Genomic DNA, 137,727 nt, shown 5'->3' with positions numbered 1-137,727 from the left:
TTGTCTAGGGACTCAGATTAATGTCTAGAAATAGGAAAGTGGCTAAGCAGTTTTTTTCTTCTCTTTTTTTGAGCCTGTGAGAGAGAATAAAAAGGAAGCACTAAAACCGGTTTCGGAGAAACAAACACCTCCGTTTCTCTGTCTCTTGCTCATTTCATGCACTTCACGTCTCCCGTCTTTCACACCCTCTAGCAGTTTTACACGTATGCACAAAGCAGAAAGCAGGCAACATACAAACACAACTATATGCAGGAAGGAGAGAGGGTGAAAAAGAAACTCAGCCTCCCATGTGGTATGTGTGTGTCTGTCATGACATCATGATAAACACTGCTGACAGATAAGGGTCAGGCCTGTTTCGGTACTGACATCTCTAAAAAAAAAATCTCTCCCTGACAAACAGAAACAACAAAGGGAGGGAGCCGGCTCAATCGCAGTTTGATAGCGTTTTGGGAGTTTCACTCACAAAATATCTCAGTTTGATCGTGATACAAAACCATACTGGCAAATGTGTGTTTTTGTGTTCTCATGGGCCTGCACCCTGAGAGCTTTCTCATGTATTTACATGTGTGCGTGTGACTTGTGTCGTTGTGCATGCAGCATGACTTGGAGCCCTCACAGCCCTCGAGGCCAGCTCAGCACTTGGCTTCTTATCTCTCTTTCAGAACCTTGGTCATGAATAAACATAACTGGAAAAAGAAATGATCCAACATGAAAATAACTGAGTGGAATTTGGAAAAGCCAGGTTCAATCCACAGCAGGGGAGGAGTGCTGAAAAAGTGAATGGATAAGCGAATGAGTGCTGAGAGAGGGAGACACTGAAGTGTTTCCTCCATCCTGGAATACCCTCGGTGTACTGGCTCCAGAAAAGTAGCAAAATCTTTCACTTCTTCCTCCTCTCTTCTCTTTTTTGCTTCGCCTGCTCTGGACTCCATCTCTGTCTTTCACTGTATGCTTTAAAATACCAATCGTGCCTCTGTGGGCTACTCTAGATTGTTTTGTATTCTCTTATGCTGTTGTGCCAGTGTGTGTGGGTGTGTGTAGGAGCCGAAGAATTTTTGTCTTTTTTGTTGTTGCTCTGGGTTATAATGAGCTGTTTCACTGAAATACACAAAACGATAATGTTTCTTTTGAACCCCACCCCCTGTTCACACACACACACACACACACACACACACACACACACACACACACACACACACACACACACACACACACACACACACACACACACACACACACACCCCTTTCATTTTTACCTCACCTCTGTCTTATTTCCTCTTTTTCTTATCTTCCATTTTTGCCATTCCTTTTCACGTCCTTTCTTCTCTCTTGTCTCACTTTCTTTCTTTGTACTCCTCTCCAGAATACTGCTGTTAGATCAGACATGAATAATAGAAGACCAGCTTTTTGGTGTCCAAATCAGTAAATCTGTTTTTAATATCATCCTTAACACTTTGGCTGTGTCTTTGAATATGCCCACACAATGCACCCTGTTGCCATAAATGTAGGGAATAATGAGGGTCATGCAGTGGAAATGTGTGAGTGTAAAGCAATGTGTTGGCCCCATTATAAGGTGGCATCATTAGCTACACAGCTACTGTCACTGTCCCATCACGGCATCTGCCCACACACACACACACACACACACACACACACACACACACACACACACACACACACACACACACACACACACTGCTTTCATTTTCTGCTCTTTCTCAATCTCTGTCTGTCTCTCTGTTTTAGTCTTATACACACCAACACTATTACCTCCTTTTCTCCCTTTGGTGCAGATCAGGCTGGCATCAGATGCGACAATGTGTTAATCGGTGGCTGTTACACGGGTCAACGAGTTTTGTGACAAAGCCAGTGATCCATTCTTAGGCTCAACTGGGAGCCGTGGTGGAGTGACAGCTCTTTTATTTTCACTCATGAGGTCATTTGAAACTTTTAAAAGAACCTTTTCTCCTCAGTAATCTTTTAGCCATTTCTTTTTTTCTGCTTCCCCTCTCTTACCCACCCGCCTCTTTACATCAGTTCAATTTCCATGTCTGCCTTTTCTTTTCCCATTTCTCGCTTTTGCCTTAAACTTTTCTATTCTGTCTTTCATTTGTATTCTTTTAAGTGCTCCATCTTTACTGCTATCAGTTTATTCTTTTATTATTCCATTTGTTCCTTATGTTTAACGTGTTCAGTCATTCCCACATTCCTTCTCTTGTTTTTGATGTTTTTTCCATCTTTATTCCCTACACATACTTCTCATTTTCTTCCCTTCTGTTCATCTTTCTTTTGCTTTTGTTCATTCTGTTTCCTTTTCACGTCACCCTCACTTCTTCCCTTTTAATCATTCTCTTTAATTTATAATTTCATCCTTCTGTGCATCCCAATTTTGATTAGCTGTTCATCCCTGTATAGGTTTCTTCTTTGTGTTGTGCCCATTTATCCATCATTTATTCCTTCTTTTGAATCCCTCTTTCCATCCTCTTCCCTTACTTGTTCTTGTACTCCCTCTCGTGTCATTGTTTTTGTTGTTCCCCTTTTCTTTCTTTTCTGAGGTCTGTAGCTCATCAATTTCCATTATTTTGTAAAAACTGTAATTCAGATCTTTCACCTCTGATCACAGCCCACAAGTCCTGTCATTGCAAATAGATGGAGGATGGGAGCCAGGTTGGAAAATACCAGGAAACACGCATTTAAATCAAGTCACATACATTAACATGCAGTCATTGTCTCCGCTCCCCTGCTTGTAGCTGATATAAAATAGGATGGATCACAGCCTTGAGTACAGATGAGTGCAGTGCCACAGCGCTCTAATTTACTCATTAAATTGATGCTCCCAGACCGACTGATTTAGACGGGATTAACGATGGAACTTCTTCTTCTTCTTCTTTTTTCAAATTTAAGCCACATCAATGTGCATGCGTGCATGCTGCAGATTTGGTGAAGCATATTATCATGGCATAGCAACTGTGGTGCATTGTGCAGTGAGCAAGCCTTAGCTAAATGTTTGTGTTTTTTGTGTATTATGCATTATTTCCCCCAGCATCTTAACCGTAGGGATGTCAGACCTAAAACTGGGTCAGACAGTTGTAAGAGTGCATGATCCTCTGCCAAGAGCTTCCATAGAAACTCTGACACATCTAAGAGATTTTCCTGGCTGGAAAAATATTTATGAATATGAGAAGACATAGAAGAGTAGAGGTGATACAGAAGGGACATTTGAGACAGTATATCTAGTCATTATAGATGTGTAAAGGGATGCAAACACAAAGCGCAGATGGGCAATGACATGCATATCCTCACAGTCTGATTTCTTGCCCACATTTGAGAAGAAGTGAAAGAGTGGTGAAGGAGAACAGGCATGCAGTGATGTGCACAAGGTTTCCAATGCACGAAAGGATCACACTAACATTTTAAGACATATACAAAGGTTCCCCTGCATACATGTAAATACCCATAGTCCCTGACCCAATTAGTCTGGTCTGATAACTGTGTCAGTGTGTTACTACCAATTCCTAAGCCTGGAGGGTATTGAAGTCATGTACTGTAAAGTCTTACTCATGCATGTAAGGCCACAGCAACATCAGTGCTCAATGCTCATGTACTCCATCCCCCCAATTTTCTCTGTATACATGCAGAAAAAACCACAGTGTATTTGTATATGTATATGTATGTTTATATGTGAATCCGTGAATCGTATACCTGCAGTGCACACACACAGATACTAGGTGAATGGCCAAAAGAAAGAGACAAATAAATCACTAGAATTTCAGTCACCAAAAATGGAGTGTTTAACAATGCTCAAAAACACCCAATTCCAGTGAAGTGAATTAGCAAAAGTTTAACTAACAGCTAGCAGCTAAGTTTCCTGCATAAAGACATCTGGTAAAATGAATGCCATGTACAGGTCTTCTGTTTCTGTTCTATTGTTGAAACTTTAATTAAGTTGAAACTTCATCCCCAAAAGATGCTATATTATATGTAGTGTACAAGTGCTTATGTGTATGTTCTGTATGTACCCATGTGGGCTACAGGAAAACACTGTTTCCATCTCCATCATTATCTCCACAAGTCTCCTAGGAGACTTGTGGAGATGAGGCATGAGCAGACAGCCAAGCACACACATCAACAATGATTAGAGAAGCAGAGAGAGGCAGAGCGAACGACTTGCATACATTCTCTGCTTAGCAGAGTGTTTCTTTAAACTGTCACATGAAAGCCTTGCAACTTTGCAGAGTCAACTTTCAAGGAATTTTTAGAATACTGCTTTATTTTCACATTTTTCTGCATATATATTTTTTTAATTCTAGGTGGATGAATTTCACGAGTTTTTAGCTATGCTTGTGCTGCATCTCAGGTCAGTCTGCTCCTTTGATCCAGAGTGAAATTTCTCAACAGCTGTTACCAATCATCCAAGGACTCCAGGGCAGTGAAGGACCAGGAGTAGGTCATCAATGGTCATTTTGAGGGAAAAAGCTACTAGACTGACATTTCATACAAACACTCACGTCTCCCTCAGAAGGACTTGTAGTAACGTATATGATGATTATCAGGCTTTTCATCAAATGTCAAGATGAAATTTTAATTTCAGTTCCCACTGAATAATCCCCAAATACCTGATAAAATAATGGAATTCCAGTATACCATTTCCTTACACATTGTGCACTAATGTGTGCGTGTGTGATATCTAGACGGTGGTCCACTGGAAATTATTTGGTATGGTGACCAAGTCCAGTCAGTCTGTGAGGACCTGTGGTTACTGGGATTCTCTTATTTGTTCCTTGACAGCTGTCTATGTTTCACTTTATCAAGTCTACATGTAAATCTGTTTTGGGTTTATGGTAGCCTAGCCTTTTCCAGCCGCTGACTGGGGTTGTTGTCTGTGGTTCTGGAATGATACTATTGACATTTCTGGTTACTGCTAAGATGTTATTTTTGGACTTACACACTGCAAAAATGTATGTGCGTGTGTGTGTGTTTATGAGATAGAATGTGTAAGGACCCATGTGTAAGGAGCAGTAAGGACCCCAAAAAATCTGTCCCTGAGCCTATCACAGAGTTGTTATTCCTGTGCCTTGGAACACCTTGAAAACAGAGGACCCTCTGAGAAAACCCACGCAACTCAGGATCCTTTTTCATATCTGTATTAAATGCTATATAAATCTCAAGATCACAAATCCTGGGAGCAGATTAATGACCTGCTTTTAGCAAAAGTAAATGTCAACACCCTAAAATCATAGTCATTGTAAAGACTGCACCTGCTTCATGTTTGCATGGCCATTGTGAACCTTTTAGCACATAGCTTTAACCACTATGATCTCCAGCAGAGTCTCACAGAGCTGCTAGCATGATTGTTGACCTTTAGTTAAAAAAGAAAAGGAAAATAAAAAATGATCCTTTCTAAGAATATATAAATAATCAGTGAGGTTGAAACCCAAGCAGCAGCAGCTTCCTTGTGAGGTGAAGCCAGTCTTAAAAAATGTCAGCCTCCAGCTGGACTGTAACAGCATAGTGGATATACTGCTAAGACATTTATCACCTTCCATACCCTGTGGGTTAAACAGTAAGACAAGTAGCAAATATCCTCAATTATATATCCATATGAAGTTTAATGATCCTGCAAGCAAAACCTTGGGAAATTCCTCTGGTTGTTTATGCTACTCGCATAACTGTTATGACAGGTTATTAGTCACACAAAACCTGAAATATTACAGATTTTGCTTTCTTGTTCTGGATTCCAAGGTAGAAACAAGCTTTGGAAGTAAAGCTGCTCAGTGAATCCAACCAAGTAGAAATGTCAGTCTTAGCCCCCAGCTGTGGTGGTAGACAGCTGACTGGCACATTAAGGCCCGTTATAGTTGGAGCTCCAAAAGAGCTCGCTACAAGGCCTGTGTCTGGTGGGTCGACAAATAAAAGGATTTAAACGTCCCTAGTGAGACTAAATTTAATTTTCTGAGGATCCCAGGCTGAAAATTTTAACAAGCATCACACCATGGGAATATAAAAGCATCACTTTCATTTCTTTTTCATAATTGATGAAGCCTTTCAAGTACATTAAACACAGGTTCTTCGAGTATTTCAGCAACGGGCCAAGTTATTTCATGTGGATGTGAATCAGAAGGCAATATTTTGTATGTGACAACCTTGCTATGCTACACAGGAATCAATACTTTATTTCTCAGAAAAATAACCCTCTTTATTGATTGGACTCAAAGTAAAATGATCTTTACGATCCTTTTGAACCGTACTCCCTCACTCAAGCCACTGAGAGCTGAGGAATTTCATAGCAGAACTGTGGGAGCTTCAAAGCCTTAAATCCATTTTCTCCGTGTGTAAAGGTTCATAAGGAGCTGGGCGAGATGGCAGCAGGTAGAATGAGAGTGACAAAGAGAGCACGATAAAATTAAAGCCGCGGACAAAAGGCTTTTGTGCGTTTCTGCAGTGGTAAACCAGTGCTGAAAAGGATGTCACCAGTATCTCCTGGACAGCCACTTTCACACCCACACACACACACACAAAAGTATAAGCATACACAAGCACAGGGACACAAAAATAGACACATGCATACAGACAGCTCAGTCTGCATTTTCTGTTGCCTCCTGCAGTCACACATACTTACTTACACACGCACACACACACTTGTTGTCTCGTGCTTTCTGGGCCACTGAGGAGAGAGAGAGGGGAGAAGACAGGGAAAAAGAGCTGCTGGCTTGCTGAGTGTGAGTCATGGACAGGCTGACTGTCCTCAGGCCTCGATACACCATCTGCACCCCCCACTACCTCTACACCCTCATCACACAGCTCAATGCTCCACAGCACCGGACACACACAAATATGAATACATGCAGAGACAGACAGACATGGATTCAAATGAAAGAAACAAATGCCCACATCTGACACATATCTGGAAGGACTCACAACCTTGCTAAATCTGGGCCATGCACTACTAAAACACCAAAACTCTCATTTATATATTAATAATCATCCAATCTGATGCATGTGGATCTAGAAATAAAAAGAAAATCATCTCAGCTTTATACTGGAAAAATATCAAATATTTTAAAAATGACATTTTTATGTAAAAGTACACATTTGGACAATTCTTTCCATACTAACACACACAGGAAAAAAAGACCACTGAGCACTGAATCCCTGCAGGTTAACTGGGATCTACCATGATTCTTTGCAGAATTCATTATGGAAACCTGACACTAGCCCACAGGAAAGGCGCAAATGTGGCTCTGCTGCATCCATCTGGCCATGCGTATTTGTGTTAGTGTGTGAGCGCGAGCGCATGAATGAGCACGTTCTCGAGGAATCAATGAAAAAGATCTTTTTCATTAGAGTAACAGTAAGCTGCTTCGGCATTGACCCCCTCTGTATTTTCAGCCGCACCATAATACATCCCCCCGACTCTGCTTTCAAGTACCACAAGCTAAAAACTGTATTTAAGAAGTCTTATTTTTTATTCAATGAGGTTATTAATGTTACACATCACAACAGATAGAAAACATTAGTCCAAAAAAGAGGACTGTGGAATAATAAGTATTAATAATATTAAGTAATGGCAAATATTTTTACAGTCAAAATGGCATGATCACCGGCATGTCTGTCTGTCAAAATGTAACATCGCAGACTCGAAGCACAAAAGGTCAGGTTATAAAAAAAGGACACACTCGTACACACATGCAGCACAAACTGACGAGCAACTTTATCTAACAGCTCCTCGCCTGAGGAGCGCCACTACAAAATACAACTTGTTCCATTTAGCATAGCTTCTTCCTACTTTACAAAGTATCAGTCCATGTATCCTTCAGGTGTTGTGGTGCATGGGTGCAAACCAACTTCATCTGTGTGTCTGAGTCTGTATTTGATTAAGGTATGATCAAATAATGGCATCATATAAAGCACTTGTCATTGGACAGAATATCTGCTGACAAAAAATGAACTGGATAACAACTTTATACAACAAAGTATAATTACAAAGAAAGGGCAGGAGTGCACTGAAGGAACACCAAACTAGTTGTGTTCACTTTTCCTGCTCACAGATCTTGCTCCGAAGTGTATAATTAGGGCTGAAATGATTATTTTTTAAAGAAATGTTTAACTGACTGATAACACCACCGCCTCTTCTGACTAATCAAGAAAAACGTCACTCACGGTTTTCCAGAGCCCTAAGTGGCGTATTGAGAGTGCCTTTTTTGAGAAACCAATTAAAAACCCACCACATATTCCTAATCCTCATGTTTATGCAAGTGAAATCCTCAAACAACATTTTTTTTTCTTTAACTGACTGGAGTTAATCAGTTATCAATATGGTTTGAATATCATTTCTGTAAACTAATTATTGAAGGCCTAAACTCACTGAACTGTATTTGACCAGAGACAGTATAAAAATGAAAACTAAAAAATCTTAGGTTGCCCATCAGTTGATGAATGACTGATGTTTATGGGCTCAGTCACTCATTTTGGGACATAATGAATTAAAAATTAAGGCTGTTTTGTAGATTTTGCTTGTTCTGTGTTTTAAAATAGACAATTATCTCTGCTATGAAACCGCACGCTCATTTCTTAATGAGGGTCAATTTAAAGTCTTTAGCCAATGATTCAGTTCAATTCAATTTAATTCCATTTTTTTTGTATATATTGCCAAACTATAACAATATTCACTTCAATGAGCATGCATTTTCACAGTATGATCTGCTTTTCCTTATCACATCCATTTTTAAATTTTTTTGCAACCACAATAGCGATGGTGAGTCTTCAGAAACCAGTGGGTGACATTACTGTAGATGCATCCATCTTTACAACTGTCTATGATTTGGAGTCATTTTCCAGTGCAGTGGGCAAATCTCACTTCAAGGCCCTCTTGCTCAGTTGTACTGGGCCTTTCCAACGTATTACATGGTTATCTTCAGCAAATGCATGTTGGCCATAGTTTATCTGAAGATTATAGCTCTACAGTAGAAAATTACATTTGCTGATGAAAAGTCTAGAGGAAGTGAATTTTTGAGTTAAGATTGTTTTACCAACATTTATTTCAAAGAAATCCTAGCTTATCATAGTGCTGGTTGGCTGTTTTTTTAAACTGGGAAGTTTTTAAATATAAAATAGAATAATTTAGCCTCATATTGTAAAAAGGTATAGTTGATAATCTCTTAAAACTGCAACGAAAAAAATGGTATAGATAATGGATAGGTGAAGTCTGACCTTGCAGGTATTAGTAATTTATGAATAGAATGATTTGGGTCTTTCTGTTTGGCTTTTCCTGATAAATTAGAAGCAAAGTGAAAGCCAAAATGCTAGTGAAAAGACTTTCAAGACCTGAAAACTTAAAATCTACTCATAAGGATGTTTTTTTACTGAGCTATAAAGCCAGCTCGCCCATCCAACTGGTACCTACTGAAGCCACTTTGTTCCAAGGTTACGGTGGGCAACACTACTGGCTGGGCAGCTTTCCATTAACATTCCCTTTACTATTACGATTTGCAAGAGGGCCAAATACAAAGAGTGTACTAGCATGGTTTGATAAACACGTTAATCTCCTTAGCGCGGCTTCAAGCTCCGTTCCGTGGAAGGTTTCGTGCACAGAAAAGACAGACCGTCTGTCTGGCTTGCTGTGCTGTGTCCAGCCACATTCTTCATGTTAGGAATAATTCTCTTTCCACTTGACTGCCTCTCATGTTTGCTACAGTAATCCATTCAGTGACGTCTGTATAGGGGTGCCCAACTGTGCACGATCCTCCCCACATCCAATCATCCTTTCTCCTCCTTCTTGCTTACCTTCCAGAAGCAATGTTTCCTAAATCTGCTTCTTCTGGTAAATGCAAGCGCATCTGCCTGATCTCAAATGTAAGAATTTGTTATGTGGTTTGTTTATTTGGAGGTATAAGAATTTGTGGTTTTGTCAGTTGTTGCTATTGGCAAGTACTCTTAAACCTGTGTTTGAACTTGACTTTACGGCATCCTTATAGCTTTTGAATGCTTTGAAGGATGATTTTTATAGCTAGTAACAAGAGCAAATTCTCTGTGTGTAATGGCTGGCAACCTCAAACAGTTATTCAACTTCAAGAAAAGCTAGTATTGCCTGTGGTTGTTTTGTTTTCTGAGTCTCATCCCCATCTCAAGGGAAACTTGATTTAGCAAATCCCAATCCATTCATTCAGCTCTTTCAGCTGCAGCCTCTTCGACTCCTTTGAAACACAGAGGATGTGCGTGCTGAAACCAGAGGTAAACTGGGGTTTTTAATTTCTCTCCCTGCTCTATTTAACATCCGTTTCTTTTCTTGTCTGTTCTTTTCTCAGTGAGGGCTGCTGAGCTAACACTGTGGGTAGTTTGTGTATGCAGGAAGTGGAAAAAAAAAGATTCCCCCTGCTGAGTTTGTATTCTGCCAGACTTTCACCTAGTCCTCAATTCCATATCCAGGATCTCTAAACCACTTTATCATTTCTCAAAAGTCATAAAACTCTGTTCACCTATCGCTGCCTACTTTTCTTCAGTGTCTCTTTGAGAAGAGTCCTCCCTTCTCTAGTACAATCTGTGATTTTACAATGGTGTCTCTTGTCTTCACGCTTCACTATAACATCCTCTCGTTCTGCATGGCCTTGTAGTAGTGCTCCTGCTCAGCATGGCTTCGGGCGGACACAGACGGCCGACGGGGCAGGGTGGAAGTGCGGGACAATAACTGGTTGTGGCCATCTATCAGTAAGTCAGGGTGGGGAGGTGGAGGAAGCATGCTGGAGCAAGACTGGTGAGGAGGTAGAGGCATGGAAGAGGGATGCGGTGGTGGAGGCAAGGGCGAAGAGGATGGGTGTGGGTGTGGAGGCATTTGGGAAGAAGAGGGGTGAGGAGGGGGAGGCATTTGAGAGGAAGATGGGAGGGGTGGTGGAGACATCTGAGAGGATGGGTGAGGAGGTGGAGGCATATGAGAGGAGGTGGGGTGAATGGGAGGCGGAGGCATTGGGGAGGAGCTTGGTGGTGGAGGGGGAGGCAAGGGAGAGGAAGATGGTTGAGGAAGCGGTGGTGGGATAGGGGATGACGACAGCTGAGGTGGGGGCGGAAGAGGGGATGAGGAGGTGGGAAAAGGTGGGGGAGGCAGATCAGCTCCTCCTTCGGCACTGCAGCTGACCGAGGAGGAGCACAGGGAGTCTGATTTCACTGGGAGTGTCCTGTAGTCCCGGTAATGACTGACATTGTCTTGTCGCTGCAGCGCGGCACGGTGTTTGTCACCCGTCGGGTCAGCGGCCATCATGTTGCCACTGATGGTGTTTCTCCATTCCCACGGCTTGCCATTAGTGGCCGACACACGCACCACCGGATGGTGAGGGGCATGAGCGTCGATTGTGACGATGCTCCCGCTGCCAGCGATGCTCCCTGGGTTGCTCCCAGTGCAGCTGTCTCGATCAGATGGTATCCGGTAGTATGGTGACTCTGAGCAGTTGGAGCCAGGACCAGAGGAGGAGCCGCCTTCTGATGTCTTAGTGGAAGGAGTAGTAGGTCCTTGACCCTGCTGCTTTGACATGGCTACGACCTGCAAGAAAGAGACAAAAATCTCATGATAATCCATATATAAGAGCAGCTGCAAATAAATTACTCAACAACTATCCAGGAAGAGGGACATTTTTTGGCGTGGACATGGCAGAGCATGATAATAACCTATTATATACCTCTAAAATATTTTCAGAAGATTTAACTCTAGTTATAATTAGCATTTGAAGTCTTATGAGACTGATTTATGTTGGAAACTAATCAGTGAAATTGCTCCCACCAGTGTTGTTTTGATTATACCAGCAAAAATAAATCATAGATGTGTAGTTTACACAGCATATGGCAGCTGTTAAATCTCCGTTCCTGTCTAAACTGAATTGGCTACATGCCACGTGACAATAAAGTATGAAAAATTATGGCTAAAGATAATATCGTTGTGATCGTTTTTAGGCTTTCATTTTCTAATTTCTACCTCACCTGTGTGACTCTTTGCTGGCTGGGAGGCTGGTTGGGCTGCGTGTTGGGCACACGGGGAGTCGACACGGCAATGGGCCCTGTTCCAGGCTCTTTTAGTCCTCCTCCCTCTGTGAGTGACAACCACTTTGCCCGTGTCTTGGCACTCTTAGGGGAAACAGGAGGTGGCCGAGAGGCCTCCTCAGGGATGTGAACAAGTGGGGGTGCCACCACCATCCTGGCTCCAGTCGGTGTGGTGGTATTGGCTTGCACTGTGGGATAAAGAGAAGACGGCATTTGTTGGTCGCCCCCTTCCCCTGCAGCTGTGCCTCCTTCACCTCCTCCATCTCCTCCCTCTTCCTCATCTCGTGAGCTCTGGCTACGGAGCTCCATCGAGCGCTGCTTCCACTCTGACACCAGCTGCCGAGACCTTTGTGGGTCGAAGGGCACGTGGAACGTCATGTGACGCTGGGTGGTGACTGGCTCCTCTGAGGGTGAGATGGGGCTGTTGCCGTTTGCAACTCGAGGCAAGGTGTTGCTGAAGGTTACCATGGTTTCCTTGCCCATGGGACGACTGGTCGCCAGAAGCTCCACATCAGCGCTTGCTCGTTTGAGGGAGGCCAGGGATGCCTTCTCCCTCCTCACCTTACTCCGTGCTCCAGATCCCAACCCCAGCTCCTCCCTGCTTTCAGACACCCTGGGAGTCTTCCTGTACAAGGAGTCATGGCTCCTCTGACTCAACACCCTCAGGCCATCCTTCTGCTGTGCTGAAGCTAGTCTCTGTAAAGACGGAGCATCTTCTTCCGAGGCTTTGAAGTTTCCCACTGCGTACACAGCCTAACAAGGGACAGAGGGACAAAGGAGAAATAAATGAGGAAATAGAACCACTCAGGGTGTTAAATAAAGACTAGAGCATGAAATTGTGTTTTCTTTAATCATTAGGAGGGAAAATTTAGATTTTCATATTAGTGGAGAGAGTTTGCGTGAATAGACATCTCTCTTTCCTGCTATTCTCCTGAGGTCAGCGTGAATCCCTCTCTAACCCCTCTCTTCATCCTTTAATGACAAGGAGAAAAACTCCCCCTCTTGAAAAGTGAAAGACGAGAGAGACAGAGAAGGCGAGGAGGAGGGGAGCGTGGAAAATGGCAACGACAAGTTTTCTTAAAACGAAGTGTGAAATTGTTCCAGAAAATTCTTATCGGATTATTCATTCCCTCTCCCTTCCCTCCGTAATAGAAAAGGCTATATATAGGCTGCCAGTAAAAAAAAAAAATGCTCGGAGAGAAATATATGGAAGCCACACAGGGAGGAGAGGTGATGAAAGAAAGAAGCGTTTGTTAGCACATGCTGTGATACTGTTAGAATAATACAATGGGACAGTTCAGTCGCAGCAAAACAACTAAACCACGTTAATAAGAAAATCTATTTATGTGCATTTTGTCATTCCCACCCTGCTGCATATTGATGGTTAACTACTCCTCACAGTCAAACAAATCCCTGAATGGATCCAAACACATGCTGATGCTTAATTCACAAACATAGGCCTAAAATAGAAGATTTGTAGACATCTTCATTAATTCAGATTTCTTTTTAGAAAGTTCTATTATTAGATATAAAGCAATTGGGGAAAAAAGCAGGAGCAAACATTTTTGTGCACTTTGTTGAACTAACCAAGTAGACTCCAATGCCGGCTCCTATCACGTATCCCACGTACACGTCTATAGGGTGACTGCGGTGTTGAGTTATCTGCGTCAGGCCAGCGAGGCCTGCTGCCATGCAGAAAGCAAAGACGAGCATCGGCTTCAGCAGCTTAGTAGTGCTGTTGATGCTGGCGTTGAAATACATCTGCAGAGAGAAACAAACACACACAGCATATCAGCAAAGAGCAGACGTTTGAGACATATGAAGCCCGGGATTAAGATTAAAAGGCATTACGATAATTTTACCTCAGGTGCACATAGACAATTACTTTACAGTGTGTAGTGCAAATGTAGATTGCATTACCCGGTTAATAATAAAACAATATGCTAGTTAGAAGAGATATCAACACCAAACTCATATCTGTTTATTAGATATTAAGCCAAAGTCTGGAGCTTAGCCTAACATAAATGGAGAAACAGCTCTCCAGGCTGCATTCTTAAAGACGAATAATTTGCCCATTACCTCCAAGATCCAGGACTGAAAAATGAAGCCAACCAGGATGTGCCAGTTAAAGCTGGATGCAACAGCCAGTTAAATAGCCACAAGCTGTCTGTTTGGCACCACTTAAGCTGAACTGAGCATGTGTGCATTGTTGCTACCTTTTGAATTCAATTACCTGACAATTAATACGGCTGGCTATGCTGTAAATTGTATTAACAGGCTAATTAAATACTAGGTGCTCCTTGGACCATTCTGTTCAAATACGGTCACTTTTGCAAATACAGTCTATGATCAACACTTAAAAAGTTTTTCAGTCTTATCTGTACAGTTAAGATACTGAAATGTTAAAAAAGTATTTTTAAAGATACAGGCTTTTCCTCCTTTAATCCCCCTTTGTACTAAGAAAAGCTAAAGTAAAGCGGATATAGATTCATATTTAATAACAATTATTCCAAAGACATCCATTATACAATAGCACTTGTTTCCTGTGCAGCTCGAAGCATTCTCTTTAATATAACTCATATTGTCTTGAAAAAGGGAAATGAACTTATTTTGATCTTATTTGTATATTTCTTTTTTAGCTCATGTGGTAAAGTAGTTTCGAATTCAAATGTCTTGGCAGTAAAGCAAAGTCGATGAGTGAGAAAGTCAGGCTGTGAAAGGGGGAAAATATATTTACAGTTACTGGCCGTTCGCATTCTCTGCATGCACACCATATTTCGATTATATAAAACGGAGGACAGCTGAGTGACAGAATGCAGGCTTTGCAAAAAATTTCCTTTCTAACAAGCTTGTCTATCTAGTGCTGTGCATAAAAATCCTGCTTTTCTTGATGCAAGAGGGAAAATCTGTCAGCCTGGAGAGATGCGAGTTATTTTCGATGCAGATTTTCTCGGCACTTCTTGAACCAACTATCTGCCTTTTGTGGAGAAATTTTCTTAGGTATTTTCTTTATTTGATTTCATTTAAATTTAGCAGCAAAGTTTTTTTATACTGAACACAATAAATACATGAATGTCTAAATTTGCTGGACAGGTATGACCAGAACTGAAAAAAAATGACCTGGCATCAGCGCGAAGATCCGACAACATGTTGTAGTGCTAACAAACCCAACAGCTGCTTTTCTCCAGCTCCCCTGCCTTATCTTGTCAGAAATCTGTCCAGTGAGCTTTAATGAGCTCATACAGGGCTCACTGAGGCAGCAGTGATATGGCCAGTAGCTTGCAATAGCCATTGGTGGAGGAGTGTGTGTGTGGGAGGGTGTTACCTCGTGGAAAAATGACAGTGCTACTTTGCCGTACAGTTCACATACTGCTGCAGTCAGTGCCAGATTGCAGAACGGCAAAAAAATCCACTAGAACGTAACAATAAACCCCCAAACCTGACCTCAATCTGACAGTTACAGTTATTTTTTATTTGAGTCAGATGTGAGCCCAGCCTGAGGATAATATGCAATCTGAAAATCTATGAACTATGTATCAAATGGCAGTTAATTCCAGTTGAAAGTTGCTGATATGGTTGTAGATCATACAAGTTGTATGATGCCAGCAGCAATGTTTGTTATGAATTAGTGGAAGTTCTGGATAGTTATCATGAAACAAATTTAATTGTTGTTCTAGGACAAAGATACAAAATGTTAATGTATCATTCAGGCTTTAGAAAAAGTATCAAACTAAACATGGTTACCTTGCATATAGTTTTTCTCCTGTTTTAAAGTTCTAATGAATCAGCTATTCATAAAAAAAAGCATCAAATGAACCACACGCATATTCACAAGCAAACAAACATCATGCAGATACACAACACTTAAGCAAACACATGCGGCAATTAAGGCGAAGGGAGTGCTTACAGAGATATATACGGCAGCGAAGCCAGAGAGCGTTGCATGCTGGGATGGGAATGTTTTCCTAAAGGGAGAAAAAGGGAGAGTTAGAAGCGGAAGAGTAAAGACAAAAAAAGAATTCGATTCCTGTTTTCATAAAGGACTTTGTGTATTCTGAGAGCGTTTATTGCCTCTTGAATAAACCTGAATAAAACTGTCGCGGCTGCTCTTGTTATGCCCGGATTGCATTTGACATTAAAATCTGTGTGTCTGCCCGACTGAGAGTTGTCAGACTGAGTGTGTGTCCTTGGATGTGAACATTAATAAACACAAAGAGAATACCACTGGGCATTAGTGGGAACATTAAAGGGAGAGTGATTGAATTGAGGTCAGAAATGTTATTTAATTTAATTTTTTTTTAAATGAAAGAAATCTTGTGTTTGCTCTTAACTTCTGCTGTTGTGTTATCGTTTCCCATTTTTTTCAGGCTAAATTCAAGGATTATTCTTTAAAGGCCATGTTTTCTTTTAGACCTGGAGTCTGAATACACTTTGGCTGGCCTAAAGGTCTATTTTATGAATAGATTTCAGTCATATTGCCCTCCAGGCACAGAGCCCTGGACACCATTCAAACATGCAGGTCAACACTGGACACTCCATAGAACTCCAGCACAGGCCTGTCAAATTTCCTTCTGTTTCTGTCTGTGAATATTGCGATCACTTCTCAAAGTAAGAGAAAAAAATGTAGACACACTGCCCATTTTGGATACATCAATCCACATGCAAGAGTCTCTGTGGTATTTCCAGCACAAAGAAACCACCCAGCCAAGTTTCTGCCAGAGCAATTTACTGATCTATAGATTCCTCTCTGAACAACCCTTTCACTTTCACGGCCAACAGGATGAAAGTACAGAAAAAAATCCCATTACGTTGTACAAATTTTGCTCTGGGTGTGTCATTGTTGCTGCTTTGGGAGGTAAAGGACATGAAACTGCTCACTGTCAAAGCAAATGTCGGTTGTAATGTTAGCAAGCTATATAACAGCGATCCACTGGTAGTTAGTTTCAGTTGGAGTCGGCCTTACAGGGCAGTAGTGGCAAGCCAGTAATACTGTTAGATTATTAAAAATGTTATGACTAATCTAATCAGGCCTTATTTCTGTGTCAGTGTAAATGACTGAGCATTGGTAATCTGTGCTGGTGAGATTTTTCCACTGTTCTTGTGAGCAGGTTTAGTATTTTCACACACAAATAATTGAGAAGCAGTGGAAAAAAAAACACACATCTTGCCCTCCGGGTGGGCATGCCTATAATGACGTGATGTTAGGTGAAAAGGATGAATTTGAGGATCAAGGCTGGAACTATATTTAGGTTAAGATGATGTTAGTTTTGGCAAAAACTGCAAGCGTTTTATAGAACATGTCTTGCTAATCCTTTAGACACTGAGGTGAGTAGCAAGTAGAATGCATTGTGTCAATAAGAGTCACGGCAAGTAAAGCAGTGCTAACATATGCACTTGTACTACAAGGATTATCCCTGTATCAACTCTATTTAGCTATAATCTTTCCTGTGTGTGTGTGTGCTTAGTGCCTCTCATACCCATAGATCGGAGCTTATTTGTCTAGCCTATGTCTGCTTGTTAGAAACTGCACTGCAAAAGAGCATTTACAAAACCCAAACTTAGTCAGAGCACCTGCGAGGAAGATTCTGCAGCTGAGTGGCAGGTCTTCTTATACAAATAAACATTTGGCTTTACTATCAAGTATGCCATTAAAAAGAAAATCCTTATTATTTTAAGCAACCATTTCTATCTATTTTTATCTTTTTATCCCCTCAATAAGTTGTCATTAGTCCTTGTCTGCTATACTCCTGCAAGACAGTGATGTTTCACCCTATTCAGTAAAATCTGCAACATTATTGTCATAATACATTGGGTTACATTTTCTGATTAAGGATGTATAGTTATGAGCTGCATCCAACTGCAGGCATGTTGACAATAAACTAGGTAGCACAACGTTGTCTTATTCTTATTACAAGGCAACAGACCATGGAGCCAGAGCGCTGACAAGACAGGTAAGACTCTGTACAAGTGCACTGATGATTTACTTTAATGACTTCATTAAATCTGTTTGTCTTATTAGCGTTTATGTTGTTTTTATATGTGCAATGATGCAAATTTTGATTTTAAGCAGATGGAGACATTCGGTGTTTATTCTCCTTTAGTTATAAATGAATGCCTTACCGAGCTGACATAATAGCATACTGGTCTTTGCCCATGCAGATGTCCTGTGTGATGTAGGCATTGTTGTCACATGACACTCCCGGGGCCGTGTAATTAGGCTGGCAGACAGTAAGGAAGAAAGGGGCGTGGTAGCCAGTAGCTAACTGGATGACATCTGTCACCAGGGCTGTTGCCAGGAGACCGAATACATGAACACCTGAGGGAGAGAGGTAAAGGGAAGAGATAGTAAGGCAACCTTAGTAAATGAACTAAAAGCCTCTGGTGGTTTCCGGACATTGAGATGTTCATTTATGAATGTGTACAGTTGCGCGAACTACGCTTAATTTGCTCCGACCTTAAGTGACACCAAAAGCCTTCAGTTTGTCACATTTTGAAGCTTTCCCGCAGACAGAGAAATTTGGCAAGGTGAATTAATTACTGTTTTCACTTCAAAGCTCAAAGTCAGCCTCAAGATATTTCCTGTAGAGTATGATATCATGCCTTTTTCATTTTAAGCCACCCTTCATTTAATGCATGTAATTAGCTTATTTCTCTACTCTAAAACAGGGATAAAGTTGCAGGCTGAGAAGGATGAATAATTTGTCAGAGCCAAAACTGATATTCATCTTAAGAACAACAGAATTTTGCTCTAACTTTGTGGTTTGCATAAAGGACAGAATTTAACCTACGCATCTTCCATTGGCCTCAGTTTGATAAACTGTTCATTGTATTAATATGACTATTTTATTTTATTTTGCTTGTTTGGGTAGTGACAATACAAAAAAACTAGAAAAACAGAGTTCTCACGTGTCCTCAGAGATGCCCATCAATAATTTGTCCTGAACTATTACACCATGTAACTAAGTGTGCTCTGAATAACAGTGTGGCCTTAACTCCTGCAAGCAGCCCAAACGCTCTGAAGGACTGGCAGTTATACACACCGACGAATCGCACGGTCCTGCGTAGGAAGGAGTTGAAGCTGCAGCCTCCAGCATTTATGCTGCCTTCTGACTTTGGACAAGTCTTCAGTTTGGACTGCATGCAGTACATCAAGCCTTCCCCCATCATAATCTGCAGACAGAGGGAGAGAAAAAAAAGGAGAATAAAAGATATGGAGTCTTTCTTCGTTACACTTCAAACGACTACGAGAGTAAATGAAAAAGAAAAAGATTTGAAAAGTTTGAATCTATCATTGTCAGATACAAGATATTGTGATCGATGAGAAACAATGCATTGTAGAACGAATGGAGCAAAGGTGCTATTGAACAGTGATCACTTTCAGTCGGAATGATAGATGAGTTTTGGAGAGGTCTGCTGAAGGATTAGGAATGTGTGCGTCTGGGTGCGAGTGTGCATATTGATTGGAGGGCCTGTGGTGTGTTCGATGATGTGCATGGGAATGTCAGGTATATATTTAGTGTCTACATTTATCTTGCTTTGTGAGTGTTTGACAAGCTGTACATTTGTGTGATCTATGCATTTGTCTATATGCACAAGTGTATCTGCGGGATGTTTATGTGGAGCACTCACAAACCCTCAAAGCTTCAGACATATAATAGGTCACTGAATCTGTGACAGGATTATGTTCTGGTAGAGCTAATCAACACTTTCATATAAGGAGTTCATTAAATGTTAATTAAATGCTCAGTGGAAAACCTAAATATAATTATTACTCAAACTTTTAGGTTCATTTAACATGTTGTTTTAGTTCAGCCTGTGTAAATCATGCTCTAATAAGTTTTCAATCAATTTTCAAATTAAAACAATCCCAAAATACCAATAGAAACTGGATGTCTGGAAACAGGGCAGCAGAGTATTACTATAACAAGTCAAATTATATTACATAATATCTAAATATGGATAAACTTGTGGCAGAAAAATATTTTTAATTACAAAAAGGTTTTACAGAACTGCTCGTTAACACAAACATCTAATCAAACCACCACATGGCAAATAAAAGCATTGAGCAACGCATTTACATGTGTACACGTGGTCTAGACCAGCGGTCCCCAACCCCCGGGCCTCGGACCAGTACCGGTCCGTGAGTCGTTTGGTACTGGGCCGTGAAAGTTGAGGCTCAGGTGTGAAATGTATAGTTTTCAGGGTTTTTATTGGTTTTCAGAGTTATTTTGTTATCGTTTTTATCGTTTACTCGGTTTTCCTTGGTCTTTTCACGTGTGTTATGAATAAATTTTCTTTTTTTCGGTACCGGTACTAGTTTTATTTCGTTGTATTCATCCGCGACACCTTAAAGGCCGGTCCGTGAAAATATTGTCGGGCATAAACCGGTCCGTGGCGCAAAAAAGGTTGGGGAACGCTGGTCTAGACAACCTGCTTGACTTCAAACTGAGAACTCAGAATGAGGAAGAAAGGTTATTAAAATGTCTCGTGGCGTGGTTTCTGATGCCAGATGAGTATTTGATCAACTGAAGGGATTTTCCTGCACAAACATCTTTAGGGTTTACAGATAATGATCCAAAAAAGAGAAAATTTCCAGTGAAGGGAAGTTCTTTGAACAATAATCCCTTGTTGATGTCAGAAGACAGAGGAGAATGGACAGACTGTTTTGAGCTAATTGGAAGACAACAGTAGCTCAAATAATGTGAATATGTCAAACCTTGAAGGAGACGAGCTACAGCAACAGAAGACCAGTTACCACTCGCATCAACTAAAAACAAAAAACTGAGGCTACTATTCACCCAGGCTCGCTAAAATCGGACATTGCCTGGTCTGATGAGTCTCAGTTTCTGCTGTGTTACACATTTGGTTGTAATTTGATGTAAATAATGTGAAAGCATGGATCTTTCCTTTCTCAGCAGTTCAGACAGTGTATCCATTATTTTTAATTAAAACAGGACCATGTATAACATTAAGATAAATGTTGCCATTTGCACCTGAAAAGCTAATTAATATCTGCAGTCTCTTGGCAGAAGATCACAAAAATGTCACATAAAAAGAAAACATAAAACACACAAAACATTCACACACCCATAACCACCAAGCAAGAAGCAAAATCAATCAAAATGCCTCCACAGTCACCAGATACACACACAGTCTCCAGTAGAGCACTTTTGTGATGCGGTGGAGTTGATCATAGATGTGCAGCTGCTACGTGATACTATCATTTCAGCATGGACCAATTTCTCTGAAGAATGTTTCCAGCATCTTATTGAATCTATGTTATTAAGAACTACGGTCAGTTCTAAAGGCAGAAGGGGCTCAACCCGGTACTAGAGAGGTGTACCTAACGAAGTGTCTGGTGGGTGTAAGCAGGAAGTACTGCACAGATTGTAGATAGTCATTGCACTGAATGCCATAGACATATATGCTTAATAGAAGTCAATTTTAACCTATTTATTAGGTATGACTAATATAGAATAATTTATTAAAGTATAGCACGTAACATTGTGGTGTGATGGATGGATGGATGGATGGATGGATGGATGGATGGATGGATATTTTTATACACAATCCAATGGAGTAACTCTGGGACTCGGTAACACAGGAAACTAGCACCCCAAATGATCCTCACATGTGTGTCATATAGACTTACAGAAGCTGCAGGTCCAGCAAAGGCCAAACTCAGCAGCATCAACAGAGGGATGAGCTCATCGCCTGTCTCCACATAGGGCATGGAGAGGTCGCGGTCATGGCAACGGAAGCCCACCATCGCCGGGGACAAAACATCTGTCAGCTCCAGGAAGTAAAGGGACACCAAGGAGGATAGGACGATGGGGAGCTGGATATGCATGCACGCACACAAACACACACACAAATGCGACCAAGGACATAGCAAAGAGTGACTCGCAGATAATATTTGCTTGGAAAAAAGTGATTCATCCAATGTTTCATCTTCAGTACAAACAAATACACACTTTCAAACACATACAAAAGGGCAAGTTATACCCGTCTTGCTTGCTTTACAACAGATGTCAGATGCCTCCAAATGCAATCAACACAAGGCACTCACTACTGGTATCATTGTACAGAAAAAGGAATGATTCAGTAGGGACTAATTCAATAAATGCAGTGAGAAATGTCAAACAAGCATCTGTATTTTAAAAAGGTGACTCATTCATGCATCTGATCTAGCGACACATACCTCTACAAAATAAAAGCATGGCAACAGTGTCATGCTGTCTTTTGGTGGTTTCTTCTTGGCTTTGTTTTTGGGAGATGTCATCTTGGGATGGGACCAGTCACAGCCTGTTGGGATAACAGATTGCAAAGAGATGTCAGAGTGGAGTTTCAGAGCAGGTTCATGGATTTCCACCATCAATCATCAATCTAAAGCTTCAAAAAGATGTTTCAAAAGTCTGCCAGGCCCTGACTTATGAATGAAACAGCAGGTCAAAAAGTTGTCAAAGGCTGGTTGGTGCTGCAAAGTTTTCTGTATGAACTAGAAAGCATTAGAGTGTTAGAGTAATAATAAAACTAATAAAAAACACAGACATTAAAGATATTCTAAGCAATTATGGTATAACGTTGCTTTAGCAATTCAGTAGTACTACAGAAACATTTAATAATTCAGTCTAATTTTTTGCACACTTAATATCCAAAGTTGTTATTTTGACTTTGTCTGAATACACGTTGTAAATGGGCTGGTTCTTACATAGTGCTTTTAAAATCAAAACAACAGTCGCCTCAAGGCACTTTATATTGTAAGGTAAAGATCTTACAGTAATAGAGAGAAAACCCCAACAATCTGACCACTCCATATGAGCAAGCACTTGTTGACAGTGGGAAGGAAAAACTCCCTTCCCAGTGTCAGGAAGAAACCTCAGACAGAACCAGGCTCAGGGAGGGGTGGCCATCTGGCTCGACCAGTTGCAGGAGGAAGGCAAGACAAAACAGACACTGTGCAAGAGAGCCAGAGCTTAATAATACCTAATGATTAAATGCAAGGTGGTGTATGTTCACATACACACAAGCACTTTTTTTCTATGCTGAAGTACTTTCTGTCTAACACTTGCACACCAATGGATACATCAGGAATAACTTGGGGTTCAGCATCTTGCCTAAAGGTACTTTGGCAGACAGGAGCAGCCAGGGTTTGAACCACCGATCTTCTGATTAGCATGACTGCTATCCCTCCTTAGCTGCAGCCACCCAAAAATGCAGGGAGACAACAAAACACACAAGACTGTCATATTTTGAAAAGTGTTTTTTATGTCACTAGGAAAATAAACAAATGGGGGAAAAGAATTAGAAAGAATTAGAATGAACTGATTAACTGAAAAAAGCCTCTCCTAAAAGAAGCCCAGTTACCATTTACTCAGGTGCTTAGTATTTAGAATAATTCTACATACCTGTTACATTTCAAATTAATCTTCCCCCACAAAATTATAGACGTGCATATATAGAGATATCTCCTTCCATCAGTAACCTGCAGGCAGTCAAAAGGCGTCAGAGACAAGCCAACGCCAAAGGCAGGAATGGAAAACTAAACAGAGTTAAATATTCACAGCTCTCTCTACAGAACCCCATTCCCCTCCGATAAGAGCCTGTCCCCTCTTTCTCTGTCCTCTACCCAATTCTCCCTTTCCCTCCCTCTCAATCTTCCCTCTCTCCTGGCTCTGCTTGTCCCATTTTGCTTATCTCTCCTTTTCAATCGGTTTCATTTCCCTACCACATTACTAACACTTTCCTCTTGACCTCTTTTCTTTGTGAGTAGTTCTTTTTATACCAACATTCCTGTTCCTATATGTTACTTTGCCTTTGTTTTATCCATATTTATCTTCATTACAATCCATGCACTGACTAATATGATGAATGTGGAGATTTGGCCTGTGGCCACTTGCTCAGTGGCCCCATATGCAAATCTACTGCACCTTGTGTCAAAGGCCTGCTGACCCAACTGAATGGATTTATGCTTTCCCAAATGAGTTTCAGTGGAGCGCTTTGGTCTTTAATGAAGGTATGAACATTTTGTACTTGTAATATCCTTCTTCGTCACAGAAATAGTCCACTTTAAAAGAGAAGGCCCAAAGGTTTTTGTGAAGCTTGAATCCAAAAATACCATCCACATCACCCTTCAACAAACTCACGTTTTCTGAAAGCTGTCATGGCCTCTGTAAGTCTTTCTACCTCTGTCACCTTCTACATCTCAGTACTTCTGCTGAGCTCTTGTTTGTTTCTGTCTTGCTGGTCTCTCTTGTATCATTTCTCAGCATATCCCCATCTCTGCCTTTTCACCCTTCATTTCACGTTTCACCACCTGTCCCTCTTTCTGCACACCTCTCTCGTTCCCATTTTTAATCTCCTCCCTCTTTTATTTTTTTCTGTTTCTCTCGAAACAGAGGAGGGGGGGGGGGGGGGGGGGCTGACCCTGAGGCAATGTAAGGCGCAAAGAATCAAAGACTTCCACAGTCTAATTTCCATGACCGCTAGAAATGTATTGGAAACGAGAGAAGAGGACAAGATAAGCACAGATCAAAGAAAAAAAATATTTCAAAAAAAGCCAAATGTGTGTGTGTGTCTCTGTGTGTGAGTGTGTGTATTTGTATGTCTGGTGGTGAGGGTAGGAAGGGGGTGAAGATCATAGAAGGGGGGATATTGGGATGGATGGATTTCAGTGTCGCTAAAAGCAGCTTAGGAAGACGCTGGGGTCTGGGTCTCACTCGCCCAGCAGCTTGGTCTCAGTGACCTACTCCAGTCAGCACTTAAACCGCACCCCAACTCACATTACACACACAAACATGCACTGAATGAGCTTCTTGACTGAAGAAATGGGGGTCGTTTATCTATTACACCAGCATTCGTCCTCTGAGGCGCATCTTTTATGTGTGTGTGCGTGTGTGTGTGTGTGTGTGTGTGTGTGTGCTGCACTGTTTGTAGTTTGAGCTGCTATGCTTGTGCTTGCAAAGTGTCTGAGTGTGTTTATAGTTTAAGCAATTTGTGTACATCTTGTCTGTGTGTATGCCTGTGAATGAAGTGGGTTGTATAGCCCATGGCATGCAGAAACAGTCTGTCAGGCACTGAGGAAAATATATGACTCAGGGAGCATCAGCACAGGGGTGGGGTTAAAGATAGTGAGCTAATGTATGGATGGGTGACTAATTAAAGGATAAACCTACAGTACTGACAAGGTCTTGGGTGACTATAAAATCCTCCAGGGCAGCTACTATGGTATATTTGTAAAAGCTCTTGGAGAACTGAGCTTAATTCTTCTAAAAAAAGACATCCTGTCGTTGTTTGTTTGATAGAAAAGAGTGCTGGCTGACAATTTGAATTAGCTGAGAATGAACTTATTGTTTTGTCTTTGTGTCTTTTGTCTAGATTGGCCATTACAGTCTCCCAGAGCCCAGGTTGGCATCTTCACATCTCATTTTGATGAACATTTAGCCAACTGGCTATGCAATGAGATTTGCTAAAAACATATCTAAAACAATTAACTGGTTAGTGATCAGATCAAATTTATTTTCTATCTACTGACTGATAAATAATCACTCACGCACTGTAATATAACCTACTTCTATACTACAAAATAGAACAGTATAGAGCAGTCATCCTGTAGCATTCATGAGATGAGGGATTTTTTGGTGGGGATTAAATTGAATCAAATGGGAACAAAAACAAAAAATCAAAGCCAGCAATTTATTTCTCAAAAGGGAATTTTTTTTCACATACTTCACAGCATCAGCCACAACATGAGACCACCTGCCTATTACTGTACACACCACCTTTGTGCTGCCAGAAAATGTCAGACCCATCAGGGCATGTACTCTTGACCGCTGAGAGTTTCTTGTGATGTCTGGTATCAGAACATTGGCGGTGGATTTCTGTGGGTTGCGGGAATTGGAATGTGATCTGGGGAGTTTGCAGGCTGGGTTGGTGCTTTGGGCTCTTAGTACTGTTCCTTGGGCTGTTTCTGAGCAGCTTTTGCAGTTGCCGAAGGGTACTGCTCTGCTAAGGGAGGCTGCTGCCATTGGGGAGTGCCTTTGCAGGTAAGGGGGTTTGAGGTTAATTGAAGGGGCTGGCACATGCCAAAGAAAGACAAATCAGAAGCAGGATCCAGTTCTAAGCAAAGCAAAATGATTTTAAACCACTTCATCATCAGTGGTCTTAGAGTAATGGCTGATCCGTGTATGTCTGCTGTCCCTAAGTCCCTATAGTTACTACACTATTATTCAGAGTAGAAGAGTACAGGACAGTACAGAATAATAAAGTGAAATAGATTTGTGGTGTCTCCCTACTCGTTATTCATGCATAGTTTTCAAAAAAATGAACTTGGAAATTAATTAATGAGATGAATATGAAGTGGAGAACCACAGCTCACCAGTTTTCTATTCACTGTATTCATGGATTCAGCAATAAAGTTGCTGTGTTGGCTAATGTAAAGCCATGTGCACTGCAGGGCCCTTAAACAGACATATGCAAAGCGCTATTTGCTCGACTTTATACCTTGGTCAGTTTAACTCACCTGCTTTTACAGCGAAAGAAACAGCCGTCCTTTAAATGTAGCTTTATCTTAATAATATAAATTGAGATGGGTGTAAACGGTGATACTGATTTCATTTTTCATGGATAGGAATCATGTGTTTTTTGATTTTAAAAAAAAGGGGAAAAAAAGCTTTCATTTGTTTTAGATCATCTATTGAAGGCTCTAGTAACCAGAATCTGATTAAACACTATATTAAAATGACCACTGGGCAGTTACTCCTCCACAAGCAGAAATCAGCAGATTGCGTATGATATCATCAACGATGGAAACGTGAAAACCATGTGCTAATTTTTCTTCTGTCGCCTCTCAGCTCCTGCCAACAGGAGAAGCATATAGGTTCCTGAGCTTTCTTTGGGTTGCGTACGGGAGAAGAGAACCTCTATACTACCGGACAGCACTCACCTCTGTCCCGGGGGCTCCGCGAATTCACCGAATCCCGTCGCCCCCTTCCCCCTCGGCGTGGTCGTGCGTGCTGCTCCAGTTTTGCGGTGCACCGTTCCTTTAATCCATCTCCAGAGTCACCCCGAAATCCAAAACCTTCACTAATATTTAGAGAGAGCTCCGCCGTGAGGCTATTCTGGGATCATAGGAGGTTGGAGGAATGATGGAAGTAAGTGAGGAGACCTACAGAGAAGGAGCAGGGATGGCGAAAGAGAAGAGAGAGAGAGAGAGAGGAGGGTTGCTGATGGTGGAAAGTCCAATTTGCCGCACTTGCTGGTAACGCGTTCCTTTCCTTTAAATTTCCTGGCTTTGAATAAAGTGAGAGATTCACGTGCGTCCACCCGGTTCCTCCCCTTTATTTGCCCATACAGGTTCCCCCTTTCCTACAAAATACAAAACAGTAACAAGTAAGAAATTCCCCCCAAAAATTAAAAAAATTAAATCTGATTTTAAATGCACAGCATCCGTCACACGGTTTTCGGGTTACGCAGTCAGCCTCACAGAGCGCACATACACACACAAAGGCGTGGGGGGAGAGCAGGGGTGTGGAGGAGGGGAGGTGGGGGTACAGGGGGAGGAGAATCATGGTGTGTGCGCTTACCATGGGGGGAGGAGACAGTCTGGTCCACACACTTGCTTCTATCTCCGCTGAATTCCTGTTACGGGGCTACCGCCGTGAGGCGACCAAGACAAAGGGGTATATTTTGGTATGTGTACGTGTGCAGTGTGTGAGAGGAGCACACGAAACTTGCGCATGTGTGCGTAAAAGTGAGGGGGCGGTTTGGGAGATAACCTCTAATCTATTAGAACGAGAACGTTTCACAAACAAATATGATTAAGGCTCAGCATCAGCTACGCCCCGCGCTTCTGTAAATGCCATCAGAGTCATTTGTTGGCCCTGAGATTTTTCGGTCATCGCCCAAGGATTGTGGCTCAGTTGTGTCCGCCTTTGTTTACTCTAAAGGGTGTGGCAGGCGGATGACCACCGTGGTGCATTTAAATTCCCCTGAAGGAACCGGTGCGGTGAGGACCGTGAACACGCGCTCACGCACTTTGTGATAGCTCTACCGACACCTCTGGTTTACTGACTCATCATGAATGACATTGCGGCAATTAACATCAAAGACTCGGCTGTGCGCACACACGTGCGTGCATGTGTTGTGTCGGTGGCACACGTGCTTGCAAAAGATGCTCTCTAAGAGATCTGTAGTCTTCTGCTCTCACGGTTATCAGTTCTCAGTGGAAGTGAAAACTGAACTTAACCATCCACACCCACAGCACCCACACACCTTTCCTAATTTAAAGAAAAAAAAAACATTTTATTCCACGTCTGGCAGGTCAATAATTAAGTGTGATACATTCAGGGACACTGGCATCCCATATGTTAATATCGTGGCAGACTAATTTGAGTAGGTTCAGTTCAGGAAGTCTCCTGCTGACCAGCCTCCAGTGGCTTTACACTCATTCAGATATTTGCACCCCCTCCACTCACCCCTTCTCTCTCAATCTCTGTCATTTGGCTGTGTGACACTGCTTGGTGCTAGATGAATGGGGGCGCCCCATTTAGTGTTTATCCTGTCTCCAGTTGCCAGGGAGTTTCTCTGGTTCTCATGGGGTACTCCCCCGTCTCCGCCTCCATCCCCTGCGCCCCTCCTGTTCCCCCCTGCCCTGCCTGAAGCCCCCACCTAAACAGCATCGCACACAAACCATGCAACCAACCCACCAATAATACCCAAGGGCTGGTCACAGCTGGCAGGAGCTAATAAACTCATCACTCACACTCTCTGGCTCCTATTTACCCACTACACAAAGCACTAAAAGGAGGGGGGTGGAGGTGCTTGAACGCTCTTTTCTGCTTCCCACAGACACTTACACTTTTCTCAAGGTGGTGAATTTTGATAATTATGAACACAGTTATAGAATTTGTGAAAGCCACACATCACCACAATTGCATTTTCTCTAGTGGAGTTAGTGCGCTATCAGCACTCTTTACCATTTACCCCAGTTGGATGGTAATTGATTGCTGGAGGGGATGTACAATGGGGATTCTTAAGTTTGATTAAAATTTTCCTCGACTGGTGTTCACACATGTGACCCAATTATTTCGTCTGAGCGAAAGGGCAACCATCTCTGTTCAGATACAAACATATATGTGCACATTCAGACCCAGACTTGCAGCGCATGTTTACATGGCTAATGCATGCACAGAGCTTCTTGCAGTGCGCACATAGCATACACATGTTACAGTAAATGCAGACTTTCATGTTGATCAAGTACACATGAAAGATATTAATTCTAATTGCATGCCAGCACATTTACCCATCCATCCATGCAAACCCCAACTTTACAACTCGATTCTGATTGATTTTTTTAAACAACCTATTCAGCTTACCCTGCGTGCTTTGAAGACACCTGACACAGAGGCCATGCTTATTTTATTATAAGGGAGAATCCAACCATGTGAGTGCAGAAAATGAAAGATTGATCTTCACTTTATCCAGCGTGGTTGACGTAGTGGAACTAAATCAGCGCCTGCCCCCATCCATCTATCTATCATCTCCTTCAACCAACACACAAGTTGTTATTGCTCTTCTGTGTTACACAGTTGTGGTATCAATATCAGCTTTGGCTTCACTAAGTGTCAGGTTTCATATAAGCACTCAATTTTCAGTCTCAAATAGCAAATGGGATTTTAAAAGAATATTAATATAGCTCTGATTGTGTTCCCTTGTAATTTGAAAGACAATCAATAGAGAAATCTGAAACAGTGATTTGTTTTGGCATGTTATGTAGGCCGGCACTTCATGGGGTGGTTGATGTTTGGCTGACTAGCAAATGAACATGGGAATGCAGAGATAATCACATAATATAGGATGCACTCTCACTGAAGGTGGCTTTTCTTTTCCCAAAAGTAAATAAGTGCATGTCTCTGTCACACTGTCAACATAATGTCCTCAGTGGTAAGTCATTCTGTGCAGGTAATGCCACTCCACAGTCTATGCTCTTGTGCTTAGGGACAGCTTCAAGTGCCACTGTGTGGCTAAGAGCTGTCATTACATGACAAGTTAAACAAAGCCATTATACCCTGAGGTGAAGTAGTGCTTAAACCTTTACTTGAGTAGCCTCAGGAACCCTGGCATTTGTTTGACAAGTCTATTAGGTTGTGATACCATTGATTCTGTGCTCCTTTTGTGTTTCCAGACTGCACTTTACTTTGATAGGGCTCGTGGCAGATAAGAGGAGGATTTCACTGTGTTATTGGCTCCAGCATGTTAAAATGTGATAAGGATATTGATTGAGGGCTTACAAAGTGTTCACATTTTATCAACATTTCGACAAGCCAAAAATCATAATCACCCACAATTCTCACACAAATCAAATGCTTAAGTGCTCCATGGTAATAATTTGCTATAGCAGAGGCACAGTGGTTAGGATTTGTTCAGTTAGTTTGATAGAACAGATATATTCTGCAGCTTGACTTTGACTCTGCAGTTCTATGCTGTCAGTGTTCGTTCTTCTTAATGCATTTGTTGTTGTGACTAAAATGGCCTTCTGCTACTAACATTTTAACAGTTCTGTCAAGAGACCAGATACACCTCAAAACGTCATTGTTTAATGGAGGACTGGGAACACTGTGGCACATTAAAAGGAAAGAGTGCAGGTTTACTGCTTTGTTTACCACAGTGGCAGACAGCCCAGACTATCAGTACAGAAAGAAAGATGGATCTCCTGACCATTAAACTAAAGGGTATAAAAAGTCCTCTGAGATAAAAATTTTGGTCAGTAAAAACTGTCCAAAAAGTAACAATATATATAGGATTCTACTTATTTTTTGTCCATAAATGATGCCAAACAGACCAACAATCCTTTAAGAACCTGCTAATCATTTACTGGGTCATGCTTACTCACACTGGATAGTTGTTCTAAAATAAAACGAATTGGTAGGAAACACATGTTGAGTCTGATGTGCTGCTATGCTCTTACACCTTTAGAGAAAATGCTGTTTCCTGATTACAAAGTTTTTTTTTATTAACATTTTTGGTTCTGAACTTTTTAATCGCTTTGACACTTGTGACAGGACGAAGCAGCTTTATCTGTAAAAAGCATTAAATAATAAAAACAGTTAAATACGGTTGACTAAGTTCAAATCCATTAAAGCAACTTGCTTACAGTGTTTACTGCTGTTTCCTGTCCTTAAATAATAAGAAAAGCTCGACATTTTTTGCTATCCTTTGTTTCCATTCAAAATATGAAATAATGCCAGAAAAATAAGTATATAAATGTTTATTTCAAAACATGAGGATGACCATTTATGGTAAAATTCAATAATATGCCCTATATAATTTTTATGACGGGTAACTTTAAAAGTATTTCTTTAAATATCCAGTACAACAAGCTCTTTCTCAATAAAGATTTAAAATGTTTTTTTTTCCTCATAGACACCATGGGATGTGAACACAACCACTTCACACCACACCAGATTTTGAAAAATTTAAATGTACATCAGTACCATCATCAGCCATGTTAACTTTCACTGCTATCAATTTTTTCTTAAACTTGCTGTCACATCCCCAGTGCTTGCTTAAAGAACTGAGAGACACACAAGACTGACTATCCCAATACAGTTAGGTGTCGTTTCATTGTATAGTGCTGGAGCGAGTTCGTAAAACCTTATTTCCCAGATCCTCTGCTCTCCATGAGAACTGCATGGCAATATTCAGTTTCTGTCTGCCATTGTTTCTTCAGAAGTTAATTGCTTAAATTCATCTGTTTGTCATTTTGCTGGAATAAAACCTGAATCCACACACTCGCCAGTGTCCATAGCCGCAGGAAGCAGGGATTCAGTGCCATCCAGTGGTGGACTGAGTAACTGAAAGCGAGTCCCACATGCAGCCAGTTTCTGAAGAACCTCAGATCTTCGTAGCTCCCAATGGCTGATTTAAAGCATGGAACTTAATTTACGTTATAGAAAAAAAGTGGAGAAGAAAATGTGTAAAAGCATACATCTATTTCAAAGATATGTTAAAAAGATGAAATCTCACCTATCAGATCTGCAGGTACTGAGTAAATTGCAATCCACACTCAGTGTTTTTTACATGATTGTTTTAGTAATGAAAAATAGTGGATACATTTATTCCAAACCCATACCCCAGACACACTATTCAGAAAATTAAAGGGGTTTTTGATTTAGTATTGCACTTTTATAAAGGTGGTGTAGTCACGTGAGGCAGCTTATAAAAAAAGATGCTAAAAACTCAGCAGAGGCTGAGATGAACAGCTCTAGCATTGGCCAAACTAGAAAAACACAACACTAGAACCCGCATTGTCCTGACTGCATCTTTTTAATAGACCTTCCGTGGCCTTAAGAGCTAATATTTGTGGTACAAGCTTTGCTGAAGCTGAAATCCCTTATGTCTTTTAATCACTGGGTCAGGGGAAAGTCACCTTTTTATAACTAAACTTTTCAGGATAGTTGGGTTTAATGGCTTTAAACTATTTCACTCTGCAGACTTTCAAATTATTGCAAATTCAAAAACAGTTTGTTTTTTTAAAGTTACTAGCAGAGGAGAATTACCATCTCACAAAGTGACGTATTGTAACAGGAGAGAAGCATATAAAAATATCCAAAAAGAGTATTTGACTCGTTGGGTATATCTACTGCAGAACAACATAAGCAAAGATGCAAAGCGTCAATGCACGTAAGGCTTGCTTCAGTTTCATGGGATCTGGATTGTTGCCCCAAAAGAGAATTGTTTTGGGATTGTGCAACACTTTTATTTTCATCATTCATAATTTTAGGAAATTATTATATTGGTTAATTGAAATATGCTAATTTGTTTCTTTTTCTTATCCTATGTATTGGATGTGTATGTGGATTCATTCAATTTAGTTAACGTTAATTGTGATTTTTCTGTGCTTTTGCAATTATCCATATGTGCTTGTAGGCCTTTTCAGCCAGCACAACACACCACATTTTTGATTTATTATAGTTCCTACAGCGATTCCTCATGTGACCTACTGTTTTCCACAGTAAGCACCGTGGTTTCTGGATTCCCATTTCAGTTTGTCGGATCTGGTATGTCGGGATATTAATGGGGTTATGTTCTGCTTTTTATTTAAATATTACATTGCTTAATTAATATTTCATGGATGACATCAGCTCTTCACTTGCAGAAAAATATTTTTAGTTGCATTTTTAAGTAAGTGTGGAAATAATTCTCAGCATGAAAATTATTAGGTTGCAGTAAGTAACATTGTGAGTAAACACGTACTGTTATAGTTCAGCAAACGCCACATAAATGTAACCCATACCAATAAAGCCATCTTCCCGCGGCTATGCAAGCAATACCTCACTAACCCTGTTGCAGTCCTACAGGTCAGGAGTTAATCAAGTCTCACTGCTTACAGTCGACTGGTTAGCATTTGTCCTCTCCAAAGTGTTCAGTGCACGTGATAGGTTAGCCTTCTGTCTGTCCAGGCTAGAAGTATTCCGTGTTTGGATAGTTGTATTTCCAGCACCTTGTTGGTTGGCTCGACTTCGCTCCAAACTAGTGGACGTGCGCGACTGGACAGTCCTTTCTCCTGTCAAAGTATTAACAGGGCGCACTTGGTTGGCTCTGCCTCTGTCCAAACTGTTAACTGTGTTTAACTGGCTGCTTCTCCCATGCTCCACAGTCCCAGGCCCACCTGACTGGTTAGCCCGCCCAGTCTGCTGATTATTCAGGGTTTGCAGCTGGCTGGTCCTGTCTCTCTCAGGGAGCCTGGGCTGAGTGGAGCTACTTCTGTCTGTATTAATAGTTTGTATCCTCTGTCTGTCCCTGTCCCTATCAAGACTAGTATCCCTGCGTACCAGTCCACTCCTCTCTCTCTCCAGACTGCTCTGGATCTCAGCTCTCCTAGCCAGAGCCTCTCTCAGCTGGGTGCGGAATATCTCGATCTTTGCTTGCAACTCCTGGAGCTCCCCTTCCCATAAGCTCGTCTGAGCACCTCTGGTTCCCATGGGAGACAGCACCAAACCTGTGGAAGCCAGAGTCGAGACAGGGCCCCCGTTGACATGGAGGCTAATCTGTGGAGGAGAAGTAAAACTCCCCAGGTTGCCAAGCCCCAACCCTCCGAGGCCAAGTCCAGGACGGCCAACCATCCCAGGCCTGCCGCGCACTGAGGCGGTGTGTGTGCGCAGGCGGTAGCTGTGAAGCGTTTCAAGGTCAAAGTGCACACGTTTCTCCTTGGGTTCATTGGATGGTGAGGAGTTGCCCGTGTCCCCAGCTGACGTGGGAGGGGATGGTGGAGGAGGCTGATGCTGTTTCCTGTGTAGGGTGCAGTTCTCCGAGATACAAGAGGGGCTGGTGAAAGAGAGAAAGATCACAGCAAAGGGAATACACAGAATCAGATATGCTGTACTGCAATGCAAGGACTTTTATATATAATGTAGGATAATTATACCCAGTAAACCAAATGTAGAGTGTAGTGATATTAACTGACTAAACACTACATCTTTTGTCTCAATTATAATTTATCTGTTAGGGCTTCTTTTTTAAATTAAATAAAAGATTTAAACCCATTACAGGACTTTCACAAAAAAAATATCTCCTTCACAATTAATTTTGTTATCAAGTCATAGAAATGTAATAATCTGCCACAGTAGCACGAAGGGTCTAACCTGCTTCTAATATGATTATTTAAGAAAAAAAATAGTTTGACGTTTGGGCAAAATATGCTTATTCATTTTCTAGCAGAGGGTTAGATGATGAGATTGATAAGACTCTAGACTGTACATATGAAATTGTCAGCAGCTGCCAAGCTCAGATTAAACAAGATATAACGGCTTTAATTACTGAGCTTTGCTGAGAGGTGCTGGTAAGTAGATTTTAGTGATGGGTCGTTCGCGAACGAAATGGCTCTTAGAGCCGGTTCTTTGACGTGAACGACGCGAGCCGGCTCCTTATCGCGAGCCGTCACGTGGTTTTCTTTTCTTTTCTTTCTCTCAGCCTCTCTCTCGCACTTTTTTTCCGCTTCACTCTGCACGCGAGCCTTGTGCTTTACGCTGGGCAGAGGGGGGAGGGGCGGTAGTTACACTCAGTAGCACAGGAACAGAGCCAGAGAGAGAGAAAGAGAGGCAGGGACAACAACATTAGAAAGGTATAGTAATCATCCACAATTATTTTCGGTTGCAGATGATAAAGGATTGAGAAAGTTTATTCATGCAGGTCCATATGACAGAGAATATGCATCTTCTTTTAGTTTTCATATTATAATTTATATTTAATTGTGTTGTGGTTTGCAGTGTTTTGTGTTCTTTTCACTTTAAATTTGTGAAAGGAAAAAGCTGAAAATTTAAATAGTTAAAACTTGAAATGTGAATAGTTGATTTTTGTATTATATGATTTATTTATTACATTTTATGTGGAGTGAATAAATAAAAGTATATTTACGGTGGCCCCTAGAGACAAAGCACATACAAACTTCAAATCACGTACGAACTCTGAAGCATGTACAAACTCCAAAACACGTAAAAACACGTACAAACTCCAAAACACGTAAAAACTCCAAAACACGTAAAAACACGTACAAACTCCGAAGCACGTAAAAACTCAGAAGCATATAAAAACTCAGAAGCACATAAAAACTCAAAACACGTACAAAAGAACAACAGAAGTGCTCCAGGATGCTGGGCGCAGTGTTGAGCCTTTGTTATCTTGTGGCTACACAAGCCAGCAAGTACCAACGACCGGATTTGGTGTGTGGTAATAACAGGTAAATGAACTTTTTTTAAAATTATTTGAATATATATATGAGTGCCTGTGTATAAATACACAAACAATACACACATGCTTTCAATTGTGTAATTTAAGTGATCTAGTAGCTCTGCTTTGGAAGTTCAGTTCATGCTAGAAATGTGTTTTGGAGTTTGTACGTGTTTTGTCTCTAGGGGCCACCGCATATATTTATATATAAACATATATAAATAAAACCACTTGTTTTTACGTTAGTAATTCCTTTTGTGCATAATTTTACATTATTGTTAATAATTAATTAATTAAAGCAACAAAACAACCTGAAGAACCGGTTCGGAGCCGAAAGAGCCGGCTCTTTTTAGTGAGCCGAACCGAAAGAGCCGGATCTCTAAACAGAGCCGGAAATCCCATCACTAGTAGATTTTATTGTCCATTTCCAGTCTTTATGGCTTTATTTTTAGCTTGCTGCTTCATATTATTGTTATTAACCAACTTAAAGCAAGAAAACAAATAAACATTTGCCTCCCAAAAACAAAAAGTCACGCTCTCTTTTTTTATTTTTATGAAGTAAAATAATCAGTTTTTGCGCTTCCAACAACAAAGTGACATCTGTTAAACACACAAACAGAAGAAAATAGACAACATAGTGGTGCATTAATCACTTAGTGAATTCATTACTTTTGATCAAGGCCGGCCATTTCCTTTCCAACATCCTCATATGTGGTGTGCAGGGCTCTGTGAATTTTCTGCAAGCAGAGAAGATGATTAGTAACATGGAATCTGTTAAGACACCATCAGATTTGAAATAAATCAGGAGAGATGAATTTGCAAGGGTTATTATTCTATCCAGCTGCAGAGAACATCTGTGACAGCCGTTCCTGCTATAGTGCACTTTTGAATAATTTACTCTAATAATTGCAATTCAGTGAGAGACGGTTCCTTTCTGCTTAAAGTTAACGCGTCAGTTGCTTGAGGCCTTTTTCATTTAAGTATCAAAATGCTTAGGTTAGCATGATCAAAAAAACAACTTTAAAGTGTGACTATGCTTTAATATTTCCTGCGGGAAATGAGGCTTATTCTAAAGATAAGAATAATATTGAGGGTCTGACACAGATGCCAACGCCTCATAGCGGAGCTTCTTTTGTGATGAATGCTAGAGGCTGCCCGCGAGTGGTTGCCCTTTTAGAGAAATGTAGCAAACGAATATGAGCAATATGAGCAGTCTTGATATTTACACTGCTAGTTCCATTATTCACTCAAAAAATGTTGCCACTGGCACCTCATTTGGTAATGGCCAGAGCCTCATAAAAAAAACAAAATATGACCTTTAAATATTCAATTTGTTGTTTCTTTGGTGGATGTTGTCATAAACACACATTTGCTGTCAGAAACTTCCTGCAATTCACATTTATACACTGACTTTGTGAAGAAAATATAACATATTTGAATTTTATGTAAAATAACGAATATTTAAAATTATTTTGCAGATGAAATCTGTATAAATAGCTTCATATAACGATCTGTCTCTTCATCTGTCTGAGAAAAGGCTAAACAAACAAAGGCACGAATGCATAATGTGTCTTTATAAATCAATTAATAAAACACTGCCAGTGGTAAGATTTATTAACTTTTTACTTACAAATTGACTATTCAAGAACCTAATTTGTATTAATTAATGTAATTAACTTAATGGAAAGACATGTTTAATTGAATATGTCTGCTATCACAGACAATTCAGCTTTAGGAACATTTAGTCTAATTGTTGACTTTTTAATTTGTAACCAGTAGAGGGCGTTGGTTATCTGCAAGAAAAGTGTGAGCTCCAGGGGGTAAGGATGTCTCACCAACAGCAATATACATATGAGCACACATGCATATAGCCTTTGACTGTGCTCCTATGCGTGTCTTTGGTGTGCACGAGAGATCATGTGAGTTTTAAATGTCTGAGCATAACTCTTTGTGCTCAAGTGCATGGCATGTCTTGCTAGCATGAAAGATGGTGTGGCCTTATGTTTACTCACCTGGCTGGTGTGCAGCCAGTACTGAAGTGTGTGGCTACGCCGGAGGCGAGGGATGACCAGGTGATAGAAAGTGTGTTCACCTGCCAAGGTCAGCAAGGCTCCACCTACCCCCATGCATAACAACACGAACAGGCCTGAGAAATGCTGGATTCCCATCTGTAGAGTCTGAGGGGGCGGTGACAGAAAGAGAGCATGAAAGAGAGAGAGTGAGGGAGAAGTTGGGGGAGTGACACAGATTACTGAAGACTTAAGCCGACAGAGAGGAAAATACAGAGATTGATGATTTATATTTACATAATTACCATTTAGGCCACTTTTTGTAAACGAGCACTTGATATTCTGCTGTTGTGTATCTAGTTTGGCCGTGTAAGCCCATAAGAATATTAGTCAAGAGAAGAGGACAACAGCGTAAAAGACATTTTTGGAAAGAAAAGGGTGCAGAGCAGCGCGGCAGCAGAGAAAACGGGGGAGGCATAAAAGAGAGTAATAGGAAGAAACAGCAGTTAGTACAGAGATGGTAAAAAGAGACGATGGTTAATTGAAGAGCAGCTTTTCCCTATTTGATTTGCCTAAACCCACCCTGACATAATGTCTATCTCGTATGAGGCATTCATCGGCCTGGAGGAAGTGGAAGAGGCAGGGACAAGAGCAATGCTCTCTAATCATGTTTCCTCCACCCGACTCATTTCTGCACTGTCTCCGATGGCAATTAGCCCCATGCTGACACCACAAATTCGTCAGTGACAACACTGACCTCCTTTTGCTCCTAATCCAGAGGGCAGGTTCACACCAACGCCTACATTGTTAGAAAGTAGCCAGCTCTCTGCGCTTCAAATGGGATGAACAGTAATAGCTTTCCGATGCAGGGTGAAGTTAAGGTTTTCGTTTCACTGGAGAAACCTATGACTGCATAATTGCATTTGTTGCTATATTATGGTTTAACTTTGAAGTGGGATTTAAAAGAGATGGCCAAAGGGAGTTGAATAGCTTCTCGATTCGCAAACAAGAGATGTAGATACGGACATTTTGCTCTGTCTAGAGATTTCCAGTCCTTTAAAAGGAGTGCAAGTAAAAGGGAGGGCAAGAACTCAGAGTACTGTAGCACCCACACGATACAAATAAGAATCGACACTCAGACAGTGCGTGCCTGTAACTCTGGTTAAGGTCAGTTTATGTGATTGTATGTCTTTGTTTGTGTGTGTGTGTGTGTGTGAAATTGTCTGTCAGTGTATGTGTGCCTAGCTGGCAGGCAATCCAGTCTGTGTCCCAAAGGGAGACTCATTTATAGAAGTACAGCAGCAGAAGGCTTTGCTTAACACACAACACACGTACACAATTCATGAACACACACTCCCACGGATGACTTACCTCAGTGACTGCAAAGACTCTCTTTCCGCAGGGTACAACCTTATACCATTTGTCGTGTAGCATGTCCATGAAACCGTCAGACTTGTAGCGACTGACGAACTCTGACACATTACGGGTTAGAGGAGAACCCTGGGGAAGGCCAATACCATAGCCTGAAAGAGGACACAGACACAGATGTAAATACGTGTGCTAAAGGTAACCAACCTGAGAGCTACAGTCATGCCTCAGGAAGATAGTGTCTAACTCGGTGTTTTTTTTTTTGCAGTAAAACCAAAGTCAGACAGTTGCACTTTGCCAAAGGGCAGATGGCCTCTGGAAAAAGAAGATTTACGGTTTACAGTCTTCAGATTGAATCATAAATAAACTATGTTTTCTGGCAAAGTATTTCCACCTATAGAGTGCAAATACAGTGTCCCAAGATTCACCTGGACAACAGCTCTGTATAAAAGTGGAAACCCCCCCCAGCTAAAGCTGTTGGAGGTTGTATTACAGAACACACAGTGGATCAACTTTAAGTATTGCGTTGTTTGAAGCTTCTTTCGATATTACCCAAGAAGTTTATAACTACAAACTCTAATCAGATCTAAAGCATAGAAAAGATTAGATGTTATTCCCAGAGGTATAGCAATAGGTGATCAAGACACACAACCAAGTGGTCTTTCATGACCCGTGTGACCTTCAGGAAAATGTAGCAGTCGTTCTTCATTAGTCTTTCCTTTTTAAAGTTCCCATTCAATTAATTTTCCCTACTAGTGCTTGTTTTAGATGCAGAAAGAGCTGCCAACCATCAGGGTTTCAAATAATTATTCTTAAATGTTCTAATTTAATATCATCCCCGCTGAGACACGATTTAGTCTTTTCTACTCTTTTATGTTTGTTTGGTTTCAGACTTCAGGGTCAGAGTGTAACAAGCTGGCAGCTCTGTCTGATATCAGTCTGCTTCTGTGTCTTGAGTTTGGGGAAGAAAATTGCTTAAATGCGCATAGATGATTAATGATTTTATCTCAGTAACTTAGATGTGTTTCAGAAAGATTTCCGCATATGTTCAAAACTTCCTGTGATTTCGAAACATGTCAAACGCATCAGTGATGAGCTTATGGAGCGAGAATCGAGGCTGATTTAAGATAAAATTATTTTCTTCTTATTCTGAGAGTAGTTAGTAAACTGGGAACAACCTTTCTAAACTCTCAGCAGTGCCTTAGAACTTGGTTTTCAGACATTTTGAGAAAGAAAAAACATCCTCGTGTTGGAACTCTTCCTCCTTTTCCCATCTGGCGGAGCTGTATTAACTCATAATTCATAATCATATTTTGGTGGATTTAACAAATACCCAGCCATGTTGTGGTGTTTCTTTCTTTTCATGTTTTTATCAGGAGGATGAATGCACGTGTTCTGTCCCCTTCTTTGCTGCTGAAATAAATATACCTGTGTGACATGGTATGAGATTTTTCTATGTAACAAAGTGGTTCTGGTGACAAACCCTAACAACATGAGAGTGGAAAGGAAAGAAATTTAAGATTATATCTCCACAGTCTACTTTACTTGCTTACACAGTCTTCATCAGTCTTGTAAGTCGAAAGCTACGTTGCTGGAGAGAAAATGTGCTTCTCGCCAACATAACTCAGAATGGAGTTTGCAGCTGTTTGGAAAGTCAGTTTTAGAAACATGTATGATTCTTGAATTTTTAATTCTATTTATGATAATGAAAATAGTTAGGTCTGCCTCTTGAGACCTTATAAGGCATTCTAGACAAATTGTATATGTCACATCTGATACTCATTTCCATTCCAAATGCTCCAACTCCACCCCATTCTCTGTGAGTCAGGCCATTTTAAGGCTGATATCAAATAGTCTGATCCCAGCTTAAGGAATGGAGTGGGATCAAATCTGACTCCACCCTTTAGAGTTCCTTCAGTGGCAAGTATGCAAATATACATATTTTACCTGACTGCTTCTTATGTTGGTTAGATTCCCTTTGGTTACAGTCACATGGCAGTGCTCAGACCGTGGTGATGAATTATTGTCTTGTAAATTACTTTTATGTAAATGAAATTCTCTTTATGAGGTCTTGGTCCAACACAACATCTTGGACTTCTGGTTCTGCTGTGAGGAGTAAATGTAGTAGATGTGAAAATGTCAAAATTAACTTCTTGTGTTATTATTCTTCACTTGTGCATCAAACTCCCTTCTCTTGCCCCTCTAAATGAATGTTAATGGTGTCTTTTTTCCATTTCATTTCTGCTTTAGCCTTTTCTCCCTTAAATTTCACTACATTGTGCTCCACTGTAGAAATAAGATTTATAACACTATAGCATATTACTTTAGAGGTTTTTATAGGTTTTACGCCATTTGCATATCCTGTTTGAAATATACTTTAAAGTGAGCACAATCTTTCTAAATCTGGAACTAGACTTACAGATTCTGTAAAAAATAAAACACCTTCCTCTCACCAAGCCTCACCAGAGCTACTAGCTACAAAACACTTTTCAAAGCCTGATGCTGATCATCCACTCTGGGCTCACTTCACATTCACACCCTCCAGTTACAGATACAAGACCTTATTTTGTTGAAAGGCCAAACAAAGGTTGGTTCCACTCCATGTGCACAGGAAATTGATACCATACTGATATTATAGCCCTTTTATGAATCCCGTTCTTCTGGTGACACTAAAAAAGAAAGAAAGCTACCTTAGCTGCTCCCTTATTCACGAGGGGTCGCCACAGCGGGTAGCTCTGATGATAGTGTTCCTTTCTAATTATGTAAGTGTAGCTTTCTGTCGGAGGTAGTTATCGCATCACTTTCTTGACAGTATTAATAAGTACTTTTCACTTTTACATCATGGATGGTGAAGAAAAAACATCTTGAAGTGAAAAAAATACAGAATAAATAAAAGTATGTCTTTTTTTTTATCTGATTAAATATACAAAATGTCAAAATCAGGTATAGTTTTAGACTGTTTTTTCATACACTTCTGTGGAAGACTCTTAAGTCATCCTTCATGTCTTTATATTTTGCTAACAAGGAGCCAGAATATATATTTTTAAACTGGTGTAGAACATATTTCTTCAGGTTTTCTTTGACTCATTTTCACTCCAACCCTTGTATCTGGACATTTTCAGATGAATTTTGTTTGATTGTTAAGCCACTTAACACTGACTTACAAATCATTCAAGCATAAAAGGAAATTGGACAAATGGAGGACAAAAAAGGGGGTAACTACAACACATGAATACTATCTGAAAGTCATTTCCTCAAGAAATAGGAAAAATTCCAGTAAAGAACTGACTGATGCATCTGGTTAATCAGTTGATCCATGTACTGTCTGTAAAAGCCTCTCCAGAAATGGTCTCAGTGGAAGGGAGGCTGTGAAGAAGACATTCTTAAGAAATGGAAACAGGGAAAAAAGAAATTTGAAATCTCTGGTTTAGATCATTGTCAATATGATTGCAGGAGGTCAGGAAAGAGGTAAAACATGGAGCAGCTTCCGTTATGATTTGGGGTAAAATTTCAGCCAGTGGCAAGGCTGTGGGAAGTAGGGGTGCTGGGGATGCATCATGCCAAATGCAAAAAATAGATACATAAAGGTTTTGACTGCTGTGTCTTAAGATACCTTATAGTTGGAAGATACTATGAGGTTTCTAGTACACTTCACCCCCAGCTGTGCTCATGCACACACACGCATGAGTGTGCATAACACCCTCAATTCCAAGGACTTTTCCACAGCTCTGGCCAGTGGAGATCTTGTCAAAACTGATGGAATTATGAACAAAAAAAAGTTCAGTCAGATTTTGATCCATCATGCACTAGTATCTGAAAAGAACTTGACTGGCAACGGCTTAAATTTTCAGCATGTCAATGATCTCACTGTCATTGCAGTAAAAGCATACCTGGCTAGAAAAACACATAATGGAACACTATCAGTCATAGACTGGCCTCCTTAGAGCCCAGCCCTCAACAGTATTAAAGCAGCGTGGGATCATCTTGACAGAGAATAAAAAAAAAAAAGGCAGCTGACATCCAAAGAAGAGCGTGAATGTCCTTCAAGAAGCCTGGGGAACTATTCCTGAGGACTACCTAAAGATATGACAAGCTGGCCTGAGAGAGTTCACGCTGTGTTGAAGAAGAAAGGTGGTCATACCAAATACTGACATCCAAGCTCATAAGAATTGCGCCAACTCTGTTTCTGCCTTATATACTGATATACTATGTTTCCACGTATTTTTGCACACTTCATCACCATTTCTTTTTCCCTAGCAAAATCATAAGAATTGAGGGGTAGTCTGAGACCTTTGTATAGTACAAATCTTTTGCCCATTATGTTCCAGAATGCTGCCAAAACAAAGTTGAAATGTTCTGTAGAATATGAAAACAATAGATGCAATCATTTGCAAATAATTTGCACCTTATCTTTAGTTAATTTAGTTTCAAATATTGTTTCAAATATTGAAACAAAAGAAATTCATTTTGTTCATTTTATTTAATAAAAAAAGAAGAAGCTAATTTTAAATTTGACAGTACCAACATTCATGTACGCTGATGCTGGTGGAGTCCAAAGGTGATCCTCAGCCACACCATGTTTTCATGTCTATGAATTGTAAATTGTTTGGGGTGAATGACTCACCGAATGGTTGGTCTGCACCATAGTCTGCCTCTGCCATTTGAATCCATCTGCTCAGTGGTCATTCATCACCCAGTGATTTCCACTTCAGAATGGTGCCTGTTTTAAATGCAGTGCTGCCTCAGAGTTCGAAGATCACGGCCATTCATTACTAGTTTCAGCCTTATCCCTTTCAGCCTTATTTCTGGATTCTCTGAATTTTTAAATACTATTTACCACAGATGCCAAAATCCTATTTTGTCAAGTATTTTCCCATGCACCGTTTCAATAGTCATGTCCTAGATAGAATAGAAAGTAATATCCTCTGTTTTTCTTTTTATGCCAAATCATCTTAATTATCTAATTAAAGTTACCGTGTGTAAAAATGTCACCACTAGATGTCAATAGATTGCAGATTGGTGTTAACTGAGTTCTGTTTTCTTACCTTGCCCAATTCGAGTGCATTATCCCAGTTATGGTGGCTCCTATTAGGACAAACTTAGACTGTGCACAGACTGTACGGCATAAGAGCTGGGCTGAGACTAGCCAGTGTATTTGTACTGCTGTCTGGACCGAATCTGGATCAACCCTAGATTTGTTCCTTGACTGTGCAGGCTGTCTATCCTCTGTTTACGTCAGCTGCCAATGCCGGATGAGAAGCATCCACCTTTATTTACTCTGTTGGAAACTGTAAAACCTTGTGACAGGAGTCCAGTACGAGTCCAATATGAGTCAGAGACGCTCATTCTGACCGATGACAAGGATACTGAGGTGAACTGAGGATATGCTGAACTTTTCTGTCAGTAAGACTGCTGTTCTTGCTGCTCGTAGCTACTGTTAGTGGACTTTTTGGACACTCAAACCTAATATTAGCTGGCATAATGCTAGCTTAAAACCAGCTGTTGTTGTATAGCCAGCTCTTGTCATCTGTCCAGAAATGGTTGCATGTCTAATCTGCTCTTCTTTGCCTTTGGTGTACTATTTATAAGGGTGGTCTCTAGCCACATTAAGTTAAAAAGAAAAGACTTATTCCATCAAATACGATTAGTTGGAAGGGACATGTCCTTTTTGGCTGCTGCGTTTAAATTTAATGAGGAAAATGGTGGCTTCCACAAACCCGTGCCTGCTCCTATTATATGTGTTTTTTAATAGTTTATTTAATAAGATAAGATAAGATAAGACTTTATTGATCCCACGCCTGGAAAATTTTTGCGTTAGCTCAGCTCAGGTACAGATAGCAGAAGGAAAATACAAAAAATACAAATAAAATACAAACAAATATAAAATAAGTAAGATAATACACTATATACAACGGTAGCATACAAAGTATGTGATTATGGATATGGTTGTGGAAATATCCAAGACATAAACTATATAGCTTAACATAACTATTCTACCACTACTATTCCTATGCATAGACATGTACATGCACACGCACATGTACACACTTGAGACAGCATCAGTTTGTTGGGAGATGTAATTACACACTAATCTAAGTATATTTGTGAGCATAATATCTTTTTTCCTATTAAATAACCTAAATAAAAATTACTAACTGCACCTTTAAATGGTTGTAAGCTACTCCATTAAATGTGTTGTTTTTTTTTGCATAAACAAATTATTCTGTTTTTTATTACCCTCTTACTACTTCCTGAGGTTTAATGTGATTTGTTGTGTTTGTACAATTTTTAATGACTGCATGATTGTAGTTATATTCATTCTTTTACACATCCTCGCGGCTTTGTTTTTTTAGACAAACCAAGGGGTGTACAGTACAGTTCAACTAGAGTTAAATGTCACAGATGTGAAACTGATAGCTTAAAAGGTCTATCTAATTATGCAGCCAGTAATGCAAATCATTATTGTAGTGCATTAAATATTAATCTGTTTTTTATTTATAGAAATTGTTTCTTCTTCATCATCATCAATTGTTTGGTAATGCCTTAGAAGTTTCCCCTTTTGCTTAAAACACCAGCAGCAGCAGTTGGAATAATGAGAGCAGACAAAGCAATAAAATACAGAGTAGTTACGGCAATAAAATTATATAACTCTAATATTTTTAATTAAGTCACACATTTAAGTACAATCTTCCACCAGTGTTTATTGCTTTAATTTCTATAGCAGCACATTCAAGTGTTGTTTAATAGCTGGAGAGGATTGCCTCTCTGCCCTTCACAACTTACTCAAAAGGGATCTGTTTTGCATTACGACCACTATTTCTACAGGTGAAAAGTGAAAGAAATGTGTTCCTCAGCTTTGACTCAAAAGAGAAGACCCTCTTTAAAATTTATTGCTATACCAAACCTCCAGGGATTGTTTGTTTCATTTCATCTGTACTGCAGTCACAGACACAGTCATACCAACAGGGGTTTTGTGTGTGTCTCTGTGTGTGTGTGTGTGTGTGTGGCTGGCTCAGACTTGGCAGCTGTTTGTCAGTGTGTTTATGTGTGTGTATGTGTGTTATGGGGCTGTCAAGGTGTATGAGCCCGATGGGGGTTGTGGACAGAAACAGAGAATAGCGAAGGTTCACGTAGCTGTCACACTCTGCTTCCTACATGACAAAGACTGCCAAAGCCTCCATCCCTTTGCTCTTTCCTTCCTTTACCGACCCTTCCTTTCTCATTCTTCTTCCTTTCGTCTTCTCTTCCCCCCTCATCCTTTCTCTTTCCCCATCCAATGTCTTTTCTCTCCCACCATTGCCGCTGGTCTCTTCCTCTGTTAGTCCACTCTTTATCTCTGTCATCCCTTCGCTTTCGTTCAATTTCTGCTTCAGTTCATTCTTCTCTTTATCTCTCGGCTCCTCTCCCGAGTCCACTGCTTTGTCTCTGTATGTCTCGCTCCTCATGCTTTTTTTTTTTCTTTCAAGCAGACAGAGAGCATTTTTCTGTCATCAGCATATCTCCATCCACAATTCTTTAGAGCACTCAGTCAAATACTGAAATGCAAGTGGGCAGTCACTTGTCATTTGTTTTGATTCTTTCCCCCAGACGTTCGCATTTTCACTGTCACTCAAATCCCCCCACACACTCAAAGACACACCGGTGCCCGTCGAGTTTTACTTAAAAGCACTGGGTTTGTAAAAAGCTCAGCTTATTTCAAAAACACAGATGATCTGTTCAAACTTTACAGTTACATTTTTTGTAAAAAGTGCATTTAATATTGGGTTCATGTTCTCCTAAGCACACCAGCTTATTAGTGAGTATGGGTTGTATTAAGTCACTTTCATGGCTCATTGCCTACATTCATTGCTGTTATTGAGGTTTGACTATTTGCAGGTGTTTTACTCTTACATTGGTTACTGTTTGAAAAGTAAAGCACATATTTTTTTGTGCACAGGTGGGTTTTCTTGCTACTTTGTAGGTGTAGTTTTGCCAATTGCGTGAAAGCTACTAAGAAGGAAATTTAAAGTACAGTTGGAGGAATATTATAAATAAGGATGGGTATCGTTTAGGTTTTATCCGATACCGGTGCCAAATCGGTACTTTTGAAACGGTGCCGGTGCTCAAACGGTGCTCAAACCGGTGCTTAAAGAATGGAGAACACAAAATTGGTCCAAAACCCTCTCATATTCAGCTGGTTTTGTAAAAAGATAACAATGTTAGCCTTTTCTGCAGCTATGGGGCATATATGGTATCACTCTTAGCTGGAAGCAGTGCTTAAACAATGGAAAAAATACAAACTTTGTCCAAAAACCTCTCATGTTTAGCTGTTTCCCTCTGTTTCTTTGGTCATTTTAGCCTTTTTGGCCAGGGTGAAGGGAGTATCTGCCATCAAACAAGAAGACAGCCGCATGTAGCTATGATGGTGTTTGCTAGTTCACCTTACATGCATTAATGTAATAACGTGGTTAGCCTACTCAACATAAATTACACACGAACAACATTAAGCTACTCACGCAGAGAAGAACGGCTGCTGCTGCCATCAAATACGGCGCATTTCTCGGCTTTAAAAAAAAAAAAACAACGCTATGCGTCGCCAGGTGTTTCATCGGATTCTTGGTGTTACTTCCTTTGACAGTATCAGCTTGTAAGGAAGAGGACTCCCTTACTGCATTTATTTATATTGTATTGTCTGTATAGCACTTTAGAGCACACCTTTCACTTTATTAAAAGCACCTTATCAAGCACTTTATGTAGCATTGCACTTTAAGCATGGATTTGCACACAAGAAGTTTAAATATTTATTGACTATTTATTGGGAATTTTAAAATCAGTTGGTAGCCTTGTTTCAGATCCTGCACAGCTGCTCCTCATCAAGGAATGTGGTGGTTGTCTGTCAGGAGAGAAGAATGGTGATTGAGATTGTGATTGTGATTAAGGTTTACTAATAAGGAAAACTAAGGCAAATGTGTGTGTGAAATCTAGGGATAAAAGTGGTGCAAATAAGTGTTTGTAAGTTAATGATTACTCACCTTTCTTGCCTGTGTCCTCTTCAAGGTGTTTGGGCAAATGTTTCTCCAGGGGTCCAGACACCATTTAAAGGTTCCGGGAGAGTCCATTGGTAAAGAGAGTGTGGTGAATCTTTTTGTGCTTGGGTTTCTGGGTTTTTATAATATTGGGTTTGGTGTAACATTAAAGTGTGAAATATTTATTAATATGTAAATGTGAAGATGTATTTATGTATTTATTTATTCTTATTGATATATTGTATACTGTGGTGGAAGGTTGGGATTTAAGAATTTACCTGAGAGTGGAATAATGGTTAAGTCTGTGACAGCTGAACATATTTAAGGCTGCCAGTTGTCATTAGAGGTGGATTTTTTTGTGCTGTGAAGAAGCGCGACAAGTTAATTGTTGTAAGGAGAGCCATATAGCAAATAAATACTTTGTTCCACTACACTTGCCTTGGTCTGTCTCACTGTGTTTCCAGCCGCGAAGGGCTGCCCTGTTACACAGCTTAAAGCACTTGTTGCAGGCTGCTGATTTTGCATATTTTGCTGTGAAGTACAGCCAGACTTTTGACCGCTTCGCCTTGGGCATTTTTAATCTGTAGCTCTGCATAAAAGAACGTACGTACCTGGCCCCGCCTACTGTCCTCGGAAACGTAAAATGATTGGCTAGAAGTGTATCACAGCTCAGGAAAAAAAAGCACCGAAATAAAGCACCGAAATGTGCGCTGCTTTTCGGTCTGGTTACTACCGTTTATGTCAGACACCGGTACCCATCCCTAATTATAAAATATATATCAAGGTGAAGTAATAGATGATCCAAATGAGTAAAATAGAGAAAAACTGTGACCAAGGTGCTAAAGTTGAAGCTTCCAAACAATAGCCAATGTCATGGTGCCTACAGCCATCATTTATATAAAGTCTAAGAACGCAACCTAAAATTTCACTGAAGAAAAACAAATGGATTTGCTGTAAATTTGACTTGTGTTACATTAAACATCAAAGAGCATGCTCCCTATTTCATGTTTTTTTTAATGTACTTTTACTTCAGTTTTTTGGAGATACAGTAATTTAATAAAAAAGTTTTAAATACGCCCTACTCTCCAAGCAAAACGTGAAATGTGCACTCTCTAAATAAACGTATAACCTTGTGTAACCCTGCATGAGTTAGGCAGTTACAAACTCAGGTGCTTCTGTGAGAGTGGTTGCATCAATTTAGTTTCAGCAGCATCTCCTAGGCAACATAAATAGCATGTGTTATCCCACCAACCTCTTAAAATATGAGAAAAATCCTGTTTGGTGCATGGATATGTGACCTTCAAGTGACACTTTCACTTTCAGCTTTAATCTGTAATTTTGTTTCTTCAAATTGGTAAGAGATGTGCAGGTAAAAGCAGCAGGGGCAATTTTTAAAAGAAACAACCAGCACATTTCGAACTTCAGCTATTTCTGTATTTAACTCGATTTTAAATAGCTAACTGAGAAAACAGGTTTTCAGACACTTTAAATATTGCTGGTTTTCAAAGTCTGAGGTCATGTTTCTCTGCTGGAAAATGGGTTCTGGTGAGAGAAGCAGAAAGGGGAGTTCAACTATCCTGGGATCTTATGAGTGATGGGAAGGTGGAATGTGAGGTGGACCAGCGGATTAATCCAGCATCTTTGTGGTTGTTTTGGGACTGTTGTAGTAAAGAGAAGGCTGAGCTAAGAGGTGAAGCTTTCAATTTACCAGTCCATCTAGATTTCAGACCTCACTGATGGTCATGAGATCTGGGTAATGAGTTTCCTCTGAAGGGTGTATGAGTTCAAAGATAGGCTGGGGAGCTTGAAGTAGAACTGCTGCTCCTCTGTGTTAAAAGGAGCCAGTTGAAGCCGTTTAGGCATCTGGTTAGGATGCCTCCTGGGTGCCTCCCTCTGCAGTGTTTCTGCACATATCCAAGTGGGATGAGATCCCAGGGTAGACCCACAACCCACAGGATAGATTATATATCTCATCTGGATTGGGAGGAATGCTCCAGGAGGAAATGGAAAGTGTTGCTGGGGAGAAGGACATTAGGAATATCCTGCTTAGCCTGCTCCAACCACAACTCAACTTTTGATAAGTAGAAGATGATGAATGGATGTTTGCTGAAGCTTCTGCTTATTTATACCTGTTGATCTCATGGTGTGTGCGAGTTTTTATTTCACTGAATTCCAACTTAAAAATATTTTTTGTTATTGACTGGGGCTAGGAGGCATGAATTTCTAGCTTTTGAAAGAGGGCAAAACTGGATTCAATCAAATATTAATCTTTTCAGGTTGGATAAAAGATTCTTAAGGTTTGTGTCTATGTGTGAACAAGATCCACAGTTATAGGGTTGGATCAAATATATATTCATGATTATTTTTCTTGATTAATCTCTTCTTCAATAACACCCCCCCCCCCCCAAAAAAAAACAAACAAACAAAAAAAAAAACCCTGTTAAGCTAGTCCTCTAAATATTTCAGAAGATGACATCTTTAATCTAAAAACTGCTGTCACATAAAATAAGACATCAAGCTGAATTATTATTAATTAATCACAACAGTTGCCCATTTCTACTAATCACGTAATCAAGTCAGTAATGCTTAATTTTGTTTCAGACTCTGCCACATTTCTGCACGTACGCGCACATGTCACACACAACTACAGACAAAAAAACGTGTCTGTACGTCACTCTCGTCAGACGTGAGCTGCCCGACCAACAATACTTTCACCCCGCCAACAGGATCCTTTGCCATCCTCGTTTTGATCTTCAGACGTGCTTTGTTCTGCTTGACTGAGCTTGTGCAGACCACTTATGCACGCAGGGACACATGCTCCGCATGCACACCAACCCCATACACACACATGCGTGCGGGCAGCTAGTGGCTGCGTGTTCAGTGGCAATATTATTAATGGGGTGTGTCTAGGCTGTCGTAAACATCTCCCAACAGCACTCAGCGAAAACAGACGCACGGCGACACCCCCGCATCTCCCTCCACTTAAGCAGCCTGAAGATTTCAGCAGAGCACCTTGCCTGGAGCGACTCCACAGTCCCAGTTCCAGCATCTCTCTGTATCTCCTGACCACAAACTGCTCTATAAATCCCGCTTGCATCCACATACAGACAAAATAACACTTCCTCTCTTTCTTTGCTCCATTCTTCCACTCTGTGTCCTTTCTTCCCCTCCCTTATTCCATCTGCTTGGGGTGAAGGTTTGTCTTGATTAGGAGACTCTGTTGGCTGCCTCTTTTATCACTAGCTGTGCAGAAAGGAGCAAACTGGCAGTGGGCAAATGAAAGCCCTCTATCTCCTTCTTATGCTCAACTCCCACCTCACTCACTGGCCCCCGATTTCTTTACTTTTGTTGTTCTTACTTACTTTTTAAAATCTTTTATTCCGTCTCGTGTTTTTTTTTCTGTTCTCCCTCTTATTTGTTTTACTTGTCTCATGTTTCCTGTCTGTGTCATTTCCTGTTCTTTCTTTATTTAGCCCCATCCTACTCTCCCTCACTCCTGCAAAATAGCTACTCGAACAAGTGTAGATTCTTTGCACGACTTATTTGTGTAGACGGTGAATCAAGTAGTCATCAAACTGACACGCTCTACATATCAATGAGACCTGCTTTCCCTTCTTCACATTCATGAGTAATGGCTCAGCGCTGTCCCTGGGCTCATTTTGTACAATGCAATGAAGAAAGCACTAGATAATCTCCAGTGAACAAGGACTGTAGAGGAAGTAGGGAACGTGGGAGTGGGGTCTTTCTGAGGTGACACTTTGATTGACAGAGAAATAGTATCAAAGATAGTGTCTGGTCCCAGGTGGCACCCGTACTAGCTTCTATTTATCGTCTGTGTTTCTGTTTGTGCCTGTATCAGTGATATGAGGAGAAAAGAAGTCTGATATGAATCAAATACACAAATGCATGCACCAGCACACAAACGCACACCTATAGTAATATGCGTGGACATAAATAAACATATGTGGTCATGCATGAGCTCCCAGCGCCAATTCTATCCTAGTAAAGAAAAACCTCCTGGTGACTAAGCTACAATGGGTTAGAGGTTAAATGTTTGATATATCCAATAAATGTGTTGCGCTAGCAGAAATTTCACTTCAAAGTCACCTTCAGAATGTGTATATGTGCAGACGGCATGTGACTAGAATACTGTAAAACTTGCTATAATAGCTAGAATGCTTTATTTATCTCGGCGAACGGCAGAACCTGAGATTTATTGGCGCTGGGACATAATTTCTCTCGGCAGGTCGTCAGCAGCGTTTATTTCTAAAAGTGTTATAATTTACTCCTGTGTGTGCGTATGTGTGTGTGTGTGTGCACATCACTGCAACTCCTACTACTGCTACAGTACTGCAACTTCTTATGTTGCAACTTTTTCCAGTATATGGGGCCATAATAATCACGTAAAGTAATCAGTTACTTGGCCAAAAAACATGAGTTATTGTTGATATAAATGATCAATGGCTACAGCACACAGTGTAATTTGTCTTGTATTAAAGCCTCCAGAAAAGAGTGATATAAGCCCTTTAGACTTTTTTGCAAATAGGGGCAATGCTGTTTACCTTGTAAACAGATATATTATATATTTCTTTGCATACATAAATCTTATTTACAATATTTAAAAGCTTCTATTATTGTTATATTTCTTCTTTTCCAACAGTACCTCAGTGACACGTGCAGAAGGAAAATGCCGGAAAGAAGGAAAAAAATTCAAATTTAGCTGCACATGTTTTCCGTGCACGTCTCTGAAAATATTATGGTTTTTGGGGCAGAAAAATAAAGTGTACCAAGAAAAGAATCACGCACACACATCAGTGCCAGACTCTCAGATATAAGCATGCATAAGCCCACATATTCATGGAGCAGTGTGCAAGAACTTGAATCTGATATCCCCCTGTGGGGGTCATTAGCTATTTTCTGATTGGCAGTGGATTTTTTTTACATGTTTTTTAAATGTTCTTGGAATGTCTGAGCATCAAAGTCCAAAGTGTTCTGACTGGGCAGTCTTGTTAATAATAGATGGTTGAATACTTTTACCCTGGAGCGTTATAAGTTCACACAGTGAATCACCGTGTTATTCTGTCAGTCATGTTGTTTCCTTAGCTACTACATGACTGACTACAGCATTTGAAATGAATCTGTATATATCTATATCTATATGGGTCTCCCATTGCCTTAAATTCACTTTGACCTGCCTTGAACAGTCAACTTGACCAGTGATAGCATAGCAAGGAGGAATGAGCCTTTAAAAATGCATGCATTAGCTAGGACTCTATCCTCACAGCACTGACTCTGGAGAGCAGGATCATGTGGCCCACACCTCATGTGTGGCCTTCCACACATATCCTGTGGATATATACTATAAGCAGTCAAAGAGCTAGACTAGCAAAGGTCAGTAGAAATTTTTAATATATCCCCCAACCCTGAGTTAAAGTCCTGACCTGAATTATTGTTTCAGTGGACCTCTAAGTGTGTGACTACATGAATAAATGTTACTGTTTTATAGAGTTTTGGGGTGTGCATGTGTATGCATGAGTGCTTTTCAACGCCTTTCAAGTTGTTTTTTAAAAAACTGGCTTCAAACAACAACCACGGGCCCTCACAAGTGATAAAAACAAGTGTGTGTGTGTGTGTGCTAGTGTCTGTACCTTCAATAGCAAATGGCTTTCCCACAGTAAGCAGTTTGCAGTCTGCATCGATAGAGACCTCATAGTCCAACAGGGCTTTATCCATGATGAATGCATCCAGGGCAGGAGGATCTGTCCTTCACCACCAACAACACACACACGCACACACACACATCACAAGAAGTGAGAGAGTAACATTAATTGAAGACGATTAATCTTCGGTTTTACAAATCAGATTCTGTTTCCACACAATTCCTAAATCTCCAGACCTGCTCAGGAACCTTGGATTTAGGGCTGTTATGCCACTGTGTCATTTATACAGGGGATAAGATTAACTGCATTCTAATACACTATGTAAACACATACATCATTACCTAAACCAACATCCTCTGTCGCGGACTGATAAGGCATTATACACACTGCTGAAGACTTTCCTACTCTGGCAATATCGATCCAATTGACCCTGATTGACCCTTAATTATAGACTGTTCCTCTGTGTGCAGCCTGTGCTGCTGACCATGGTTGGCAGAGGATTAATTCCAGGAAATAAGGCTCAACAGACAGGGTCTGAATGATAGACCTACACACAGATATGTATATACGTTCGATGCAGAGACTTTCAAAGTGATAATAATGAACAAATAAACTCAGATTTGAAAGGCATAAAGAAGACGTGTACAAATATAGTCAGTCCAATGGAAAAATAGACAAGACTGATCAAATTACCTGAAACTTGTTGTTATTCAGGACATTTACCACTAAACACAGGCTGACTTTACAAAGTCTTTGCAGTGCTGGGAAGAAGGAAAGTCTGTTTTTCTCTGTCTAGACCTGTCAAATACTATGCACAGGGAGAAAAGTGAGGATAGAGAGTTCTTTTGGGACTAAAGAGAGTTGGAAGCTACCCGATGCACGGCCTTGGAATAAGAGTTGTGTGTGTGTGTGTATTTGAGCATGCCTATAAATATATAGGCATGAGAGTGAGCAGGTACAACTGTAAGCTCTAAGCTTGTGTATGTGCACACGTGTGCACAATTTCCTCTGAGCTTATATGTTTGTGTGCACCTGCATGTGTATCGTGCCTCTCCAGGAGAAGGCTTGGGATTTTTCTTCTTTAAGATTTGACTGCAGTATTGGGGTCAGTAGTTCTGCCAACACAGTATTTTACAGCCTTACTCCAGTTCTCTGCACTGCTGTGACTTCGACTTCTGCTTTGCCTCACACGCAAACAAATGCCGCCTTCATCTTTTCTGTTCTCATCCTCTTTCTCTGAACAAGCGCTTTCTATCTTCCCACTTGAATCACAAAGTCAGCACATGCACCATCTCAGTAGCTCTGCTGGTGCTCTCTGGAGTAGGCATTGTGTCTGAGAAGTGTGTGCGTCGTTGTGGTTGTGCTTGGTACAGTACATGGGCAGGATAAAATTATTATTATTTTTTTTTTTTTTACTATTTTTGTACCCTGTGAATCCAGTCTAGTGTTTTTGATGTGAAGTTTAAGGGGTCTAACGTGGTAAAACGATCTGATTTTACATAAAATAAAATGATAAAGTAAAATGTAAAAACCTGCCTCAAAACAGAATCTTGTGCCCAAACATTTAATCTTTCTGTCATAAGCCCTTTTCTTTATTCAACAGCAAAACTATGAGCGATGAGATGCCACAAAAACTAAATGCGAATACTAAAAGTATTGCCACTCTCATCCTCGATTGCTGGTAATCTGATGGAGAAGCTAAATCCAGAAGACCGCTGAAGGCAAAACAGTTTAGGCTGCCAGAAACCAAAGTGGGTTCATCCTCAACTGCTTAAGGAAAGCCAGCTGGTACGGAAATAACAGATTTGCTAGATGTGGAGGAGTGAAGGACATGTAAAATAAATAAAAAAGTAAATATACAAAAGCAACATAATTTGTGAATAACTAATATAATGAATGACGAGTGTGAACATAGTCTAATTAACTGGTTATTCAGAATGATTATTTCTTGGTTCATTTATTTCATCCACATCCTTTGCATGAACCTTATGAACAGAACTACTTTCTGTCACACTGACTTTTTTTTTACGGTTTTCCATTCATTTTTATTTTCCCCATCACTTAAATTTGTTTTTTAAGTGCAATTTGTTGTAGCTCTTTCTTTTCATTTTCAATGATTTATGTAAAGCATTTTCAATTTCCTTTGTAAATTAAATGCGATACAAAAATAAACTTGTCTTCTGTGCTTGCTTTCATCTGCTTTCTGTCCCCATTCGACATCAGAGTGAATAATTTTTTCTCAGCACTCCCTACATCAGCCTGCCCCTGACCCTTATTCATCCCTCATTAAAAAAAAGTCTAATTATTTCTTTCTTTATAAACTACAAGGACTAATGAAATATAATTTATGTGTTTTTACCTCGGTTACACCTTATGCTGAATTGTGTCTAGATAAGGAAAAGCTCATGATTATGCATGGTTTAAATACATGCGGCTAGAGCACTGAGCACTTCTTCATATTTCTGTCGCATGCACTTGCAAAACAGTGTGTTCTCTTAATAAGAAAACGCTGATAAATGGGTTGCACACAACAGCATGGCAGGTGTAAAGAAAGCAGAAATCATCCCCAAAGCAAAACTTACATTAAGCTTGTAGCTTGTTCTTCATAATAATTCAAAATAAATATTTAAGAGAGAGAACGAGTAACATGCAAATTGTTGGTGCAATTAGTAGAACTGTTTTGCACAATGTGCATAGAAAATAAGTCCACTGAATATAGAAAGCCACAAATACGAGATGTGAACGTGACTAGATTTTTTTTTTTAGGTTAGCAGGAAAGGAAAAGGGTAAAAATGGTTATTTTCAATATTTCAGACAGTGTCCATGGATTTGATTGTTTCTTACTTTAACATGTGTACACCTTCTGGAGTGGTGGGTTGGTTGAAGCGTCTCATGTAGTCGTGCATCTCCGGGAAACTTTTCTTCATGTAATCCTCAGCACTGCTCTCCCTCACTGTACCAAAACGGAAGCCCAGGGACGGATGGTGCAGCTGTGGAGATGGAATAGGAAGGCATGAGTATAAGAGAGGGTGGATATGTAATTTAAGTGATGAATTCAGGTGATATCATCCTATTTAGGAGTTTAGATAAGGTGCTCCCTTATTCCTAAGGCGTTGCTACAGGAGATGGATCTCCGCATTTGATTTGATATCAATTTTTATACCGGATGTCCGTGCTGATGCAACTCTGCAACCCTCACATTTATCCAGGCTTGAGACCAGAAATAGCGTTGGACATCCTGAGCCTGGGTTTTTGTCTCCTTTAGGTCTTGAACCCAGGATCTTTCAGATGCTAAAATAAGTAAAAAATGTACTTGAGCTGATTTTCTTGACTACAGTTTTGATTTAAGTATTTATTTACTTTGATTCCTCTCTTGAATAAGCCCCTTGCTCCACCAGGCGCCACATTTTGCTCTGATTTCAGGGCTGAACAACAAGTTTCCTTGAAGGATGGGAAACAGTGTATATACCAGGCTTTAAGGTATGTTTTCTCATATTGGTGAGTATGTGAGAAGTGCTACCCAGTCAGCAGTGACATCTATATTAAAGCCCAGCAATTTTAAAGGAGGCAGTGCACACAATGGATCAACTGCCATGGGTGTGTTTCTTGCACAAAACACAACAAACAACACACCACTGCATCCATTTAAATAATGGGTTTACTGCATTTTGCTGGGGCGGAACACAGCCCTATTGTCGGCAGTGGGTCTCCAGTGGGAGTGGAAGAAAGTATTTTTCCCTTATTAAAATTAAGTCTTGGTTGGATAGTTTGTTATATAGATATTGTGCATATTCAAGGCCTGAATACAATAAATTCTGCATAACTTTAATTGTCTGTTTTAATTTACCCTTGCCATTAGCGGTATAGTTTGGGCGGGAAGCTTTTAAAGTTATTGTTTGATTTATGTACCGTTTTAACTGTGGGCTGGGAACCTGCCTCAGTGAATTTCCTTTGATAGGCTTTCTTCGATGCATATTGATGTTTGGAAACAACAACAATTTTGGTTCTCCAAAACTCCCAGCTCCCATTTTGATCATCTTTAGCCCAAGAGAGGGCAGCTATCACGATGGGGCACATATTAAATTCACAGTACTCCTGAACTCCCTACAGAGTTTAGGGAAATGGAAAGCAATAAGCCTTCACAAATATTTCACTGTCTTCTCATTAGTTCATCCTTGTGTAAGATTATTATGCGTGTGAATATATGTGTAGCACGCTAACATTTCTGGAGTGGCATGTTTGTGACCTCGAAAGTGGTCTAACCTTGTCATCGTGAATTCCGGAAACCTGCTCGAACGTCTTCTCCCCCACCATTACTGCAGCAAGGTTGGCCGTATAGCTGGACAGCACCAGTAAACAGAAGATAGCCCAAAGGTTCATCAAGAAGCGTCCTGTCCAGCATTTAGGGGTCTGTAGAGTGGAGACGTATGACAGGTGAAACTTGAGTTTGGCTTACCTTTGACAGAAACTAGGTTTGAAAACATATATGTGAGAAAGGACAAAAGCAAAAAAAAGAAAAAGTGTTTAAAAAGGTCCTTTCAAATGTGTCCCAGCTTCAGATATGTATCCTCTTCATCCAGTTCTGCTCCCCAAGGAAAGGCAATCCCATTTATTAAAACAGAGCAAAAGAACATCTAATGCAAAACACAAAATCTAACAAAATGTGACTGTTAGTGTGACACGTCAAAAATATCTCTCCGTGAAATTGGCTGCTTCGGGGAATGAATCCACCTGAACACTGTGATCATTTATTTATTCCACCAATTAAAATCCACTTAAAAGAAGAAAAGAGATGAATTTCCAGTGTTGTAAGGGCTCGGGATTAATGAGATATTAATTATACAAACAAGGTTGTAACCCATTATAAAGGTTTTTGAAGTGTTTCAGAACTCTTTGCACAATTAATTGGGGAATTCAAAAGGGAGAAACAGAGAATGGCGTGCACAATACAAGCATAAATTGTTGTCGTTCTATTTGTTGTGAGCTTTTTGTTCTATAAGCCTGTCGCACTAATAATAACGGCAGAGTTACAAGTGGAAATTTTGACTGAGGAGCATCTTAAATAATTTTTTTAAACATTATCATTACCCTTATGCCCTCGAATTGCAGTGTAGCAGTGACAATCTTAAAACATGGATTCAGAGAGTCACAGTTTCATGTTTAACAAACCTAAGGAACCACTGCCATTAACCTGCAGTGTGGAGCCAACGGTCAGGACAAAGTTTTATCAGTCCTTAGCCACACGTAATTAGCTGCTTAATAACTTGGTCAAAACTCATGTTGTCTAGATACTCTCAATTCACTTCACAGCTCAGGATGAAAGTCTTAACAGCATGGTGGTACGCTCCTTTCTTTCTTCTTGTTGTTTCCACTGCTGCACATGTGCATGGAGCAGCACAGAATAAATGCATTGCTCAGTAAATTATGGTACTCAAACTAACACTACTAGTAGCTACTGTTAGTGCAGTAAGGGGTTCACAACTAGTTTTAACTCATCTACTGTATATGCTTCTTTTGTGTTCTTTGCTAAGTTTAGCTCTGACTGAGCTAAAGTAAACAGAGCTGTCACAAGAGCTTCAGGGATTATATTTTTTTTAAGTTCTGTTATTCTTTTCTTCCCCTGACACAACAGAGCTGGATTTTCATTCTTTGCACTTTTCATGGTAGTCAAACAACATGACACCAGAGAGATACTGCACATGTACAGGTGCAAATTGATTGTCATAGTCCACAAATGTGCGTGACTGGTCTCTTTGATAACGAGTGACTGTTGTGATCGAGACAATTACAAAGTACCATCCTGAAATAAATCTCATTTGTCAAGCATATGATGGAGCGAGACATTTGAAACGCCAGTATGCATTGTTTATTCACTGTCATGTGCACAAGTTTAACGTAGCCCTGCCTCAGGGAACAAACAGTTTTAAGAAATTAAAATCTCTTTTTGCCTGTCGTTACAGCTTTCACAACTTTTTCAGCTATTCAGATAAAAAGACAGTGCTATTCACTGAGGCGGACAATAATACCCGAGAAGATGGTGGAACATAAGAAACCTGGCTGTGCAAGCCGTACATGAGGTTTGAGATAATAAAGAATATTGCTTTTAACACCATGTGTTATCATTAGGCCTGGATGGGATCTTGCCCTGAAATAAAAGTGGAATGACTTTGATTTCATTTTCATGCCTGAGGTTTTTTAAACCAGGTCATTCGTGTGTATGCCCACTTTTACAAGCTGCCGGATGAGCTGCTGGAGACGTTCATAAGAAATGAACTGACCGCTGCTTTAACTGAAGTGTGCAAGCTGCTGAGGCTGATGCTCACCATTCCTATTACAAGCACATCTGCAGAGAGGTCTTCTCCCTGCCTGAAAAGGATTAAAGTCTACCTAGAAACACCTGTGGACAGGAGAGACTTGGCAACTTGGCAACAAGTTCAATGAAACCTTTTGATTTCATTGACAGAGTTGCTGAGAAAAGTGAAAGATAGGAGAATGCCCTTCATCAAAAAGTAGAGGTGAGGAACTACACATACTTACATGGCCTGTCAGATCTCTGTTCCAATATTGTGAGTTTGCTTGCTAGCAATCCACTTTGGTTGTGAATGGTGAGCTTTTTAAAATGCAACTGCATTTGTAAACTGAACACCTTTTAAGATTTTCTGTTGCCCCCATGAGGCTAAGCTAGCAGCCTTTTGCAGCCATTGCTGACAGATTGGGAATGTAACACAGGGTGTAAAAAAATAACTAAGAAATAACATATATTGTGTGAACTTGGACAAAAGCATTCTTCTAACTGCTAAAAATGCAGCTTTCACTGACATTTTAGCAGTACTGGCTAGAAAGCTAATTACGCTAACATTGGCCCCGTGGGATGGCTGACTTCTGTGATGTTTCAAGCTGACTGGTTTTAAAACATGAATCATTTAAAGGAGCTGTAACTGAAAGTGAACTTGATGGATACAAAAATGATACTATGGACAACTTGTGATTTTATTATTAGCCTAAATAATAAGGCTAAAGCTGTATTTCCTTGGCAAAACTTTACAATCCTGCAAGTTAATAATGCACAGATAAAATAAACCCCTGTTCAATTTAAAGGTCTAGTATCACTTAAAAGCGACTGCTAATTCATTCTAAAAGCAACAGTTCATCATCTAACACACTTGTTTCCAATCTCAAATGGCTTTTAAGGTTAGATATGTTGACAAGAACATTGCTATCTCGGTTATTTTTACCTGGGGTTGCCTGAGTGTAAATTCAAAGGAAATGAAGAGCAAAACAGAGCATCTAATGTTACTCTAAACCCTGATAACAATGGCAGCTTCATATAGTACAATACAGTGATATCCTTGTTGTGAAACACAACCACACAGATTAATGGTTCTTGTGCTTGGCCTGCGGAAGTGATGCTCAGTTATTGCTATCTGTAGTAGTCAGGTATGTTGAGGATAACAGCTTATGTTAGAAGAGGAAAACCTAAATATATTCCTTAAGCATTTGTATTGCAGAAAGACAAAAAATCAGAAAAATTTTTTCAGTTGGTTTCCTTGTCTTGACATTCGCCTGATCATTAAAGTCAAGTTGTAAAACTCAACCCAGCAGTAAAGGTTTAGCAATCAATTTATTTCCCCCTTTCTGTCCCATAGCCTGAGTAAACCTGACGACTTGGCTGTGACCCAGCACACAGAGGTTCAGAGAGTTGCTCAAGGACATTTTAACAGGTCACAGGGCTGCTAATGAACACAACCTGTTAACTGACACATCGCCAATGCGATGATCAAACCTGTGACCTTTCAATAATGGGAAGGTCTTACTAATCACTCGACCGTTCTTCCACTTAAGTTGTTTTCTCAGTTTGCTTTAAGGGTAAAATGTGGTTTTGTATTTATTTAAATATTATGAGCGGCAATCTCACTATAAGGACAGGAATAATTTAAGGAAAAGATGTTACTGCACGGAAACTTGAAAAGCAAGCAAGTTATCTTAATGATTGATTCTGGAACAATGTGAGGCTATATAAAACAAAGACTGCAGAAGACAGAGTCGTTATTCACTGGCAAATACATTGAGATTGTGTTTGTGCACCAGTGTGACTGTGGGTGTCACACGATCTGTTAAATCTGACAAGGTTTTGAAAAATGCTGTTACTCCAAAGGTACATTTAATATTTGTAATTTACATTTTCATACCAAACAAATGTCATGAAAATAAGTTGTCTTTTTTTTTAAATCTCTGAAGTAACAGACATTGTTTTTCAAGTTGCTTTCAAGTTATTAAATAAATTTGCCTCAGTCTGAGGATTTGACTTCCATTTATCTTTCGCAATTCTGTTTCTCCCTGATATTAACCTATGTCGCCATGTTTCAACTTTGCCTGCTCGCATGCCCCCCTCCTTTACATCATCCCCTTTCTGCCCACCTCCACATCACTGTCAATCTGTTGCTTTTCTCATCCCTGCTTACCCACTTACCCTTTCAACCCCATCTCACCATCCCTCTGTCAGCCTTCCTAATACCGTCTTTTTGAAACCTATTTCCTGATTCGCCTTCTCACCTTCCTATCCCCCTCACTGGCCCTCTTCTCCGTGCCTTCTTGTTTTTAACTTTGGGTCTGACTGCGTTGGGGAGCTAACCTCAACTTGCTCCCATTTTCACCACCTTCATCGAACCCCATCATCCTCACCATAACTCCTTCACTCTCTGTCACTCACTTACCCTTTCACCTTTCTGTCCCTGTATGCGCATTATCCTCCCTGTACCTTTCTACTTCATCACTGCCTACCTTCTTAACCTATCCACTATCAATCTTTTCTTCTCCCTAGCGATCTCCATCATTTTTCTCTCTAGCACCCTCTTTCAACTTTCCTTTGCCATTGACAATAAGCATCCCATAAAGCATCCCCTCCCCCTCTTCTTTGCAATGACTTTTCCTCGCCCTGCCTCACATGATGCCAATTAATCACAGAGAGAAGAGCTTTGTTACCTTGGTGGCGACAGTGCGTCCAAACAGTATGGCGTAGCAGAGATTAAGAGCAGAGGAGTAGGAGAATACACGTAGTCTGTTCCGGCCATGGGGTGTCATGCCAAAGGGGCTGTTCCACTCATACAAGGTGAGGAAGAGCGCTGTGAGATGCAGCGTGACAAAAATACCCACCCACATGGACCAGTGGAGGGGCCACATGAAGGCTCCAATGGGAGCTGCAGTGTCCCGGCTACGGACCTGTTGGATCAAATGCAAACACAAGAAGCTGACTTGAGACCGTTGATTGCCATGCATTGTTTGTATAAACTTCTGTTAATGACTCCTCGGCAAATTAGTTTAAAAAGAAATGCACACATTGTTTTTTATTCCGTGCTATTTATTATTCAGCCAGGAGAAGAAATCACTTTTTAAAATGATGAATATCTCATTTTCAAATGGAGCCGTATTGTCAGATCATATCATGCGTTGCAGATTGTCAGCTATAGAGGGAAATGCTAACCAATCAAAGAATAGCTACAGCATGTTTGAGGACTCTGTCTCTCAAATGCCTCTTAGACTCATTACACACTCTTAAACTGCATCCAATTTTGAAGTTCAGTAATTAACATACATGCTCAACTAATGATCTCCCGCTCCTTACTGCAATACCAAGGTGAGGGGGCTTAGGGTGAACAATAAGTAGCTGCAGGCCAAATGATTAAATCATACCGGCAGAGGCATAAAAAGTCAAAGTAACACTGAGGACTGCAGTGCTTTAACTTAAAACAGAGCACATTTTTAGGACATGCCATGAATTCTACAGTCGTAAAAAATCAAGTTTAAACCTCCAACAATTAATGATGACTTCAAGCAGTTGTACCAGAATGCCCAGGCTGGTGGAGTAGAAGGGTGAGGTGAAATCTATAACTCTGCTCCTGGCAGAGTTAATAGAGAAAGAGGTGACGGCCATATCGGCGGTTCCGCTCAGCAGATCTCCTACCAGTCCCGTCCAGCGTCCTGTCCCACTGAGTGCCCCATACTTTCCATCTCCCACAATATATAAGTCGAATGTGAAGCCCATATCTTCTGCCAGCTTTTCCAACAAGTCAATGCAGTACCCATAGCAGCACTTTCTCAGGTCCTCTGGTAGTTCTGAGAGGAAAGAAATGATGATGGTGTGATATCCATCCGGACATTCATATGCATGATTTGGATGTGGTTGCACATATGGGAATTGCCTACAAACAACCATAGCTGAAGGAAAATGTTGATAGATTCTTACATTACACTTCAGCTTTGGCATTTTTTATGACCTGGCATGGACTACATTTATTCACATTAAGTACTTGGATAAAAAAAAAATTAACAACCCTCAAACTCATTAAAGAAAAGTAGAGCTGGCAAGATGTAATGGAGCTGCTCAATATGAATTTTTAAGTTCTTGCCATGTTTGCCATTTTAACTGCTCTGGCAAACATTTTCCTTGCAATATCGCTTAATCAACATCAGCAGCGTCCCCGTTGCTCTTGCTTGGCTTCTGGACCTCTTTTACAAATGAACCATCATGAATTTTATTTTCAATATTTTGTAAGTTGTGTTATGTAAAGGTGTAAATACCCCTCTGCATTGAAACGATTAATCCTATCAATGGCAACCGAATAAATTCACAGTACACGTCAACATTTAGTACCTGCATCATCGTGAAAAAAATTTACATTTTCCTATAGCTTCCATATGCAATCGGCTGATTAAAGTTAAAGAAAGTCAGGTTGACTGTTATTACTATGCTGTGGACTGGATGTATAGCTGCAGATAATCTCATGTGTGAAAGAAAGATCGTAGTAGTACATCTTTGACAAGATACTCTTGATCTCTTATTGATTGAATTCCTATATGCTCTTCATTCATGAAAGATGTAGCTGGTGAGTGTAGCCCTTGACCCTGACCCTGTTATATTTTCAACTAAACTGACCTGGTGCAATCCCTTATTGATTCTACCTCAAATTTCCATATGTGCTCTAGAGACATGGCCAGCCAAATACAGCAACACTGAAACTGAAAGGAAAAGATCTGAGGGTTTATGTAAGCAAAGCTTGGAGAGGCCATAAATTAGAAGTCATAGATGCTCACAGTACAAGTTAAAATGTTTCTGACAAGTATTACACTTCTACAGTATAATGGTTCTATAATGACAGTATTCTATGGACAAATGGCAAAATAACACTCACCTGTGCCATCCCAGTCTACTGTTGTAGTATTTGAGTTGTGAAGCTGGTTAAAAAGGCCATGTATTATACTAGACTGGTTAGTTTTGGGGTCCAGACAAAGCTGTCCAGCTGGACACAATCCATCCTCGTCCACCTCCCGTGTGAAGACAAATGGGTGTTCCACCAGGGTCACAACCCTGAGGCGGTGCCCTTCAACCGAAAGTCCCGGCCTCCAGCGACCTCCAAAGTTGCCGTCACCCTGGCCATCCCCTCCCCTCACCCCGGCTCCAAGACCTTGTCCCTGGCTGGTCATGAACCCTCCCACCAGTCCCAGAATGCCACCCTCCAACTCCAGTCGACCTCGGGTCCACTGGCCTACAGTAACCCAAGCAGGCTGCCCCAGAGCACCTCTCTTCAGACTCCATACATGAAACAGTTGGGAGGACAGAATCCGAGAAACACCAGCATCGACCTGGATCAGGCCTGTGGCCCCGGTGAAGGAAGTGTTGGAGAGAAACCTCGAGGGACAGAGGACAAAGAACAAATAATAAGTGGAAGCCAACAAAATATAGAAAATAAACTTGACATCCACCTTAAAAAAGTACAGCCTGCAATATTATACAGATGACACTAAACATAGTCTATGAAAAAAGGCTTATGAAAAAAGGAAAATGGGGCTAATGCAAGAAAAAAGTTACAGTGTGGTTGCAGAGCTTAAGCAAGTCTGGTCTCTAATGGGTAATTGCATCTTCCAGAGAGTCATAATTAAAAGTTAATGCAGTGCAGTGAGGGTCTTCTCCTCCTATCTGCCAGTCCATACAGACAGTCATTGCTATTCGGCTCACTCGTCTCCACACATTAGGAGGAGCAATCCCCATTCGCACATAAATCTCTCCTGGCCTCTTGAACCACGCAGGGATTTTTTTGCACATGTCTTAGCAGTCGATCACGTGGACATCATCAAGCCATACGAGCTCTGTTTGATCATAAGGGATTGTCATGAGGTCATTGTAAATCATAGGGGTGGTTGTTTAAATGTTAAAGTATGCAGGGACCACTTCAGTATGGGTGTTGAACCGTGCCGGGACTGTTGATGATGTCTGGGTCAAGGCTAGAAATGGCAAGTTTTCCTTCCATATAATAGAAACGGGTGGTTGAGCCGGAGTCCTTTCTTAGAACAGAAAACAGGTTTATCCTCTTGCACTTAGTTCCCTCCCCCATCTTTTCTTCTTTTCTCACTCTCATCACTAGGTTATATGCATGCATTAGCTTAGATTGTGGCAGCTGAGAATATTCTTCATTAAATATGGAATATCCAAAGGATAATGAAAAGGCTAAATTTATCTTGTGGGTCATTAACCTGTCCTCCAAGTTTAGCCTTTACTAAAGCCTGTCTGCCCCACACAGCGACTGATATAAAAATGTGAATATATGTAAGGTTTTATGTATTCCGCTTTAGTTCCTTGCCCTATATCCTCTCATTGTGATTTACTATAACATCAACATAATTGTAAAGAACTTGATTAAAAATGCTTCTGATTGGAAGCCATCCCCGTTCCCTTTCACATTAACTTATGTTTCCTCATCGGCAGCTCCCTTCTGTCTCTGTGGCCATAAAGCGAAAGTGCTAGCCTTGCCTTGAGCTGAAATCACTCATGGTAATAGCACGGCTGAATCATCATATCCAATAGACAGCAGATTCATCAAGCCAACCAACTCCAGACTCTTAGTCTAAGCTGGCCAAAGAAAGAAAAAAAAATAGCCACACTGTAAGCTTTACATCTTTTATCCAAGGAGAAAAGTGCAAGGTCTCAAAGGGTCCTCTCCCACTGTTTGTGACACGTTTGGATTCATGCCCAGAGATAAGAGGTGAGATAGGAGTGTGACATAATATAGGGATAAGAGCAGTGGTGTAAAAAAATGTACTGCACACTTTAAAGCTGCACCACCTTTTAGTTATGGGTCCTGCGGATTGTTTTTGTAGCATCAGGCCAGAGGCTGTATTTAAAGGATGACTCTGGATTTCACAGCAGGTTGATAAGTCACCCAGCTATGTCAGAGAGGGATGGCTTCCTTCCCTAACACCTGGCCCAGGTTTACGCACTCAGAGTAAATGTCAGTGGTGTGGTCGGTAAATGATGACTCTATAAGACTGTCCCAAGCATGCGTCTCAATCTCTTGTCAGTCCACCTCCTTCAGTTTGGAGGAAAGTTTACTCCCTTCGTCTTTTTCTGCCTGTCTGTCGGGAATGATACAAGGCCTGCTTGTTTCATTGGTTTTAATCTCTTCGGGGGAGATGGAATCAGCGTGGCAGCTTGTGTCGAGTGAGATGGCACTGACTGGCAGATTTCACTCTGATAACAACAACCCGCTATCTTTTTTCCTCCTTTTTCTCCTCCCTCACATCCTATTCCACACAAGTGTGTCCTTCCTTTCCTTTGTTTTTACTTCTATTTTCCTTTAGCTGTATCCTACTTCCTCTCTTTTATCTATCTGTTTGTCTTTGACCACATTCTCCCTTCTCTCTAATGTACTTTTGGGAATAAGCACCTAGGGATTCTGTGATTCTGGACATTCTGAAGAGCAACATCAAAAGTGGCTAGTTTCTCATATTTTTATCTTCATTGCTTTGAAAGAGTAATTTTGTAACTTTTATTTTTGTAACCTCTCATCCTCTCATACCTTCTTTACTTGCTAATATCTCAAGACATCCTCCCTCCCTCCCTGCTTTCCTCACTCTGTCCCCAGGGGATTGAGCTGTTAATTGCCTTTTCCATGTGGAAGTCTCTCACTTCCTCCAGCTTTGTTAAGGCTCTCCGGAGAACTGCCGTGTCTGGCTGTTGGAGGCGAGGGATAAGAATCAGGGAGTACACTGGAGAACAAGTGCATGAGTTTGAATAGTGCAATAGAACAACCCCTTTTATCAGTCTTTCACTGGCCATGAACAAAGGTCACTGAGACTATTTTGTGGAGAACTCTATTGTAAATAGTTTAATCTGATAGGCTAGACCATGTGCCAATTGGTTGCCCACGAAAAGATTGCATTTTTCCCTAGAGTCCTGATGAAGTTTGAGTCATTTAAAAATGTCTTATTTTCTTTTCTTCTTTAAATAAAAAAACAAAGCAAAACTTATATCTTCATAGAAATAGGCTTAAGTTGAACTGATAAAATATATACCTTGGATGCAGTCTTAGTTTAGCATGCACAATACTTCATTAATTGTCTCTAAAATATAGTGTAATAAAGAGTTGCTTGAAATGATATTCATTTGGCACATGGGGAAAAACTAAAGTGTTACGCAAAGTAAAATTTTGACTTGATACAAATTTAAGATTAACAACCATGGTGTTAAAATTCATACAGTCGTAAAAGAGGAGAAAAACAATACAACATAATTCAGCCAATAAACCAATAACATATAAAACACAACTTATAGAAAATCAAAGATTTACTAAATAGCCGTTACTAGTCATGATGTGATTGTTTGGTGTGATATTAAGATGAAAATAATGTTGTAGTCCCCTGGGAGGCCTGTCTGTCCCTTACAGCATTCTGCTGTGTGTTTTTATATGCTGGTATCCTTTTACTACATTGGCAGTGTGTTTGGGATTATAGCCATCCCGAAAGATGAAGCGGTTACCAATCAGATTCTTTCCAGATGGTATTACATAGATGACTGCACTTTTTTGCATTCATCAATTTCATTTCATCAACGCCACCCACCCAAAAAAAACCTGTACCACTGGCTAAAACACTGGCCCAAATCATGACAGAGTGTTATACAGATGGCCGTAGACACTCTTCTTACGTATATGTTGATGATTATTTGAACCAAAGTTTCACATTTATATTCATCACTCCTTAAAGAACTGTTTCAGTCCAGTTCTTGTATAATTTGTCATACCTCAGCCTTTTCTTCCCGTTTTCATTCCTTACAAATTGCTGCTTGAAAGCCAGTCAGACAATTTCTAATGAGGTTTCTGATAAACAGTAGATGGATCATGTGAAGGACTAGATGCATCTCTCTGGTCCCGTGCCAGGTCTTTGCTGTATGTCTTCCTATTTTAAGGATATTTTTAGTCCTGCCACTTCTTCTTTTATCCTCCATTTGTCCATTTTATTCTAATTTTTTTAAGGGCCCACTATGCAGGGATATGCCAAGTTTCCAGCTAATAGCTCTTTGGAAATCACCTTGATGGTGAAAATGTAATTTTACACCTGTCAATCCGTACTATTTTTGCCAGTTTTTTGTAACTTCAACTGAATGAATAATTGATAGGCCAGCGATAACTGATTCAAGAGTGAAAATGAGTGAAAAACCTTGAAGACATTCAGCAGCCATTCAGAACTTTTGCACTTAACAAAAACTGATGAGTTAAAGTCTGGCTCCTTGGAAACAAAATATCAAGAAATGAGAGGCGGCTAAGGAATTTTGCATAATACTTTACAACATATTAAAAGTATAGATATGATAATATCATAAACGGTCCATCAAAAGCCGGTTAGGGTTATAAACTCTCTTTCCAGTTTACCTCTTCAGTCTCTTCTATTTCAGTAACAGCCTTGCACTAAGTAGGACTACACTACAGCCTCAGCTTATCAGCGCATTTCATGCCTGACTAAAGTAAAGTGACTACCACTGTTGCATGTTTTCTGTCTCTGCAGCTTCTCTGTCACACATCGCCTGAGTCATTTAAAGCTAGTCTGTTAAACTGCACTAACATCTGCATGGTTGCTGGCTTGATCGAGTCGCTACAGTTTGGTGCTCTTAAATTCAAACTTTGTATACATACTGGCCCCTGCTTTCATCAGCGGCATTTGTTTGTAGTGATTTAGGCAAGTAATTTATCAAAATGTTTGCCCTATTATCATTATTGTGAGTTGTTTTGGCCACAATAACCATGAAGTGAAAAATCTATCGTGGCGGCACTACTCTGAACCTAATTAACTTGTTTCAAACTCTAATAATGGATGTTCAATAACACAACTTCCACAAAAGCCTGTGGCCCTCCATGCCCCATGGTTCTGAGATCCCAGTGCTCAACTAAACTGCTTTGCGGACAGAGTGCTGTGAGAATCCAGCTTGTGATTATGTGGCTGTTGTCTGTGATCACTCTCAGCTGGCAGGCACCACGTGGGCTCAATATTTGCTGTGGACCCAGCTCCTACCACAAATCCTTTCCTCACCAGTATCACATCACTTGGATGCATGCTGTTTTATCCATTGTACCCTTTGAAGTATATCCATGTCAACTGTTAGAGAAAAATATTTAACTTTGCAGTGAGTTTATTGCAGCAGGCTTCAGTGCATCATGCACTATCAGCCACATATTGCTCAAGAGGATTTCTAGAGTATGCGAGTGTGATAGGTTTTTGCACTCCATGTCCGAATGCGAGGATTTACGTTTTTCTGCTTCAAATGAAAATGTTTAAGGTTTAATGTGTATTTCAATCAGTTTTTTCCCCCCATGTGTCAGTGGTTATCATCGTAGACCACACCTTGTCAGACCCGTGAAAGCTGTCAGAAGCCTTTTTTTGAAAGCTGCAGGAGTTGGAGCAACAGCAAACAGAAACACACAAAACCCCTCTGGTGTCAGTCTGCCAATCTGTATGCCATAAAGACCTCCTCCCCACCTCCAGTATGACAGTGCTATTCAGAAATTACCACCCCCATGGTGCAAAGGACAGACAAGGGCAGCAACCAGAGCATACAGTACCACAAGTGGAGCCAGTAACTCCTCACAAAAATGTCAAAATGTCACTCAGAAAGCTAACGGCCTAGCATGTATTTAGTGATGTGACCAGCGAATTTTAAATGCAGTTTTTCACTGTCTTCTATGAATCATTCGGTTATTTAAATAGTAAAACTATGTGCAAAAATTCAGAAACCCAGGAGTCATTTAAGATGAACCTGTAGCTGCAGGGAAGTATAGAGTGTAGACTGTAGAGAGTATAAAGCTAGTCTTATGCCATTTGAAACAATACATTTTATTTTTAGAGGAGGTATTACTATCATCTCTAAACTAAACCATAAAACTCTGGAGTTGATCTCAGTGCATCAACATTGACAGAGAGTGGGGTTTAATGATGATCAAGTAACACTAGGCACTAATTCTAGACTTTGCTAAACAACCAAATTGAGATTAAAGTAAAAGTGAAAGCTTATAGCCAGCATCAGCATCATCAAATCAACCCATACCCCCGACTGTTATCTGTAAGGGTGCCTATAGCAACAAACTACACTGCATAGGACTAATAAGAATTAACAGTTCCTGCACTGTCAGTCTGTATACCAAAAAAATATATACTTGCTGTCTCTGTCGTGTGTACTCACTAGTCAGATCAAAGCTGCCAAATAGAGTAATTTGTTACAAAAAACCCTATATAGCTAAATATTATTAGAGGTGAACAAAGACATTATTTTAGCCATTTTTATGTGAAGTAACCCTTTAATTAGTTGGTGTATCCTGTACATTCTTACCTGGCTAGATATTGTCCAGAAGAGGGCTGTTCATGTCGGTTTGGTTTGTCATAGCAATTTACCATGTTCTGAGTGAGTGCCAAATCTGGCCTCACCATGGTTGCTGCAGTGACCGCCCGGCCAATCAGCTGCAAAGCATCCCGTATATAGAAGCTTATTGGCTTGCGGCCGACCTCCCCATAGGCTAACAGTCCAAGAGGACCTCCTAAAGTGTGCAGCGAATCTGGAGACAAGGGATATCCCATGATCCACTGCAGTGCTGGTAGTGATGGTGCGAGACGCTGAGCAGCCCGAAGGACGGAGGATAGACACTCGGGGTCGGATCCCAGGAGGAGAACAGACGAAACAGGTGAGGGGGAGCGCAGGAAACGGGTGGAGATGATCTTCAAAGCCTCTTCTTCCATCTGCTCCTCCCTTCTCTCCTCACTGCTCCCCCCTCTTCTATCTCTGCTCCCTGTGATGCGAGTCAGGTTGATTATGTCCCACAAATGCCAGGTTGAACCACTGTACTTCTGAAGGTGGGTCAGTAAGCCATCACCGCCTTCGTCCCAGCCTGGGCAGATTACAGCTGCTCCTCCCCAGCTGTCCCCCCGACTTCCTCTATCCCTATCCCCACCATCTCCCCCCTGCAAAACTGCAAGGAGCAAACTTCCCAGGGTTGATGGAGGCACACGGGCTGACATCTGCAGGTGAAATCGGTTCTGTGACAGAGGATAGGAGTAAATAAGAAGAGTTGAAAGAACCAAAAGAAAAAAGTAGATGAGTGAAAGAGTTAGGAGAAAAAATACAAAAATATAAAAACAGAACAAATAACAAAAAGAGAAAGAAGATAAGAGAGGAAATAAAAAGCAAGATCAGACCAGAGATTAATAGATATCACCAAAACTAAACACCTCTGGGCTGAATAACATAAAATCACATTAAACGTAGCTTTTGTATGCACCAGAGCTCTGCAAAACAATTCCTGATGCGGCAGTAATTTACAGCAACACAGATCAGAAACAATCAGTCACATTTGTTCATTATCTCTCACTCTGAATGAGAAGAGTCGCACTGATACAAACAAGGAGTCAATGATTCGCATCTAATCTGCAACATCACAGTTGGCTTGGCAAGACAACAGTAGCATCCACAGTTCATCCAGAAGCCCACATTTCCAAACCCCACTGAAAACACTAGCTTGTTTCATACTGTTCCAAAATGGATAACACTGTTGTCCTTGAATGCAGCTCACAGATGGACCTTCCCCTTCCTTCCTTTGGGGTTTCTATCCATTTTTCATCCTATCAGTGCTCCAGGCAAGGTTGAGGGGGGAGACTGCTTTTATATAAAGAGCTCAAAGTTTAGCTTAACATGACCTGAAGTTTGCTTTGAATGGCTCCACCCAAATGAATAGAAGAACATCCTCTGGCACAAATGCATACACATTTTCAGGATCTTTGTAACATATATCCAGAAAGACGTCTGTGCACTATAAAATAAAACACACACAGAAGTTACCTAATTGAATCTGTATACTATTAATCTACGAGCTTATGTCCAGAAACACTTGTGGAAAGCACACACATGCCTGTATATCTGAAGATAAGCTATCTGAACACAGATGTAACCCACACTGAGACACATTTATTCAAGTGGAAATATCCCACCCAGGAGTACAGAGTAAACAGCGCAACCCTCTGCTGAAAGTCCTTGAGTCTCTTAAGAGAGTCAGAGAAAAAATATTTGAAGTCTGGAGAGACATGGATGAATTAATGCCGTATGTTTGTCTTCCCGGAAAGGCCCAGGTGTGTGCAAGGGGACAACTGAAGATAGGTCTTCTCGTTTGAACTCCGCAGGGGAGCTAGAAATGTGGGGGTATCTGGTAAGTGGGGGTTGTTGGCGAGATGGTAATGGATGACAGAGACTAATAGAGATGGGAAGGTAGTGCCTACAGGTGCAAGTTTTATTCAGTGTATTTCTGATAGGAATAAAACTAATATTATGCATATACAGAAAATGTGACGATAGAAGATCAACAGAGCGCCTCAAGGCAGCTGGAGGAATTAGTATGTAAATCTATATCTGCTCTCATCCTAAATTCCTCTGAGTACGATCTATCTAAGCTAGCGCTTAAATATTAATATTCGACTAAATGTATGGTTATGTTATGATTCCTGTCCTGAAAAAATTGTCAGAGGCTACAAAAATCGGAACAGACTGAGTCTGCATAATGGAGAAAAAGCTGTAAATTATGTTCCTTGTCTACATAGCTTGTTAGAAAACGAGAGACGAATTGTTGCTGCATTTATCACTGTCAGATTAATTGTGATAATGTTCATCTGCGGGATATCTCACTGCTGCGTCAGCTGTTTTGTACCAGCATTATCTTTTTTTCCTAGCACAATCATAGATAGCTTGTTTGACTTTTAAAGAGATTCTTTTACAATTTCAATTACATTTAAGGCATTTAGCCTGCGCTCACGATCAATTTACAGGGAGCACGACAGCAGAACTACTTCAAGGGTGAGGACGTGAGAATAATAGCAAAAGCTCAGCAAGGCGTTAAAGAAGTTGTGTTTGTAGTTGCTGGTGTTAGAAGAGAAAGCAAATTAGAGAACTCGGAAGAGGCAGACATGGGGGCCGTGATGTGATTCTGGAGAGATAAGGCGATATGAGCCATTTCGAGAGGACGTGAGTTCCAGCCCATAAGATAAGGAAGCACTCTGCTGTTTTGGCTTGAGAGGGAAGACTTCTGAAAATGTTTTGTAGGAAGTCGAATGTGTGATCCACACAAGTGGACCCAGTGAGAAAGTTCTTAAAAAAAAGAAAAGAAAAAGCACATCAGTAAGGCTTATTCTGGTTATTAATATAATCCTTTCTTGTCTGCATTTGAATGTTTCATCACAATTGTGGTATTAGAGTAAAAGAGACATGTTTTTGATGTGCGTATTGGTGCAAAGGTGATGTAATGTAACATGAAACAACATCAGAAAAGAAGGATCACCAACAAACAGACACCTTTAGCTTTGTATGCTGAAAATACTCTAGCCTGATATAACCCCATTTTATCTCACCAACTCCTTTTCTACTTTTGCAATAAGATCAAGAAATTCTTCTGTAATGCAGTTTTGCTATAGCCAATCCCGAGGAGAGATCTCTCCCTGAGCCTGTGTTCAAGGGTCAGGGATAGCAATGACTCGCTGGAGAACACACACAGACACACTGCTCTTAGTGATAATTGTGGAGAGAACTAAAATTTTAAAAGTGTGGTTACACTTCACTGGAGTAGATAACAATGCTCATTTCCACGGGCTTTTGCAAATTGGCAAAAAATGAGATAAAAATAAACATGGGCAGCATTAAACACATCTAAACAGAGCGTGGTAGCTACTAAACTTTGGCTTTTAGGTAAGGAAAAAATCCAGTGTTGTAAACGAAACAGTTGCACTGGATTTCCAATGCAGGAATGAGAGCATCATTGTGAAGCAGAATGTAGCACATTTTTCTAACTTCAATTATCTTGTTTTCAGAAATTTTGGAAGCCAAAACCTTAATTAAAAATAAAATGTAATTGCGATTGCCAGCCTTAAGGACTCAAGCAAACAAAATTCTTCGAAAACAACTCTTAGTAAGGTAAGTTGGCAAGGCACTGCACTGGCCAAGCAAATACATCAAACACACCTTGCTGCGTAATTCAAACTTTTGAATCTCATATCTTCCTGCTTATGTCACAGTGTTGCAGTGTAAGATAAAATGATTCAATGACCTAGCTGCTGATGCCAACTCATAGTAAGCTTCTAACAGCTTACTGCCAGTCAGCCTTTTATTCGTCATTATGCTTTTCTATTAAACACACATGCACACTGTGTTCTTTTTTGGATTATAAAAAGGAGGCATTTGCCACTCATTCTCAAAAAAAAAAAAGCTGAAAAGCTCTTCAAAACCCTATATATAGCATTTTTAAGTATTGCAATGTATCCAGAACAATGAAAGCTCTGCCAGTCAGCCATCGCTCCAGCTTAATCCAGCGTGTCTTCAAAATAAGCTGGAAACATCAGTGTTTATCCCAGTGACACACCAGATTTAATGTATGCATATGTATATGGTTGCATTCTGGCTTGTGAATACTTACAACAGTCTTCACTTCGAGCTGTCTGCATGAATCTGTGTTGTTTTTGACATCCCGGTGTTCTTGCCTCGGGTTGAGTCTGATTTTATTATTTTACGTACCAGACTTTGAATTTAGCGGACCTGAGGACACCTGAGTCATTATCTAGAGGAATACATGTGGCATATTTGCTACGATGTCAAGATTAAAAGTGGCTGTGCTGTCTGGAACTAGGAAGTTTAACGTGTGTTGGCAGGCTTCTTCTGAAACACAGATTCACTTCTGTGCTATTTTGTGGAATTTGCTTTGGAGTGCAGGGACCAGCTACAGACAAACAGTCCAGATCTTGCTAGCTGTAGTTCTGAGCCCCTCTGTGCGCCTCAGGTCCAGACCCAGGTTTATCTTTTTGTAAAGTACACAGGACTTTTTCAGGCTGAGTTAGAACTGTAATGGATTCGCTAAGCAGTGCTAGATTTTCACCTGTAAGGACCTCCAGTGTGTGTATGTGTGTGTGCTTTTGTGCGTATGCTCTTATCTTTTTCTATTCTCAGGTAAAAGCTCTATCCACAAGCATGAGGTTAGAAAGACTCAGAACTAAGGATGCAAGATAAGCAAAGCTAAAAGAGTGTCAGCATTATTCCAATGAAATATAAAATCCATAGCCCCTTTCACACATCTGCAAATTAGGATCCTTGAACTAAACCTTTGCTTCTACTTAACAGTTCCAGTGTGCTGTTAGCCAATGATTTTCAGGTCTTCAAACAAACTGCAAACCTAACACTCCCAGGCAGCAGAGAGGCGCACACGCAGTAGGCAAAAACAAGCAGACACAGATACAGTGCAAACACACCAAGGTGTGAGCATAAACCCAAAAGGATCTTTGGGCAATGTGGAGTAAGCAAACCGACAGGAGTGCGTTGAATCAGAACAGGAGGTAGCAGCTCTCAGTTAGTTAGCTCATTCCTTATTTAGGTCTCCATAAGAAAAGCTGGGAGACTCAAAGGCGTGCACTCAGTTGTAGACTTTCGAGAGCCAAAAATGGGGGAGGAAAAAAGATTTCCCTGAACAAAAAAAGAAATAAAAAAATAAGCACAGAAAAAACAGCAGCACCTGCAGTTTCAAAGCTTATTAAAAGTAAGTTGGAAGGAAAAGCAAAGGGGTGGGACATGGGAGCAAGTGCATTTTCTGTGTTTGTATTTGAGAATTTGGTTTGTTGAAGGAGGCAAAAAGGCCCAAGCTGAAGCACTTAAAAACCAGATGTCTCTGCTTGGCCTTCCGTCACTGCTTCAGGCAACGGATCACTTTACCTTGCTGCAGCTTGATTTATTGCAAAAGCACACTCTAGCTCTAGTTGGGTTTAACATTGCGGTCATTACTCATTTGCATTGAGCTAAGCAGTGGTGGATAGAGTGAGGCCCTGCTTGGAGTTGTCCTCGCTGCTACATCCAGCTGCATGGACCTCTGCCTGAGCCTCTGAATGGCTGCTTAGCTTTTTCCTCTGTCCAGGAACAAAGCTCATGGTCAGGGCAGCACTCCAGACAACAACACTTCACTGAACACATTAATATTTTACCCCGACTGTCACCAGGCGAGTTGCCTGTACGTAGGGAGGATGGAATGAGAGATAGGAAGAGAGACAGAGGAAGAGAAATTCAGATGTAGATGGGAATATATGTTTGAGATGAAAGCGGGAAGAGAAATTGATATGTGGTTTAATATCCGTGTTTGTGAAAGGAGGTAAAAGGCGATAGTTTGCATCTGAATGTGTCTGCAACACAAAGGAACACGAGAGATAGTGATGGTAGAGTGCATGCGTGTCTTGAGGAAGACAGAGAAATATTTTCTCTGCAGGATGCCAGCCTTACATTTCAAACACCTGAGATGAAAACTGAGGATTGAAAGCTGAATGTCAGACTAAAATGTCAGCAAATGCAGGTTTACACGCACACATAAAATAATCTAAATCCAACTTAAGCGGAGCGATTTAACCCTCAGTGCACAACTGGCGAATGAAAACATGGGCACTGAACATCATACACTTGCATTAACGCATACACAATGAATAAAAAAGCTGTTGAATTTGTGCAATTTTTTACCCTCACAGTCCAAATAACACCCATGACTGAATAAGGCTAGTCAAAGCTGTTTGCATAAAGCAACACTGACAGCCGCACTTTTTAGTTGACCAGACAGTGGCTAACTGGGCTGTTTGCTTTGCTGTTGAGTAATTGTATGCAAATGGCATTGTTTAATTTTCTTCTAATTTCCTTACGTCTCCTGGCGGTAAGTGTAATATGGGTGACTTTAATCTTACTCAGCCATGCTGCCGGGGACTGGAGCTAAGCTTGGTGTTGGAAAGAAGCTGGCACTGCTACACAAACATATGCAGCTGAGGCAAAAGTGGCAATGTGCGCACACCTAACTGCAATACACACGCAGGCGAGCAAATTACATTTACGTGCTCACACATGCATGAAAGCATGGCACACACTCACACATGCACGCAAAACACGACTGTGAAGCAATCAGCCACTTAACACAGCAAATGACTATGGTTATCTAAGCATAACAGCCTGTTGGCTCAGAGAAACAGTGATAAGCAGTAAGATACACACTATTAGGCTCCACCACGGGACTGGCCACAGACTAAAGGATGGCTAAATCTTGTTTCACAGTTAACTGTTGATGGAGACAGTGCCATGTCTTTCTGATTGTCACCACTGAATTATATATGCAAAACCCTGACTCCATCCAATTCCACCCACCATCTTCAATACGGTGATCGAGCGGAAAAGTATACAAGAGACTGTGGCCCTTGGGGGAGCAGGATGAAACAGCAGGCATAAAGTGTAAAGCACACTTTGAATTAGGTTTGATTAGAGGGAAATGGTTGCTCATTGCTTGGGCAGCTCGTAGCTATGACGATTTGAAGACCGCTGGAGGTATGAGCGTGTTGAGCCCATTAAACATAAGGGCCTTGTTAGTTTCCTTGGTGGTGTGGCGTGTTAGGAGAATTGGGGGCTGTACTGCAACATCATAAAAATACCACTGTAGTCCTGAGCGATTGTAGGAAAAGCCATAAAAGCCTTGACAGGCCATGTCTTCTCTTTATCTCCAGGCTCTCGGTTTATGGGAATCGTTCTGCGTGGGGGAGAGAGAGAACTGAAATAAAAGGGGTTTCGTTCATTGTGCATGTTGGTGGCAAACCAACTGTAGCAGCGTGGAAGTGTTTGTGTGAGTTAAAACATGTATACGTGTACAGGTATGCTAACTATTTGTCTGGGTGTGAGGGTGTCTGCAAGAGTATTTGCGTGATGAATGTGAATGTCTATAATTTACAAACCATTTGATGGAATATTGTTCTCAGCGTGGTTTCAATTTAATTTGAATGATCAAGACACAGAGCACATCAGCGTTTTGTTTTTTCTCCATTCCCTGAAGCCTTGCGAGCTACTGTAGAACAGAAAGGACCAGGAGGATACAACGCACACACAAGCACATTATGACACACAAATCCAGACAGACTGATCACATACTCAAACCAGCCAAGTGCTTTGGGCTTTACTCATGAAGAAGTTTTTGCTACATGATTCCACAGTTTAATCAAATGGCGATCCAGGGGGAATAGCTAAAAAGCAAGCACATATCAAAGCATGCAAATTCTTCTGTGATAGTCGTGTTGAGTAAATTAAGTAATCCAGTGCAGAGTGTTCACTTTCATTATCAGTTGACTTCTGTTTTAATGAGCCTCCACGGGTTTGCGAATGTCCTGATGTCATCAATAATAATCAGATAGAGGAAACAGCAGGGGGGGACTAAATGTGCTGTTCTGGACTGGTTAGTCAGGTCTCTAGTCAGCCAATGTTAGTGCTGAGTGCACTTCTAGCATTGGTGAAGGCTGTCATCTCAGCACGCTGCATCTGCGCCTCTTTTGTCAGGAGATCCTTTGATCCCCTCAGTTGCAGAGTTACAAGCCCACAGCAGAAATATGCTGAATGGATTCATGTATCATCCTCCCCCCTACAAACAGCCTCTGGCCCCCTCACTATTTATGATCATAATAGCTGCCGTTATTTATTAAAGAGAGCGATTGTTGTCCTTGCTCTATAGACAATGTTGTTTTCTCTACCAGAGAGAATAATATTTGTCCTTTTGGTGCGGCCCTGTGTGTGATATGAGGCAGCGTAGTGAATGTGATGGTGATTGATTCCCGTGTTGAACAGTGGAGAGAGGTACAGAGGAAGGCTAATCTGAGTTATGATTGCTACTGTAATCGCATTTTTCCCCCTGCCTCATCCATCTGCCCTACAGTAGCGGATACATGCTGTATTCTGATTACGCCGCACATCTGTCAATAACCAAAAGGAAGGAGCGGCAGCGTGCGCCTGCTCTTTCATGAACACCTTTCACTGGCTTCCCATCACCATGATTTCCAAGATCATGACTCTCTCACTTCTTGCTGTCCAGTTTTATCTTCCTCGCTCACTGATTTGCTAACCTGCCGGAGGTGGCGTCAAGCATTTGGAGTAATCATGCCATCACGTTGAGGGTAAACTAAGCTGTTTTAGATGCAGTGGCGCAGGGCAGAAAATAGCCTCTCGCTTGGCTGTAATTTGACCAGCAGGCAGCTGGACTTGTGAGATGGGAACATTATTTAGTTACCAGGAGTATCATACTAACAGTTTCCCAAGTACAGATGCAGAATGGCGCGATGTCATTAACAGTCAGCCCACGGGGAACAGAGCTGCAAACAGCAAAAACTTCAGGAGGGACGCATTCATTCACAATACCCCAGCGATGAAAGCACACCATGCCAGTAATGAGATGTCTAGAGCTTTGAGCACGGGGTGCGTGCCTGACTATGTGTGATATTTCTTAGTCTTAGACCATGTGTGCATTTTCGTTTGGGTGAATGTGCATGCTCAAGAATGTGTGAAAGAACAAATTCCTGATGGAAAAGATCCCTTTGCTCCAGTCAGCTTGAATATTTAAACTCTGGCCAGGCTTCCTAGGAGTGAAATAATACACCTAGAGAGATGGAAGTCATTTAGACGCAATGTGTTTGTGGGAAAGTATGAGGTGAGTAAAGGTATGTGTGCGTGTTTTTAAGTGGGTATGTGTGGGTTTCAGGATGGATGGGCTTGTGGTGAGTAAATGACCTGCCTTGATTCAGCCTATCAGCTGAGCTCTCCACCCAGGCTCCCTGATATCCCCTTTCATCCATCTCTATAAGAGAGAGATGACGGAGAGATGGAGAGGCAGTGGCAGACAGAGTGTGGGGGTGAATATGCACAGAAGAGAGTGAAAGATTTCAAGTGCAAGAGCAAGCATAAAGGGGCTAATTAGAGAAGAGGGAAAAATTTGGGAGCAAGTGTGACAAAGGCAGAAGTGAACAAAAAGACTATTAGCCTCAAGTATAAATCTTGAGTAATATGTATGACAAATGACACCCTGCTCGCACCAGAAGTGCCTCTCTAATATGACTCTGAGTTCCAGTCGATTAAGGGATCATTTGGGGTGAGTTGATTTGGGGCGCATACGGGTACTGTGCAAAAGTCTTGAGCCACATTTCTTTATATTTTGCCAGGAAAATGGCAAATAGCTGCAGTGATTCAGTGAATGATTCGCAAACATAAATGGAGATATACTAAGGCAAAAACAGAGTTTGCACAATTCTAGCAAGCTTGAAAGTCAGTATTTGGCATGACCTCCTGCTTTCTTTGGCAAAGCCTGAACTCTCTTAGGCAGGCTTTCTAATAATTTCTTTAAGTAGTCTTTAGGAATATTTCCCCAGGATTCTTGAGGGACATTATAAAAGTCTTAGTTGGATCCCTCATTGCTTCATTAACGTTGAGGTCCAGGCCCTGGGGAGGCCAATCCATGACTAATAGTGTTCCATTGTGTGTTTTTCTATCCAGGTATGTTTTTTCTTTTCACAAACACACAGTGTTTGTGATCATTGTCATACTCATAATTGAAACCACTAGGAGTCAGATGCCTTCCAGATGGTCTTGCATTTTCAATTCAAATATGATGGTACATTTCTGCATTTATAATTCCATCAACTTTGACAAGATCCCAAACACCAATGGGTGAAATGCAACCCCAAACCATGACAGAGCCTGTGTTTTACAGATGGCTGTAGACACTCACGCTCTCTTCTAGCCAAAAATTTCAAATTTGGATGTATCACTCCATTAGACCTGTTGACACTCATTTCGCTTTCCTTAAGAATTACTTCTTGAGAGCCACCCTTCCATTCAGACCATTTCTGATCAGAAATGGTCTGAATAGCTTCCTACAGTAGATGGATCAACTGACAGGCCAGATGCATCTCTCATGTCCTGTGTTAGGTCTCTTCTGGATTTTTTCCTGATTCTTGATGACATGACTTTCAGATGCTGTACATACTTCTTTTGTCCTCCACTTGCCAAGTTTACTCAAATGTTTTTAAGGACACACTGCCCAGAATCACCTTGTTGGTACAGAAAAAGACTTCATGCCGGTCAGATGTGTTATCATCAGTGTTGGGTAAGTTACTTTAAATTAGTAACTTAGTTACATTACTAGTTACTTCTATCAAAAGTAACTCAGTTACTTCAAGTTACTCGTTACTTTCAAAGTAACTAGTTACTAGGGAAAGTAACTTTGGTTTTACCCAGAATTCTCTTGTTAATGTGTTGCTTCCCTAACTGGATACCCAGCAAGATTGCCAGTCTTCTAGCTTGCTTACATGTTAGCACTATCCTGCCACAAGTGCACTGTGCTACCTACCAACAGAAAGGAAAAAAATAATGTGCATATTTCCACGAGAGAAATCCCACGCCTGGACCGTCGTCGACTGCTGCCATGATTCTAGCCTACGTCACAGCGTCACGTGCACTTTTTACATCCAACACAAAAACTGCAGTCGTGGTGCTTTCGATTGTACTCAGAACTCGGAAATTCTGCCTTCCGAGTAGGGAGATGTAGGTAACTCCAGACTGCAGATGAGCCACATACAGGGCTAGACTGGGACAAAAAATTAGCCCAGGCATTTTGACTAGAGACCGGCCCACCATTATAGGAAAAACCATAAAGCCTTTGAATGAAAGCAAATGCTGTTGTGACAGTGATGTACACTGTCTTGATGGTATATATGTATCAATCTATCAACCGTTTGTTGTAAGATTCAGATAATTATTTGTTGAAAGTAGATATTTTAAATGAGAATAAGAAAGAAAAGTATTTCTTTGTGCCCCCCTTTCCCTGTTAACCCTTTAAGACCTACCATAGAACCAAGGCCGCCAGAGCTTACTGTATATTTTTACATGCTGTAGTGCCATTTTTGGGAGCATTTCAAGTTGCTATACATCAATACAACTGTTACAGCCCATGTTTTAATAATATGTATGCATTAAGTCCATAGTAACTACATTAATTGCAAAAAAATGTGCAATAAACTACAAAAAAATTTAAAATCGTTTTTGTTTTTTTACATATATTTCTACTTGGAGAAATTTAAGAGGCTTATCCCTCAAAACTTTAAATACAAAAAAGTTGCAAAAAATAGTTTACAACAACAGCAAATTTATTTTGAGTGTCTTCATAGTTTTATTTTTGAGATACACCAATTTTTATATACTGCAGGAAAAACGAAAAACAATCCTATGATGCAAATCTGCAAAGAAAACAGCATGTGCATCAAAATAAACTATTTTAAGCAGTGCAATTCGAGTTCTAAGCATCCCAGCAACTATTCAGAAAAGCATAAAGTCAACCATGACTTATAAAAACACCAGTATAGGCTTTTAAGGTAAAAAACTACATTTTCCGCGAAAATGACGTCACTTCCGGTTTCGGGCAGGAAATGGCGGACATGCGATCGTTCGCGCTGACATCGGTTTCAATGTGGGAAGTGTTACAAACAGCTGATCAGATTGGCGAAGCATGTTTCTGGAATATTATGTTTTTGTTCCTGCAAGCACTTTTTATGCAATTTTTGCAAAGCTATATGTGGAAGGAAACTGTGACCTAGGACAAGCTGATGGCATAAGATGTAAGTACAACTCCCCCGGTTTCATATGCAAAAAAAATTATTGCGCTAGCTTCCACGGTTCTGGTTCTACAGGGATTTAAAAATAGTTACGCAAAACGGAGCGTGCCCACTCCGACCGGCTTTAAAGGGTTAATGCCCTACCTGGCCCCCTGGCAAAACTTTGCTAGACCCGCCCCTGCACAGTTACCAGTAGTCAGCTACATAAAAAAAGGATCCTGGTGTTATTTGTCTCTCAGAAATAGTTCCTAACTTCCTTTCAAGTCATTTATGTCACCTAAAAGCTAAAAACCTGTTTCTCCATCACCTGTTCAGCAGTGATGATTCAGTAAGGACATCTCCTGGTATCATCTTCATGCTTCCCTCTCACCACATATTCAAACTGATATCATGACCAGCAGCTTTTACAGCTCTGGCTCCAGCAAACATCAGCTGATACTAAAAGGTAATATTAACAAAATTTTAACAACAGCTGATCAAGCTTAAATGTGGTGCTGTTGTTTAGCGCGACATCCGCTGGTTTCCTCTTTTTGGCGCAAAGTGGGAGATAAACAAACAAGAGAGAAAAGCCGATCAGCTGATCATTGATCAGTTTCATGATTGAAGTAGCAGCAGGAGAGGGAGGGGAGAGAATGAGAGAAGAAGAAACAGCTGTGCAGCGTAAAGACACAGAAGGACTCCAGCTTTGTGTCTTTTTCCATTCTAGCTGAAGTACGGGACAAACTGTGTTCCTTTTGGCCTCAATACGAAACGCGTAATATTTTCTATTTTTACGGGACGGTTGGCAACTCTACTAACTAACCTTATGAATAAAATAAAGTTCACTATCAGTAACATCATAGCACCCACCCAGTCATGCTAGTTAGTGCGCAGTACGAGTTATTCTAACTGACTGTAAAAGTCAGCACAACGAAAATAAACTCCACCTAAACTTGGTTTATATCTGACCCAGATAGACTGCAGGTCATAACTTCTTACCTGAAGATCAGTTCCCCTGACACTCGGACCGAAGGCCGCCTCGGGTCTAATTCAGAGGCTTAGTAAATATCACTATGAATATAAGTTAGATGAGCCTGATAAAATCTATGAATATCCTTTTAGTAATTATTAGAGTAATTGACTACCATGAGCCTTTTTCATAGTTTTGTTCATTTTTAAAAAAAAATACTCTGAGCTTTTGTGTTTGCTCTCCTGGTTTGCCATTTATCCTTCAAGTATGTAAGGCTCTGAGCTAAAAGGGAAAAGGCTCTTGTCTTTTTAGTGCTTGTTTATTTCGAGTTATTGCCATGTTTATGAAAATTTAATTTTTGTTTGGAAAAATGTTTAACATGTGGTCATTTTTCATACATGTATTATGAAACACATAACTACATATTAGTTTGTTTGTTTTTTCAGACTTTTCAGACCAGTGAAATATAATAACATTCCTATTTGAATGTTAGGGGGTGATCGTGGCTCAAGAGTTGGCAGTTCGTCTTGTAATCGGAAGGTTGCCAGTTCGAGCCCCGGCGCCGACAGTCTCGGTTGCCTACTGCCTACTGGTGGTGGTCAGAGGGCCCGGTGGCACCAGTGTCCGGCAGCCTCGCCTCTGTCAGTGCTCCCCAGGACAGCTGTGGCTGCAATGTAGCTTGTCATCACCAACGTGTGTGTGAATGACTGAATGATGCACACTACTGAATGTAGTGCAAAGTGCTTTAGGGTCCATAGGGACTAAGTAAAGCGCTATACAGATACAGACCATTTACCATATTTAATATTAAGTACAATTTTGATTACATTCAGTTTACAATATTAAGAAAATGGAACAAATTTTTGGATTAACTGACCATCTATATTTCAGTTACATTGACCAAGCATGTCAGTGTTATTTACTCAATTTTTCATGTTTGTGTAACAACTACAATTATTAATTTCAATTTAATATTTTTAAGCTTTAGTTATTCAATTGATCAAGTATATTGAACAGATTTGACTGGTTTCCAATCTACTCAATATTTTTAAGTGTAAAAGTGTTGCCTCAAAAATTTTAAGTAAATGTCAGTTTTAGTTTTTAGAGTGTACTGAATCTGTGGAAGCTCCGCGATAGCCACCACCAAACAATTGAGTTATTTTTACACATCTGCCAACATCTGGCCAATCCACTACCTTTCACTGTTTATACCGTTACGGAAAAAAAGAAGAAAAAAAAAACATTGGCCCATCAAAACAACAAATCACCATTGGCCCACCGAGTCCAGCTATGGCTGCATATGTGTTTAGTAGTAATTTCTTTTAGTAGAGGGCTAGCAAAACAACCGTTTTCGAAGGCATTGCCATATTGGAATCCCGACTTCTCTGACGAGGCTAACCAGAACGCCGTTTACTCGAGTGTGACATCATTCCCAGGTCCGTGTTCCGATTTCCGAGGTAAGTCGAATGCAACACACGAAGTAACGAATAATGACCCTATCTAAATCCCAGTAACGATTAACACGTTCCTGATTTTGGCATAATAACTAGTTACTGTGCTCGTTACCACAATAATAACGTAGTTACTGTAACGCGCTACTGTAACGCGTTACTTAGTAACGCGTTAGTCCCTACACTGGTTATCATTGATGTCTTGATGCATGGTCAATCATCCAGGTAAGTAAATCCCAAAAGGTTGATTCTGTTCACCTGGATGTAGCGTTTTCAGTGGGAGAAACATTTCATCACTCATCCAAGAGACTTCTTCAGTCTCATTCAGTCCATTCAGTGGGCTGGTTTCAGTGCACAATAACTAAAACCAGCCCACTGAATGGGTTTCAGTTTTTGTGCAAATGCACTGTTTATAAGGTTGGGGAAACCTGCAGTCTGCTGAGACTGAAGAAGTCACTTGGATGAGTGACTTCCAAATGCTAATGTGACCACTGAAAATGCTACATTGAGATGAACTGAATCAACCGTTTAGGAGACACAACATTAGTTCAACCCTTGAGTTATTGCGTTTTTAATTCTTGATTGATTCATACATTAGTTTTAATGAGTCTAACAAACAAGCCAACAAACAAAACCACTCTTCTGGTTGGCTACAATGACCAGACTGAAAGTAAGTGGGGTCAATGTCCAAAGTAAAACTTTCAGAAATCTGAAGGACTATTGCTCAAGACTACTTTAAAAATAACAAGGGGTATGGCTCAAGACATTTGCACAACACTAAATGAGTATGCTGTTTGACCTCACACCACCACTTGTGCTACATGTTCAGACGCAGTATTAATTTCAGAGGTAGCGAGAGCAGAATGAGCAAAGGAAAATAGGCTATTTGGAAAAAGAAAACAAAGAGGACACCTCTATACTATAATAATTTTACCATAAACATGAGTCACCTGAATGCCTTTGCTTAGAAAATTGTTTTGTTTACTAAATGAATACAAAGTAATTTAGAAAGAAATGCATCCAGTGCTGAAATGTCCTTGCTTATCCAAACCAATCTTCTGGTCCTTGTACCTGACCCACCAACCTACCCGCGGAGGTACGACTTCGAGAGTTGTGATTTGTTCTGAGTGTCAACTTTATTTTTAAGTTGAAGACAATGACTCAGAGAAAGTAATTTTAAAACACATAAGCTCTATATTAGAAAACTGTGGACAAGGACGGCGATGCGTATAAAAATTCAAAGAGTATGGTTGCCCTGATAACACAGAGAAGGAAGCTCAAAAGCAAAATTGCAGATTATTACAGGTTTTTCCTATCGGTTCTGTCAGTTATACAATGCTCTCCTAAGTGAGGTCTGAGATTGGGGAGCACAGAAACCCATTTACAAAGTCTGATGAAGGAAAGACAATCAGACAGACACAGAGGTGACAAACTGACAGTTTAACTAAACGTATCTAAGACCCTGTTGTCTGGTAAAACTTAAATTAAGCAGGCTTAAAATGACATTAATGATCTTTCATTGTATAATAAGCCCACAACTAAATATCACATTGAAAAGTTTAATTCAGTAAGTTAGTCTAAAAAATGGGAAGTATGGGTAACAATTTGTGTAAAAATGTGTTTTTTCTTAGACATAAATTTGGCCAGTCCAACAGCTGAACATTTGAACAAGTGGGATCAACCCAGCTTGTATTAAACTGGCATTTACTTTGAAATCAGAGCTCTCCTTTACCGGCTTTCCTATCCTGCCACATGGGCAGACATAAGGCACATAGCCACATAAATGTTGTGCATCTGTGCCTGTCATTAGCTCAGCCTGCCAATAAACTGTGAGTAAACTGTGCTAATGTTGTTCTAATGAATAACTTTCGAGAGGGGATTACTTGCAGTGCCTGCTATAGTGCTAATTCAAGATAGATGTTGACATTTTTCTACAGCTACAATTGCGATATCTATATTTAAGCCCTTATTTATCCAGGGATGATTTGCAGAGCATGCTGAGACTGCAGGTTCCTTTACAGCAAAGCACAGCTGACACACATTCATACACAGAGAGCTGCACAGCCCAACCGCATCACAAGGGTCAAGAAGTGTGCATTCACTTTCCAGTCTAAAATACTGTGGGATTCCAACCAGTGACCTTGGCCACCAGCTGCTTGTGGCACTAACAGCTGTGTTATAATTATATATCCTTTACACTATGGTTTTCATCAGAGAGCAAACCAGAAAAGATAAACCACAGCACTGCAGCTGTCAAATGCAGATTTCAAACTACAGCATTTGTCTCTACAGTATTTTTGTCATGTTAGTCTTTCCTTTGGGTAATTGCAAGCAGTCATATTTTTAAAGGTTCCTTGATTACTCATTCAAACACAGGAAGGAATGCAGATTACTCCTCTTGGTTTCAAGGTCAAATCTCTGTAGGAAAAAAGTAAACCCGCATATACGGTGCTTTTGTAAAATGTGTGATGTTGTAAAGAAACTAGCATTTTATTTATGAGCCTAGAGCCCTAGTGACTACAGATTAACGCTACACAATTAATCAAATTTTAATCTTGATTAAATAAATGTGACTGAGTGATACTAAAAATGCATGCTTCACCAGTAGAATGCAAAGCAAAAGCAAATCAAGCAAGATGGAACAGCAGGCATAAAGCGTAAAGCACACTTTGAATTAGATTTGATTAGAGGGAATTGGTTGCTCATTGCCTGGGCTGCTTGTAGCTATGACGATGATGATGCAGCTTGAAGTTTCCTGGGCTAAACTCGATGAGTAATGCTATGTTAAAAGATATACAACAAAGTTTTAATGTAAGAAGGTGAAGAACATCTCCCTCAAAGCAGGTCACCATCTGCTGCTTGGGACAAGTGATGTTAACCAGAAACAAACCATATGCAAAGAGTGCTGTCGAGGTGTGTCTGCACTGCAAAGCAACACAACTTATTAAATCCCTCGAGAATACACCATACACTACAGTATAATTAATGCATGAGGGCCAAGAAAAACAATGCAACGCTTGCTAACGTGAATCATTCAACGTCAACTCAGACATCCATAAAAGTGAGCCTGTACAGCATGTCAGGATATTCATGCAGCTCACAAAGGCTTACTGAAATCTCCAATGCAATCCCATTCCATTTGGGCAAAGATATGCGTCCTCTAAAGACGGTGAATGACGCAGACAAATTTCACGACAAAGGATATGGTTTCCCTCCGATCAGTTGTTTTTTCTTTTTTTTCTTTTCTTTTTTTTAACAAAAAAAGCAAAATTTAAAAAACAAACAAACAAAAAAAACCCAAACAAAAAAACAAAGAACAAAAAACAAAAGACAAAAACCAACTACCACAACAACAACAGAGAGAAAAAAACAAACAAAAAACCCCCCAAACAAACACAATAAGCAGTCTGAGACATGTAAACGGAAAACTAATACAGTATATATAATTCGGTCTACCACTCCTTTACACATTTGTCCTGACAAACTCAGCCATTGGAGTGGGGCTGCCCCTCTCCCTATGGTTTTCTTCAGATCATCAGGTAAGTAATCCAATAGCGGGTGCCATATATCCAAAAAAAATATCATTGCCACTTAATTTTGCACTCAGTCTTTCCATTGGTAAAACTCTAAAGATTTCTTTATACCACTGAGTTATTGTTGGTGGTTTTTCATTAATCCAATTGAAAAGAATACATTTTCTGCCAAAAACAATAATTTACATAGTAGCATATATTTGAATCTCTGAAATATTACACTTTTCATTCCCGGTGTAAAGTGCCAATTATTTCTAAAAGGTGTTAGATAACTCAGTATAGGATTACTTTCAGGGATCTCACACCTCTCCAGTAATTTGCTACATGTTTATGTCACGACCATCATGCAGGTGCAATGAATGGAGTGAAAGATTTTATATTTTGCTTTTAGCAGATGCGTTCAGGCCAGGTGAACAAACACCCTTATTTGTTTGCAAAGATTAATTTATAGAGTGGCAGCTCAATCTATAGGTGAAAGCAGTGGTCTGTTGATTTAATGTTGTGCAAAATTTTGGTGCATTTTTATTAAAATGTATATTTTATTTTGATGGAAAGATTTCTACAGATGTAAAAGCTGGTTTTTGTTTACATGCCCGCTAGCTTAGAGACTTATTCATCATGAAGAAAACAAGACATAACAGAACATCTTCAACCGTTTTTTTCACTCGCTAACGAGGGAAGTTTTTGGTCAAGAACCAGCTCTTGGAGCTCACGCTCCTAACCTGTCTCATGCCCAAAATCCTTCCAAGAGCAGCTTCCCTCGCAGCTATTTATTGACAAACTGTCACAATACACATTACAACACAAGCACCTCCCTCTGTAACCCCCCCCCCCAATGGTTCTAAGACAAGGCACCATGTGTGTGTATGTGTAAGCACGTATGTGCATGTGCAAGAACGTGTGTGTGTGTCATGTGAGAATGTGTGTGTGTGTGTGTGTGTGTGTGTGTGTGTGTGTGTGTGACCTCCTGCTGACCAAAAGGGTCATAAAAGCAGGAAGCTTACAACAGAAGAAACAGATCTGTCAGATAGGATATATCTACATTAAAACCTCTCCAGCACAGAGTGGCTGGAGAGGTGGTCAGGATCAAAGGAATGTCTTGATCCTATAGCTTGAATTCAGAGTTTACAAATGTAAGAAACCCAATGACAACATTCAACAATTAGACTTAACACCTACTACAAATAATGTCATTATCAGAGGAAAGAAATTCTGGTGCAGCCAAATCCTAAACGGTAGATGTAAATGGTGGAAGTTCAGCAGTATTAGAAGCTGTCGCTGTGCTCACTGTGGGAAGCTATTAAATAAACAAGGACTTTTTCAGGGCTAAAGTGGTGTAGTTAGCATACTCTGGAGAGATGAATGAGGTTAAAAAAAGTAATATCATAAGAACTATGCACTTAACATAGCCCCTGAGCCCCTTTCTCCTTGTGAATGTGCCATTAGTCATTTTGATGATTCATCCTGCATACAATGGTCTAATTGTCTGTAGCAACCGTTCCCTTTAGATGTGACCTTTACGCAACCTTAAAGAGGCAAGCGCATGGATTTATTTATAAGACACAAATGTGCCATTGTTTCATTCCTGCCCATAACACCTGCAGCAAACACCATAGACGAAATATACCCCAAGGAGAATGCCTAAAAGGACATTTCAGTGCTGTCTCTTTAGTTATGACGTATCATTACAACTAACCTTGTTTGATTCATCCATGGTGGTTAATGCACACACTAGGGGCGGAGCTAAGTGACCTACTATAGGGGCTTTAGGCTCATTTGGATTCACAGATATGGAGGACACGGTACAGTGACTATCTGAGGTTAACAAAAATCAGACTTCAGCACAGGGGGATGTTGGTCGACTGTTTCCTCCTGACAAACACAACTGATTTCTGTTAACCTCTGACATGATTATCTCTAACAAAATGGGTGGGTAAAGTGAGAAATGATAAAGCAACACCTCTATGTGTAATTATGCAGGGCGATGACAAACGATGTCTTTTGTCATTTATTATGGGAGACTTGACGTGGCTGTCAGCCTATAAAAGCCAGCTTCATTATATTTTGAGTTATCTCATCTCTGCCCTTGGTTTCTTATTTTCCAGTTAGTTGTGGAACTTGATTAAGCTGTTTATCCAGGTATCCCTGTGGGGGGTATAGTGCTGAGTCTGAAGGAAGTTGGATTGGCTTTTCTTTTCTTTTCTTTTTTTTTACACTATACCAGTCTTTAATGTGGCTTGACTGTTCCCACAATATGAGTTAAAATGAACCATTACCAAATTTTCAGCACTGCTTATAAAATATTTTCCTCTCTTCTTTCTGTCTTTCTTTTTTTTAATCCTGCATTGAAATTTTATTATGCTTTAAGATTGATATCTGCAGGGAAGGTAAGTGAGTAAAGGAGTCTGTGTCAGGCTTCTGCTAGTTTCCTTCAGGCACGATCTCATGCACCAATTTTTCTCATGCTAATCTGTTACTGGCCAAAATACATAAAAACTGAGGAAGTTCTACTCAATCAGTCAATGGTGAGGAGAATATGTAGACATGCCATTGCTCCAATGATAAATTGCAAATTTTAACTGAAATCTGTCATAAGCTAGCAGTAAAGATAGACACAGACGTTATAAAAAGTCTATAAAAAACACAATAAAATGAAAAAAAAACTTAAATGCCAGATGTTATTCAAGTATTACAAGTATTAGTCCAAATTTCTTTATTTCAAATTTTGGTTTTCCTTTCTCTTATTCACACATTGTATAGCATGTACGTTTGCTAATACAACAATTAAGCCATAGAAGACCTGAAGGATTACCATAATGGATTGGGACTTGGGAAGCCAGCAGTGGCAGGATGTGACTGGGGAACAGATGGAAAGCTTCTCTCTGCTACTGCTGACTTTGGCATCCCGTGCTGCTGCACTTGGCTCATTGGAAACTGGGTCCCAGTATGGTTGACTACCTGCTGCACACACTGCACAGAATGCATAAAGTTTTGGTTTTGCAATGACTTTTCTCTTTTTCTAGGAAGATTAGACGCAACATCTGGGCTCATAATAGCTGTGAATCCATACCCTCAACGTACAGAGTCAGAACAAACCAACTCCCATGCAGAAAAACTCATAAAATACTTAATTTTGGCAAGATATTTAATTTTTTCCTAATACCGTATGAAATTCTTCAACCTTCATTCTGCTCTGCTGCTGTTATGTTCTGTGATGTTAAATCAGTAAACTTTCTACTTTAAAACCTCAATTTGGGAAACTGTGTAAAATACTTATGACACATGCTGCTCTAAAACCTGTGTATACCTTTTAGCATTGATGGTGCCTTTCCAGATGTGCAGGCTGCCAATGGGCACTAATGCACCCCCATACCATCTGGCATGCGCTCCTTTGAACTGGATGATGACAACAAGTCGGATGGTTTCTCACAAGAGGTCCTCCAGACTAGAGACTAAATATCAGTCTTCAATGTGAATTTTTTCACAGGACCAAACCCCCAAAATTGACATTTCAACAGTTTTCCCATGGTGCATCAGTCCATTTTAAATGAGCTTGGACCCAGAGAAGACAGCAGCATTTTTAGATCATGTACACATATAGCTTCTTCTTTGCATGTCAGACCTTTAACTAGCTTTTTCAGGTCCTGAAGATCTAGTATTGATTTTTAACCTTTCCTACAGAGATTTCTCCAGATTCTCTCAATTTTATTTGTCAATATTCAAATTTGATAATATGCGTGTGTTATTCTGTAATTGTTCCACAATTTGTTAATGCTGTTTCTTTCAGAACCTGTAACCAGCTTTGCTAAATAACCAATTTACCAGTTAACCTAACTGAGTTGTTTTAATACCACTTACTTTTCCAGCCTTATGTTGCCCACATCCTAACTTTAGAATAGAATGACAGCAGTGACAAGAAAATTGGATTGGATTATTGGATGACTGCAAAAAAAGTTAAAAATGTTAAATTTTATGATGAATTTGACCAAAATGATTGGTTATAAAACGTAATAAACACTATGTTTTAACAGTTGTAATTTATGTAACAGTTGTTACATTAATCAACTAAAAAGAAAAGAACAGTTAGATTAAGTTGGAAAACTAGTCATTAGGTGGTGCTCTAGGCTATGTTATATGTGTCGAGAGAAGGTCATATTTAACCTTCTCTCTGAGCTGTGCTATTCGTTGTCAGCTAATTTGAGTTGTAATGCTAGCGTCTTGATGACCCCAAGCAGTCAGTGTAGTTTTAAGCTTGGATGAGCAGTAAGTCAATAATATTGACAAAACTGCTATCAGCAATACTGGAGGGTAAAAGGCCTGTTTTAAACAGGCACAGACCTGGTCTGTTGTAATATTCGGAAAAAATCACTACGGTAACATAGTTAGAACAGTAACACTTGCGCTGATTAAGTCGCTAAAACTAGATTTTCGCAAACCTTCTCAGCATTCTTTTCACAATAGTCCCAAATTGCCACAAAGCCTATATATCAAACTGTTACGTGGGACAAAATCCCGGAAGGCTGGGGAGGAGGGGAGTGGAATTAGCCTGCCTTTCTTTTTCCAGTCTTGATCACGGACTAAATATCAGTCTTAATTCATATATGATTTGTAATGGAATTTCTATTGATCAAGCATCTTTTCTGTATTTTGTACAGGCCAAATTCACTTGCCTTTAGTGTTTCCACTTAGTGTCTTTGAATGCAGAAATGGGAACAAACAGAAAAGAAAGTTCTGGCACAATCAGCAAGATTCTGAGCCAACAGGACCCCCCCTCCATTTGTAGGGTACAAATGTAATCACTGTGCCATTTTTGTCCATTTCGCCTCCTCCATTTGGGCCACAGGAAAATTAAGTAACTAATCTGTCTCTCTCTTACCTCAGTTTTCATCTTAATTGCTGCATCAAATAAATAGGACAAATCTCTGCACCAGGTCCTAATCACTTATCTGCCATTAGTACGTCTAGCCAAGGGGTGTAATTGTAGCAGAGGAAAATAACTTATCATCAACACAGATACAAGGGTGGCCGGCTATGTGCAAAGCAACTATTGTCAGTTCAGAGAAAAATAAAGGGATTATGCTGTAAATTCTGCGGTGGTGTAAGCTAAATGTGCTCTCGTGTAGGAATGTTTGTGAGCTCTGCGTTAACTTGAGTGAGCGGATGTCCACACGTGTGCGACTTATCTTTAATATTTGTGTGACTATATCACAGGATCTCAGCGCACTGCGTGGATGCTGTGTGTGCCGTCATTTTTCGTGTATACTGAAAGCCAGTAGATACATCCAGAAACAAAGTCAGCTAGAGATAAGACGCCTTGGGGCTAGAAATTTCGCCTGTCTCCTGACAAAACCCATTGATAACTATAGCTCAGCTCCTTCAGGCTGAAGAGCAGAAAAGAAAAGGAAGAAAAAAAGAGAGAAGGCAATAATCTTTCTGTAAATGCCAACTCAGAGTTTAACACTCTACAAAGTCACCTCTAATTTAGATTCATAAAAAAGATTGCATGCGTCAGATCTTTCTAAGTAGATAGACATTTAGGAGCCAAACTTAATTTCCTTAGTTGGCAAACACCTCTGCAATGTGTGATCGTTCAATTAAAGGGAGCAGCTGTGAGTCTCAATGATTTGTGTCTGCGTGTGGTGTGTGCAGGTCAGCAAAGTTACTTTGGTCTACAACATTTAACCCTATTATGTTGCAAGTGAATGGAAAGCAATATTCACTGATGTGTGAATATTCCCTCCCTCCCCCTCAGCAGTTGTATTTTTCATTCTCAATTAATATGACGAGCCGCATTCCAAGTGTTGATTGATGTTGATTGAAACATGTAAAGGGCATCAAAGAGCAATGAGAGCTGAATTGTCGGCCCACATACGCACACACACACTGGGCAAAGTGAATTTCTCTCCACTGTGTGTATATGTCTGTCAGCTTGCGTGCATGCCCCAGTGTGCACACCCTTGACTCAGTGTGCCTGGGAAGGAGCACATAATTTACAAAATATCACAGATAATCGTGTCGAGATTAACGATCTCATTTTGATTAATGCCTAATGTTTAATTAACTCAACTTTAGGTCTTCGGCTTGTCGGAGGTTCCCCTGCATAGCAAATAGGCTTCTTGCTCAGTGTCAGGTACACCAGGGGAATGAGTACATGCCGGTGAGGAAGTGGGACGGATAAATTTCATATTAATCTTCTGGGATGATATTTGTGGGTGCCAGTAGCAATGAATAATTAATATTACCTAAACAAAATGAAGAATAACAAAATAATAAATAGTACACGGCGGAATGTGTAAATGTACAGTAGGTGAGAGATTGTGTGCATACTTCTATAAAATATGTCCCACATCTCTGAAACCATATTTTACATTTGAACCCTTCAAGCACTGAAATTCTATGTCTAATGTGAAACATACATAAAAGTTTGCACACTTGAGTGTGCAGCCATATGCCAGAGCAGGGGAGATTATGCCAATACTGGGTATAGTATGCACGAGCATGTGTGAGCGCATAGTGTGCTGGTGATTATACGCACCGCCTTTTATCTAAGACTTTTCTTTGAAGCTTACGTTGGCATACAAAACAAAGTAACCATGAAATTGACATGCCATCCTTTGGTCCGACCATGTGCACATCCAAATTATCCATTTGGTTGTCTGGAAGTCCTTCTAGTAATAATTCATCAATGTAAAAATCTCTACCTTTCAATATGTGTTATGTTCTGTAGCCAGGATATGAAAGCCTACAGTTGTCTCAGACATTTCGCCCCCTCCTGTCTCTCAGCTCCTCCTCCTGCTGCTTTCTTCTCCCAGCTGGCATACCCTGCACCAGTCTGATAACGTGATTTCACGCAAAAGTGAAATCCTCCTCATGTCTGATGTGTGCATCTCTCACTCAATTCCCTTCTTTCCCCAGCATCAACCTTTCCTCTTCCTTCACCTCCTGTTATACCCCACCTGACATATTTAGGGAGTCTGCTCAAAGGGAAAAGATGCTTTGTGGCACTGGCAGGTCAAAGTGTGTGTGTGTGTGTGTGTGCGTGCATGCACATGAGAAAGGAGGTGGTGGAGAAATCAGTGCCTTTGGCAGGTGTGTCCCCATATGTATAAAATACTCAGCAAGAGAGCAGTTGCAGGGAAGAGAGAAGAGGGAGTGTAATTGGCAGGTATGCATGTGTCGTAGTGGTAAATGGGAGCTCTGAAGGGTAGCTTCGCATTTGGGAGTATCTTTAAAATCAGATTAAGCATCTGACGGATATGGAAAGGGAGGAAGACAGAGGAGAGATTGAATGCGTGCAAGTGTGTCTGTGAAAGGCTACACCCTTAAGAGAGACAGAAAATGAATTTTTGAAAGATAGCCAAGAGATAAAATGACATTTACGGATCAGAAATTCACAAGTCTTCCATTCTTGAACATCAGGCAGTCTGTCCTTTCCTTGGGAGCGATCTGTCACCTCAGTTGGGCCCCTGAGCTTGGTAAAAATCATGCAGATGGAAATGGTGTGCAAAAGCAGCTCTACTTTGTGCCAGCTCTTCTGATTTACAGAAAAGAGTGGTTGTGGTGAGTAGAGCCTTTTCAGAAAAGTTTTTCTTCTTTTTAACTGCATTTTAATCCAGGAATCACATTCAAGCTTTGTCACGTTCGCCCTATTTCTCAATTTGCCTCTTTCACGCCACTTCCACTTTGCTTAAGAAGATCCTTACACTTTACTCCCAACACATTTTTTCCAAGCAGTAACAGTCCAATTCAAACTTGTATCCATGACCACAAGAGTTGTACACCTACTGCTTTACTGAAGCATGAGCAAATCGATCCACGGGGGTGTTTATGGTTCTAGGACTGGCATGGGATCCTTTCAGAGTGTGTGAAATGTTTGGAAGTGAGTATAAAAGCAATAGAATCAGGACCTCTGATTCCTTTTCTGTTTGGTTATCGAACACTGAGTTTGGGGGCACCACAGGGAGCATAATCTACTTTTTGTTTTTATGAGTTGGGGTGACCAACTTGTCTGTTACCAAACAAACCTGCACAACACTAGAGAACGGAGATTTGGCAAAAGCATGAGCATCACAGACAAAATTTCTTTGGATGCAACTTCAAAAGCCCTTCTTCTGGTTTATTTACTTTACTTTACTTCTGTGACTCTGTTTTTTTCTAGTATCATTGGTTTGCAGCATAGCATAGCTACAAACTGAGCAGCTGTCCTTTTTTATCCTTGATCAAATACACAAAGGTTTTAAGAAAAATGACCAAAACCACCACCCGAGGAAATTCCACCCCATGAAACATTAATCTAATAATGCTGAATTATTTTACAAACTGGCAGTAAAACACACAGACAATCAGTCAATCAAAATTAGGACTGAGTGGCCATAAAAGAAGAAAAAATCTATTTAAATTAAAACCAAATTATTCCTTTATTTTAATATGTTTCTTAAAAATTAATCTACAATCACAATATTAGATAGTTAAAAACAACAGCTCCACTAAATCAACAAATCAATATGGCCAACTTGGGGCACTGAAGAGTGCCCGGGGCTGCTACCCACTACTCACTAAACGGATCTCACTGCAAATCTTACTGGTGCACTTTATTTTTGTGTCCTGGAGTTCTTACTGACATGCATAAGTGTAAAGAGGGGACCTTATCAAAAGTGCCTAGCCTAGTAACAAGCTGATGTTGCACCATACAAAAAGGAAAAACTAAAAAACATCAGATTGCTAACTCTAAAGCATACAAATTAACAAGACAGGGCAACTCAGTTAAAATGCAGAACATAAAAAGGTGGACATGTGATTAACGCATTAAACACAGTCCGGCTAAAATTATCATTAGGAAATATAAGAGACAACCCATGAAAAGCAGAAAAATCCTTGTTATCCAGGGTTTGCACTACTTTAGCACCCTAAGAGAGCCTATCCCAGCTCTCTTAGGGTGAGAGGCAGGGTAACACATACAGACAGACAACCATTCGCACTCACATTCACACCTATGGGCAACTTAGAATGAACCTATTCCCACTAACGGCATGTCATTGGACTGTGGGAGCAAGCCGGAGTACCTGGAGAGAACCCACAAAGACACGGGGAGAACATGCTCCACACAGAAAGACTCTGGCCTGATGGTGGAACTGAACTCAGGACCTTCTTGCTGTGAGGCAAGAAGGTCCTGAGTGCTGCCTCGAGGCAAAACAGTGTGAATCTATTCACTGTCAGGTAATAGACAGCATTTCTTTCTGTACAATGCTGATGGGCCAGCTGAAACCAAGCCTATCCTAAAACCAAACGACAGTGGTATATGAGTCCCTAAATCCAAACCTGTAAATGAATTAATACGTTTATCATCATTCATTTGTCAGCCAAAAGCAGAGTCGGAGTTGACTTAATATAATATGTGATACACAACAGTTTTAAAATATTTATAATATATATGTCAGGCAATGCTGGAGCGATGAGAGAGAGAGAGGGGAAGGTGTTTTTTAAAATTCATTCCAAAACACCACTGCAGATAACATTCATCAATCCCGCAATCACAATAGAGAATTTCTGCCTAAGTGAACGTCTGGTGGACGGCTTTTACAAGCCAGTGAGAAGGTGGCAGCTGACTAAAAATAGCCCTGCAGCAGGGTCTCATAAATGGGAAGGAGAAACAGTAAAGGGGAACAAAACGAAAAACACACACACACACACACCCAAGTGGTGATTTCATTTCCCTACCTGTCATATCACGGCTAAATAACTCTGGTCAGGGTATTACAAGCGCTGGGCTCGATGGCTCTGAACAGCAGTCCCATACAGGTGGGAAATGAGTAGGAGGAAAATAGGGGAAAGGAAAGCGATAAGCAGGAGGGAAGGGTGAGTGAGGCAAAAACAAAAAGGGAGAGTAGAGAAGATGGATAGACCGAGAAGTAGAGGTGGAGAGGGGAGAAGAAGTGAGAAAAACGATGCTGCGAAAGGAATGAGGAAATGGAGAGGAAACTGAGAGAGACGGAGAAACAGAGAGGTGAGAAGACAAGTCTTAATAAGAAAGAGAAGGATGAAAATGGGACGAGGAATCGGAATGCCCGAAGGAACAGGAGAGAGTCCTGCTGTGCGTGCTCGTGCGCGGACACACACGTAAAACACGCACACACACAGACTGAGGTAGACTCTGACAGATGGAATTACACACTCCTATAACTCTGTAACTGTAGTGGAACACACACAAAGGTGACAGTTGACTTTCTGCAGCCAGAGTTCTCTGGGCAAGGTTACATCCTCAGCAAGTTTACACATGTCTCTCTATCTCTCACCCTCACACAGACTCTGTCACACACCCACGCACAGATAGAGAGAAACAAAGGTACTCTCACTGCTTCCAGTACCATATTGTGACAAACTGCAGTGGTGTCCTGCCAAGAGAAAGACGTGTGCATGTGAGTGGTAGAAATGAGAGGTGGATGTGGAGAGCAAAAAGTGTGGGAAGGAGTAGAAGAGAGTGAGGCTCACTTAGAGGCAATGACAAAGAGAAAAAAATGAAAGTAACTGGGGTACATTTTGTATTTGTGCCCAAGCACAGCAGGGACAGGACACTATTTGCTATTAAATGACAGGGCTAGACTGACAGTCATTAAAATCTGTGCACACAGTGGGCAGTGCAGGTATTATTATACTTAAAGGTATCCCAGTCTTTGAGCCAGGATAAGAGTGCATGATCTGGGTGTATTTAGGCTTCAAGGACACTTGATTGAAGTCATAAAAATGAAAGATGACTTGTTGGAACGGAGTCACTGCGGAATCTCTCCCTTAACTTCTCTTTTCCTCCCACCCCTCCTGCCTCCACCCTTCTCTTTCCCCTCCCCTCTCCCCTCTCTCTCCTCTGCGGGCTCTTTATCCTGCCAAAACAGTGCCTTCGTCCCTCACCCTCAGAGGTAGAGGCAGGGATAATTGAAAAAGTTCTCACACTGGGAGTTTAGTAAAGGAGATAAGAGGAGAAGTTGGAGGGTGTGAAAAGTGTTAACTGCACAACAAATATACAGGATGAATGTGTTTGTTTGGTGAGAGGGAGGGAGACAAAGTAAGAAGAGCAGGAAGAAATTTTTTCTGCCTTGAGTAAAAAAAGAGGGGGAAAAAAAGTCAGTAAGCAATAAATGGAGAGTTTGTGTGTGGCAACCGGGCAAGGGAGGGAGCGAAAGAGAGAATGAAAGCATTATCTTATCTACTTTAGCCATCGCTACTGTCCACTGGCTCAGAGTATAATACCCACTTATGCAAATACATCCACATCTCTGTTCCCATGATACAGTGGAAGCCCTAACACCAGTTTAACAAAGTGTGTTTTTGTGTCAGCATGTGTGCAAATGCACCTCTTGGGTCTGTCTCTAGTTGTGTGGATTCTGTGTGTGCAGGAAACTGCCGTGCCAGAAAAGACGCCAACATCCCCTCCTCTTTCTCTCTACTCATCCCTCCAGCCATCTATCCATGCCTTGCTTCCCTTCATCCCTCATTCTCTCTTCCTGGCTCCATACAGTACTTCCCTCCCTGCTGATATCCCTCTCTCCGCTTTCCTTCCATCTTTTTTCTTTCCAGCCCCCTCTCTCTCTGCTTTCTTCTTCTCCTCCTCTCCCATTCCCTCCTTCTGTAACTGTCTTTTTTCTTTTCATGGCCACCTCAAATAGCTTTAGATCAATCAAAGGCATTCACCGGAGTTTGTTAGTGAGCCTCTTTTGTGAGAGAAAGAAGCCATGGACCCAAGGGTCTGTTGCCCTCATAATTAAATAGCTAGAGGACTGAATGTTTTCCCTCTGGAGGACCTCCTGCACTCACCGCTGACAATCTACTTCAGAGCGATTTGTGCTGCTGTAAAACTAATCACTTAGGCTTGTACAATCCCAGGCATGCTATAGAGAGAAACCAGCAATATTATTAGGTTTTGGAAATGTCCACTGTTAATAAAAGCTCTTGGAGAAGCAACTGATGCTAGTTTGAAAGCAGGGTTAAACCTCTGGTAGGCTGGAAAGTGGATATAGGTATCAACAGTCAGTGGGATGGACAGCTCTGGGTCCAGAAACTGTCAATCACAAACTGATTTACGTAAAGCTGGAAAATAAGTTGTGTGTGTTGCAATCAATATCTCATTCTTTAAGTGCCACCAAGGAACAAGAATTGACCAGCATTTCTTTTAGTGTATGGCCTGCTGTACGTATATATCCACAAATATGTGCACTGACTTTGTTGTTGAAGCAGAAAGGAGCCAGGTGAAATCACATTTGTTCAAAACTCTGAGCTGAAATTAATTGTTAAATGTGAATACTTTTGAATCGTTCATGGAATACATTTGGCTTTCAACAATTGTAACCAAGTTAGAAATAACATTATCAGCAGTGGATCAAATTAGTATGTGAAAGCTGTCACTTGTAGTGACAAACCGAAAGAGAATTGTCACTCAAATCTATTCTCGTTTGATGCTCATTCTCACGGAGCATCAAATACTGGTGTTTTTTAAAAACTGCTGTGTCACAGATATGTGCATGCAACACACTGGGTTATTGCAATATTAGATCTCTGCTCCTCTTGGCGGTCACTCATGAAAAAGAGATTTTTAATCTCAATGAGAGTTTTACCTGGACATAGTGATAAGATAACTGACCAACCAGGAACCATAATCTGTGATTTCTAGCGAAATGTCTATTTCATTCATGCGCAACATGCACACAGCAACTCAGGTGTACACTCACAACCACATGAGAACACGTCATTAATGTGGAAGCTCTTTGTTGTTAATGAAGACTCGAACACTGTGAAAATGTTTGTAACAGCAAATGTAATTAGACACTTAACTCACCCTCACCAGGTTTAACATGTAGATTTTAATAAAAGCTAACAAAAGTAAAGTGGCTAAAGCTAAAGCTGTGGAGACAAGTGATAAAGAGAAAAGGATTGATGTCCTTTATCTGGTGAAAATTTAATTTATAAAAATTAAAATTATGCAAGTACATGACATTTATTTAGTTATATCATTTTGTAATATAATTTGTTGCACCTTTTCTTGTTTGGTAAGGTAAAACGTGTCAGGTAAATGTGGGTGTACAAGAACTCATATTCAGGGAATTATTTGTACTTCTTTCCTGTAGCAGAGCTCTTTATTATCCAGTGAAAGGACATCTGGTACCTGAGATTTTGGCTAAAATTGTAAGGTTTAATTATTTTTGTAATTTGTATTATGAAAAAAATATTTTACATTGAAGAAACAATGTTTTTCTCCGTATATGCTGCACGTTAGAGTTTTTAAAAAGAAAATCAGAATCAGGAAAAAATAAATATCAGCAGGGTACACTTCAGCCATGAATATTGCAATCGGTGATAAATAAAGGATAGATGGATCTCTCATTTCCACTTAATAATAATGGATTGGATTTATATAGCGCTTTTCAAGGCACTTTACAATACCACTATTCATTCACACACTGGTGGAGGCAAGCTACAGTTGTAGCCACAGCTGCCCTTGGGCAGACTGACAGAAGCGACGCTGCCATATCGCGCCATCGGCCCCTCTGGCCAACACCAGTAGGCAAGTAGGGTAAAGTGTCTTGCCCAAGGACACAACGACCAGGACAGAGAGCCCAGGGATCGAACCGGCGACCTTCCGGTTACAGATGCGAGTCCCAACCCCCTGAGCCACGGTCGCCCACTTGCTATGAATATACAGTGGCTTGCAAAAGTATTCGGCCCCCTTGAATTTTTCCACATTTTGTCACATTACAGCCACAAACATGAATCTATTTTATTGGAATTCCATGTGAAAGACCAACACAAAGTGGTGTACACATGAGAAGTGGAATGAAAATCATACATGATTCCAAACATTTTTTACAGAAAAATAACTGAAAAGTGGGGTGTGCATAATTATTCAGCCCCTTTTGGTCTGAGTGCAGTCAGTTGCCCATAGACATTGCCTGATGAGTGCTAATGACTAAATAGAGTGCACTAAATTTGCACTAAACTCATAGTGCAAATGATGGATGGCTGTTCCCTCCATGGTGCTGTGTGTTATGTAATGTCAGTACAAATACAGCTGCTCTGTGACGGCCTCAGAGGTTGTCTAAGAGAATATTGAGAGCAACAACACCATGAAGTCCAAAGAACACAGCAGACAGGTCAGGGATAAAGTTATTGAGAAATTTAAAGCAGGCTTAGGCTACAAAAAGATTTCACTGCACAAAGTTGGCCTTTATGGAAGAGTGGCAAGAAGAAAGCCATTGTTAGCAGAAAACCATAAGAAGTCCCGTTTGCAGTTTGCCACAAGCCATGTGGGGGACACAGCAAACATGTGGAAGAAGGCGCTCTGGTCAGATGAGACCAAAATGGAACTTTTTGGCCAAAATGCAAAACGCTATGTGTGGTGGAAAACTAACACTGCACATCGCTCTGAACACACCATCCCCACTGTCAAATATGGTGGTGGCAGCATCATGCTCTGGGGGTGCTTCTCTTCAGCAGGGACAGGGAAGCTGGTCAGAGTTGATGGGAAGATGGATGGAGCCAAATACAGGGCAATCTTGGAAGAAAACCTCTTGGAGTCTGCAAAAGACTTGAGACTGGGGCGGAGGTTCACCTTCCAGCAGGACAACGATCCTAAACATAAAGCCAGGGCAACAATGGAACGGTTTAAAACAAAACATATCCATGTGTTAGAATGGCCCAGTCAAAGTCCAGATCTAAATCCAATCGAGAGTCTGTGTCAAGATATGAAAACTGCTGTTCACAAACGCTGTCCATCTAATCTGACTGAGCTGGAGCTGTTTTGCACATTAGAATGGGCAAGGATTTCAGTCTCTAGATGTGCAAAGCTGGTAGAGACAGACCCTAAAAGACTGGCAGCTGTAATTGCAGCAAACGGTGGTTCTACAAAGTATTGAATCAGGGGGCTGAATAATTATACACACCCCAATTTTCAGTTATTTATTTGTAAAAAATGTTTGGAATCATGTATGATTTTCGTTCCACTTCTCACGTGTACACCACTTTGTATTAATCTTTCACGTGGAATTCCAATAAAATTGATTCATGTTTGTGGCTGTAATGTGACAAAATGTGGGGAAGTTCACGGGGGCCGAATACTTTTGCAAGCCACTGTAGATGCTTGCAAAGAACTACATTAAGAGACACCAGTAGAACACGACCAGTTCAGTAAGGAGAGGTCATATGGAAGAACTGAACATGATTTATTGAGACAGAGAAATGTATGAATGTATTTGGTGATTAGAATCCGATGACCCATCATGGCAGATCCATATCCCAGGGGTGACAGGACAGGACACCCCCTAGATGCAGAGGTGTGGTGAAGATGAAGACTGAGGCTTGGATGGAGCTCTGGGTGACTTGGTTGAGGTGGAGATGGGAGGAGGTGGGTTGCACAATTCTGAAAGGGAGAGTGACGGAGAGCACAAATTTAAACCATGCAGAGTGGAGGCTGATTGGTTCAATGAAGGCAGGCAAGAAGATGACTGGACTAGGGTAATGGTGTTAGCACTGAGACTGACAGCATGGGAACGTGGTAGTGATGTAGAGAACAGACTAGCAGCCAAAAACTTAGGAAATATCTTCCTTCCTTATTGAACTTGTGCATACACGTCATTACAATAATATGCAGGATTTATGTTTTAACACAATATATTTTAACCCACATCTTGATCTTTTCCTTAACCTAACCAAGCACAGTGTTCCCTTCATCCAATGCAGCCAGCCTAGGGGAAACACTGAAGTAGTGTTTGGTGCCCAAGCAGTGAGTGGAAGCAAGTAAAAAAGCAAGCAACAGTCACAATGAATCAGCATATGAAAACAAAATGCAAAACACTTAGGTCCTTAATAGGCTGTGAATTGCGATACCCTGGCGGGCAAACAAGTAACTTGGCATCACTCTTTAAAAGAGGACCGTTATCTCTCTGTGTCTAAGACACAGACATCACAGAGCATATCTCGCTGTATTTCCGGAACACCAGCACAAGTGACAGAACATCGGTGACATTTTAACATCCTGGAATAAGAACGCTTTGAATTTTTAGTCCCATTTAACACCAACTCTTTATTTGATAAATCTTCCTTTCCAGACGCTGAAAACAGACTCTGATTAACCCACTGTACTCCACCTCTCCATCACCAAATGCCAAGCAAATTAAATTTGGAACTACTTGTTCCAAACAAGATCAAACTACATGTATGCAAAGAGTGACTGTTAAGCTTGCATTAGTTAAAAAGCCATTAATCCAGATAAATGCTAAGTGTGATCTTTAGTGTCTGCTGGGCAACTCGGTGTTTATTTTCAGCTTGTTCCTATCTCTCTGGGTGGCTAAAAAAATCAATCTTTTCAGAAACAAAAGTAAAAGTCAGCCTTAAATCCAAAATGAACACGACATCTATAAAGGACTCACAGAAATGAACAAGTAAACATTATTATTTCAAAAGATCCAGGCAATAAAATCTGCCGAGGAAGCTCGTGTGAAACTAAAATAAAACCTGAGCTCAAACTCAACTGTTTATACGGTAAAGTGAGGACAGCGCATTCATGCCAAAGCTGACACAACAAACATTTTCACACCCAATATAACAACAAAAGACACAGGCGCACAAACAGTGCTATTGGCAGAGCTTCTGCCTTGGCAGTCAACTTGTAACCCTCTCTGTTGATGCAGCGGCGATGGTTGGATTGAGAGTGACAGAGTGGACAAGGAAGTGGAATGTACAGATCAAGCACGTACTGGTCTATCAGGCATCCTTTAACTACAGCTGAAAAGCGTGCCAATGAACTCTGCATCTGTACTATGGTGCCATTTGGAAAATTAACACTGTTAAACAAAGTCTGAGAGTGACTGCTGCGGGAATGTCCAATGCCACAATTGCTTTGCTGACTCATAAGCTATGCTTTGTTTCTTTGCGCCATAAAAGAAAAGCAAAAAACACAGATGGCAGGAAAGTGCCATTTCTCCTTTTTGATTTGCATGTAAATCCAACTATTTATTAAGCATGAGTAAAAATAAAACTCAAAACTGTAATTTCAACACTTAATCTCTCTTGCAAAATGAACCCCATTTGTCCAGCAGGAGAATTGTGGGACTTGTATTTTAAGTTTGCGAGTTTCAGAGGATTACATTTATAATGCCTTATGTAACCTTTGCCCAACTTTGCTGTTTCATAATCATTTAATTAATTTGGAAGCTGTAAGCCTGCAATTGATTATTTCGATGTATAATTTTAGATTGCTATTGATATTCAAGCACAATGAGCCTTTTGGACAAGGACAAAGTGTGACTTCTATGCCTTTCCCATTTTTTCTGTTGAAGGAGTCATTTGATGAAAGCTAATTTTCTTCTTCTGTGCACTGCACTAAAAAAGGAATTCATATTTTCAGATACTGCACTGCCTTCCTTTGCTTTTCATACCCAGCTAGGTGACAAAAGGCGACATAAAATGCTTCTACTCTGGTGAAACAGTTCAGTCGTTTCAAATGTGTTTCATTATCACACGTCGCATGCCAATCGTCCTAAATGAGACTTTACATTTTTAAAGGACAGATTTCGATCCACTCGTTCTGCGGGCATCTCAGCTAAAATTGAGATATCGCTCCTCCAGTCCAATTTAATACCTGACAAGTCCCAGTCAGCAGTAGTCAACGGCGGGCTGCCTGAAAAAGATATATCCACCCAACCATTTTGCCCAGCTGTCCTGCCTGAAAAGGATCTTTCTACCAAACCATTCCACCTGCATGCCTCAGTGCCAGTTCACTCTGGTGTCATGAGTTGGGAAAATATAAACAGTTGATTTCCAGCAAAACCTCACGGCCACTCTACTGCTGAAACAGACAGAAAAAAACAATGCCACAAGCTTCTTCTTTTTTTAAACAAAAGAAAGAAAACAAAGAACAACACAATTCAATATTTGTTCATTCCCTTTTTCTCAATTAAAAAATCTTGACTCCGTTTCCTTGCCTGAGGTACTTCACAACTTATTGATTCTGCTCAGTCTTGTACTGTTTGCCGGTGCAACAACCTTGTTACATCTCAGGGAATCTGTTTTTTATACAGCATAAAAATGTTATGACATGACAACCCAAGTGAAGTTAGTTGACTGTTCACACCTACACGCCTACACTGTTGTACCGGGAAAATATGGCACTCAGGCATAAAGTTATCAAACAAAAGTGATTTGTTTTCTTGTCATGCTATTTGTCATTTTATCTCAATAAGTGTCCAAACAGTCCACATTTTGGTCATACAATTTATCTTGAAAGGTTTTACAAATAGTAATTTTATGGTGTTCTTCAGTTGTCCCTCAACCACAACAAAGAAAATGAGCAGCTAGATGCAAGATATATGCATGCTACTACCTGAATTAGAGTGAAATATTGCACCGCTCTCTTGCGTGACTTGGCAGGAGATAAGTGCGACAGGGAAGCTGCTTTAGCGCTATCTGGAGGACGGACTGTCCTCTATAGTGAAGGACAATGAAGAAGGAAAATTGATCACATCCTATTTCTCTTCTCTCTATCGCACTTTTTTAGCTCTTTATTTCTCCATCTCTTTATTTCTTGTGGGTCATCCCATTTAAACTCACTTTGAAATTCACACATCACTTGCCTTCAATACTCGCCCTTTTAAATTTTTCCCTGCTACCTTGTATATTGTAGTGACTTGCTCTGTTGTGTCATGTCTGCATGTCTCTTCTCATCCAATAAATAGTATTTATGTGTTAGATGTTGTGCAAATGAATATCAGATCATCTTGACGTTTCCCCTGCACCTGCAGTCAGACGAGGATTTATCTGTCGTTCCGCTCTGCTCTGCTTTATGGAGCCAGCTCAAACGCAGAGGTCAATACAGAAAGCGAGAAGGTGAGAGAAACATGACTTCCCAAGAAATGACAACTGCTTGTGTGTGATGGATGGTCCCAGATACAGTTTGACTGAGGCATTCCTATCCACGCATGTGTGGGGCAGAGCTGTGGCTGCGACTGTCGTGGCGTTTGAACACTAGAGTTTATGTATTGATTTGCATCAGTAGGTCCCTGCAATCACGGGATAGGACATGCGTTTTACGGGGAGATCGTGTCAATATTAATGTAAATGTGGAATTGTGTGAGAGTTTTAGAAAAGTCCGAAGCATGTGCCGTAATTTTGCATTTGCCGCTGAAACAAGAGCCAAGTTTACATAACTTTAATTTGAGGGTGTTTTCACTCACGTCACGACATGCAGTTCACGACATGCAGTTCCGATTTATTTATTTTTGGTTGCACTTTCTAGTGCAGCTTCCAGTGATAATGTGGTAATAGGGGAACAACAAAGTGGAAACAAAAAGGCAAGAATGTGGAAATAGTAGTTTATTACCACTTAATTGCCCAAATAGATGGTGATCCCAAGTGACTACTGTGCACAAACAGTGGTTCTACCTGAGTAATATTACACTGAACTCTATGTACATGGTTAATCAGAATCAGAAAGACTTTATTTATCCCCAAGGGGCAATTAAGATACAACAGAACAGCATGACATTGAAGATAAGGACAGGGCATAAACAGACAATAAGAGTGAGATAATGAATACACAGAATATACAGTATATACACAGTTTTAAAATTAAAGTGACTGAATAATAACAGGTTAATTAATAACATTAATAACAGGTCAGAAACTGAGGGAAATGATAATTCTTCTACACTGATGCTTTGACACCATGACACATTAGAATGCTATTAAATGTTTATATATATATATATATATATATATATATATATATATATATATATATATATATATATATATATATTATCATTTTATTGTAATTACATGGTAATAACATTCTATGACCTTAGTCTTGTTCCAACCGTATTACTCCACCTTTACCATATTATTTCTAGGCTTTAATAAAGAAAAGTCCTACCACAGTTATTTACATTTTTACTACAGTCAAGCTAAAAGCAATAATCAGCAAACTTGAAATATTTGACTTTATGTCACATGAATGTAAAATATGAAAAGGTCTGCCTTTTTAATTAATTTAACAAAAAAACAATTTTCATAATATTTTAATTTCTTGAGACATACTAGTACAATTTAACCTGTATTCGTTTTTTGTTGTTTCTGCAGTCTGACCACAAACACCACAAACTGATTTGAAGAAAGCGAGCTAATGGTAGTTTGACACCGTGAACATACAGAGCACTAAACGTAGCATCCAAGTCTATTCAGGATTTGTAGTAAAACCGTTGTTTGCCCATTGGCCCAAACCAGTTTGATGGACAATCCATTATTCAAAACAATGCACTGGAATATTAGCTGTGCTGAACTGTGAACTGTGTTCACAAATATCGTTAACAAAATTTTCCACTTAAAAAATTAAAAACTAAAACCTGCAAGCTAGTTACAGGAGCCCCACTTGAGTTAGATGCTGCATTTAAAAAAGCAACACACAACCAAATGGAAAGGGCCCTTTCAAGCTCATGTTCAACCAAGGCCAATTCCCTGATTTTTGTAATTTTTAAACAAGATAATCCAGATTTATGCCTAATTTTAAATGTTCAGTTTTGGCCGTGCTCCATATACTTCTTCAGGTTTCATAAAATCCAGTTCTGTAGTTTTTCCTGTTGACAAACAGACTGACAAGCAAAAGGCAGCGATCACATACCTCAAGAAACCCTTTCAATCATGGCGGTGTACTTAAGCTGTCAGTGATCTGCTCATTCTTTTGCTGCATGCCTGCACACACCAACACAAATCCCTTCTCCCTGCTGAGATGAGTAGAGTGTTTCCTTGTGGGGAGTGGCGAGGTCAGAGTGTAGTGAACAAAAACGCTGCACAAATTCCAGATTTCCATAATCATCATTCTATTCTGTGATCTGGCTAAAGCGGTAGTAGGCTTATAGTTTTTATGGTCATGCCTCATTACATAAAGATTTTTATTCCTTTAAACAAGGCGATCAAGTTTTCCATCCACAAACATAACTGGTTTCTCTTTTTTCAGTGCTGTGACCTGCTATGCAACCATTTTCATTTTGCCCTTACTCTTATCTTTAGCATCCAAAACATACACTAAATTGGACCAAAATATAACTTTATGATATCGTTTATGTTTAGGATCCTGTGCATTGCCCTAAATCCCAGCATTTAGACTCAAATTTAAAATGCCAAAACTGGAGGAGAGCCAAATCGAGGGAAATGGTTCCATTTCTACACATGTAACTGATGTAACGAAGCATGTTTGAGTGTGTACACGAGTGCCACTGGTGCACTGTTGTATGTCTCCTTACAGACAGCTTTTCCTCTGTGGGCAGGTGGTGTTGAAACCTAACCAGATGGGCTCTAAATCATGCCTGTTTTCTTGCCAACTCCCAACATAAATATCCCAGAAGGAACACAGAAGTTACCTTGGGGTCTACCATCCTTCAATCTTCTGTCTGTGCCTCACCCGCCTCTCAAATAACTTCATCCCTGACAGCTCTTGGCTCTGTCACACTTTCTCTGACACCGCCTGGTCCCCCCTTTCCTTTTCTATCTCTAACTTACTTGCTCACTTCACTTTGCTATTTCTTTCTCAGTTTTTAATCTTTCTTTGTTTCCCACCCCACCCTGTCGGAATTGCTATCTGTCTAATTCTGTTTGGTTCTCTATCTGTTTCTCTTTCCTACTCTTTTGCTTTTATTACTTGAATTTTGTCTTACCCCTTTCTGGACATTTACCCCATTTTCTCATCTTGTGTTTGGCTAACCTGTCTCTCTGGCAGTGGCTCAGCTATGCCCCAACGCCATCTGTCAGCATCTGTTTAATCTCACATCAGCGCATGTCTTTCTCACCTTCTCTCCCCTGTCTCGCCACTGGTCTGCCTCTCCCGTCTGCTTGTCTTTCACCCCTGACCTATGCCTATGGGATCTCCTATAGGAGGTCCTAAAATGTGTGTGTGTTGTCTCCCGATGTGCCCTTATCACTGAAGCCCACCTGGCCTAGATTTGTGGTGTTCTGCCTCAGTTGCCACATAATGAAAAACTATAACACACATTCTCATGTGTGTATGCAGGCAAACAACTGCTGCACAATCGCAGGTTCTGCAGAACGGGAAAGATGGCACTAACTTTAGGTGAATGGAATAAGTTTGGGAAGTTGAATAAGTTTGCATGAGTACAATCTATATGTGCACAGTGTGTGTTCGTGTGTAAACAGAATGTGTGTGTACATGTGTGCATGTCCACGTGTGTGCACGTGTTGGAGTGAAGGTGTTTTCAATCACAGATAACTTTTAGTTATCACTCACTAATCCTCTAATGAACCAGCACAGTGTAGATAAAACTGCCTCCATCAGACTGTGCAAAGGAAGAGAAAACACAAGTCGTGGGACTGCTGTCAGCCTTCCCCAGCATTACCACTTTCCCTCCCAGCACCTCCACCCTCTCTTCTTCATTTCTTGCAACCTTTGAACTCTCCTTCCTCTGCTGATCCCTCTTCTTTTTTTCCACCCTTCACTAGTTTTTCTATTTATTCCTCTATCCCACTTCCCTCCTTTTGCTTTCCCTCCCTTTTTTCTAAATAACTACTTTCTCCCCATGCCTCATTCTTTCATTCCTGATTCTTTCCTGTTTATTTACACTAAGTTTATTCCCTTATCTCTTTACTTTCCTTGTTTTCTACCTGGTGCCTCCCTTTTTCCATAGTCACGTTCTTATTCTCTGAAATATACTTCCCTTTTTCCAAGATTCATCCTTCAAATGTTCCTTAATTTTTGCTTGATGCGTAGTTTTTTCATGCGATTTCTAATTCCGCATATTCTGTCCATTCTCATATTTCCTAGCACCTGATTACCACTTTCCCCTACTTCCATATTCTCCCATTCAACGTTTTCCCTTCTTTCTGAGTATAGAATGGACCAATTCCTGCTTTCTTTATCCCTATATACCTCCATCAGTTCCTTTATTAACTCATTATAATGAAAACCACATCTCCTTTGCTTGCTGATATATACAGCCATTCTGGTGCTTTTTGCTTCCATCCATCACTGGTCTACTTCATTTACTTTTTAGCTCCACTGAGTAACATAAAATTGTTGTGGAACTACTGGAGACATTTGTTTTACCAGAGGCAAAAACACAAGACAAACATTAGAACACTAACTTGAATGCCATAGTGAGCAGCTCAAACAAGCCCAGAGTCCTTTTGGTAATACATACTCCGCTGTTTCTGCTCTGCTCAATTAATCTGGCTCAGTCAAGACCGCGCTGAACTGTCATCATAGTACTAATAAAGAAAAAGCTTTGAGCTGTTTGCATTAAGTGGCCTGCTTGTCCCAAGCTGTCAGTTTCCCTGCAGCGCTGGCTAGGCGCAAGTTTTTGTCCCTCTCTTTCCACTCGTTTATTCCACTGTGGTTTTACGGCACAAATCCCCTCATCATCTCAAAGAAAACACTAAAGGCAGCATGGCCTTGTAAAGCCTCATTAGGCTTAATAACCTTTAGTGAGCACAGGGCAGCCTCTCTGTGCGTGCATGAATCTCATAAATGCAAGATACATTTTTTTTTGCGTGAGGCCAGTACTTGCAATTCTCTGCAGATGTGCATGCGGGAGTGCAGATGTGTGTGCGAACGCGTTTGCAGCATGTGTGTCCTCTGAGAGCAGGGCTAGCTCTGAGCCACAATGCTTCTTATTCAGCAGGGTCCCAGGATTAAAATGTAATTTCATTCAAAGTCGCAAATTGGGTTTTTTACTGTACTAATCTTCATTTTACTAAGCAGAATGAGGTATGTCATTAAAAAAAGAAGAGACTTAATGAAAGAATGTGGGATGGATGGATTGCAGAAGGGAAAGTAGTTCACCAACAGAACGATAAAGGTTGTTTCAAATCATAAACAGTAAAGACCTCATGAATAATACACTGCATTACTTTGTGGAGTGTATTGTGGTAATTACAGTTTAGGGATAGTCAGCATTTGCAGTTATGGCGTTCTGTTAATGCTGCGATTCTGTGGGACTTGAGGTTCAGCAGCTCAGTTCAGATTGAGATTTAATTATCAGCATCACTAAACACACCGGCAATGTAACAGGTGCAAGCTGGGTCAAGCAAAATATGCCTTTGTACTCATAATGCATGTATACAAGGCTAGTACAAAATAGGCTTTATGAAATAGGAATAAAACACCGTTCTTTATTGAAAGGAATATAATAATATGAGGAATGCCTTGTGGAAATAATTGAGGTAAAGGAACTACAAAGGGGAAAAATATGAATGTTAGTCAGGATTAAAGTCTGTGAAATAGACTTCTGTACATTCCACCTTATGGGGGAAAAAAATCCAAGGTTTATTTCAATGGCAACTGGGAGTAAAGTGAGCTGCAGGAACTCAGTTCCAATTGTGGAGAATGACAAATAATGGATTCACTTCATACCACCCCTCTCACCTAATCACACTCAGAAATCAGCAAAACCATTTCCTTCGGCTCTCTCCGCTAATACACTTTCAAAAAAAGAAATCATGATCTCACTAAATAATTCCTGTGATATCATCAGCAAATCCAGAATTGTTTGGTAGTACTGTGCATGAAAAAAGGCTGGCCACATTAAAAATGCATAGATGTTCTTTTCAATTATGTCTGTTGGCAAATTGCACCAACTTTTAACAAAAAAAAAAACAGAATTAAATTGTTACTATTACCAACACACCCCAACATATCCATAGAATGCCGATTTCAAACCCCATCCCATTTTATAATGGTTTAATCAAAGCTATTTTTGGACTTTTTTGCTTAAATATCAAATATGCTCAATTTCATTACTTACTTTGAATCAATGAAAAGCAACTGATGAAAAAATCAGCTTCCAAAATGCCCATAATGGCCCTAATGGGAATTAGAAGTCCATTTCCTTTTCGTTCCCCACCCCTCTCTGTCCCTTCTTCCTTGCTCCTCTCCTCCCATTCTGCATGCCATAGATGGATGAGAGAGATTTACAGTTAGGGGTCATACAGTGGTTCTAATTAGCTTAAGTAGGTTGGAAGAATAAGCACTTCCTTACTGAGACACATCACATAGTCCCAGAGCTCTTTCTGACTAAGAAGGGAGAGGAGAACGCAGACGGACAGACGACCCCTGTCTCTGGCTGTCTTTCTGTCCCCGTGTCTGTCTGTGCCCTTTCATGTCTCTGTTTCATCAGTGGTGCCAAATATTTTTCAGTCTTGTGACATGGGAATAATTGACAAAAGAGAATTTCATGTGACAATTTGTGCGACAAATTTGCATAATGATGACAACCCTTCAACCCCTCAGCATCTGGTTGGTTTGAGTTTTTTGGGCGCACTTAAAGGTAGTCAGGAAAATCTATCATCACAACCTCCAAGAAATGTCACGCATGCTACATGACGCCCCCGACGTGGAAGAGTATTTCTTTTGTTGTTGTCGTCAGATGAAACATGAAATATGGCAAATTAGCTGTCACGAAAGAAAAATAAAACTGTGCCACACACTAATTAATTTGTGAAAGACTGTATTTTCTTTCCCCTCATTGACATTTTCTTTGACCTTGAGGAAGTCTGTTTAGCCTGTGAGGAAAACAAGTCAACAAGTCGCCTTTTAGCTTTCTGTGGTGTTTTAAGATTGATGTAGTATTCTTTTGGCAGGTAAAGGGAAGAATTAGTTTTGGGTTTTTTTCTAAATGTGCATGAACCTTTCTTTCTTTCTTTCTTTCTTTCTTTCTTTCTTTCTTTCTTTCTTTCTTTCTTTCTTTCTTTCTTTCTTTCTTTCTTTCTTTCTTTCTTTCTTTCTTTCTTTCATTCTTTCTTTGTGTCTTTCTATCCCTCTCTGATGTCCAGGAAAGGTATCTGTTCACCAGAAAAACATGGGCTCAATTCCCAGTAGCCTGCAGAATTTCCACAATTTAAAAACCCCAGGAGGAAAGACTCTCTTTTGAAAAAACAAAAACCCTCCCCTTCTCATTTGGATCAATCTGTGACAGATTTTTTATTATTTTTTTGGCCAAGCCGTTTGTTTTGTCTCTGCTGTTCTCCAGCCCACCTCCCCCATCTCTGGAGCTCTCCGCCCTCCTGATGCTAGAATGTAAATAGCATCTTTAATTAGAATCATATCTTCTGATTTGGGTGTTTTCCCCCTATCAGCAGTGAAACCTGTGCACTGTTCCCTGTTTGTACAGGCTAACAATTTGCCTCCCTGTTGACCTAACCCACTCGTCATTGCCCTCTCTGTGTGTGTTTAAGATCCTGTCCCACCTCCTGCCAGCGTCCTTTAATTTCCCACATTGCTCCCTTTCTATAGAGTTGTACCCTAGGGTGTGAGAGAAAGAAAACACACTACGCTCCTTCACAGGCAATTCTCCTGAAATTCAAACTGTTTTTGGGCTGTGACTAAAGGCTATTTTATCGTCACCAAACCAACTGTATTTTTTAATGGTGAAATTATCCTGATTTTAGTCTCATAATTCAGGAAATTTGAAAATCTGACCTTTAAGATTTCTTACAGTCTCCTAAAATTGCTTGATTTGTCCACCCACAGTCCAAAATCTATGACAGTAATGAGAACACATATATAAAAACATGAAATCACAAAAGAAAAGAAGAATCACAAGAAACCAGCTATTAACTAACGAGCTAATGTTTTCAGCAGTCTACCCAATTGACATGAAAGTTCGAAAAAACAAGATCATAAAGGAGGTAGAAATGTTTTACATGAAGTAGATGCAGGGTTTTTTTTTAAATAAGTGTTTCAAAATGGCTGTATTTGTCTTTTTTTGTTTTGGAGAGCACTTATTGGTCACACGCTGTACTCAGAACTATTCTCTGGGGAGTAATTTCCACTTTCTGGTCCTTTTTTTATCTGTTAGCCATCATAAGATTGGACATTATCTTCAATAAAAAAGAAAGATTAGTCTGACACCAAGGAGAAAAAAGAGAAGCTTTTGTGTAGCATTAAACACAAAAATTAACCAAAAAAGGCTTTCATTTCACAAATGCCGCTTGAAATTATGGCTAAAAATACTGGAGCGCTACAACACAGAGAGACAAAGAAAGAGAGTGATGATGGTTGTTTGCCCTCTGACTGCTTGGCACAGTTCTATAGAAAAAAAGAACCCTGTTCTCTCTTCCAGCTCACCCCTTCTATTCCCCCCTTCATATCTCCTAAATTTCTCTCCTTTTACTCTCCTCTGCTTATCTCCCTGCTCTGCCGACACATTCATCAAGTGGTTTGACTTCTCATTCATGCAACCTTTATTGAAATAAGCAATCCATTGTTGGCAAAGAGAGGTGGCAGGACAAAGATTTTAGACTTACCCCCACCCCACATGATGGTGATAGTTAAATATGTGTGTGCAAAGTGCATGCATTCATATGTTTGTGGTGACTTAGAGATGCAGTTGGCTGCTCAGTGGGATAGAGACATTTTTATGTAGGCAAATGTGACAGAAGCTGCACTGACTGACTGGCAGTTCTGCTGGGAATACTAACATTGCACACACACATAGATCTGTGTTGTCTACCTAATTTGCACGTACACACATAAACATAGCATATATGTGATCATACTAATAGAGTGAGCCACACTTCTCCGTGACATCTGTCTATCAGTATTTCAACTGCTGGAATGGGCTCAGAAAGGTGCCAGAAGCAATCTCTAAGTACACACATCCTTTCTGGCACAAACACACACATACGCACATAGATTCACAGAGAAAAGAGCTTAGAAAGAGAGAAATTTTCACCTCGCTCGGGGGTTCAGTCCAATACCAAGTCAGAGTGACCAGATATTAAACATGCATGTTAAGGGCCTGCAGGTTCACCAGAGCTCAGTTAAAATCAGTCTGAACAGCAGACATTGCTGGAAGAAGGCAACAGTGCTAGAAGTTAAAGTCTGATACACTAAAATGTCTCTTTATTTAAAATTAATTATCCATGTAACATTATCACCATTTCTGTCTGTATTATTTTAATCATTCTTTAGTGTAACTGCTCTGATGATCACAGTTCTTTACACTGTCCATTTGCCTTTAGCCTGCCTTAAAATCTGGCTAGTAGGAAGCATTTTGCACCAACTCAGATAACAAAATCCATGCCACAGGCTAATGGGTCAGTCAATGACTTACTGGTGAATGTCAGCTCTTGGAATCAGATGAAATTATGTTAGGTCATGGCATGCTGCTAATTGAAGTGCAAGATGCTGGAAAGATGAAAGCCATGATATATACACACATAACCATTTTTCACTGTCATCTTTCAAAGATGATTGCTACAGGTGCACAGTGACGCCAGGAAAGACACACAGCGTCAATTCCTACCTTAGTCACAAGGGGTTCTGTGTCCTCCAGGATAGATACGAAGGGGATCTCCAGGAAAGAGGAGAGAAACTCCACCTGGATCAGCTCCTCCCTGGAGCGGGGAAAGGCGAGCACGGCTGACACACCCCTGACCACCAGGTCCTGGCAGGCACTACGGGACAATGACTCAGGGTCCCCTCCCGCGGGCGATCGAGCCACCATTTCCAAGCTCAGGTTGTAGGGCAGCAGAGGAGGTGGCTGAGAGGTTGTTGTGGAGGAGTCTGCCCCTCCGCCTTGATGCCGGAGGCTGGCCAGGGCGCGGTTGAGCGCGTTTTGTATCCGTGCCGGCTGTCGGGTAGGCAAGAGCGCACCGAGACGCACGGTGTGTCCTATCCGGGCGAGAATGTGGCAAGGTTGTGGGTGAGGGAAGCAGGCGTCCGGGGAGGAAGAGACGGTTAATAAGAGAAGCAGCAGGAGCGTTCTGGCAGAGAAGGAAAGGAGATGAGTTCTCCCCGGGGCGAGGCAGTAGGTCCAGAGTCCAGAAAGAGACACCATGCTGCAGCTCCGACACACAACACTGGAGGACTGGGCTCTGCTCGGCGGGAGATGGCATAGCTCCCTCTTTCTCCCGGCTCCACCGCTTTTCTCAGACTTGATGGTTCTTTTCTTTCCCCCTTTCTTCTTTGTTGATGCGCGCTGTCGACGGTGATTTGTCGGCGTTTTGACGTTTCGACTCTCACCTCTTCAAAGTTTTTATGTCAACAGTAAAAGACGCGCTTGGTGGAGGAGAGGAGAAAAGAGCGCTCACAGCTTAGTGCGGTCGCCCCGCTTCTGTCAGTCTCTGCTGGAGGAAGGCACACCAGCTGTGAAGTGTGTGTGTGAGCGTCAATCCAAGTGTGTGTGTGTGTGTGTGTGTGTGTGTGCGCGCGAGCGCGCAGAGAGCCTGCCCGCCAATAATCTAACCTCTCACGGAGCTTGCCTCTTGTTGAATTTTAATGAAAATTCGTCGGGTAACATTTTCTTCCGCTTCTTCGGGTCCCGGGGAAAATTTGCCGTTAATGTTTTCATTCAGTTTTGAAAAAACATCGGATTTGTCTTATCTGATATATATATATATATATATATATATATATATATATATATATATATATATATATATATATATATATATATATATATATATATATATTTAAATAGAGAGAGAGAGAGAGAGAGAGAGAGAGAGAGAGTATTACAATAGTATTAAGCCAGCCAGACAATCAAATACAGAAATAAGTTTGCTGCTTCTAGATGACTTAGATTTGTACAGAGAGCTATTGATGGCAAAGATCTTTCGGAAATGCACAAATTCCGAGCACAAAAAGTATTAGACTGCTGTGAGTGTCATAAAGATTGATTCGAAGCAAAAAGAGGACTGAAAGTTGTTGTTTTTTTTTTTCAAATTGAATCCTTTTTGAAAAGGTGGCCATTCATTTTCTGATGTAATATGCCACTTTTAAGCACCTCTGCAGGCCGGATCGCGATGTTCCTGCCAGGTTGGGCAACACAAAGCTAATAGCTCGCTGAAATCTCAATTTTCCTCCGGGATTTATACCCACTTCTTTCCTACCGTCCAAGTAGAACATTACCCGTTGTGTAACCACGTCTTTTCAGCACCACGGACAGCGCCAATGCCATAAAAGAGATCTACTGTGCATGCTAATATGGCTTCATGCAAGGGACAGTGCTCAGTACTCCTTTCATTCATTCTGCACTCACTTCTCTGTCCCCCGGATCTAATTTGCCATCGTTAGAGCGGAACATTCAGCAAATCTTTGTGTCCACCGGGTGAAATCTGGGCTGGTGGTGCTGTGGTTCTCATAGTCCCCGCACACCCTTTTTCTGATAATTCCCTGTTTGTCAAACACCAGTGATGCCTTTAATGTCCCGTCTCTGCTTTTCTTTCTTTCTCACTCTCTGTGGCTTTGGCATGGGGTGAAGTTGCAGGGCCGTTTCACTGTGAGGTCTGGCTTGAAAAGGTTTCCTTGGCGAACCTGCAGATAAAAGTATCACTGCCTCTCGCTGACTGTCTATCACTAACGCACACACACATATTCCCGGGATCAACAAGTCATTTCACAGCCTACTGGGTGACCTGATGTGATACCAGTGCGATTTACTGACAAATATGAGACAGTTGGGGAAAAGAGTGTTTCCTTACCTTTCCTCCTTCGCCTCATGCTCCACTTGCTCCAAATAGAGGAAAGATGAAAACCAACACTGTGGGCTTTGTTGTACGGCAGAAACCGGCAGCATTAAACTTGCATGACTCTTCACACACTCTCCCTCTGGTACCTGTTGAAGCTGGGCAGAGGAGAGGGAAAAACGCGTTTTTCCAAATATATTTCTGTTTGTTTACGTAGTGAAATGTGATAATGTTTGTCTGGAAACCGAGTTCATTATAATGTGGAAATCTGAGCGGACCAGGGTGTTGAAGCTGTTATGTAACCAAATGATATATTATCAATTTGAGCAAACATTTTTCTCTTTTCTTTGGTTTCATTTTACATTGTTACTTAGGGCTATTTGTAGTTATGTGCATTAGATAAAAAGAGAAAAAGAAATGTTAAAAATTATTTTATATTTTGATTATGTATGGCTTCTTGGCACTTATGAGACATATAACTGATGACATAAAACATGCACAGTAAATAATTTGGATAATTTAAAAAAAATCTTACAATCTTCTTGTTAGGTGTCACCAACCACAGTGGCTCATCATCCTTCATCGCACCCTATTGTTAGCACCCTAACCTCCACTGTCCTCTTATGTGGTCATTCTCTTTTCCTTCTGCCTGACAGCTCCATATTCAACATCCTTTGTCCATTAGATCCACTATCCCTCCCCTGCACATGTCCAAAACATCTCAGCCTTGCTTCTCTAACTTTGTGTCTTAATTGTTCAACCTGATCTGTCCTTCTAATTTTGCTCATTCTGGTCACTCCCAACAAAACAACTTAACACTTTCAACCCTGCCAGCTCTGCTTCCTGTCTTTTTATTAGAGCCACCATCTCCAAACTGTACATCACAGCAGGTCTCATCACCATCTTGTAAACCTTCCCTTTCACTCTTGCTGCTGTCCTTCCGTAACAAATCACCCCTGACACTCGTCTCCACCCACTCCTCTCTGCCTGGACTGCCTGTTGCTTTGACCCCAGGTGTGTAAATTCATCTTCATTCACTCACACTTGATCTACTCCTTGCAACCTTACAGTTACACCTGTCTCCCTCTCATTCACTCATGTATTCTGTCTTGCTTCTACTGACATTCCTCTTGTCTTCAGTGCATACCTCCATCTCTTAAGGCTCACTGCCACCTGCTCTTTAATCTCACTATAGATCACAGTGTTGTCTGCAAACATCACAGCCTTACCTCATCTGTCAACCTGTCCATCACTCTTATAAGCAAGAAGGGGCTCAGAGCCGAACCCCACCTTGAACTTGTTCTGTCACTCTTACTGCACACCTCACTGCTGCCTCATGTATGTCCTGCGCTATCCTCACATACTTCTCTGCCACTCCTGACTTCCTCATGCAGTACCACAGTTCCTCTCTTGGCATCCTATCAAATGCTTTCTTCAGCTCTACAAAGACACAGTGCAACTTCTTCTGACTTTCTCAATACTTCTTCATTAACACTTTCAAAGGAAACATTGCATCTGTAGTGTTCTTTCTTGGCATGAAGCCACACTGCTGCTTGCTGAGCATCACCACTCTTTGTAACGTAGCTTCAACAACTCTTTCCCATAGATTCATGGCATGGCTCATTAACTTTATCCCTCTATAACTTTATCCCTTCATCTACTTTTTGCAATGTATTGAGTACTATGATGGCATTACAACATTATAGACAATTTAAAAGTAAGAGGGAAACATAATATGCTGGGAGAAGATTTTGCCATACCATATGTAAACGAGACCAGTGATGTTCCTAGGGTTGTTTCTCACTTTGGCTGAAACACAAAAATCATAAAATGGGTCAAAATGTACAAGTGCAGTTGTATACAAGTACTATGCGCCTACTACCTTGTAAACATGCACTGGGAGACATGGCTGCCTGGTAACAATAAGAAAAACTCGATTCAACTGGGAGGTAATGAAGCTAACAAAATGCAGGCTGGCTACAAGCATAAATATGTTTTATTCTCATGAGAGTTAGTAGCAAACAACAATGTCGCACACATCCTGAATTTTAAGCTCATCTTTGCAACTGGACCAAACCACAATAAGTCATATGAGGAGGATTCCCTTTTTCAAAGCTTAAAATGTATTGTTTTGCATGTATAGTTATAAAAAAAAGTTCCAGGACAGAATTTTATATTATTATCATATAGTCTTATTAATGATGCATTGAGGAGGGTTAAATTGTTATTTACCTGGAAAAAGAGGAACTGGAGTCTCTCAACTTTAAGGGAGGGGTGGTACAAATAAATGCCCTTCCTAGTTAGGCCCATCCCATAAGTGTGGTCCTCCAGTCCTCTCCTCTGCCCTGTCAGTGTTTGTTGTTGTGCTTCTGTTTCTCTCTCTCCTCCTCACTCCTCCCCCACCTGGGGGGGGTACTCTTTTTTGCAGTTTCCCACCTTTGGCAAACACACCTGGCTGCAATTTATTCACCTGCTGCTCATCATCTTCATTTGGGCTTACTGGGTGATGTTCTTCACTGGATCGTTGTACTTATCACAGTTAGTGTAGCCTCAGCTCTCTTTGTAATTCCTGAATCCCTCATCGTGCTATGCTGATTCTCTAATGTGTGTTTCCTCTCCTATGCAGACCCTCCTGGAACCCCTCCTGTTTCCTCTCAAACCCTGTCGAGCGAGCATGAGTGTGAGTGGACATCTGTGTAGAGTGAGTTTGGATGTGTGTTCCCTTCCCTGGATTCCCTGGAGCTCTCTTTCTTCCCACCCCCACCATATTTGCTGTCTACCTGTAAATAAACTCACTTAATTGCATTATTCAGAGTCCTGTGTTTGAATCCTCCCTGTTCGATCGTGACATGATGTGTCAATCAAACACCAATAAAGCTGATGTGTATTCGTTATAGTTGTTTAAAAGTAGTTTAATCTTGGATTTGTGCCAATACTGGGATGATTTGTACATGGTCATATTGTATATGTACAACATTTTTACAGCAAGACCTTAGAATTTACTTCCTTAAACAAGCTGGGCAAAATAAATTAAATACAATACACAAACCACTCTAAAAATTTATTGAAAGACTTGCTTGATCATTCAAAAAAAGACACGAGCACAAATCCGAAACCTGAATAAAAATAATTAACTGTGAAATATGTTACATGAATTCTAGGTATAGAACACTCTAGAGGCTAGTAAGTGGCAACATGACAAACTAAAACACTGGGAACATGAGTGAGAAAGAGTATTTTTTCAAAATTGGCACAAGCAGAGCTGATAAACAAGGTCCCCAAAATGGATTTTTGTTTTGGGGCAAGTTGACTTATTTCCACTTGTTGCTGCCTTGCATGGATATAAACCATTGTTAAAGAATACAACAGTGATACAGTTATATTTCATCAGCACGATATGTTCCTGGGGCAAGATGTTATTTAGAGTCTCAAGTGTGATTTCAAACTCTATTTGGTGCTCAAAACACTGCACGGGGGAAAGATGAATGAGACACGTCCTCAGTGTGTCCCCAAAGGTTGTATACAGGTGTCCCACATGCACTCTTTATCTGCATTACGGTTTCCTATTAACAGTTTCTCCCTGTGGATGTATTTATTATGATTATGTACATTGTAAGGGATTAATATTGAGGATAGGATTAAGCAGGAATCAGAAACCCAATTAAGCACCCCTTCATCTTTGCTAGCGGAGCTGTGTCTCTGTTTCACAGTGTGAGATCGCTTCTCCTGTTCGCTCAACACCTACTGCCCTCTATTTGTTCTGGCCCTCCTTCTACCAAACCCTCTGTCTCTGCATTTTAAATGTGCACACATCCGCTCTTGATCCGTTTCCTTTTCGTTTATCTATCCAGCTCCACCCATTTCCTCCTGCCTTCACCTTCATCCTGGTTTTCCTCTGATCTTTTCCTCCCACTGCCTTACTCTTCCTTTCAAATTTCATGTCTCTTTGAGGTAGACAGCAAATTTGCCATTTTGCCCCCAAACATACAACCCACACTATTAAACCACATCAATGATTCATTCCCGAACCGAAACTTCAATTACACTAGTAAAAGACTGCGGGAGAACATAGTGGTTCAACTGAGGGGTGAGCCAACAACGACTGCCAATTTGAGTAAGGGTGAGTGCTCTTCTGTGAGGAGAAATGGTTTATGTCTATGCATGTGTGTGTGTCAGTGTGTCATTGTGTGGCTGTGTGCAAATGTAATCCTAAGTAATCTGGCAGTACAAACCCAGGTAGCACAGAGGGTGCTGAAATGCTAGGAAGCTGTGTGTTAGTATTCCTGGCACAGCTCTAAAGGCATTAATATCACCTTTTAGCACAATATTCACAAACAAGTAGCAAGACAGTGACACGAGAGGAGAAGAACGGTGGAGAAGAAAGAAAAGAAGAAAGAATACAACAGAAAAAATAAAGACAATCGATTGTAGCAAAGCTGGAAAGGCTGTAGGGAGTACACAAGTGTGGAGAAGTGCGAATGTTTACGTGAGATTTGGGCTTGGCATGCTTTGTGTCTTTGGAGTTGAAACAAATTAATGACATGAGTTCATTTCTCTGACTTCCTCTCACCCTCTGCTCTCTCCACTGTACAAAGACAGTGGTCTATGGAGAGAGACTTATCTAGAAGCAACAGAAGCACTCTGCATGTGTATGTACGCCCAGTGTGTGTGTCTGTGTGTGTGTGCCTCTATTTAAAAAGTGAGTGTGTCTGCGTTTGTAATCGTATATGTGTACAGTCTGGCAACATTCTGCACATGTCTGGCAAATCCACATAGTGTGTGTGTGTGGGTGTGTGCTTGCGTGTTTCGTTCTGTGAATGCGTTTTCTTGGTTTATTTTAAGTCATGAATATATATTCTGATACATTTATATGTAAACTCATTGGACACTTTATTAGGTACACCTTGCAAATGTTAGGTTGCACCACCTTTTGTTTTCAGAACTGGCTTAACTCTTTGCGGCACAGGTTCAACAGGTTGCTGGAAACATTCCTCAGAGATTTTAGTCCATATTGACATGATAGCCTCACACACAGTTGCTGCAAATTTGTCAGAGGCACATCCATGATGAGAAGCTCCCATTTCACCACATCCTAAAGGTTCTCTATTGGATTGAGATGTGCTGATTGTGGAGGGAACTCATTGTCATGTTCAAGATACCAGAGATGATCTGAACTTTGTGAGTTTTATTCTACTGGAAGCAGCCGTCAGAGGATGGAGTTTAAATGAAAATAAACTAGTACTAAGGTACCAAAAGTGTGCCATGGTAATATACCCACATCATTACACCACCACTCTGGACCATTGATACAAATCAGAATGGAGCTGTGCTTTCTTGTTATTTACACCAAATTCTGGCCTTCCTACAGTAAATGGACTGGTTTTTATATTGTGCTTTACTACTCAGCTTAAGCACTCAAATCGCTTTATAGTACAAGTCTCATTCACGAATTCACACACACGTTCAGGAATGTACTTTTTTTCTATGCCTAAGTGCTTTCTATCTAACATTGATATATTCATCAGAGTCTGAATCTGATGAATGGACAGAGAAACTAGGATTCATCTTCTTCAAGGTTCGACGTGCTGGGCATTCAGAGAGGTTGTTCTGCATACCTTGGTTGTAACAAAAGGCTATTTGAGTAACTGTTGCCTCCCTATCAACTTGAAGCAGTCTGGCCATTTTTCTATGCCCTCTGGCATCAACAAGGCATTTTCACCCAGAAAACTGCCACTCACTGGATATTTTCTATCCAAATAAACACCAACAACTATAGCACATACAAAGTCACAGAAACAAAGTTTCTTCCCCATTCTGAGGAATGGTTTGAACTTCAGCAGGTTTTCTTGAGCGTGCCTGTCTGCCAAAGTGACTTGAGTTGCTCCCATGTGATTGACCGATTAGTTATTTATGTAAACAAGCAGTTGAACAGGTGTACTTAACAAAGTAGTGAGTGAATATATATGGAAAACACTAGATCTTTAAAAAGTCTAAATCTTTATCTTTAAAGCAGCTGAGATTTGCTGGTTGTTTTTTTTTTTTTTTTTCAAACATCTGGGTATTTCTGTATTGGTATGTCAGTGCTTTTGTTCACTCAGTCCACAGCTATGATTCATAATTAAACATTTCAGTATTTGTACCTAAGACCTATTTTCATTTAGCGTACATGATTTAAAATGAATTTTTATAATGCCAAATGTTTCTGATAACCTCTAGATTATAATTACTTCAGTGGGCTTTTTTAGACAAAAATGTAGAAACGGTAATGTTATGAAATACACTTACATGGAGTGTTCGCACTGCATTTGGGGCAAACAAATATTGCTTCCCTCAGGCTGAATTGTGAAAACGTTCCATGGAGATGCCTTAATTTTTTATCTAGTAACATCACTGAGACAAGACTTTATTTGTGCAACAATGTGGTTTCTGTCTAAATACCTGCAAAAACAGTGGCATTCACATCAGTGTTAACAAGGCTTTGTGATTATTGTTAATTAGCCAATACTAGCTAAAGTAAACAATGAACAAGACAATATTAGAGATCAGCATGATCAACTTTCTGTCCTTACCCAAGTCAGGATGAAGATTTCTGTTGTTGTTTCATAAGAAATCCAAACAAGGAAATGCTCTTAAGTAGTAAATTATTTCACACTAAAAAGATTTTAATGATTAAATGTGAGATTGAAGTATGCAGAAGCAGAGTTTGAAAATACTTCAATTCATGCATATTTTACAAAAGGTGTACATTTTTTATACATATGAGCTGAGAACTGAATTACACTTGTTTTTGCATCACACTAAGTTTGCATTTCCCATTGTGCCTTCTGGTCTGCTATCCCTCTGTTCTTTTCCAAAGAGAATTTTGGCTGATCAGCAAATCAGAATACATTTGTGTCCTCTAAAAGACCTTGCACCCTCAGAAACAGAACAAAAGAAAAAGAAAAGAAAACACTCACTGTAGCTGTAGCTCTGCACAGAAATTGAATTCCAAAAATAATCACTTACTCCTGCAAATATAATCTAGAATCACAGTAAAGTGATATTCCGCCACACAAATATCAATCTTATCTTAAGCCAGCCTAATAAACTGTCATCTACGCTGCCACCAGTTTTTCATAACAAATCCCTCACCAACACCACAACTCATTAGCATCTTGCCTGAGGTTTTAAAAAAAAAGGAGGAAAAAAAGGACATCTTCAGCCCTCCTGTGACAACAAATGTGGCTCAGTTTTCATGATCGAACTCACAAACACATTAAAACCCAGATCTTCAAGGTAAGAAGAATATTTATTTATTGTTGTTCATGAATTCTGAGTTTCCTCAGGATGACTAATGGCAGGATAGTAGTAGATTCAGTCAAGGACCATCTGTGGTGGAGAGCTGCACTGATTAGCCCAAATAGTCTCCCAACCTGCTGTGGGCATAAGCAGCTGCCAGAAAAACATGCACACATGTATCCCGACTCAGTGTGACAGTGTGTGTTTAAGCTTGTATGTGTGTGTCTCTAAACATGTTAACACACATCAAAATCTGAGCATCTGTGTATTCAGGAGAGAAGAGATGTGTGGGAATGTGCGTTTTTCTTATGTGAATGTATGCATAGATGTGTGTAATTAAGTGTGTGTTTGTGTTGGCATCCGCTTAATCACCTCCCTGTGAGACACCGAGGGTTTGTACAGGTGATTGAGGTGAAGTGTTAATCAGGACCTCTGGAAAAGTTTCAGTGAATATATTTGTGCAAGACAGAGGAAATATGCACTCACTGCCCAGGTGAATTATTGTTTGTGCAGCTGCATGCATGAATATAAGTGATTAATATGTGCATAATATGCTGTTTTCCACATTAAATTCTGCAAGACTGCATTTGCACGTTGGTATCCACAAACACGTTTGTTCTTTAGCCTCTGTACTGTAAATCAAACCAATCTGGTTGTGTAAAACAGTCTCCTTCTAGAGGATTAGAAAGGCCTAATTTTCCTGCACTTTTGTTTCCTCCAAGGGTCTCAATTGACATTCAGAGAGGAGGGACTCAGTTCTAATTAGGTTGGCTGACACATTCCAAGATTCAACCAATCAATGATTCGCTAATGGGCTGTCAGTCAAATGACAAAGCCTGGGACAGGTCAGGGTCGCTAGAGGAATGCCTTAATTTCTCAGCAGAATGGGACAAAATAGGCCAAATAGGAATCCGGCCAATGAGGGCAATTACAGAAAATGATGAGGTCCAATAGTAGGACATGAGGCATAATGAGCCACGGGATGGTGGAGGGAGGGCTGCTGTGAGCTTTTTAATCATTTAAACTTTCCCAAGGTAGAAGTTTGAGCTTGCCTGCAGCTCTTTTTGCTTTTATGTTCTTTGCTGGTCTTTGATTTTCACAGCACGTTCAGATTAATGTCTCCAGCACATTACAAGCTCGCTGTTATCATAAACACCAACAGAAAGATACACGTGTATCAAGTGACATCTGCAGATTTTCTGGTGTCTTTTATCTCAGTTGATGCGTAACACCTGTTGCTGATGTACATAAAAGACAAAGACGAGACAGATGCCGTTTTGTAGTAGGCCAGGACTTGAAAAAGCTTGTTTGGTTTTGTTTCATCGCTGTCACGAGGAAGAAAGAAAATGTTTGAATTGGAAAGTGGATAAAAAGGTAGAATTAGCAGAATCCAAGGATGAATGTACCATAGAAATGACTGTATAATCTTCAGAGGAAGCTGTACTGCATTTGCTCAAAAACCGAGCAAGCTGTCAAAGAAAAGACACGTTTTGTGTCATCAATAATATGACACACAGATTGTTGGGTGCAAAATGCGATCAAGACTGCTGGCATTTATTGCATTCTTTCTTGCTTTGTCACAAACTGAGTTTGATTGGCTCCTGAAAGTTCCCATGGCAAATCCGGTCTTTGACAATTGGACATGACTGCATTATGAAAACATTAGTTCAGCAGAAATGAAATGTTAATTTAATTGTGACATTACTGGAGGGAAATGTTTGACAGCTCATAAGCAAGTGTGACAATTAAACACAAATGCTGCTGAAACAATAGTTACTTTGCATATTTTATTTAAATGTTCAAAGTACATTTTGGCTGCGTGAGAACAGAAGCAGCACTAATGTGTATTTTCATATTTATATTTGATTATATGTGAAAGGGAACACGCAGAGATTTACTCACCTGAAAAGTGCCTTTTGATAATAATTTCTTTTGTTTCTTTGCTCCAGAACTTTAATCTTGTAAAATCAATTCCCTCGACTTATCTAATATGCATGGGGGGGGGGGAGGGGAGGGGGGGTAATCATAAAAGCTATAAAGTGATGGTACACAATCTATCATAGCAACAAAACACAGACATACAAAGTTAACAACTTCTAGGTGAACATAAAGGGTTCTTCACTGGACCCAGTAGACTTCATTTGCACATTAAATGCAACTATACAACACAAAATACTTTAGAGCTAATTCATTATATTACAAAATAAAGAAAATACAAAGGTGGATGCACACCATTATATACATCATGTTACAGCACACAACTGACGGAGGGAGAAGCTGAACTTAATATGCAGATGTCAGAATGAATGAAAAGCTTAGAAATGCCTCCAACACCTTCATCCTCTTACCAAAAACATTAAAAAGAAAAAAGCAGAAAAACAGGGACAGGGAAATGCTAGGCAGGAGGAGGAGAAGTGACTAGTTGCAGTGCCACTTTGCTGAAAAAAGTAATGAATTTTTATGGGAAATGTGATCTTAATTTAGAGATGCACCAACACAGACCGACCGCAGGAAAATAGAGGCTACAGCAATCCTTTCAACCATGGTTTCATTTAAGTGGGATAATTAGGCTACAGCAGGCTTTAAGAATTAATTTGACAATGATATACAACACATAACGTTTGCTAACGCGTTTCTCCAGTTCAGTTGCTTATGCGGTGTCTGTAAAACATATAGGATCTGCCCTGAAAATGCTCCAATAAATAATGTTTCGATACGTCTATCTACTTTATCACACACTGCTATTAAAAGTCTGTTTGGTCTGAAATTCCACACTTTCTGTTTCTCTCTCTTAGAAAAAAAGCTTGTGTTTCTCAAGAAGCTTAATTTCTTAATTTTCATCATTATGCTCTTCATTTCATCATCATATTGTCTTTGATCCACAATATTTGCCCATTTTCATACAGTCTTTGCAGATCCATTTAAAAGTCTCAAAGTTGCATTTTATGACTGTTTCAACTGAGATTTACTATCTCTCAGATCGAAACAAATATAGAGCCAACTGTCTTTGATCAACCTGATAAGTGAGCAAAGTGTTTGTGCGTTTTCATTTCATGCCTGAGGGGTATGTGGGTTAATTACATTTTTCGCTCATTTACAGGCTAGAAAGATTAGCTATACCTTGCAACTGTTCAATTACAATTTCCTTAACTGTGGAAAAATAAATGTTCCCACTGTTTTCTCTCTAAGACAGATATTCCCCTGGCACAGCAGTATAGATTCAGCCCATATTGAACGTTGGTGGATCGGTTTCTCCACGGCGTGACCGAAAGTGGAAAAAAAGAAAACATCAGGCTGCAGAAGATGTACATGTTGAGTTCCACAGGTTAATGTCCCTCCTGGCTACAGTGAGCTGTGATAATAGGTAAGAGCTGTGCCCATTACTCCCATTGTCATAAGGGAGGCTGTACTGTGCTGAGCTGGCAGTGCTGGGTGCAGGGGATTACATTAATATAGGCCACTATGCCTCTCCCCAAGCGTTCGCAGCACTTTGCAATGTGTAGAGTGGGTGAGAAGAGGATGAAGAGGAGGGGAGAGTGGGGAGACACAGCTCACCTCAGAGTGGGAACACAGGCCAGCTGGGTAATAATGTGAGGTCTTGTATGAGGCTAATATGAGCTAATCTGTGTCTTCTATGATCTATTTCAATCTAATCAGTCACTTTTCCATGTAGGCCATTTGTCACTGCATTAACATGGGACTTGCTAATGAAGTTGACAACAGACTGGCACAGTTCCTGGCCATAACTGGCCCAATGTAATTATAGCTTCACAGAAGCACATCCGCTCCATCCAACTACTGCTACTCGTCCTTTCGTCTTAACAGTCTGAGCTCCTTTCACCTTTATCAACACACACACACCCACACAAGTGACAACAGCCCTTAACAGTATTTATGGTATTAAATTCTTCTTTGCTGTTTAGGATATTGCTCAGGATGATCTAATTTACAATACAAGGTCAAGTAAACATCCCTTAAAATCTTTGCTGCCCTTCAGTGGAAGTGGAAGCTAGCTTTAAATAGAGCAACGACAGTATGACCACTTTATAAAGTAGATGTGGGAATGTGTTAGTTATTAGTTTTTTGTATAGGAAAGAGATATGGAAAACATCTGCTTTAATTTAGAACCATATCTCTGACTACCTGCTAAATAAAAGACCATTATTAAGTCTCATTTAAAGACAGTCTTTGCCAACTCCCAAGAAAGATATTTGGGACCTTAAGCATTGAATTTGTCACCCTTTCACAACCAGCTGCTAACATTTGGTGAGCGCCAATCATTTGGAAGCTTGCAAATGGAAATAAGTTGATCTGTTGAACCAAAACAATAAAAGTTCAGGCTGTAAAACCAAAGCAATGAACTGAAATACATTTGTATGCATTGTACATGTAATAAAATCTTTTGATACAGGTTATATTTCTATTTGTTGGCCATGATTAACAATTGTTAAAACTTCACAGCCCTTGTGAATATAAAATCTCTCCTCGGCACAGCTTTGAAAACTCATAATAGTGCTTTGGATGTGTACTGCACCAAAGCTCCAGCTGTGTTTTATTTTCAGCTTTACTGTAAGACATTCATTAGTGCTCAAGAAGCTCTGATCAGCCAATGTTGACAAGAGCAATTACATTACAATTTGACCATCAAGCATAACAACATGTCATTCATGTACTGTACACCATAAACCTGACAAAACTTGATTGCAGGGTCACTCTTTGTCTCACTTAATCACTGACTCACTGACTCACTCAAACACTTAATCACTCTTTTTTCTCCACTTCATTCCATTTTCTCCTCTTCTTTTGTCCTGTCTTCATTTTCATCCTCCTTCCATCTTACTTTTTCTCTCTGTTCTTCATCTCTGCCCACATTTTATAGCCTCCTATTTTTAATGTACTTTTAATTTACTGTTTTCTTTTCCTTCTTGCCTGTTTTTCCTTTATTCACTCACTCACCACCTTTTCTACATCTGTTCTTTTACCTGCAACCCTAATCCGTCCTTGTCACTTGTCACTTGTATCTGGCTTCCTTTTGTCCTGCTTGCCTCCAACACCTTTGCCAGCTCCTTACTCCTCTTATACCTCTGTGTCCTGGTCTCACTCCCTCTAATGATACACTCTTTTGCTTACTTTTCTGTTTGTTTTTTCCCTTTACTTTCATTTGCTTTTGCTGTTTCTCCCTTCCTTTCCCTTTTACTCCCCCTCTTCCCCAGTCAGCCCTTGCTATATATTTCTCAATGCCTCTCTGTGTCTCTTCTTCTTTCTACTCACTCTGAGCGATGGCTCTATTGATTCTTTCTGTGATGATATTGCCCAAGGACAACCATGGGGCAGAAAACCTTTTTAACTTACCTGAGTGTCTGTGTGTACAGTGTGTGTTTAGTATCTGTGTATGCATGTGTGTATGTGCAACCAGAGGCAAGTTTAACTTTTAGGAGTCATCACTAATCACATGTCACAAAACAGCCTCTAGCCTTCATGGGTCCACTCTGTGTGTGTTGTGCAGGTTTTAAGGCCCGCTGAGTGTCTGCAGGTATTAGTGTGTTTTCATACAGATGAAAGAAGTTGTAGAAGTGAAAAGTTTTCTCTTCTAATTTTTCAAATCTCATGTTGGGGTGTGGCCACAAATCACCAACTGGCTTCATGGCCACACATCAAAAGCTATCAGTCTGTGTTTGTGATAATTTCTCTCTACTCTCCAAACTCTTGGAAAGCCTTCCGTACTGTTGGCTTCCACAACAGGTGGATGACTGCCCTCATAGATGCAGATGCTTCTCAAGCAGCCAGATTGTGCCTGTGAGCCTCCTGCAATCAGGATAACACACGCTAAGTCACATGCAGGCATGCACACTGATACTAAGGCATGATACATATTGCAATGACAAAGCTCAAAGGAAGGACATAGAGAGGAGGACCACAGATGGCTACTTCAATGTCATCTAAATTTCCACATTTATAACATAAGTTTGGGAATATACAGTGCAAAAGTCTTGACCATCCTTCAGTTCTTTATATTTTGCTTCCAAGGAGTGTTTTTGAGCAGTAGTTCTCCTGACTTCCTGAAGGTCTCTTAAAAATTTTATTCAGACATCGGCTGGTTTTTTGTTTATTCTGTCTTTGTACCTGATCATTTTCTGATGAATGAACTTAACACTGACTTGCGAATCATTCGAGCATAAAAAAGACACCTAGACACCTATCTGCACATAACAGGCAGCTTAGTAAAGAACCACTTTTAAATAGTTTCTTTAGACACTTTGTTATTAGCAACCTGTTGTTATTTATTCTCGTGTCTTAATCTATAAAAAAAAAAAATACCAAAGATAATGTAGGTTGACAGGCATAAAACAGTATTTTTGTATTTTGCCCTAAACTTGCCATATCTGGGCATCATGTACAGTGTGTCTTTAAAACATTCCGCAAACTAGACAAGTGGAGGATAAAAGAAGAAGTGGCAGGCCTAAAAATCTGTCTACAGCAGATGAACAATATCTGAAAGCCATGTCCTTAAATCTGACACAGACCTGAGAGATGCATCTGGCTCTTCTGGTGAGCCATCTACAGTTCATCAAAGCCTCATCAGAAATGGTCTCAGTGAACGGGTGGTTGTCAAGAAGCCATTCTTAAGAAAGGGAAACAGGGAGAAAGGCTGAAGTATGTCAAATTACACAAAAACTGGACTGAATATCAGTGGCAACAGGTCTTATGGAGGGATGAATCCAGATTTAACATTTTTTGCTCAAATCGTAGGAGGTCAGAAGAGAGATACAGCAGTGAGTGTCTACAACCAGATGTAAAAGACGATGGAAGAAAATGCCCTTCAAGAAGCCCAGAGAACTATGCCTGAAGACTACTCAAAGAAATTACAACAAAGCTGAACGTTCAGGCTCTGTTGAAGAGTATGGTGATACCAAAAGTTGGCTTTTAAACTCATTAAAATTGTGGAAAATGTATTTTTGTCTTATGTACCAAATTCCCATGTATATTTATACATGGTTCAATAAATCAGTGCACCAATTTCCCATTTTCCTAACAAAATATAAAGAAAAATAAAGAAATTGAAGATTGTTGTAGGACAACTTCCTCTTGGATAAGCAACATGTTAGGGTGTGTATACATAAGTGAAAGAAGAACTGTGGTCTAAAGCAAAGAATGCACACAAAAAAACAATCCAACAACCCAAATACGACTTTTTAAAATACTAAGCCTTACCATCACAACCATACACACGTGCAGATGATAGCATCAGATCAAGATACGAAAAGACGCCAGAGATGGAACAAACAGTAAAAAAAAGCAGTGTGCAGACTGACTTTTTTTCTCCCTTGGTGTACATTTATTTAAGTTCCCTGACATTTTGAGCTGCGCAGCAGATATTTATTCAATCCACTGAAAATGAACCTGCTGCGGTGGCTATTGTAGAAATTCCGCCTTCCGTGCAGCTATCCCGCATTAGTACTGCAGGATAGCTACAAGGAAGCAATTTGTTTTGGTTACTGTATTCCCTCTAAGTACAGCAGTGGTGCGGAAAGCATCTAAAATGTGCCTCCCACAGTTCATCTGTATTCATCCCCATGGGCTGCATTTAATTCAGTAGCATTATTTCGACGTGTAAAGTAACTATCCATAAACCTCAAAACTAATTGAAAACATTCAGTAAATATGCTGAATAAGCAAGAATAAACTCATCTCTCACCACCACTGTAAGTTAAGAACATGAAATAGGAATACGTAGCAAAATCGAATCTCTATGAAATAACTATTCACATTGCATGACTAATTGTGCATGCTCAGTACCCATATCACCTGGAAATTTGTTGTGAGACATTATTTCGCTTGAGAGCTTCCATTTTATTGATAAGCTTTCACAGCAAACGGATCACTTGTTGAAAAAGGGGACATAGTTTTCTCGTTAATCCATCGGCATTAATGTTTTGACTGTAGAGTGCACCAGTGGTGTTTCAGTGGAAGTGGTAAAAATCATAGCGTTGACCACTGAGCAGTTCTGCCTCACATGGACCAAGCTTGTATCTACAGTATTGAAGAGTGCCAGGGGAGTCACATCATAATTAATTGAGTTAATTGCCTTTCAGACAGAAATTCAATCATTATTTACCAACTCCTTCAGGAGATTTGAAGCAAAAAAGTATTTTTTTTTCCCCGGAAGCCACCAATGACTCCCCCATTCACCTCTCTAGTGTTCGCTCAATAATTTCCATTGTTTGAGATTGTGGATTATTCATTCTAATATAATACGATGACCTTTTCTTTGTTCAAATCCCTTCTTTAAGTTATTTCCTACAAAAGTGCGTGAGCCGTTTGAAAGCCATGCCAGTTTTTATGCATAATACAATATGTTGCAACATAAACATTTGTTTGCATGCTGTTGCTTAAAGATAAACGTGGACGACCCAAGTTATGTTTAATTTGTAAACCCCCCCTGAGATATGGTGTACTATAATTGCTCTGAACCACGGGCGGTTTGGCTATTTTTCCAAGATAAGATAACACGGTGCAAGCTCTAATGGAATTCCCGCTGAGAGAGTGAGACAGAGTGCGAGGGGGAGAGAGAGAGAAATCGGAATATGTGTGATGAGGGGAAAACCCTTACTCTTTACCTCATTCATGCTGTGGCTGTTACTCGCCCACACACAGTGCATACGCACATTCTCGAGTATGTTCCTACGTTCATTCATGCTTCATCACAAACACATATGGCCACGCACACTACAAAGCACACGCGTATGCATGGCTGAGCACACGTATATGCACTCGTGCTGTTCTAACCCAATAACACAAAGTGAGAGCTTGCATAAATTGTTGTCAGTGACGGCAGCTTGTCCCGTGAAGGTCAAAGAACTGTTTTTCAGTGAGCCTGCCGTTTGACAGATCCCTGCTTTCGCCATCTACATCTGTGCACAGCCCGACTCTTCCTCTTTGTCTTCCTATTCATTTATCTTCCTTCATCTTCACGTTCTTAAAAAAAATTCTCCTTCCTTCTGCTTTTCATTCATTTACCTTGTCACTTTCCTTTCATTCATTCATCCATTTTCAGTCCCAGCATTTTTCTTATTCTTCCTTCATGTTTTGGTTTCTTCAAAAAAAAACAAACCCATCCTCCTTCACTCTGTCTTCTTTTTTGGTTTTCTGAACCTCACTCCTTTATAGTTTCTCTCTTTGAGCCATAACAAACTTCTGATCACCGTAACCTCTCTCATTGCTGATAGAGTCCGTGAATGTTTCCTGGTTTTCTGTCCCTTTCCGTCACACTCTTTCTCTTTATGACCAACAGGCAGCACAACCAGGGATGTCAGGGTTTATCTCTAATGATGAAATGGAGGCCAACAAAAAACAGGTTTGGGCAGCTCAATGGCATGGGCTACATCCTATCGCTACTACTGTCTCTCTCTTTCCTCTTCCCTTTTTATATTATATCTCAGTATTTGCTACTGTCTGTATGTGTGTGATCTGAGGATGCTCTGTGTGTATGTCTATCAAACACAGAGCTAATTGAGGTCATTGGTGGTGCACATGCTGAAGCAGGGAGATGGAAAAAAAAATCCACAGCTTTGAACCTTCTCTCTGCTCAGCACCCTGCCAAAAAATCTCCCCCCCTCTCTCTGCCCCTCTCCCTCTCATCATACACTACATTATACACACTGGTTAATACACACATAAACAGAAAGGCACACATGTTTAATTTGTGACCAAACAGAAGCTTTTAATCCTCAGATTTCAGTGAGGCTGTGCATATGCGCTTACAGTGGATGTGTGCATATGTGTATATGTTTGGCTTTGTAAATGAGTACGAGGGTTTGTAAGTAACTCCTTTGAGGTATGGTTTGAAATGAAAATACGTCAGAGAAGGTCTACATCCTCTGTTAACCTCGGGGTGTTTCTGTCCTTCTGCTGATGTCAATAACCACACAGACACAGTTCCAATAAGACCTCTGCACCCGCCAGTGCAGTGGGGCAGCTGATGGTGACTGATAACTCACTGAGGTGTGGGTATAAACTGTCAGAGTTCATTTAAAGACCAGTGCTTTTATTCAACCCAAAGTGCTTTGGAAATCACCTGGGACGATTCTAAATAAGGCCCCGCGTTTAAAAACACAGACATACACCCATACACCTAGCAGGAAGACAAAGAGCACCATCTCTTTGCTACAGCTGAAGAATACACGTTTTCAATCAAATGTTAAAGCAACGAGAAACCCGGACCACACCAACACCCGTAGATGCCAGTCCCATGCCACCCCATTAAACTGTTTATCTCAAATTTACAGCTCGCCTTTCAAACATTTGGAACAAAAGGCACATCTGAAAGCAGATTATTTGAAAAAGAAACTCAAACAGGACAAATAGTATCGTCAACCTTACAAGTCTCCATCCTCCTCCTTATATTTCATTTGTTACTGATTCAGAGTTTTAAGTAAGCTGATTCTGTTTCTTTCAAAAACTCGTAATTTCTTTCTTTTCTCCATATGTCTTGATTTTT

At 40.5% G+C, this 137,727-nt stretch overlaps 2 protein-coding genes across 3 annotated transcripts; both read right to left on the bottom strand.

The window, feature by feature from the left end:
• Positions 1-7,443: 7,443 nt before the first annotated feature.
• LOC113012402 (phospholipid phosphatase-related protein type 3-like) lies at positions 7,444-28,047 on the bottom strand. 2 transcript variants are annotated; one of them, XM_026152577.1, is made up of 10 exons: positions 27,609-28,047; positions 26,969-27,190; positions 22,226-22,329; positions 21,677-21,862; positions 19,065-19,194; positions 18,145-18,340; positions 15,932-15,989; positions 13,612-13,785; positions 11,965-12,777; positions 7,444-11,530 (listed from the first exon to the last, which is right to left on the bottom strand). In XM_026152577.1, exons 3-10 carry the CDS (start codon positions 22,304-22,306, stop codon positions 10,577-10,579), a joined length of 2,592 nt encoding a protein of 863 aa, XP_026008362.1. In that variant the 5' UTR covers positions 22,307-22,329; positions 26,969-27,190; positions 27,609-28,047; the 3' UTR covers positions 7,444-10,576. The 2 variants fall into 2 exon arrangements, with proteins under 2 accessions (XP_026008362.1, XP_026008361.1); XM_026152576.1 differs by lacking the exon at positions 27,609-28,047 and having other exon boundaries at positions 26,969-27,553.
• Positions 28,048-31,313: 3,266 nt separating this feature from the next.
• LOC113011845 (glutamate receptor ionotropic, NMDA 3B-like) lies at positions 31,314-118,588 on the bottom strand. Its single transcript, XM_026151632.1, has 12 exons — positions 117,788-118,588; positions 71,444-72,144; positions 64,983-65,479; positions 63,635-63,906; positions 62,776-63,012; positions 58,057-58,203; positions 56,638-56,783; positions 53,782-53,897; positions 39,132-39,283; positions 37,764-37,928; positions 36,421-36,488; positions 31,314-34,350 (listed from the first exon to the last, which is right to left on the bottom strand). Exons 1-12 carry the CDS (start codon positions 118,319-118,321, stop codon positions 33,396-33,398), a joined length of 3,990 nt encoding a protein of 1,329 aa, XP_026007417.1. The 5' UTR covers positions 118,322-118,588; the 3' UTR covers positions 31,314-33,395.
• Between the last annotated feature and the right edge of the window lie 19,139 nt (positions 118,589-137,727).

Source organism: Astatotilapia calliptera, chromosome 19 (genome assembly GCF_900246225.1).
Source record: "Astatotilapia calliptera chromosome 19, fAstCal1.2, whole genome shotgun sequence".
Classification (NCBI taxonomy): domain Eukaryota; kingdom Metazoa; phylum Chordata; class Actinopteri; order Cichliformes; family Cichlidae; genus Astatotilapia; species Astatotilapia calliptera.
This window is presented reverse-complemented; position numbering and strand designations above follow the sequence as displayed.

Bases quoted from the DNA above. Each gene is read 5' to 3' on its own strand.
- LOC113012402 (XM_026152577.1), bottom strand. From the start codon at position 22,306: ATGACATCTCCCAAAAACAAAGCCAAGAAGAAACCACCAAAAGACAGC. The intron at 19,195-21,676 runs GTAAGTCTATAT...CTCTGTCTGCAG, and splicing joins TTGCTGGACCTGCAGCTTCT to ATTATGATGGGGGAAGGCTT. The intron at 11,531-11,964 runs GTGAGGTAGAAA...TCTTTCTTGCAG, and splicing joins GCCAGCAAAGAGTCACACAG to GTCGTAGCCATGTCAAAGCA.
- LOC113011845 (XM_026151632.1), bottom strand. From the start codon at position 118,321: ATGGTGTCTCTTTCTGGACTCTGGACCTACTGCCTCGCCCCGGGGAGA. The intron at 72,145-117,787 runs GTAGGAATTGAC...CCTCTGTCACAG, and splicing joins CAGAACCCCTTGTGACTAAG to AACCGATTTCACCTGCAGAT. The intron at 34,351-36,420 runs GTAATGAATTCA...CTCTTTCACCAG, and splicing joins ATGGCCGGCCTTGATCAAAA to CCCCTCTTGTATCTCGGAGA.